General features: G+C 47.6%; 3 protein-coding genes and 1 long non-coding RNA gene across 7 annotated transcripts in view; 2 read left to right on the top strand and 2 right to left on the bottom strand.

Moving 5' to 3' along the window:
• Positions 1 to 35713: 35713 nt before the first annotated feature.
• Positions 35714 to 41403, bottom strand: MRPS22 (mitochondrial ribosomal protein S22). Its single transcript, XM_075340931.1, has 8 exons — positions 41264 to 41403; positions 41017 to 41177; positions 39666 to 39830; positions 39434 to 39577; positions 39273 to 39356; positions 39050 to 39195; positions 37251 to 37353; positions 35714 to 35918 (listed from the first exon to the last, which is right to left on the bottom strand). Exons 1-8 carry the CDS (start codon positions 41340 to 41342, stop codon positions 35832 to 35834), a joined length of 969 nt encoding a protein of 322 aa, XP_075197046.1. The 5' UTR covers positions 41343 to 41403; the 3' UTR covers positions 35714 to 35831.
• LOC142296866 (uncharacterized) lies at positions 40997 to 55329 on the top strand. Of its 2 annotated transcripts, none has more exons than XR_012751715.1 (3): positions 40997 to 41195; positions 46208 to 46468; positions 55032 to 55329. It is a non-coding gene; the product is annotated as an uncharacterized LOC142296866 (long non-coding RNA). The 2 variants fall into 2 exon arrangements; XR_012751716.1 differs by lacking the exon at positions 40997 to 41195 and adding an exon at positions 45882 to 46067.
• Positions 54107 to 119674, bottom strand: FBXO36 (F-box protein 36). 3 transcript variants are annotated; one of them, XM_075340933.1, is made up of 5 exons: positions 119245 to 119316; positions 114461 to 114540; positions 110293 to 110401; positions 69877 to 70049; positions 54107 to 55230 (listed from the first exon to the last, which is right to left on the bottom strand). In XM_075340933.1, exons 2-5 carry the CDS (start codon positions 114527 to 114529, stop codon positions 55042 to 55044), a joined length of 540 nt encoding a protein of 179 aa, XP_075197048.1. In that variant the 5' UTR covers positions 114530 to 114540; positions 119245 to 119316; the 3' UTR covers positions 54107 to 55041. The 3 variants fall into 3 exon arrangements, with proteins under 3 accessions (XP_075197048.1, XP_075197049.1, XP_075197047.1); XM_075340934.1 differs by lacking the exons at positions 114461 to 114540; positions 119245 to 119316 and adding an exon at positions 119509 to 119674; XM_075340932.1 differs by lacking the exon at positions 114461 to 114540 and having other exon boundaries at positions 119245 to 119390.
• A 7688-nt stretch (positions 119675 to 127362) lies between these two features.
• Positions 127363 to 144179, top strand: part of TRIP12 (thyroid hormone receptor interactor 12) — a 221968-nt gene continuing 205151 nt past the window's right edge. Inside the window, 2 exon segments of the mRNA XM_075341548.1 lie at positions 127363 to 127419; positions 127497 to 127561. Coding sequence (XP_075197663.1) covers positions 127363 to 127419; positions 127497 to 127561 — 122 coding nt within the window.

A 144179-nucleotide genomic window follows, 5' to 3' on the forward strand; every position in this document is an offset into this window, starting at 1 on the left:
ATCCTCCGCAGCCCTGTGGGTACCACTCCCCAGGGTCGCAGGGGCTTGAGATTTCGGGCCCTCTCCCCCGTCCATCCCCGTGGTACCACTCCCGGGGTTGCGCGTGTGGGCAGGTTGTCGTGGGCACCCCTGATTCGCCCTGCGGTATCACCCCAAAGGGCGTACAGGGGCGTACAGCAGGGATGGGACCTCCGCAGCGCGTGTGTAATCCGATGGGGCCCTGTCACGCTGCCTTCTCCTGCAGGGGGCTGCTACCCCTATCATGATGTCCACTTCCCTGCCTCAGCACGCTCTCCCCCGAAGTCCTCAGTCTTCCTGGTCGAGGGCACTGTGCACAGGCAGGGGCAGGGCGCCCTGCCTGCACCGCATCCGTCGCTGGGCCGGCACCGCCGAGAACAGGTAGGACCGACCTCTCCTTCACCTTCCCCCGGCCCTCTCCAAAATTTAGGCCCCGGTCTCGGCCTAGTCGCTAGCCACGCCCCCGCTGCAGCGCTATTGGCCGCCGGTCGTCTGGCCCAGTCTCCTCCCACCGCTCTGCCTCCTGGCTTGTGGTGGGGGCTGTGGATCCTCCGTTTTTTTCGCGCCGGAATGCTGCTCCTCCCCCAGCCTCCTCCAGCGTCCCCTCGCCATTTTAGCCTGTGTCTGGTCCCCTGAGGCTGCAGCGCGCCGGCGTTCTCACTCTTCTGGCCAGCTCACTCCTGGACTCCCTCTTCTGGACTGGTGGGCAGCACACAGGACCTGGGTAAGCTCTGCTCCTAAGGAGTAGCCCTCACTAGGTAGCGTTCTCTGAGTTTAGGGACAAGTTAACCCTCTCCTGTCTCCTTCCTAGCAGCCACCAGGGAGAGTACTTGTTTCACCATGCCTAATGCTAAGTCCACCCGACCTAAGCAGGCCCCCTTTGCCTTATTTTTTGCATGCTCCTCCTGCAAGACCAAATTTTCCCAGGGCCAGGACGCCCCACTATGCTCCGTCTGTTCTACAGACGCGCAGCCTCCGCAGGACTCCGCGGCCGACGCTTCTGATACCGCAGACGCCACAGCGCCAGATGCTACAGGGCCCTGCGTCCCGCCCCCCCGACTGGCTAGCGTCCCTGTCCCAGTCTGTAGATTCCCTCTCTTCTCGGACCATCGCGCAAGCACTGCGCCTGCTGCCGTCGCTCGCCCAGACTCCCGCAGACCCGACGCAATCGCCTCTGGAGCAGGTGAGCCCCGTCGCAGGGACCTCCTCTGCTGCTCAGAAGCGGACCCGCCAGGTCTCGTCTTCAGCCTCTTCCCAGATTTCACCTTCATCTCCAGGTCCAGACCATCATTCCTCCAGGGAGTCTTCTGACCGCTCCGATGATGATTCCGATGCAGCACCCCTGCTGGACTCAGAGCAGGCGGCTGATATTCGGCGCATGGTGAATAGCCTGATAGAAGCAGTAAACCAGACCCTAAAGGTACAGGTGGACCCCGTCTCCTCCCAGAGCACCCAGGTCTCGTTTAAGCCGATGAAGCGGGCCCAGAGCGCATTCAGCGGACATCCAGAATTCGCTGAGTTACTGCGCAGCCACAGGCAACAGCCGGACAAGGTATTTACCAGCGGTAAGTCCATTGATTTGCATTATCCCTTTCCTGAGGGTCTTCGATAGGATTGGGCAGGCTCCCCTGTGGTCGACCCCCCAATCTCCCGCCTGTCTTCTCACACAGTCCTTCCACTCACTAACGGTACGTCTCTCAAGGACCCCACGGACCGTACTATTGACATGTTGGCCCGTTCCGCCTTCGAGGCAGCGGGCACATCCCTCTCACCGGCCTTTGCCTCGGTTTGGGTTGCGAAGGCTCTGATGTCCTGGGCGGACACGCTACGCTGCGGTCTCCGCGCCATTCCTGCCAATCCGGACCTGGTCCTCATCGCCTCGCAGATTTCCCTCGTGGGTGAATACCTGCTCAATGCAGCCCTGGCGTCTGCCAATTGCGCGGCCCAGGCCGCCAGCAACAATGTGGCCATCCGTCGAGCCCTCTGGCTCCGATCCTGGAACGCGGATGCGGCCTCTAAGAAGTCACTGACTTCCCTGCCCTTCCTAGGGGAACGTCTTTTCGGAGATAAGCTGGACCAGTTGATCTCCGATGCAACGGGAGGAAAGAGTACATCTCTCCCCCAATTGCGCCCCAAGCGCTTCCAGAATCGGCGCCCCACCGCTCGTTTCCGGCCCCTTCGCAGCTTCAACTCCACTCCCCAGCCGCGAAAAAGCCGCTCTCCTCCGAGAGACAGGAGGACCCCGTCATTCAAGACCAATCCCGCCTGGCGTTCATGTCCCCGCCAGTCCACGAAATCCTCTTCCGGTTACCGCCGACGTTCCTCCAAGTGACTTGCGGTCGGCGCGCAACAGCGCCAGACTCGTGGGAGGGCGTCTGTCTCGTTTCCAGCATGTGTGGATCCCCCTGACCGCCGATGCCTGGGTCAGAGAGATCATCACATCAGGCTACAAAATAGAATTCGAGTCAAAGCCACCGAGACGTTTTTTCCTATCTCGCCCTCCCGAGTCTCCCGCGCGGGCTCGCGCGTTCTTTCACTCCATAGACTCCCTCCTCCGAGCCGGAGTCGTGGTACCAGTCCCTCCCGCAGAACGTTTCAAGGGTTCTATTCCAACCTTTTCGTGGTCCCCAAGAAGGACGGCTCTGTCCGCCCCGTCCTCGACCTAAAGCTTCTAAACAGGTCGGTGAGGCCTCGGCCGTTTCGAATGGAATCACTCCGGTCCGTGATCGCGTCCATGGAGGTCGGCGAATTCCTGGCATCGCTGGATATTCAAGACGCCTATCTTCACGTCCCTATAGCCACCTCTCACCAACAGTTCCTCCGCTTTGCGATAGCGGAAGACCACTTCCAGTTCACGGCTCTTCCTTTCGGCCTCGCATCCGCCCCCAGGGTCTTTACGAAGATCATGGCGGCTGCCATGTCCGTCCTACATTCCAGGGGTGTTATGGTCATCCCGTACTTGAACGATATGTTGATAAAAGGTTCTTCTTTCGAGGACTGTCGTCTTGGGGTTCAGGTCACGATCGACACCCTTTCACGGTTAGGGTGGCTGATCAATCGGAAGAAGTCCTCTCTGACCCCGGCCCGACAGATCTCCTTTTTAGGCATGGTATTCGATACCACCCAAGGGCGAGTTTTCCTCACACAGGAGATGTCCTCCCTGCAACGAGGCCTCCGCGCTCTCCGGCGTCAGTGCCAAGTTTCCATCAGGTTCGGCATGCGAGTCCTCGGTCGTATGGTGGCGGCGATGGAAGCGGTACCCTTTGCACAGTTCCACCTCCGGCCCCTCCAGCTGGCCTTGCTGAAGAAGTGGGACAGATCTCCCTTTTCTCTGGACCGCAGGTTTCATCTTTCGCCGGAGACCCGCCACTCACTCCGTTGGTGGATCAATCAACGCAACCTCGCGTCAGGAAGGTCATTCCTCCCGCTCCACTGGAAGATAGTGACCACCGACGCCAGTCTCCAGGGCTGGGGGGCAGTGTTTCGGCATCACACAGCGCAAGGCCGATGGACACCGCGGGAGAGTTGTCTCCCGATCAACATTCTGGAGATAAGAGCCATCCGGTAGCCTTGCAGCAGTTTCGGCACCTAGTACAGGGTTGCCCGGTCAGGATCCAGTCGGACAATGCGACGGCGGTGGCGTACATCAACCACCAAGGAGGCACAAGAAGTGGGGCGATGCGAGAAGTCAGGAAGATTTTGCACTGGGCCGAGTGTCATCACTCCCTGATCTCAGCGGTTCACATCCCAGGCGCGTGGACAATTGGGCGGCGGACTTCCTCAGCAGGGAAGGCCTCGCCTCCGGCGAATGGTCCCTCAACCGGGAAGTCTTCAACCAGATCTGCGACAGATGGGGAGTTCCGGATGTGGACCTAATGGCCTCCCGGTTCAACTGTCAGGTTCCGCAATTTGTAGCGCGGTGCCGCGACCGCTTGGCTTTAGGAGTCGACGCCCTCACCATGTCGTGGAGCCAGTTCAGTCTCCCGTACATCTTCCCTCTGCTCCCTCTGATCCCGAGGGTACTCAAGAAGATCAAGGCAGAAGGAATACCAGTCATCCTGGTGGCTCCGGACTGGCCCAGGCGAGAATGGTTCGCGGAACTCACTCAGCTCCTCGCAGACGCTCCGTGGCGCCTTCCAGACCGTCCAGATCTCCTACAGCAGGGACCTCTTTTCCATCAGAACTCAAAGGTCCTAAATTTGACGGCCTGGCCATTGAATTCTGGGTTCTAGCTCAGGCTGGTTTTTCTTCAAGAGTGATACAGACAATGATTAGAGCCAGGAAGCCATCTTCATCAAGAATATACTACCGCACGTGGAAGGTCTTCTTCAGGTGGTGTGAAGAGCACAGCATTTCTTCTCCTCTCGCCTTCTCCCTTCCTTCCCTGTTGGCATTCTTGCAGTCGGGCCTCGATGAGGGTCTCTCGCTCGCCACACTAAAGGGCCAGGTATCTGCTTTGTCAATCCTGTTTCAGAAGCCACTGGCCTCTCGCCCACAGGTTAAGACCTTCATCCAGGGAGTTGCCCACCTGGCCCCGCCGTATCGTCGGCCTCTAGAACCGTGGGACCTTAATCTAGTCCTAGGGTCACTTCAGGGTCCCCCCTTCGAGCCCTTGCGGGATTCTTCCCTTTCTCACCTGTCTTGGAAGGTGGTGTTCCTCGTTGCCATCACTTCTATTCGAAGGACGTCAGAGCTGGCAGCTCTCTCTTGTCGTGCTCCCTTTTTGATTTTTCACCAGGACAAAGCGGTTCTCCGGCCAGATCCCGCCTTTCTCCCAAAGGTGGTCTTCCCCGTTCCATCTTAACGAAGAAATTGTTCTTCCGTCCTTCTGTCCTGGCCCCTCTCACAGCTTGGAGAGGTCCTTGCACACCCTGGACCTGGTGCGCGCCCTTAGAATTTATGTCTCCAGAACCGCGCCGTTCCGTAAGTCGGATGGTCTGTTTGTCCTTCCTTCTGGTCCCAAGAGGGGTGAATCTGCATCCAAAGCCACAATTGCCAGATGGATTCGTTCCGCCATATCAGAGGCCTATCGGATTCGGGACAAGTCTCCGCCGCGGGGGGTAAGGGCGCACTCTACCCGAGCAGTGGGAGCCTCTTGGGCGATTAGGCATCAGGCGTCGGCCGACCAGGTCTGCAAGGCCGCCACCTGGTCTAGCCTGCATACCTTTACTAGGTTCTACCAGGTTCACACCCAAGCATCGGCAGATGCTAGTTTTGGGAGAAAGGTCTTGCAGGCAGCAGTTGCACACCTGTAATAGGGTGACAGCATTCAATTATAGTACAAGCCTGCCAAGGGAGGTCGTTGTTTTCTTCCTATCTGCGGGCTTCTGTTTTCCCACCCAGGGACTGCTTTTGGATGTCCCATGGTCCTGTGTCCCCCAATGAAACGATAGAGAAAGTAGGATTTTTGTGTACTCACCGTAAAATCTCTTTCTCTGAGTCTTCATTGGGGGACACAGCACCCACTCTGCTTTGGTTTTTTGGTTGTTTAATTGCATTTGCCTGCTATTTTCAGCGGTCTTATGTTCATAGACCTCTTGTTCGCACGGCTGCATTATTTTAGTTATAACTTGTTTTATGTATGGTGATTCTGGTACTCCTCCTACTGCTTGTGCACCAAACTGATCTGAGCCCGCCTCCGGCTCGGGGTGTATACTGCTAGGGAGGAGCTAACTTTTTATGTTTACTTAGTGTCAGCCTCCTAGTGACAGCAGCATAACCCATGGTCCTGTGTCCCCCAATGAAGACTCAGAGAAAGAGATTTTATGGTGAGTACAGAAAAATCCTACTTTCTCTGACACCTCATTGGGGGACACAGGACCATGGGACGTCCTAAAGCAGTCCATGGGTGGGTAAACAATAAAGCAACCCAAGGACTAGGAACCAGTCCCAGATAGCCAGGAGCGCCTACTGAGATAGGTACTCCACTATCGTTTGCAGAATTTTTCCAGCACCCATGACAGCACCACGAGAGAGGATCCGCCCTTCAAGGACAGGAAACCTCCAGAATAAAAAGGGGCGGCACCTCTCCCCGCATCAGTTTGGTTTCCTGTCTTGAACAGGGAACCTCCAGGAGCGGCAGTTCAAGATGGCCCTTAGAGGTCGAAGTCTCCAAGTATTCCAGCCCTGGCCGGTCGATTCAGGCAGCGACATGGGTCCTGCTGTGGCCGGCTGAGGTGCTGAAGGGAACACCACAGCAGGCCCACGGGGGCTGTACCTGTGTGTGTCGGCGTCGACCTGCTTCTTTGCCCTCACCCGGGAGTAGCAACGCCTACCAGCAGGTCTGGGGACGCACCACAGCAGCCCACGGGGGCTATGCCTGTGACTGACGGTACCTCCCACGCTCCAACGATGCAGGAGTAGTGATGCAGTCTTACCTGCCCGGAGGTAAGTGGATGAGTGCGCTGGTGTTTCCGCAGTGTGCTTCCGGGGCCTACCAATTCTCTGCCCTGCCACTTCGGGCGATTGGGCAGGAGCGACAACGGGGACGCCATCTTGGGGATGGCCGCTGCCGAGTGGTGAGTGTGCGCAGGCGCGAGATCGTCTCTGGGTTCTCGAATGACGCTCGACTGACGTCATCTCCCGGAAGTGACAATGGCGGTGTGTGCTGAGACTCTGCTGAGGTGAGGCAACCGATGGCTTCACCCCTCCGGTGGAATACACGTGTCCCCGGGCTGCTGGAAGCAGCTTCCTGGGTTGCATATGGTCTGCGGGCCTAGTGTTGCAGACCCTTGGTGTGGGGCTGCCTCTACATTTAGCAACAAAATCCCTATAACACAGTGCCGGCTTTGTGTTGACAGCTGTCACTGACGGGGGGCAGGTTGCTGACAGTTTCTGAACTCAGATGGCTCTTATCGGGTTGGTCTCTCTGAATGGCTGATTAACCCTTTAGATGTGAGCATCCGTGACATAAAAAAAGGAGTAAAAATGAGTCACTGAAATACACAACCTCCAGTTCTGCTACTAACACACAGCACAGGCTGCCACTCAGATGGAGCAACAAAAATGCAAGCCTCGACGCAGATGGGATGCTCTGGAAGGAACCGCACTTGGTCCAATTAGTGGAGTCTAAAGTCCAGCAGGACTAATGCCCAGAGCCTGCAGAGGAGATTGATCAGCTAACTCCTTCTAACCCGGTTCCGCCTCTTGGCATCTGAGTGGTAAGTGACATTCATGAAAGTTCACTTTGTTCAGAGCTACGCTGGCCTGTTTTTCTTTCATATCTGGGACAGACTCAATGGATACACTTTACTAACCAGACCTCGCTCCCTGTAATCAGGAGCTGTCTGTTCCCTGGTCTCAGAAGCGGTGCCAGGAAGGTATTATGCATACCCTATCAGGGGTGGTCTTGGATTCGTGTTGAGTTCAGGAACTCCCTTAGCGGCGCTGCAATTGGTTGCTATAGGCAACAAGCCCAATGTTGGCTTGACTGTTTTGCAGCATCTTTGATCCTTAGCTCCTTATCAATCAAATGTCATAGTCTTAAGAATTCCAGACCTGCCTTCCCTGCTTATGGGGAATTAGACAGGCCCGATGGTGAATGTCATTCTTCAGCTTCCGCCTCCATGTCCGACAGTGACTCAGGTTGTTCATACTTTTCTATGGAGCACAATGGGTGACTAGTGAATGTGGTCAGGCCCACAATGGGCGTCCCTGAATTGACACCCAGAAAAAAAATAAAAACACAAAACCTCAGTTTTTATATGTTGTGGCCTAGCAGAGGGAAATGAAATGCCTCCCGGTTGTTGTTAAGTATAGTCCCTCATTGCTACATAATGGAAGCAGACGGATAGGCAGAGTCCAACCCAGAATACCCTTTGAGGTAGCAGCCTGTCCATTCTGCAACAGGGCCCCTTAAGCTGGCTGTCGCTGCTACCAATGTATCAAAAAGTCATTGGCCACTCTGAGCTGAATGTACCTGCCCTCGTCAGATCACAGCTTCTATACAGTTTGAGACTGGACAAGTACCAGCTGAGGGGATTGTCGGACAATCCCCGGTTCTGCAAATCATGAGAACTGTAGGGCCTTGAATCATTCTTGGATGCAATTACCTACGCTTTCTCAGGATGGGAAGTTTCAGCTGTGGCTTTGCACCCGGCTATTGTAGCTACTTACACGGCAAGGTCCCTGGTAGTGCGAGGGATCAGCTACCCGAGGAGCCCCTAGACAAATCATGTTCCCTCTCCTCTTCTATCAAGGGGCTGCAGCGTTCCTTAGTCGCATCTGCGGCCTCAACCAGACTGGCAAACAGTTCTCTCATCATAATGAGTTCAGTATGGAGTCACAGAGGTCCCGTGTGCAATGTTTATTCCAGGTGTTCACATAACACTAGTGAAAGGATGCATATTATCATGTCCAGCTCCACATAGTTCAGAGTTTCTCAGCGTAGCCTGTTTATGGGGAAAAAAAACAAAAAAAAAATGTTCGTTTCCAGTAGGCAACCCTTCCAGACGTTCCAGGGAAAGGAAGTGCTTGTCAACCCTTACCTCGCCAACTTCTTGTTTGACGGCAGGCCTGCCCGTCATCGTGCCGCCTTATGCGGGAGGGGGTTCTTCCCTGCCAACACAAGAAAGGCTCGTAAACTGGGAGAAATCAGGATTGCGTCCAAGGAAGGTCCGAACTTTTCTAGGGCTCACTTAGATTCAGAAGCTCAGGTGTTTCGTCTTCCGGACTCCTTGCTGGAGAATCTTCTGGTACTCATAGGTCAGGCACCAGAGGCCCCAGGGTTGTCTCTCGCAAGAGCAATGTCCCTGTAGGGTTCCCTTACATCCACCATTGCGGCAGTTTGATGGGACCAGGCATGAACCATAGTAACCTTTAGTGGGACGTCTTGTGGTATCTAGCGATTGTTGGGGATCATTGAACAAATGCATTACACTCCAGCACAGTCGAACCCCTGCATTGCTGGTTAACCAATGTGCTAAAGAAACATGCTTCGGTTGCCCTGAGAACCTAAGGTGCTTACTACCAATGCAAGTCTGCACAAGGGGAGCTCACCTTTGCGGTCACCCAGTCCGAGGAGTGTGGTCTGGAAGTAAATCCCATGTTTTTCTCAAACTTATCAGAACTTTGCTGGCTGTAGAATGAGCAGTGGGCCGGTCCCTGCCCTACCTGACTGGTCGTCCGGTTAAAATCCTCTTAAATCAGGCGAGGATACTATGCCTCATCCACTGGAGGCATGTTGGTCAAGAGTGCTCATGGATATGGCAGGCAGAATTTTATTTAGCAGAGTGTTTATATCATCCCTCTCCGGTTCTGTATGGGGAAAAGAAATCTGGCGGACTTTTTCAGCCGCAGCAAGTTGAGACTGCGAATGGGTCTTAAGTCAGTCCATTTTCAATTAGCTTTCCGTTACGTGTGTTCCGATAATGGGCCTCTTGTGTCCTGCAAAATGGTTCACTGGTTCTATTCGCTAACTCCAAGGGATCAACCTCCTGCGGTGGACGTCCTGCTGTTCAAATGGAGCTTCAGCCTTGATATACTTCCACTCATGGCCTTTTCACCCGTTTTGAAGAAAAACTCCAGGGGGGACAGGGCAGTAATGATCCTGATAGCCCCGTTTTTTGGCCTGGCACACCATGAGTCTATTGCCTGATACATAGTCTTCCTCCAGGCCAGGGGTCCTATTGAAACTACCAGGGCTTCTCACTCAGGGTCCAGATCTTCACCCCATGTCAGGCATATTGCATCTTACGGCATGGTTTTTTGACAGGTCACCTTACCAATCAGAGAGTTCTCTCTTGTTCTAGTCCCTACTCTTCTACAGAGTAGTAAGCCGGTTACAAAACGACAAAAAAAAAAAAAAAGCCTGGACTAAATTCTTGTCTCCCATGGGCGAACCCAGTTGTACCAACGCCAGTTATGGTACTCTTGGAGTGCTTCCAGAAGGGTTCACACTGTGTAGGTCAGTAAGTTCTAATATCGGCTCTTGCAACCTGGTTCAATTATGTCCTGATGGGAGACCACTGGATTCCCGATTCATTAGGATATGGTCTAGCCCTATGAGCAATCTATCTTTGCTTCCATAGGATCTTAATCTCGTCCTATCGGCCCTGCCGAAGCCCCCTTGCTTCCTTACAGTCCATATATATGGAAATCACTGCACTCTCCTTGATTATAAGAAGGTATCAACAGATTCGTTTTTTGTACCAAGAAAAAATTTTTTTATTTCATTTATACATAAATCTTTTTCAATTATTAGATAGACTAAGTTTCTTCACTTAGTCTATCTAATAATTGAAAGAGATTTATGTATAAATGAAATAAAAAAAAATTTTCTTGGCACAAAAAACAAATCTGTTGATACCTTCTTATAATCAAGGAGAGTGCAGTGATTTCCATATATATTGTAACTCGGACCTCGGTCCTCTCACTAGCACCTCAATTATATTTCTCTCATCAGGGCAGAGTGCACACCAATTTCTTTATCCTTACAGTCCATGTCGCTTAAATAATCCATCCCTGAAACCAACTTCCGGACCCCTTCACATCAGCGAGTCGGGTTCGTAACATCTAGGCCCTATCTTAGTTCTACCATTACTCAGCTTTCAAGGATACGGTATCCTGAATCCTGCCCCTCCTGATAGTAAATCATGATTTTCATAATTCAAATGGGATGGGTATTCCATCCTTTTTTGTTAGTCCAAAAGATCAGGACATGGAGGGGGCATTGCCTGGCCGTTAGCAGTTACCTTATGGAATATTTGTATGCAGAAGAGGCTGGTCCGGTTTGTTTTCTTTCAGGGTAATAGCTAAGAGCTCTAAACTTCTAAATCCACTTGGTGGGTGGATCAGAGAAGCCAATTCTTCGCCTACTGGGCTCGTGGTAGGTATGTGCCTGCAGGTCTGATGCTCACTACACAAGGGCAATGACATCAGCCCAGGGGCTGCAAGATCGTATGTCACCATTGAGCAGCTTGTAAGCCACAGGGCCACATGGTCTTCACTTTCCACTTGCTATAAGCACTATAGGTTGGCCTTATCCTTACTGGCTTCACCTGGGGAGATCGGTTCTGTAATCTGTAGTTCCCCCCTTAGAATATTCCTTGTTCTCTGTAATTCTCTCGTGGTGCTGTCATGGGTGCTGGAAAAATACGTAATTACTTTCCGGTAATATGTTTTTTCTAAACCCATGACAGCACCCTTATATTCCCTCCCTGCATGTGGATAAATTGGCAGTATTTTAGCTACACGTGGTTCATGTTGGTGCTGGCTATGTTATAACATTGTTTCTTCCTGAGGTCCTTTCATGCTCTGTAACCAACTGATGCGGGGAGAGGTGCCGCCCCTTTTTATTCTGGAGGTTTCCTGTCCTTGAAGGGCGGATCCTCTCTCTCGTGGTGATGTCATGGGTTTAGAAAAAACACATTACCGGTAAGTAATTACGTATTTTCCTACCTAGGTTTGCCTCAGCCGAAGCCTGGGTATGGACTCAGTAATGCTTTGAAACAGTATGTAGGCAAGACCAGGTCGCAGCCTTACACCTCTGTTCCACTGAAGCCTGATGCCTAATGGCCCAAGAGGCGCCAACTGCTCGCATGGAATGAGTCCGCAGCCCACTAGGAATGGGCTTGCGTTGCAAGCGGTAGACATCCTGGATCACAGAGCGAATCCAGCGAGCCAGTGTTGCCTATGAAGCTGCCTCTCCTTTCTTAGGCCTTTCAAGAATGACGAACAAGGAGTCTATGTTCCTGGGTCTCAGCTTCCCATACACGGTAAGTTTTTTAACTGCATGAGAGGACACACACAAGCTAGGGACCCCAACGTAGAGAAATACTTTGGCGTAGTGTAATACTTTGGCGTAGTGTTGGGGCTCTATTGCATTGATCAATTCAGTAGCTAAATTTATCTTGATTCATATGTTCATGGCAGTAATGCAGATTCCATTTTTTACATTTTCACTCTTACATATAGCTATTGAATTTTTCAAGTCAGTATTCACACAGCAGTTTCTGCTATTTCATGTATTCCCCTTACATAGTCACTGGTGTGCATACCTTATCTCCCCATAGTGATGTTTTTTAGGTTTTTGCACCCAGTTCAGACTTAGAATGGTGTTCCAAACGTTATTCCTTATTTTTTATGTTCCTAAAGGGGCTGTCCTAGGTACGTAATATCTGAGAGCCCTCACAAGGTCTAGCGAATATAGAACCCTTTCCACCCTATGGACTGGGTGTGGACGGAAGGAAGGCAGAACAATGTCCTCGTTCATTAGAAATGGGGAAGTAACCTTTGGAAAAAAATCCGGAAGGGGGCGTAGAACCACCTTGTCCTGATGAAAGATCAGAAAGGGTTCGCGGCAAGAGAGTGCTGCCAGTTCCGAAACTTGTCTGATGGACGTAATCGCCACTAAGAATGTTACCTTCCAGGAGAGAAGCGCAAGAGAAGATTCCTTAAGAGGTTCAAAAGGGGACCTCTGGATACCGTCCAAAACGAGATTGAGGTCCCATGGGTCCAGCGACCGTTTTATACAGGGAAACTAGATGGGAAACACCCTTGAGGACAGTCTTGACTTGCGGATTGCAAGCTAGGCGGTATTGAAAGAATATCGAGAGAGATGAAACCTGCCCCTTAAGGGAGCTGAGGGCCAACCCCTTTTGCAACCTGACTGCAAAAAAAAAAAATCAAGAATTCTGGGGATCGCCAGAGGCATAGGTTGGACATTAGATTCCCTGCACTGGGAAAGGAACGTTTTTCACGTACGGTGGTAAAAACGGGATGAAGGCCGGCTTGAGGGCACTGTACATGGTGGAGATGACCGCAGGAGAGAATCTCGCTCTTGTTAAAGTCCAGGTCTCAATGGCCAGGCCGTCAGCTTCAGGGCTCTGGAGTTCTGATGGGAAATGGGCCCTTGGGTCAGTAGGTCTGGGATGCTTACGAGGCGCCATGAGCAATTGTACTAATTCAGCATACCAGGCGCACCTGGGCTAGTCCGGTGCTATTAGTATCACCGGGACTCCTCCTGCCTTGATCTTCCTGATTACTCGCGGCAGCAGGGACAGAGGCGAAAAACATGTAAGGCAGACTGAAATGACTTCAGGAGACTAGAGCATCCGCGCCAATGGACTGTGGATCACGTGACCTGGCTAAGAACGCGGGTACCTTTGCGTTCAACCTTGAGGCCATTAGATCCACGTCTGGTGTACTCCAGTGAGTGCAGATGTGTGGGAACACTTCTGGGTAGAGAAATTACTCTCCGGCAGCCAGGCCTTGGCGACTTAGAAGGTCCGCCGCCCAGTGCTTTACTCCCGGTATGTGTAACGCTGAAAACACAGACCCCCCGTCGATTCGGCCCAGGTGAGGATCCTAAGGACCTCGAGATAAGCTTTCTTGCTGCTGGTACCTCCCTGCCAATTGACCTACGCCACAGCTGTTGCATTGTCGAATTGGACCCGAATCAAACGACCTGCTAGCAGAAGGGGGGAATGACCTGAGCATGAGAAGATCGCGCTGATTTTCAGGATGATTTCTGGGAAGGGAAGACTCCTGGGGTGTCCAACGTCCCGAAGCAGTGTGGAGCCAGTACGCTGCTCCCCAGACTAAGAGGCTGACGTCCGTGATCAAGAGAAGCCAGTCCACTTGGGGGAGAAAAACTCCTCCTCGATATGGAAGAGGACTGAAGCCACCAGCAAAGCGCATACCTGACTGAAGGTGTCAGGTGAAAAGTTCGTCCAAGGAAAAGGGGGTCTTGTCCCAGGCAGCTAGAAGCGCAAGCTGCAGTGGGCGGTAGTGTGGCTAAGCGAGCAGCACTGCCTCTATAGCCGGCGCTATCCTACCTAGCATTCTCATACTGAATCGTATGGAGCGAGAGGAGTACGTAGAGGGCAGTGTACCGCTTGTTGTAGAGCAGTCGCCTTGTCTTGAGGGGAAAATATCAAGCCCCGAAGAGTGTCCAGGGACATGGCCAGGAAGGTGACGGATTTTGACGGGACCGGGGATGATTTGACTGGAGTTAGAAGCCGCCCTAAGCGGGATAGGGTGCCCACAGAGATCTGCACGCTGGTTGAGCCCTTAATGAGAAGGTCATCCAAGCAAGGCAGAACAGCCACTCTCCTGGCGTGAAGGGCACTCATGGCGGCCGCCATGACCTTAGTTAAGACCCTTGGTGCTGTGGCAGAGCCGAGGGTAGGGCCACACATGTAAAAAAAAGAAGTCCTGAACCGCGAAGCGGAGGAACTTTTGGTGAGCTGGAGCGATGGGTATGTGCAGGTACGCGTCCCTGATAGCTAGAGAGGCAAGGAATTCTCCTTTGACCATAAAGGTAATAATGGACCCTAGGAAGTCCATTCTGAAACTCCTTACGTGCACATGTTTGCTCAGGTGTTAGAGGTCCAGGATAGGACGAACTGACCCGTCCTTTTTTTGAGGACCACAAGAGGTTGGAATAGAAGGCCTTGAACCTCTCGCCGTCCGGAAAAGGTACCATCACCCCTGCCATTTGGAGGGAGTGGATTGCTGAGAAGGCCTTGTGGTGTTTTGGAGCCTTTGGGGGGGTTTGAGAGAAAAGACTGACCAGGGGATCGGGTCCAGAATTCAATGTGGTAACCGGAAGACACAAGGTATCACACCCATTTGTGGTCTGAGGCGGCGGCCCAGATGGAGGAGGATGAGACTCCTCAGTCTTTGTCTAGACTGCCAGGACGAGGTGGACTCGAGGAGGGCTGAGAAGGTCGGGCCCTGCGTGTCTAGTAAAAAACATCCTGGGCTAGAGTTGGGGGAGGGAGGTACTCTTTTCCTCCCGTGGCGTCAGACAAAAAATGAACCTGTCCAGATGATCAGCAAACGTTCATCTGGGCCTTACGGATGGCTATGGTATTTGAGGCAGCAATAACTGCGCAGGTAGCAGCGCCGAGGGAGGCCTGCATGAGGTACTCTGCCGCCGCAGCAATGTGAACTGTTACATCTGTGAGGGTCTGAGGTAAACTGGTAGTCCTGGTGCCTGTGCGATCGAGCTGCTCCACTTGTCTGTCGGGTCCTTGAAGGAGGATCCATCAAGTAAAAGACAGGAGTGGTCCTTCAGGCAGGCGGAAGCCGGGTGAGGGTCCACCGAGGCCGGATCAGCCCAGCCCTTAGAGACAGCTAAGCCAAAGGGGTACAGGGAATCCATGAGTTTACGGATACCGAAGCGGCGTTAAAATCCCTTTTTTTTTTTTTTTTTTGAAGTTTCTTCACCCTTTTAAAGGAGACCGCAGGGTCAGTAATAGTGGATGGGAGATCTTCCACATGCAGAGTTTTGGTTGATTGCTGCAATAAGTCCATCACAGCTTGATCGCTCGGGGAGGTTGAAACCAAGGAATCATCTTGGTACAAACATCATTCCCCTTCCTCCGGCTCCTCAGAGACCGCAGAACAGGTGGGAGAACCCCATCTGTGTACCCCAGATGGAGAACCATGGGGGTCATGCCCTTTTTATGATCTGCAACCGGTGAAGCAGAGGGCTGATTCTTATCAGAAGGACCCTCTATAGAGGTATCATCAGGCTGCGTTCTGTCCAGGGGCCCCGAGGGGTGTGAGGATGATGTTGCATAGCCAGCACCAGGTTCTGGGAACTGTGCCCATTCCGGGGGACTGGGAGCCGTAGGCTGTGGGCTGGCAGCGGTTGCTGCGGTGGTGGCGTAAGCTACAGGGGCACCAGACTCACAGAAGGAAGAGGTGCTATCATCCCCTAGTAGCTCAGCGTCTTATAGTTGTTGCTGTAGTTGTGCAGGGCATAAAACGTGACCGCAGCCCCTGGCTGCTGAGCTACAAACTGATTGTAATGAGGGAGCAATGGTCTGCATAGCTAATATGCAAGTGAGGCTATAACTCACCCAGAACACTGATGGCCCTTCCCCCCCCCCCCCCCCCCCCCCTCCTCCTGTGCCACAGTTCCTGTGGGAAGGAGGAAGCCAGCTCTGAGAGACGCCCACAGGCTCTGATCACAACAAGAGGGAGCAATGCTCTGCAGGGTTCCTGTGTGGGGGGGCGTGGCTTATCGAGTGTCGGAGGGGATGTGGCTTAGCTCTGACAAGAAGGCATGAGAAAATATAATAAACAAAAAAAAAAAAAAAATGGTGGGAAGGGACTCACCTTCACTCCTCCAGCCCTGCAAAATAATGGTGGACAGAAAAACCTCTATAAGTGTACCAAAGCTGCAGGTGCACTGAATCCTGGGAGCTCTCCCCTCCCCCTGCCACAGGTGGAATGCTATGCAGGAGTCTGCAATCACAGCCCATGTGCATCCAGTCAGTGTGACCTTTGCTCCAATTTCCTGTCAGGGAGCCAGTGTGTATATTCTGACGCCTGCTGTGCCCGGTCACAGAACGTGTATCAACTCAGAGCCTGCCAGAGGGACTGAGGAAGTTTTCATCTGCTCTGTGCTCCGGAAAAATCGGAATGATCTCACCTCAGCTCCTGTGGAGATGGCAGTCTGATGCCTGGTCACACTTGGTGCAGAACGTGTATCAACTCAGAGCCTGCAAGAGGGATTGAGGAAGTTTTCATCTGCTCTGGGCTCTGGAAAATCAATGCCATGAGACCTGTCGTCCAGTGAGTAACAGCCCAAGATCCAGCGTCGCAGGAGGGGGTACGGGGAGGCGATACTCCGCGTTTCCGCCTGTTGATGGTTTTGGGAAATCTGTCCCCGAAGGAACCGTCGCCCTCTAAAAACAAAAAATTCTTGCTGCAGTAGTCTGCAGAGATGTGCCTCCTATAGACACTAGTGATGGGTAGCTCCTGAATGAGCCGGCTCTAAGAGCCGGCTCTTCATAGTGAATCATATGAGTTGGCTCCTGGCAGGGAGCCAATTGAAATGTAAACGGCTCTTTGCCAGTTCCCTTCCACAGTCAGTCCCCTCTTGCCCCGCCCCTCCCGGCCCCTCCCGGCAGTAGTCACTCTGATCTTATCCAGGAGACTGAGAATGCTCCTCCTGCTGCCGCACATAGCACTGACTCACAGCCCCGCCCCTCTTGCCCCGCCTCTCCCCTCTTGCCCCGCCCCTCTCGGCCCCGCCCTCCCGGCAGTAGTCACTCTGATCTTATCCAGGAGACTGAGAATGCTCCTCCTGCTGCCGCACATAGCACTGACTCACAGCCCCGCCCCTCTTGCCCCGCCCCTGCCCTCTTGCCCCGCCTCTCCCCTCTTGCCCCGCCCCTCTCGGCCCCGCCCTCCCGGCAGTAGTCACTCTGATCTTATCCAGGAGACTGAGAATGCTCCTCCTGCTGCCGCACATGGCACTGACTCACAGCCCCGCCCCCTCCAATCTGTGACAAGCAAGCAGCAGTCAGGCACTTTATTAAAGGAACACTGACATCTGGATTTAGCCTGATTCTAGTTATTTACCGCCAGCTTGTAAATCCTCGCTGAGCGAGGGAGAAACAGCGGATGTAAATGTGCGTCCCTTGTTTTCTCCCATTCACTTGAATGGAAGAGAACAAATGATCCGCGATGCTGGATTGAGCATCACTGGATCGCAGGCTCGGGGGCTGCATCGACTGTGTAAATGCACCATTAGCTAGTGCAACTTGGAATGGTTCTGTTGTTTCTGGTGAATAACCTCCCAGCAGCCCCTGTTACATGATAGCAGTGCCAATCTGAGGGACCAACTTCATGCACAGAACTAGTCCTATACAAGGCAGTACAGCACTCTCACATCACATCCGATTTTGCATACAATTGCCAGTAGTGTTGAGCTCATTGAATTGCACTTGTTTGATTTCTGCACTTTTTTTTTATCAAACATTGTGTTTGTTAAAGTTTTTACAGCAAATAATATAAAATCTGGTTATTCTGGAAACTATTCTGTTTTATGTCATAAATTGGCACATGTGTAGATTTTTACTAAAACGTATACAATCATGGGTTAAAACATACCAGAATTGGGCTTCAAATTTAAAGCCAAAGGTAATAGGAAATGAAGAGCCGTTTTCGGAGCCAAAAGAGCCGACTCTTTTTGGTGAGCCGATCCAAAAGAGCCGGCTCACCAAAAAAATCGCATTTTACCCATCACTAATAGACACTAAGCTAAAACTGAAGTAGCCTGGCTGGGCCAGGGGGTGTATACTGCAGGGGAGGAGCTAACATCTTTGCATCTACTTAGTGTCCTCCTATGGATAAGCAGTATAACACCCATGGTCCTGTGTCCCCCAATGAGGCGTCAGAGAAAAGAGCATTTTTGGAATTAGCATAAATCCTTTTCTACATTAGTAGTCTTCACTAGGGGACACAGGAAACCATAGATGTACACTGCTGCCTCCCAGTGGCAGAAGCATACACCATGGGATTAAATTGCAGACAAACTCTTAAAAAAAAAAAATCAATCCTTTTTTTCTTAGTTGCTTCATTGTGTCCCTCAATGAAGCGCAAAAAACCCCATTTTTTTTAAGTTAAGTTTGTCTGCAATTTAATTCCTTAATTTTACAACACCCTTACATGCAGTCTGACCCACGTTTCAGATTTTTCTGTTGTAGGATTGTCTCCTAATAGTAGAGGCTGGCTGTGTTGTCTGTGTGTATCCATAGTGCTGCTGTCTTCACAACTGCACAGCTTCTATCCTGCAACTTATTTTATCTTCATAAGCTTTTTTTTTTTTTTTTTACAGTCCATTTTCTCGCCCTCCCTCATACTGTTTCCCCTTTGTGTACAACCCCTCACTCTCATTAAAACATTCTCTCCCTCATTATTCTGGCATTTGGCAAATATAAAAAATTTTGGTTCCTAATTGATCTAAGGCCCTGTGCGCACACTGGGTTTTTGCTGCAGTTTGTGTTCATAAACTTCCTGCAGTCATTGCCCAGCAAAGTCTATGAGAAATCCAAATTGCTGTGCGCACGTTGCTTCTTTTTTTCTTTACAGGTTTTGATGCAGATACTCTGCAGCAAAAAGAAGCAGCAATGTGGCTTCTTTTCTGCAGGTCCCTGTGTTTTTCCCTGTTTTGCCATTGACAATATTAAAAAAAAAAAAACAAAAAAACAATATGCAGGGAAAAACTGCACCAAACTGCGGTTAAACCGCATGCGTTCTTTTTGATGCGTTTTTCTGCCAGAGGTGCGTTTTTTGCTGAAGAAACATAACTTTTGTGTGCGCACAGGGCCTAAAATGGGAAAAGTTTATTCTGATTTCATGTCAGATAGTGAGAAAAACATGCAGATGTGTCTTTATAGATAGTGGATGTAAACTTCTGGTTTCAACTGTAAATCAGGGCAGGATCACATCACGTCCATTCATTCCTGCGCAGGGGGCTGATGGTGTGATATAAATCGGGGCAGGATCACAGCGTGTCCATTCATTCCTGTGCAGGGGGCCGATGGTGTTATTTAAATCAGGGCAGGATCACAGCACGTCCATTCATTCCTGCGCAGGGGGCTGATGGTGTGATATAAATCGGGGCAGGATCACAGCGTGTCCATTCATTCCTGTGCAGGGGGCCGATGGTGTGATATAAATCAGGGCAGGATCACAGCTCGTCCATTCATTCCTGCGCAGGGGGCTGATGGTGTGATATAAATCAGGGCAGGATCACAGCTCGTCCATTCATTCCTGCGCAGGGGGCTGATGGTGTGATATAAATCAGGGCAGGATCACAGCGCGATCACTCATTCCTGCGCAGGGGGCTGATGGTGTGATATAAATCAGGGCAGGATCACAGCGTGTCCATTCATTCCTGCGCAGGGGGCTGATGGTGTGATATAAATCAGGGCAGGATCACAGTGCGTCCATTCATTCCTGCGCAGGGGGCTGATGGTGTGATATAAATCAGGGCAGGATCACAGTGTGACCATTCATTCCTGTGCAGGGGGCTGATGGTGTGATATAAATCAGGGCAGGATCACAGCGCGTCCATTCATTCCTGCGCAGGGGGCCAATGGTGTGATATAAATCAGGGCAGGATCACAGTGCGACCATTCCTGCGCAGGGGGCCGATGGTGTGATTATAAATCGGGGCAGGATCACAGCGCGACCATTCATTCCTGTGCAGGGGGCCGATGGTGTGATATAAATCAGGGCAGGATCACAGCGCGTCCACTCATTCCTGCGCAGGGGGCTGATGGTGTGATATAAATCGGAGCAGGATCACAGCGCGTCCACTCATTCCTGCGCAGGGGCTGATGGTGTGATATAAATCGGGGCAGGATCACAGCGCGTCCACTCATTCCTGCGCAGGGGCTGATGGTGTGTTTGATCCACTGACCGTTTGTTACAATTTATGCCATTATTCAGCGTCTGTCTACTCCTGCTCTAATTTGCAGGTTTATCGTTGTACACAGCATTGTCCTAATTTACAACCAATATTAGCAAAAGCATTACATCTCCCATAATAGGAATATAAGTGCTAATATATTAAATAACTATTTATATAAGACCATATAATCAGTGCTGCAACATTGTCGGGGATGAATAATGAAGTAGACTCCAGATTCAGGCCTCTTCATTATATATAAAGAGTATTAATACCTAATAAATGCCTCCTTCAGCGTTCTATAAGGATTTCATGGTAGCAAACTATATTAAAGGGCTCTTTGGCTACTTTTTAGGTATAATTTGGCCAATACATATAAGGGTATTAAAAGCAATTCAACCAAGTATCTCGGCCTCACAATATGGCACAGGGAGTAGCTTTCCTATAGTCATCGTAAAATGTATTATGTTTTAAAAACAATCAATAATAAAGGTTACATTTTATTCACATTTCTTTTCTCTTTACAATGAAGAAATATTTAGGAGGCAAACAATTCTGTGTAATTTATTCATTTATATAGCGCTATTAATTCTATAGCACTTTACATACATTGGCAACACTGTCCCCATTGGGGCTCACAATCTAAGGTCCCTAACTGTATGTTTTTGGAGTGTGGGAGGAAACCGGAGAACCCGGAGGAAACCCACGCAAACATGGGGAGAACATACAAACTCCTTGCAGATGGTGTCCTTGGTGGGAATTGAACCCAGGACCCCAGCGCTGCAAGACTGCAGTGCTAACCACTGAGCCACCCTCAAATCAAATATATAAATGAATAATAATTATTATAAATGAAACTAATGTTTTCTATAGTTAATTTTTATTGCTATCTTAGTAACCAACTCTTCATGTACAGACTTCATGCTGGATTTCTTCTTATACACAAAAGCAAATTTAGGCAGGGATGCAGTGTAAAGCATGGGGGAGAACCGGTCACAAATGGCATGAGTTCCCAAGCTTTATGAGCATGCTTATATAAACACTGTCTATGCCTGAATTGTCACTAGAAATACAGTATAAACTTTAGGAAATTAAGGCTCTCATTTGGGCATATGACTCCTCTTTCTTGGGGGATACAGAAAACTATAGCTATAGGCTTCAAGGAGAGTGTTACATAGTCAACGGTTCTTAAGTTATAGTGTTAATTTGTTCTGGGACGATTATTGTAAGTTTAGAATATTGCAGCTTCAGACCATAACTTTATAGAAAACTAGGCACCCAAAGACCCCAGAATAAGCGAAGAGAAATAAAAGGGAATGTATCGCCAATAAATTGAATCTAGCAAGTGACTGAGTTTTTCTTATGTTTTTAAATTATAGATTTTTATTTTATATTATATAATGATGGTGCAGCAATCTGGACTATCACCAGAAGCTGACTTTAGTCTGTGCTGATAATCTGCTGAAAAGTCAGGAATATGAGGCCTATTGCTGTGACAGTTGCAATATTTCACAATGATTTTAGATAGGTAGTAATTTTTTTTTATTTTATCATTTATTATAAAAACATGAATTAAAGCATTACATTAGTGTCTTTTTTTCAGCACTGGAGTGGCGCTTTAAAGCTAAAGTCCCTGCCTCCGGTCTTATACTCATCCTCCAGCATCTTAAATTTTTATCAGTATTGATCTGGTCCCACGGCGCCATTGTGATCGCAACTTCTGACTGGCTGAAGTCAGAAGTTACATCACAAGCTCCCAATGCAAGTATATGAGAGCCAGAATGAGGCTCTCATAGAGTTATATTGAGATGTGACCTCTGATGTGCTACAGGAAACACTTAAGCGTGAAACACTCCTGTGCTACAGGAAACACTTAAGCGTTCAGGAAGGTCAGAAACTGTAGAAGACTAACTGGAGTGGCACTCAGAAGATGTAGACAGAGTGAGACTCGGGGCCGGGGACTTACATTTAAAGCATCACTCCAGTGGTGCAATAAAAAAGAAAAAACACTGGAGTGGTGCTTTACACAATAGGTTTCTGATGAAATGTTCTCTTTAAATACAAGCAAATTAAGACCAAAGGAAGGGAATTTTGTTTACTTACCGTAAATTCCTTTTCTTCTAGCTCCTATTGGGAGACCCAGACAATTGGGTGTATAGCTTCTGCCTCCGGAGGCCACACAAAGTATTACACTTTAAAAAGTGTAACCCCTCCCCTCTGCCTATACACCCTCCCGTGGATCACGGGCTCCTCAGTTTTGGTGCAAAAGCAGGAACGAGGAAACTTATAAATTGGTCTAAGGTAAATTCAATCCGAAGGATGTTCGGAGAACTGAACCATGAACCAAAAGAACAATTCAACATGAACAACATGTGTACACAAAAGAACAAACAGCCCGAAGGGAACAGGGGCGGGTGCTGGGTCTCCCAATAGGAGCTAGAAGAAAGGGAATTTACGGTAAGTAAACAAAATTCCCTTCTTCTTTGTCGCTCCATTGGGAGACCCAGACAATTGGGACGTCCAAAAGCAGTCCCTGGGTGGGTAAAAGAATACCTCGATAAAAAGAGCCGAAACGGCTCCCTCTTACAGGTGGGCAACCGCCGCCTGAAGGACTCGCCTACCTACACTGGCGTCTGCCGAAGCATAGGTATGCACCTGATAGTGTTTCGTGAAAGTGTGCAGACTAGACCAGGTAGCTGCCTGACACACCTGCTGAGCCGTAGCCCGGTGCCGCAATGCCCAGGACGCACCCACGGCTCTGGTAGAATGGGCTTTCAGCCCTGAAGAACGGTAGGCTTCAAAAATCGGTTCCTTGATCCACCGAGCCAAGGTTGACTTGGAAGCCTGCGAACCCCTACGCTGGCCAGCGACAAGGACAAAGAGCGCATCTGAACTGCGCAGGGGCGCCGTGCGAGACACGTAGAACCGGAGTGCCCTCACTAGATCTAATGAGTGCAAATCCTTTTCGCATTGGTGAATTGGATTAGGGCAAAATGAAGGTAAGGAGATATCCTGATTGAGATGAAAAGGAGATACCACCTTAGGGAGAAATTCCGGGACAGGACGCAGAACCACCTTATCCTGGTGAAAAACCAGGAAGGGGGCTTTGCATGACAGCGCTGCAAGCTCTGACACTCTTCGGAGTGATGTAACTGCCACTAGAAATGCCACCTTCTGCGAAAGACGTGATAAAGAGATATCCCGCAGCGGCTCGAAAGGTGGTTTCTGAAGAGCCGTTAGCACCCTGTTAAGATCCCAGGGTTCCAGCGGACCCTTGTAAGGTGGGACTATGTGGCAAACTCCCTGCAGGAACGTGCGGACCTGCGGAAGCCTGGCCAGGCGCTTTTGAAAAAAATACAGAGAGCGCCGATACTTGTCCCTTGAGAGAGCCGAGTGACAAACCCTTGTCCATTCCGGATTGAAGGAATGAAAGAAAAGTGGGTAAGGCAAACGGCCAGGGAGAAAAACCATTATCAGAGCACCAGGATAAGAAGATCCGCCAAGATCTGTAATAGATCTTGGCGGACGTTGGTTTCCTGGCCTGTCTCATAGTGGCAATGACATCCTGAGATAATCCTGAAGACGCTAGGAGCCAGGACTCAATGGCCACACAGTCAGGTTGAGGGCCACAGAATTCAGATGGAAAAACGGCCCTTGTGACAGCAAGTCTGGGCGGTCTGGAAGCGCCCACGGTTGACACACCGTGAGATGCCACAGATCCGGGTACCACGATCTCCTCGGCCAATCTGGAGCGACGAGAATGGCGCGACGACAGTCGGACCTGATCTTGCGTAACACTCTGGGCAGCATCGCCAGAGGAGGAAATACATAAGGCAGTCGAAATTGCGACCAATCCTGAACTAATGCGTCCGCCGCCAGAGCTCTGTGATCCTGAGACCGTGCCATGAAGGCCGGGACCTTGTTGTTGTGTCGTGACGCCATGAGATCGACGTCCGGCGTGCCCCAGCGGCGACAGATCTCTCGAAACACGTCTGGGTGAAGCGACCATTCCCCCGCGTCCATGCCCTGACGACTGAGAAAATCTGCTTCCCAGTTTTCTATGCCCGGGATGTAAACTGCGGAGATCGTGGAGGCTGTGGCTTCCACCCACTGCAGAATCCGCCTGACTTCCTGGAAGGCCTGACGACTGCGCGTGCCGCCCTGATGGTTGATGTATGCGACGGCAGTGGCGTTGTCCGACTGCATACGGATCTGTCTGCCCTCCAGCCACCGATGGAAAGCCAATAAGGCTAGATACACTGCCCTTATCTCCAGAACATTGATCTGAAGGGAGGACTCTACCGGAGTCCAGGTTCCCTGAGCCCTGTGGTGGAGGAAAACCGCTCCCCACCCTGACAGGCTCGCGTCCGTGGTGACCACAGCCCAGGTTGGGGGTAGGAAGGATTTTCCTTGCGATAGAGAATTGGGAAGGAGCCACCACTGAAGAGACGTCTTGGTTGCAAGGGACAGAGAGACGTTCCTGTCGAGGGAAGTCGACCTCCTGTCCCATTTGCGGATAATGTCCCATTGGAGTGGCCGCAGATGGAATTGCGCGAACGGCACTGCCTCCATCGCTGCCACCATCTTCCCCAGGAAGTGCATGAGGCGCCTCAAGGGGTATGACTGACCCCGAAGAAGAGATTGCACCCCTGCCTGCAGAGAAAGCTGTTTGTCCAGCGGTAGCTTGACTACCGCTGACTGTGTATGAAACTCCATCCCGAGGTAAGTCAGTGATTGGGTCGGTGTCAACTTGGATTTTGGGAAGTTGATTATTCACCCGAACTGCTGGAGAGTCGCCAGAGCGACTGTAAGGCTGTGTTGACACGCCACCTGAGAAGGTGCCCTGACTAGGAGATCGTCTAAGTAGGGAATCACCGAATGGCCCTGAGAGTGTAGGACCGCCACAACGGATGCCATGACTTTGGTGAACACCCGTGGGGCTGTCGCCAGGCCGAAAGGCAATGCCACGAACTGAAGGTGTTCGTCCCCGATGGCGAAACGCAAGAAGCGTTGATGTTCGGGTGCGATCGGCACATGGAGATAAGCATCTTTGATGTCGATCGATGCTAGGAAGTCTCCTTGTGACATCGAGGCGATGACCGAGCGGAGAGATTCCATCCGAAACCGTCTGGTGCTCACATGTCTGTTGAGCAGTTTGAGGTCCAGAACGGGACGGAATGATCCGTCCTTCTTTGGCACCACGAACAGTTGGAGTAAAAGCCGCGACCATGTTCCTGAGGGGGAACAGGGATCACAACTCCTTCTGTCTTCAGAGCGTCCACTGCCTGAAAAAGTGCGTCGGCCCGAGCGGGGGGCGGAGAGGTTCTGAAGAAACGAGTCTGAGGACGAGAGCTGAACTCTATCCTGTAACCGTGAGACAGAATGTCTCTCACCCATCGGTCTTGAACATGTGGCCACCAGGCGTCGCAAAAGCGGGAGAGCCTGCCACCGACCGAGGATGCGGTTCAGGGATGCAGAGAGTCATGAGGAGGCCGCCTTGGAGGCAGCGCCTCCGGCAGCCTTTTGGGGGCGTGGCATAGGAGTTCCTCTGGCCTTTCTCCGGCCTGCTGGACGAAGCGGATTGGGACTTGGCGGAGGGACGAAAGGACCGAAACCTCGATTGAATTTTCCGTTGCTGAGGTCTCTTAGGTTTGGACTGGGGTAAGGAGGAGTCCTTTCCCTTGGATTCCTTAATAATCTCATCCAATCGTTCGCCAAACAATCGGTCGCCAGAAAACGGCCAACCGGTTAAGAACCTCTTGGAGGCCGAGTCTGCCTTCCATTCGCGCAGCCACATGGCCCTGCGGACTGCCACAGAATTAGCAGATGCCACCGCTGTACGGCTAGCAGAGTCTAGGACTGCGTTCATGGCGTAGGAAGAAAAAGCTGACGCTTGAGAAGTCAGAGACGCAACCTGCGGAGCAGAATTACGTGTGACTGCATTAATCTCAGCCAGACAAGCTGAGATAGCTTGTAGTGCCCACACGGCTGCAAAGGCCGGGGCAAAAGACACGCCCGTGGCTTCATAGATGGATTTTACCAGGAGCTCTGCCTGCCTGTCAGTGGCATCTTTTAGCGATGAACCATCTGCCACCGATACCACAGATCTAGCCGCCAATCTAGAGACTGGAGGATCCACCTTGGGACACTGAGCCCAACCCTTAACTACGTCAGAGGGGAAGGGGTAACGTGTGTCAGTAAGGCGCTTAGTAAAGTGCTTGTCCGGAACCGCTCTGGGCTTCTGGACAGCATCTCTGAAGTTAGAGTGATCGAAAAACGCACTCCGTGTACGTTTGGGGAACCGAAACTGGTGTTTCTCCTGCTGAGAAGCTGACTCCTCTACAGGTGGAGGCGGGGGAGACAGATCTAACACCTGGTTGATGGACGAGATAAGATCATTAACTAAGGCGTCCCCTTCAGGTGTATCAAGATTGAGGGCGTCGTCAGGTTCAGAGCCCTGAGCTGCGACGTCCGCCTCGTCCTCCAGAGAGTCCTCAAGCTGGGAACCCGAGCAGCGTGAAGAAGTCGGGGAAGATTCCCAGCGGGCCCGCTTAGTCGGTCTGGGACTGTGGTCCGGGCAGGAGTCCCCTGCGTGGGACCTAGGGCCCAACCTGGGAGCGCGCTGCGGCGCGGACCGAGAGGGGCCTGGAGGCGACGATCCAACGGGGGCCGGGGCCTGTGTAAGGACCGGTCTGGACTGCAAAGCTTCTAGCAGCTTGGCAGACCATTTGTCCATAGACTGAGCCATGGATTGTGAAAGTGACTCAGAGTTTCTCAGCAAACGTAGCAAACTCTGTCCCTGCCGCCTGGACAGGGGGAGCAGGGGGGTCTACCTGAGCGGAGGGGCCCACTAGTGACCGAGGCTCCGGCTGAGCAAGCGAAACAGGGGTCGAGCATTGCTCACAGTGAAGGTAGGTGGAACCCGCAGGTAACATAGCCCCACAAGAGGTACAGGTCGCAAAAAAACCCTGTGCCTTAGCACCTTTGCTCCTTGTGGACGACATGCTGTTGTCTCCTAGGAGAGTGATCACTGAGGGTATATGGGAAGGGGTATACAGCCCGACCGAACAGAAATATGTATATAAATACGTATCTATTCCGGCACCCTAAGGGGGACCAGCACCGGGTGACCGGTGTGGCTTACCGACCGCTAAAAAGCAGAGTGTGTGTCCTCCAGATTCCCTGCCTTAGGTCTCCCAGAGCTGCAGAGCTCTTCTCTGATAATCCTCCACCGGCAGAATGCCAAAAACATGGCTGCCGGAGCTCTCAGGGGAGGAGTGGAGCCGTGGGCGGTGCTAGAAAAAGTGCGGGAATCTGGGGTCCCCACAGTGATCAGTGAGGGGGGAGGAAACATACAGGATGCTCCGGCCCTCACATCCGACGTCAGGCCGGCCGTCCCGCCCTTACCCCTGACAGGCAGGCCCGGGGGCGGGATTTTTGCTACTAGGCCGCGATGAAGCCGGGGACTAAATTTAAGACTGCGGCCGACAAGCAGGCGCGGTCGGCGCGGAAGTCCGCCGGTCTTCACAAATCAGCAGCTGCTGCAGCGTCCGGGAAGAAGGCGCTCCATGCACAGTCCCCATGGGGACACAGAGTACCTTATAGATGCAGGGCCCGGTCCCTGAGGATGAATAGACTCCTGTCCGGCAGATTCCCACAGGGGCTGCGGAGGGAGCCTGGTCCCAGTGAATGGATGACCGGTCAGGATCCCACTTCTCCCAGAGCCACTAAGGGATGGTGAAGGAAAACTGCATGAGGCTCCGGCCTTTGTACCCGCAATGGGTACCTCAACCTTAACAGCACCGCCGACATAGTGGGGTGAGAAGGGAACATGCCGGGGGCCCCGTGGGGGTCCTCTTTTCTTCCCACCGATATAACTAATCTGAGAATGCATGAGTGGATGTGTGCCTCCTTCCACACAAAGCATAAAACTGAGGAGCCCGTGATGCACGGGAGGGTGTATAGGCAGAGGGGAGGGGTTACACTTTTAAAGTGTAATACTTTGTGTGGCCTCCGGAGGCAGAAGCTATACACCCAATTGTCTGGGTCTCCCAATGGAGCGACAAAGAAATAGCAGGTGAAAGCTGTAAATCACTTTCAATATTTTTACTGGCAAAAGGTAAAGAACAGTACAAACATGTACTGCTGCACTATGGTGTAAGGCTATGTGCCCACACTGCGGAAAATGCGTGGATTTTGCCGCTTGTTTCTCGCGGAAAAGACGCAGATTTTCCGAAATCAGCTACTCCCCAGCCATTTCTATGGCATTTGGGAAATGCTGTGCCCACGCTGCGGATTTTTCCGCAGCGGAAATTGTGCGGATTTCCGTGCAGAAAAATCTGCAGCATGTCAATTATTGTTGCGGATTTCTCCGCAGGGTCCCATATACTTACCTGCCTCACTGGAGTCACTTTCTCCGTCCGGTGTACAGGAGCGCGGTGAATCCAGGTACAGGAAGGAAGAGGTGGGCGGAGCCTGCACGAGCTCCGGTCATGTGACAGCCGAAGCTAGTTCAGGCCCGCCCACCTTCTCCTGAAGACGCTGAGAGAGTGCCCCGGCTGCCGGAAAGCGAGGTGCTGCGTGATGGAGGTAAGTATGAACTCCCCCGATCACTGCAGCACTTGTTCTGCATTGAGGATGCAGTGCCGAAGCCATGGTACTGTATCCTCAATGCAGAATGCCCGCACCATATCCGCAGGACATTCCGCAGCATGGAAACAGACAAAAGTTGTGGTGCTGTTTCCTGGGAGCTCCTGCGGAATGTCTTGCGGATATATCCGCAGGACACTGTCCCCGTGGGCACATAGCCTAAGGGGGAGAAACTAAACAACCAATCAGTTAAAAAAAATTGGTAATGACCAGGCCAAGTTTTCTATTCTGACCAGTGTCACTTTGTTAATAACTCTGGAATGCTTCAATGGATCCCAGTGAGATTATTTTTTTCAAGACTAAGGCTATGTGCGCACGTGTGCGTATTGCTTGCAGTTACGCTGCGTTCTGCACCGCAGCGTAACTGCATGCGTCCTGCGTCCCCAGCACAATCTATGAAGATTGTGCATGAGACGTGCGCACGTGGCCTATTAGAACGCAGCGATTCGGCTGCTGCCCGAAGCGTGCGTTCTAAGAAGTGACATGTCACTTCTTTCGTGCGCTCTGCATGCAGCGCCCGTTCTGTCTATAGGGAGAGGCAGCATGCAGAGCGCACGAATTCTGCAGGCACCAGGCGCTTCAGAACGGAGCTTTTCAGCTGCGCTCTGAAGCGAACCTTTTGTGTGCGGTGCAGAGTGCGCACATAGCCATATTGTACTTCATGATAGTGGTAATATAAGAACGATATTTTTGCGTTAATGAAAAAAATGGATATTTGCTAAACATTTTGAAAATTAAGCAACTTTGAGGGCCAGGGGTGAGGAACCTTTTTTCTGCTGGGTGCCATTTGGAAATTTCTACCAACCTTCGGGGGCCGCACAAAATTATCAATGTTTAAATGACCCTGCTATATTTGGTGAAATAATTAACTCACCCCTACTATGATGGCCGGAGCGGCTTCTCTTTGGTGCGGCTGTGATGTTTGGTGATACTAATCATGTTTCTTCTCACAACTGATTTTTCAGGTTTGTCTCCATCTGGAGCAGTCAACTCTTTGTGATAATATGATTGGTAAATCATATACATCACATAACAGACGCTGTATATACATCACAGGAGATGCTGAAGGTACATATATATCGCATAGGAGACACTGGGACTGCTGTATATACATTACATAGGAGACGCTGGGACTACTGTATATACATCACAGGTGACACTGGGGGCACATACATTACACAAGGGGCTGGTGACATGTAAATTCCCCCAGCATCTCCAATGTGATGTGTAAGTCACATGAGATGCAGGGGGCATACACATCACTGGAGACGCAGGGGGCATGCACATCACTGGAGATGCTGGGGGCATACACATCACAAGAGGGGCTGGGTGCACAGACACCACTGGAGGGGGCACAGACATCACGGGGGGGCTGCACATAGGACTGGGGGATAGGCTGCACATAAGACTGTGGGGGGGGGGCTGCACACAGGACTGGGGGATGGGCTGCACAGAGGACTGGGGGATGGGCTGCTGCACATAGGACTGGAGGGCTGCACACAGGACTGGGGGACCCTGACATCATTGAGGGGGAGAGGACGACGCAACCTGGGGTGATACACAGCATTGGGGGGCACACTGCGCTGACGGTTTCACGCAACTCTGGGGGAGAGGGTTTACAGAACTGGGGTGGGGAGGCACAAAGCACTGGATGGGTGAGCAGCAGAGGGCCGGCACTGGACTCACAACAGCATCGCACTCACATCACCGGAGTGCAGGCGCTGGAGACACACCGCATCGGAAGGAGAAGGCGGGCACAGAGCTCCTGAGGGCAGAGTGACGGACACACTGCTGGAAGTTGTGAGGTTGCTGTGGGACCCGCCCACAAAGTAAGTCCTGATCACATTGGTAGGAGAACACATTGGTGCGCACAAGCAGCGATGTGTGGATTTAAAGGGCCGGCGGCCTGCAAAACTGCGGTGACAGCACGAGCACTTCCTCCCCCGGGAATCTGCTCGGGGGCCGCATAAAAGGTCATGGCGGGCCGCATGCGGGCTGGAGGTTCCCCACCCCTGCCTTAGGCTATGTGCCCACGGGATAATGTACCCGCCGACTTTGCCGCAGGTTTCCCGCAGCTGCTCCCCGGAATCCGCAGCTATCCATTGCTGCGAGATTCGAGCATTTTTGTTGCGGTAAACCTGCGGGACAAGTGTAGAAACACCTGCAGAAGTCCTGCCCTCTATCACCATAGTGGAAAGGCAGGACATCTGCAGATATTTCCGCATGAATAATTGACATGTAGTTATGTGCAGCTGCGGGACACTCGCAGCATATTCCACAGCTACACATACCACAGCATTGGTAAAGCACTCCACCAAATCACATAGAATAACATGGGGAGTGTCTGTACTTGCTAAAAATCTGCAGTTTTATCTGGAAAATCCAGATAAATCCGTGGGTATGTTGTCTTAAAACAAGAGAGTTCTGTCACATATAATCCAAAAAATACCATATTTTGAGACGCACTTTTCCCCCCAAATTTGGGGGAAAAAAATGGGGATGCATCTTATAATCGAGATATAGCTTAGTAGGGGACGCGGTGGAGTGGGGTCGCAACTGAAAGAAGGCGGCGGCAGCACGGCTTGCTGCGGACCAGAGGCTGGGTGGAGAGGGTGTTGAGGTGACGTTCTTAAGGATAAAAATTAACCCCTTCAGCCCCCGGGCATTTTGCGTTTTTTCCCCTCTCTTTCTTCAGAGAGCCGTAACTTTATTTTTCTGTCAATCTTGCCATATAAGGGCTTGTTTTTTGCGGGACGAGTTGTAGTTTTAAATGGAACCATAAGTTTTACCATACAGTGTACTGGAAAACGGCAAAAAAATTCCAAGTGCAGAAAAATTGCAAAACAAGTGTGATTGTACAATAGTTTTTGGGATATTTTATTCACCGTGTTCACTATATGGTAAAACTGATGTGTCAGTGTGATGCCTCAGGTCGGTGCGAGTTTGTAGTCACTAAACATGTATAGGTTTACTCATGTCTAAGGGGTTATAAAAAAAAAAATCAAAACTTTGTCCAATAAAAGTGTTGCACGTTTTGCGCCATTTTCCGAAACCTGTAGCGTTCTCATTTTTCGAGATCTATGGCTCAGTTTTGACTTATTTTTTGCATCTCGAGCTGATGTTTCTAATAGTACCATTTTTGCGCAGAAGCTACGTTTTGATCGCCTGTTATTGCGTTTTGCGCAAAACGTGCGGCGACCAAAAAACGTAATTTTGGCGTTTGGAATTTTTTTGCTGCTACGCCATTTACTTATCAGATTAATTGATTTTATATTTTGATAGATCGGGCATTTCTGAACGCGGCGATACCAAATGTGTACATTTTTTTAACCCTTTAATTTTCAAGGGGGTGATTTGAACTTTTAGGGTTTTTTTATTTCCTTTTAATTTTTTAAAACTTTAACTTTTTTTTATTTTACTATTCCCCCTAGGGGGCTATAGCGATCAGCAATCTGATCGCTCTGCCATATCTCCAGATCACAGCTACAGAGCTAAGATCTGCAGATTCGCTGCTTTACTTTAAATGCCGGCTGTATTCCGGCATTGAGAGTAAATGACTCATTTTAGCTACAGGCGTTATCACATGACCCTGTGCTACCATGGCAACCACTAAGTCATGTGATTATGTCACGTAACTTTCGATGGGGTGGGGTAAGTCAGAATAATGGCCGCGCGCATATACATCTCGCTGCCAGATTTTGGCAGCGAGATGTAAGGGGTTAATAATCGCAGGTGGAAGCGATTCCACCCGCGACTAGCAGGCACACGTCAGCTGTTGAAAACAGCCGATATGTGCGCGGATCGCCGCCTGCCCACGGCAGAAGGCGGGGATTAACCGCACACGATCCATGACGTACCCAGTACGTCATGGGTCGTTAAGGTGTTAACGAATCAAAAACACTTAATTCAGCCATTTCATACTCAGGTATGTAGTTTAGTTGCTGTAACCTAAAATACATATTTATGAATGCTTTTGTTTCTTAACATATTATATATATATATATATACATACATACATACATACATACATATTCAGTGATTTTCCTTAATACAAAATGTCAGCACATGTAACTTAAAGATGGCTCCTACATCCTGGACAACGCCCAAAAAGTTGAGAAACAGAGGAATTCCCAAAGTTTGGAACAACCAATCCAGCAGAGACTATGCAAATTCCTATACGTCCTGAGTCCAGCCTCGGATATTTGATTGGACTGTATTTTGTCTACACCCTTTACTTCTCTAGAACTATAAAAGGCTTTGTTAGAAAAACAAACTAACAGAATTCACTGGCGTCGGTCATCAGAGAAAGACATAACTGACTCATAGTCCGTTATTTTATTCTCGAAGTGCACGCATGACATTATAATTTGAACACGGCAGTCAGACCTTAAGAGACCCATTGTATTCTCACCTCAACAACGTGATACAGGCTCCATTGATCTTCGGTCACTGCATGCGATGGGCTACAGGATAATGGCTGCAGACAGCTGAGATCTCAATCTGCTCATGCGCCACTTCCGACGTGATGGACTTCAGAAAAATGGCTACAAAGCGGCGCAGGTGTCTTCTTTCAGCTGCGACCCCCACTCCACCGCACCTCCCAGTAAAATATATTCAGATTATAAGACCGACTCAAATTTTAAAGGGAAAACCTTTTTTAGCATTAAAAATTATTTTTTTCCTATTGGCTTCCTCGAAATTTGGGGTGCGTCTTATAATCCGCAACATACTGTAGTTAATAAATAACATTTGCCACATGTCTATTTTACATCATTTTTTTTTAAACATTTTTTTTTGTGAGGAAGTTAAAGAGTTAAGAATTTATCAGCAATTTCTCATTTGTCCAACAAAATTTACAAAACCATTTTTTGTATTAGAGACCATATCACATTTGGAGTGAAGACAAAAAAAATGCCCCAAAATGACATCATTCTAAAAACTGCAGTCCTCAAACTGCTCAAAACCGCATTCAAGAAGTTTATCAACCCTTTAGGTGCTTCACAGGACATAAAGAATGTGGAAGTAAAAAAATTTAAATTTACCTTTTTCCAACAAAAATGTTACTTTACCTCCAAATTTTACATTTCACAAGAGCAACAAGAGAAAACGCAGCTTACAATTTGTGTAATTTCTACTTAGTGCATGTATACCCCATGTGCGGTGGAAATCTACTGTTTGGGTGCACGACAGGGTTTGTAAGGGAAAGAGCACCATTTGAATTGTAGAGCGCAAAATTGTCTTTGAATAGATAGTGGATGCCATGATGCGTTTGGAAAGCCCCTGATGTGCTTAAACAGTAGACCTCCCTCACAAGTGACCCCATTTTGGAAACTAGACCTCTCAAGGAATATTAGTTGTTTAGTGAGCATCTTGATCCCCAGGTGCTTCACAGAATTTTATAACGTTGTGCTGTGAAAATTAAAAAAAAAAAAAAATACATTTTTACCACAAAAATGTTGCTTTAATCCCAAATCTTTCATTTTCACAAGAATAACAGGAAATAACGTACCATACAATTTGTTGTACAATTTCTTTCGCCAATACCCCATATGTGGTCAAAAACTACTTTTGAGGAAGTGCAAACTGAAGGGAAAGAGAGCCATATTTGAGTCCCTGAGATGCCAGAACAGCAGAAACCCCCACAAGTGATACCATTTTGCAAACTGCACCCTTCAATGAATTAATCCAGAAGTCCAGTGATCATACGGACACCACACGTGTGTCACAAAATTGTATAGTATTGGGCGGTGAACAAAAATTCATTGCATGTTTTTTGCGTGATGAGTTGGGAGTATTTATTGGTACCATTTTTGGCACCAATATTTTTTGATCACTTCCTATTATGCGGTTTCTGTGGCAGAATCAAGAAAAAAACAAAAAAGCAATTCGGTAATTGTTTTTTTTTTTTTTATAAAACGCCGATCATCGTGTCGTAAAAGTGATAAGACAGCTTTAGCCCTTGGTTTAGTATGATTACAGCGATACGTTATTTATATAATTTGTGTTTTGCTGCTTTTATACCAGAAAACGTTTGAGAAAAAAAAATTGTTTTTGCATTGCTGTATTCTTAGAGCTATAGATTTTATTTTTTCGATGACGGAGCTTTATGGTAGTGTTTTTTGTGATACAAGATGACATTTTCAACTATACCAGTATATTTATATATGACCTTTTGGTCGTGATTTATTCCACTTTTCTGTGACAGTTTTATAGATCGGGTTGTTATGGATGTGGCAATACCAAATGTAGTTTTTTGGAGTTGGGTTTTTTTTTTGTACATCCTATATTGGAATTAAAAAAAAAAAAAATAATTTTCTGCTTTTTAATGTTTTTACTTTTTTTTTTAACTTAGTCCCTATATAGGGCATTATTTTTCACTGCGCTCATCGCTGCTACACTGTATTGCAATGCTCAGTCATGCTGCAGGGCATGGTTCCTGAGGCTTCCCATTGCTTGGTGACCCACAGGTTGTCATGATGACCTTGGATCACCGTGGCAATGATTGGGCCCTTGCGACTACATCGCTCGGGGACGGATCGGAGAGGGAGCATGATCGATCTCTTGATCCCCTAAATGTTGCCATTGATAGTGGTCACGGAATTTAGGGGGTTAGACAGCCAGGGACAGCACGGGGTCTGTCCCTAACTGTGATAGCCGGGGCTTGGCTGTCAGGAAAGCATAGTCCCCAGTGGTGATCACGCTGGGCACAGCTCCTGTGGCCCTCAGAGATTGCCAGGACATATTTGTACATCCTTGTTGGGAACTCCTCCTCAGCCAGGACATATATGAATGTTCAAGGTCATGAAGACAAAGCGAACATAACAATTGGAAAGGGTGGAGTACAGAAGCCAGAAAGACAGCCGGCATAGATACAGAAATTTCTTAAACATGTTTTCAGTAGTTCTTGTTTTATTTTATGTAGAAATTACAGATAGAAGCATTTTTAATATACAGATACAGGAAAAAGATCCAGAGTCCATTACACAGATGTCTTCCCAGCGCCGTCCTGTCAGGATGATGCCGCTGCGGACTCTGAGTAGACTTGTAGCGCTAGTTCTAGATAGCCGGGCTTCTGAGCTTCCATTTTTACAAATAACTGCAAAAAGAATGTAAACTTAAAAGATGACGCTGACTGGCATGTAAGGGCAAGGTAGTGGAGGCTACATGGCTGCCATACCATGACTATATGGTGCCAGTACTACAATCACACAGTTGTGGCTGATCTCCTGCAGGTCTACTCTCTATTGTCCTCACTGCCGGAGTCAGGCTGGGTGCTAGGAGCTTGTCTAAGGGCTGCAGCCTCTTACATGCATGTGTCAGGGAGCGTGCTCCTATCGTCTTCTGCCTCACATTATAAGGTCCTCCTCCTCTTTGCCCTGACTACATTGCGCTTCTGCAGTCACTTTACAGTACACAATGCCTTTTGCTCGTTTTGGTACCTTCTCCACATTCTGTTGTCATTTTTAACACCTCTGCTGATGTTAGTATGATGAAGTTACTATGGTTTTTAGAGGGCAAAATGCCGTCTACTACACTACATCAGATAGATATATAACATATAACACACACACATATACATATATATATATATATATATATATATATATATAATATTATATAAATTGCCTTATTCTGTCTGTCTTTCTCCAAAATGAGGTCATTACAGTGACAACTGTTGCCACACCGCGCGCGCGCTAAAGAGCCTGCGACCAACGGCTTAGCTAACTTAAGAGCCCGAACTACGGGCCGACAGGACGATGCCCGACACTTTTCCCCGCACCCACACGGAGCCCCGACCGGCAACCCAGCCAACACATACCCACCGCTCGCACTTTACCCTACTCGGCTCCACTCCCCCCCCCCGAACTCCGCATGTATACACTGAACACACACATACACTGAACACACACACACAGACCTGGATAGTCACCTGTTCCCAGCCATGCAGTCCTCAGCGCCATGGCCCCGCTCGGCTCCAACCCCCACGCACTCCGCACACATTACCCCGCAGGATGGGGGCACATGTCAGGATGGTGGCTACACCACGATGGGGGCACATACCAGCATTGGGCCACATCACAGCATATTTTTACTTAACTTTACACTGTTCATGGCCTTCTTTCATTACAAGCCATGGACAACATTAGACTCATCTATTAAAACTGTTCCTTCTGTTGTTTGTCATTTTAAAACCAATAAACAATTATAAGAATACTAAATTAAACCTAACCCATCCAGCCCATTCATTACCTTATTATTCAATCTGCTAACCTACATTCACATTCTAGACTACCCGATGCGTTCGAATCGGGCCACCTTCTAGTATAGATATAAAGAAGTAACCAAACAACATCAAATCTGCTCAGGTAGTCAGTGAGGATTGTAGAGTAACCGTGAGCCCCTACATGTTAGGTCAGTGCTGCGATACCTTAATGAGTTCTCTGCCGTCGGCCCCCTGGGACTCTTTGGCACACGTCGTGTCCGGATGCACCATGTGATAGAGACGCACCAGACTCACTCCATCCTCTAACCTAGGACAAACAAAAAACACTAATTGTAAGATTCTCCATTTACTTATTTTTAATTATTTGCAAATGTACAGTATGGAGCTATAATAAAGGCATTTGGAGGAGCTAGTCATCAAGAACAGCGCTAAGTAGAGGTCTGGAGTCATGGTCATGCAAGACCCCGGAGTCACCAGTGTACCCTGAAATCATTCACAGGCAGTGTCCATTATTCTAGGGGTCTCCTGGATACATGTTAATACCATCACTCAGAGAACATGGAGACCTGGCACTGCGCATAAAGGGGCATTCTGGGCACTTACAATTGTGGGTCAGGGCTATCTAGACATGTATTTTTTGTCATGCCACCTACATGACTATCACCCCAGGTATTTCTCCACTACTCTCTGTCCTCTGCCGTGATAGGGAAAAGTTCCTCCAAACTGCAATTGATCAGGTATCCCACAAGTCATTCTGAGACAGTTTCTTGTGTAGCAACTAGTGTATATTTAATTGGATGATCTGGAATGGGATCCGTATAGTGGGTTCTGCATATACTGGTTCAGCAAAATGGAGTACAATACATCTGTATGGGGCACTGAAAATGCTGCGGCCACGTGCAGGAGACAGACACATTGCATGGAAACAAAACCAGCATACACCATTGTGGAAAAGTGGCGAGTTCACCCTGCAATATTAAATAGAATAAATACAAAGCAAAATCAGCAAGTAACACATAGCAGCAGATGTGGGATCCGCAGCAGAGAAATCTCCCACCACGGCTTTACCCCCACACTGAAGATAGAGGCTTTTCTCAGCAGAGATTTATTGTTGTATCAGAAGTGTCAGCTAAACAGGGGCATCTCCAAAGAAATGAGAGCAGCCGCTGAACACCCCACCCAGTGCCGATCCCAAAATCTGCAGGAGGTGGACGGTTGTGTTACACAAGCGGAGCTCTCACTGTCGGCAGCTCTCCTGCTATCTGTATTACAAGTGCAAGTGGCAGCACAGCTTCAGATTAACACTGGCATCAATATATAGATGCGGAACACACTGGTCTCTTGATGATTGGAAGGAAGGCGGGGCAAACCCCCATGGGGCAAGGCAGCCCACAACCATAGGAAGGCAGGGCAAACCCCCATGGGGCCAGGCAGCCCACCCACCATAGGAAGGCAAGGCAAACCCCCATGGGGCCAGGCAGCCCACCCACCAAAGGAAGGCAGGACAAACCCCCATGAGGCCAGGCGCCCCCCCACTAAGGAAGGAAGGGCAAACCCCCATGGGCTGGGCCAGGCAGGCCCCCCCAAAGAGACAGGGCAAACCCGCATGGGGCCAGGCAGCCCCCCCCCCCCCGAAGGGAGTCGGGGCAGACCCCGTGAGGCCAGACAGCCCCCCCCCTTAAGGGATGCAGGGCTCTGTGGACAGCGGATGGCAGCTATGTTGTTCCTACAACTACAGAGGGAGCTAATGGGAGTTACAGACAAAGCATTGCAAAGCGAGCGGCACTGCTTCCAGAACTCTGGACTGATGGAAAAGGCATAGCTCACTGTCCTGTGCAGTTTCCTTACACCCATTCATTTCTATGGGAGTCACACAGTGCAGAGCAGCTGCAGGCCCCTGTTCTGGCTGCAGCTTCCATTGGTCAGCACCTGGATACCCTTTAAGTGGAATCAAATGGGTTTTTCTTTCCCAATAATTTCTCTGACCTTATGAAGACACTTACAAGTCTCTCTGAAGCATATCTACAAGCAGCCCATCAATCTTCTTTTCAGAGCACAGGTGCCACGCCATGCCGCCAAAGTGTCGTGTGGATCGCAGTAAGTCATACTTTCCTTGTCTGTCAACATCCTCGAAGGTCTGGTTTCTGATCTGCATTTCAAAGAGGACAAGTTTGAGAGATGGCGCCAACATCACAGAGCCTCAAGGCCATTGACCTGAGCCCTTACCCTGATGTAGTCGGCGGCGTCGGGCTCAAACTGCACAAGGCACCGGTTCAGAAGCTCCTCGTGTCGGTCCTGCTGGAACAATAGCTGAAGAGAAGAATACAGGATCGTTATCAGTCCCTGGTAACAGCGGAGACCTGGAGGAAACATCCAGACATCTTTACCTTCATGTTCTCCTCTCTGAACACTGAGGGTGGAACGATTTTACGACCTTGCCGGGGGAAATATACCTGGATCATGCGGTCTCTCTCCTCCCAGGTGGCTTTCCTCAGGACACCATTCGGCTCCCTAACCACAATAAACCTTTCCTAAGAAGAACACAACATGTGATGGTTAGTGCCCGACAAGTGCCAGCGTCTGATAGCATTCACTGCCATGGCTGGAGTGGGTACTCACACTGTGAGGGGCGCTATAGGTTATGTCCGTGAACACAAGTTTAGCGGTATCTGTGCCATCAAGGATCTCATCCACAGCCAGCGTCTCCTCTATTGGCTCCCGCTCACTGGGCATAGGTGGCATCTCCAGGTACTGCTGAGCGACCACCACGGCTTTCTGGATGGCCTGCAGAGAGCGAGGTCTACACATTACTTGGTGTATATATGGACATCATGGCCACTAGAGTATAGGGGAATAGTGGATTATACACTTCTATATCCTCAGGGGAAAAGTGCCTGATGCCTGGAGCAATCCCGGTCCATGATATTACTACAGTCTGTAACTATCCTAATGACACCGGAACCTACTGTGTGGATCTGCTGTTCATTCTGTAGTTTGGGGTGGGACTTTTTTTGTGCGTGCATTCATTATTATTATTTTTTTTTACATTTTCTACTGTAGTTCTTTAGTTCTTTCTATCGAAGCCCTCGGGGTGATTCACACACTACAAGATGACAAAGAGGGGTGCTGCCCCCTGTAGTATGGTTGGGGTATCTTACCTAGCTGGGGCTAGCCGACCTTTATACTGTCTCCAATGTCACTGCTCCCTGGACACGTCAGTGCACTTGGAAGTAGTAAAGTGCCTAGACACGCCCCACTGCACTTCCAGCAGGATTAGCATATGCCTAGACACGCCCCACTGCACTTCCACCCAGATTAGCATATGCCTAGACACGCCCCACTGCACTTCCACCCAGATTAGCATATGCCTAGACACGCCCCACTGCACTTCCACCCAGATTAGCATATGCCTAGACACGCCCCACTGCACTTCCACCCAGATTAGCATATGCCTAGACACGCCCCACTGCACTTCCACCCAGATTAGCATATGCCTAGACACGCCCCACTGCACTTCCACCCAGATTAGCATATGCCTAGACACGCCCCACTGCACTTCCACCCAGATTAGCATATGCCTAGACACGCCCCACTGCACTTCCACCCAGATTAGCATATGCCTAGTCACACCCCACTGCACTTCCAGCAGGATTAGCATATGCCTAGACACGCCCCACTGCACTTCCAGCAGGATTAGCATATAACTTCACTAGATTTCTCATGACTGGCACATCGCACCTCTACAATTGGCACCATCTTATAGGAGGGGTACAAGAGCCCACTATATAAGCTGAAAGGGTCCCATGTTGTACTGTAGCGGCCCCTAGCTCCAGACCCAGTCACTATAAGGCACTCTGCTCACGCCTATATCTATCGGCCATCACCACCGTGTTCTGTGACCTGCCGAGACCTCGCAGATCCAGCGTTTTCTCCAGGCAGGCCGCCCCCTGCCCCTCTCCGGCCACCGTACCTCTTCATACTGCTGCTGGGTCATCAGCTTGTATGTGGGCGGCCTGGACACCTGTGTGATGGGCTGGAAGACTTTCTGCAGGTCCAGACCAGTTATCCTCTTCAGGATGCCCTGCACCTCGGTGTCTGAGAAGCGGGCAGGACCGGAGGGCGAGCCGGGAGCTGCACACAGGGAAACAGGCAAGAATACCACTGCAATGTAATGCACAGGCTGCGCCCTTCATCATACACCAGCCCCGTCCGCTCACCTCCTGCGCACACGCTCCGCCGAGGGATCACCCTCTGTAGATGCAGCCTCCGGACCATCCGCGCTATGCGGGCCGCCATGTCTGCTCCAGCTCCAGTCAGGGGGTGACGTCACCGGAAGGGGCGGGGCGTTATTGCTGTTCTGCGGGAGAGATCACACTGAGGGTAGAGGGGGCAGGAGAGATCACACTGGGGGCGGGAGAGATCACACTGAGGGTAGAGGGGGCGGGAGAGATCACACTGGGGCGGGAGAGATCACACTGAGGGTAGAGGGGGCGGGAGAGATCACACTGGGGCGGGAGAGATCACACTGAGGGTAGAGGGGGCAGGAGAGATCACACTGGGGGCGGGAGAGATCACACTGGGGGCGGGAGAGATCACACTGAGGGTAGAGGGGACAGGAGAGATCACACTGGGGGAGGGAGAGATCACACTGGGGGGCGGGAGAGATCACACTGGGGGGCGGGAGAGATCACACTGAGGGTGGAGGGGACAGGAGAGATCACACTGGGGGAGGGAGAGATCACACTGAGGGTGGAGGGGACAGGAGAGATCACACTGGAGGAGGGAGAGATCACACTGGGGGGGAGGGAGAGATCACACTGAGGGTGGAGGGGACAGGAGAGATCACACTGGGGGAGGGAGAGATCACACTGGGGGCGGGAGAGATCACACTGAGGGTGGAGGGGACAGGAGAGATCACACTGGGGGAGGGAGAGATCACACTGGGGGAGGGAGAGATCACACTGAGGGTGGAGGGGACAGGAGAGATCACACTGGGGGGCGGGAGAGATCACACTGAGGGTGGAGGGGACAGGAGAGATCACACTGGGGGAGGGAGAGATCACACTGGGGGAGGGAGAGATCACACTGAGGGTGGAGGGGACAGGAGAGATCACACTGGGGGGGAGGGAGAGATCACAGGGTGGAGGGGACAGGAGAGATCACACTGGAGGAGGGAGAGATCGCACTTAGGGTGGTGGGGACAGTAGAGATCACACTGGGGACGGGAGAGATCGCACTTAGGGTGGTGGGGACAGGAGAGATCACACTGGAGGAGGGAGAGATCGCACTTAGGGTGGTGGGGACAGTAGAGATCACACTGGGGACGGGAGAGATCGCACTTAGGGTGGTGGGGACAGGAGAGATCACACTGGGGGGCGGGAGAGATCACAGTGAGAGGGAAGGGGGCTGGAGAGTTCACACTGGGCAGAAGGGATAGGAGAGATCACACTAAACAGGTGGAGGGGGTGATAGAGGTCACACTGAGGTCCCTTTCAGACGTCAATGTTTAAACAGGTGCAAGTCACACGTACCAGTATGGTCATACGTGTTTGTATCCGTGTGACTGGTATCGGTAAAAAATGCATGATACTGAAATTAATGGATTTTTTAATGTGTAAAAGATGGCCAAAGCCTGAAAAATTATAGTGTCCACCCATATCCTGTCCACCATTAACATGAGAATGGCAGCAGCTATAGGCATAGAAGTGGTGTCTAGGTATAGTAAAGTAGCCAGGCGCTACGCAATGAAACCACCTATAGCGCCACCTGGTGGAAAACAATGGAGTTAGCATTTTTATTTCGAAAACGGAACGAGATAGAGAAAAAAGTGAATTACATAGATGTAGGGCATCATCAATTCAATACGAATCGACACCTTGCATACAGAAATGCTATGATTAGAACGTGTACAACTCACAAGGCTGCGGATGTGAAGCGATACCTCATGGAGACCTTCCTACAAGTCATTTGGTATGGTGGCTGCATGGAGTGGCCTCCACGCTCACCTGACCTAACCCCATTGGACTTCTTTCTGTGAGGTCACATCAAACAGCAGGTGTATGTGACCCCTCCACCAACTTTGCAGGACCTACGACGACGTATCACAGATGCTTGTGCAAACGTGTCACCTACCATATTGCACAACGTGCAGCAAGACACAGTATGCTGTCCAGAGTCCAGATGTGCATTGCAGCTGAGGGTGGCCACTTTGAACATCAAAGTTAAATGAGCGCCATATGTGTGACCAGCGTTCAATGTTTTGGGGGGGTCATGGGTTTCATATCATAGCATTTCTGTATTCAAGGTGTCGATTCGTATTGAATTGATGATGCCCTACAATTTTTTAATTCCCTTTTTTTTCTCTCTCGTTCCGTTTTCGAGATAAAAATGCTAACTCCATTGTTTTCCACCCGGTGGCGCTATAGGTGGTTTCATTGCGTAACGCATGGCTACTTTACTATACCTAGACACCACTTCTATGCCTATAGCTGCCGTCGTTCTCAAGTTAATGGTGGTGGACACACTGTAGATAGATATAGAAAGATAAAAAATAGAGATATAAAGAAAGAAAATAGGAAAGAACATATAAAATAGACAGAAAGAATAGATAGAATAGCTCAGTAGATATAGAGATAGCTAGCTTGGCCCGCTGTTTTACAGCATTTTGATTTTTTAATTAAAAACAAAAAAGCAATGAACGTGGGATCCCCCAATTCCCATTTTTCATATCCAGCACAGGAACACTAGCTGCAACTCTCAGCTCTCTGCTGTACATTGGCTGGTTATTAAAAGATAAAGGGGTTCCCATACTTATTTTTTTAATTTCTAGTTTTTATTTATTTATTTTTTTAATTCACGTAGAGTCCTCTCCATTTTACTAAAACCAGCCAAGGTACAGCAGACAACTGGGGGCTGATATTATTAGGGAAGGGCAATGGATATTTGTTCCTTTCCAGCCTAACAATAGCAGCCAACAGCCGCCCCAGAAGTGGTGCATCCATTAGATGCGCCAATTCTGGTGCTGGACTCAGCTCTTCCCGTTGCCCTGGTGCAGTGGCAAACGGGGTAATATCTATGGGGTTGATGCTGGCTCCAGCTGACATCAAACCCTGGCATTAGCCATTACTAACCCAGTAGGTGAAAGGAGAATAAAGAAGTTTATTTGAACAAACCCCCCCCCCCCCCCGACTCCAGCCCGCGTTCACCAATTTGTTTAAGTAAAAAAAAAAGGTTTGCCGTAATCCATGTTGAGGTCCCACAACATTCCCCAAAAGCAACATGAAAAGACAAAAAGAGAAAATTATTCAATAAATAAAGACAAGAGACACCATATTTTCCAATTTATTTCCCTGTCAAAGCCCTAATCCTGGTTCGCCGTAATCCAATTAGGGGGGCCCATGTCGATCCCATACTGCTAGTACATTCAATGGAGAACCAAACATTTCCCAATGTTTGTGAGGCACACACACTGCTGTGTATCCTTCCCTGCAGTGATCTGGACCTCAAGGTCAGCCCAAGTCACCGCAGGGGCGCCCTCAACAGGGTGTGTGCTTCCCTGCGGTGACCTAGACCTCATAAGGTCAGCCCAAGTCACCGCAGGGGCGCCCTCAATAGGGTGTGTGTGCGGGCGCGGCAGTGACATCACGGATTAATCAGAGTTCACAATGAAGCTGTAGCGCGGGTGTCACTGGGGTGTCATCAGAGTTCCTTGGATAATCTGACGTCACTGCACGTACACACACACACACACACACACAGCTGGATACTCACCTGTCCCGACGCTGATGTCCTGACACTGCTGCTGCTTCCAGCTACTCAGTGCAGTGCATATGCAATGAGTCTAATGAGCGGAGGTAGGAAGCATGTGACAGCAGCACCAAAGACTGCAGCACTTGAGACAAGTGAGTAAGGAAATTCATTTTTTCTCCGACACGTGTTTTCTCCGGTACGTGTCACATTGACATCACACGGATCAAATCAGTGTGTGATCAGTGTGACACCCGTGCTACCGGTGAAAAAACGGACATGTCTCCGTGTGTGCATGCAAGACCACGCGGGGTCACATGGTCCGTGTGAAAACACGGCTGTGTGAGTAACACCACAGAATGACATGGGTATGTGTGGCATCTGTGTTAAAAACAGATGTCACACATACCTGAAACATGGCCATAACTGGCCTGGGGACGGAAGAGGTACACTGAGGGTGGAGGGCGTGAGAGATATCACACTGAACAGGCAGAGGGGGTGGGAGAGGTCACACTGAGGGCGGAGGGGGCGGGAGAGAGCACACTTAGGGCGGAGGGGGGGAGAGATTACACGGGGGCGGGCGAAATCACACAGAAGGGCGAGCGAGATCACACAGGGGGCGGACAAGATCACACTGAGACGGAAAGGGGCTGGAGAGATCACACTGAGGGTGGAGGGAGCGGGAGAGATCACACTGAGGGCAGAGGGGGGGAGAGATTACACAGGGGGCGGGCGAGATCACACAGGGGGCAGGCGAGATCACACAGGGGGCGTGAGAGATCACACTGAAACGGAAGAGGGCTGGAGAGATCACACTGAGGGTGGAGGGAGCGGGAGAGATCACACTGAGGGCGGATGGGGTGGGAGAGATCACACTGAGAGCGGAGGGGGCGGGAGAGATCACACGGGGCATGAAAGATCACACAGAGGGAAGGGGACAGGAGAGATCACACTGGGGGCGGGAGAGATCACACTGAGGGTAGAGGGGGCGGGAGAGATCACACTGAGGGCGGATGGGGTGGGAGAGATTACACAGGGGGCGGGAGAGAGCAAAGGGAGGGTGATGGAGAGATCACACTGAGGGCAGACGGAGCAGGAGAGATCAAAGTGAGGGTGGAGGGGGCGGCAGAGATCACAATGAGGGAGGTGGTAGCAAAAACTGTGGAAAGAAAGCGTACATAGGGTTTTAACCGATAGAGATAGGTGCAGGGAATAGGACAGGTACTCACCTGCTTCAGTTGTGACAGGCACAACTCCTTGTCAGCACGGAAAATGGTAAATGAATACAAAAGTGGTCAGCTGCAGCCCCAATGTTGCAACAAGATGGGGGATGATCAAAAGAAATCGGGTTAAATGCTGCGCTACAAACCACAATCCAAAGATATATCGTGAATTCCTTTTCTTTATTTTCACAGGTCAACACGTTTCAAAGGCATCTCCGCCTTCTTCATCAGGACAAAAGTCAGAAAAGAACAGCATCAGTATGTTTGAGATGGAAGGCCACAGTGCTGTTCATGTAACTGAGGAACAAACAGATATTTCAACAGAAGGACAGCAAAATGATACTTTAGGATTAGATGATCTTGTTGAAGCTGTTTCAAAACACTTTCATATTCATCACATGCGCTGTGTTGTGCACACGCTACAGCTGGCAATAAGAGATATGGGGAGATAAGGTATGCACACCAGTGACTATGTAAGGGGAATACATGAAATAGCAGAAACTGCTGTGTGAATACTGACTTGAAAAATCCAATAGCTATATGTAAGAGTGAAAATGTGAAAAATGGAATCTGCATTACTGCCATGAACATATGAATCAAGAGAAATTTAGCTACTGAATTGATCAATGCAATAGAGCCCCAACACTACGCCAAAGTATTTCTCTACCTTGGGGTCCCTAGCTTGTGTGTGTCCTCTCATGCAGTTAAAAACTTACCGTGTATGGGAAGCTGAGGCCCAGGCTATTTATGCGTATGATATGGATTGGCAATAGGTGTGGTTGGGGAGGGTTCACAAACGAAAAACTACTAACAAATAAGGAATAACGTTTGGAACTCCATTCTAAGTCTGAACTGGGTGCAAAAACCCAGTATGTTTTTTTAGGTTTTTACACCCAGTTCAGACTTAGTATGGTGTTCCAAACGTTATTCCTTATTTGGCAATAAGAGATAGTCTGCAAGAGGGACCCCGATTTCACACATCCGGCTTTTCGCCCTAAAATTACGGCTTTGCCTCCAATCCAAATTAGTGTAGAGAGGTTGTTCTCTAGCCTTAAAATTATTAGGTCAGATTTGAGATCACCTATGAAGGAGGATCTGATGGAGGCAATTCTATTTCTTACAACAAATTCATAGACTGCACAAATGTTATTTAGTATGTTTATGTTGAAAGCTGTTTTTTTGCCACTTACATAGTATTATACACTATGTAAGTGGCAAAAAACAGTTTTCAACAAAAACATACTAAATAACATTTAGTATATATTGCTTATATTTAAGTGAAAAATGTATTGTAGTGCAATGTGAACATCAGACATTTAATCATTTTTATGATACAATAATCAAGATATTTAGATAGAACATAAAATATATTTATTGGAATACTTTAGAACACAAAAAAACTAATAAATTGGAAATATGTAATACAATATGTCAATATGTAATATATATATATATACACACACAAGATATATATGTAATCTACTGTATATTACATACTCTATTACATATTTACAATTTATTACAGTTTTTTGTGTTTTAAAGTTGTATTTCAATAAATATATTTTATGGTCTATCTAAATATCTTGATTATTGTAACATAAAAATGATTAAATGTCTGATGTTCACATTGTACTACAATAAATTTTTCACTTAACTATAAGCAATATATGTGGGAGTCGGAGTCGTCGAGTCGGAGTCGGTGCAAAAGAAATTGAGGAGTTGGAGTCGAAGGTTTGGCTTACCGACTCCACAGCCCTGCTGGTACAGAGGGTAGAGGGCCCTGCCCTTGCGGGCTTACAATCTATAGGATAATGGGGAGGAAACAGTATGTGGGGCGATGATTAGGCAGAAGCTATGGCAGTGGTGAGGCAGCAGTTCTGGCGGTGGTGAGGCGGCAGGATCATTAGAAACTAGGCATTTTTAAACAGATGGGTTTTCAAGTTCCGTTTGAAGCTTGCAAGCGTAGCAGATAATGTACGATAATGTTGAGACAGCGATTCCAAGAGAAGGAGATCTTTGGAGGACCAGAGAATACATGTGTGAATATATCGAGAGATTAGTTCAGAAATATATGGAGGAGACAGATTATGCACAGCTTTTTAGGTCAGTGTTAAGCGGGCTTTACACGCTACAACAAATCTAACGGTGTGTCGGCAGGGTCACGTCGTAAGTGATGCACATCCGACATCGTTAGTGTTGTTGTACCGTGTGACAGCTACATGCAATTGCGATTGAACGTAAAACCATTCATCGCATACACGTCATTCATTTCCTTAAAATTGCACGTCGGGTTGTTCAGTGTTCCCGAGATACCACACATCGCAGTGTGTGACACTCCGAGAACGATGAACAGATCTTACCTGCGTCCCGCAGCTCCCGCCGGCAATGCGGAAGGAAGGAGGTGGGCGGGATGTTTACGTCCCGCTCATCTCCGCCCCTCCGCTTCTATTGGCCGGCTGCCGCGTGACGTCGCTGTGACGCCGAACGTCACTCCCACTCCAGGAAGTGGATGATCGCCGCCCACATCGAGGTCGTATGGAAGGATAAGTACGTGTGACGAGAAATAATCGTTTGTGTGACACGGTCAACAAATTGAACGTGCCGCACATACGATGGGGGCAGGTACGATCGCATACGATATCGTATGTGATATCGTAAGGTGTAAAGCAGGCTTTAGTAGTTTGAATTGGATACGGTTGTGAATTGCAGCCAATGAAGGGATTTGCATAGGGGAGAAGCGGTGGAATAGTGAGGAGTAAGGTGGATCAGTCGGGCAGCAGAGTTAAGGATGGACTGGAGAGGTGCGAGAGAATTAGCTGGGAGGCCAGAAAGGATGATGTTGCACTAATCGAGGCAGGAGGTGATAAGGGCATGCACTATCATTTTAGTAGAGTGGGAGTTGAGGAAAGGACGGATTCTGGAAATATTTTTGAGTTGGAGACGGCAGGAGGTGGTGAGAGATTTGATGTACGGCATGAAGGACAGCGCAGAGTCGCGTGTTACTCCAAGTCAGCGGACTTCAGGTACTAGGGAGAGTCTGATGTTATTCATTGTAATAGATATATCAGGTAGGTAACATCAGTGAGATGGGGGAAAGATGATTAGTTCAGTTTTGCCCACATTGAGTTTTAGGAAGTGAGGAGAAGAAGGAGGATATGGCTGAGACACTCAGGGATTCTGGGCAGGAGAGAATTGACATCTGGGCCAGATAGGTAGATTGAGTGTCATTAGCAAATAGGTGGTACTGAAAGCCATGCGACTTTATGAGTTGTCCCAGGCCAAAGGTAAGGGGACAGAGGACAGAGACGTGAGAGAGGGTAGATGAAGAGGCTGTGTGGGAGTGGGAGACACTAAAAGTGATGTTGGAAAGTATGAGGAGATCCAGGAGAGGGCAAGGTCTCTGACCGCAAGGGAACAGAAGATCTGTAGTAGCAAGGAGTGGTTGACAGTGTTAAAGGCTGATGACAGATCTAGAAGGAGGTGTATAGAGAAGTGTGTGTTAGCTTTGGCAGTAAATCATTAGTAATTTTGGTCAGGGCAATTTCGTAGAGTGATGTAGACGGAAGCTGGATTGTAGGTTGTCAAAGAATGAGTTAGATGAGAGGTGAGAGGAAAGTTCAGCATGGACATACTGTTCAAGCAATTTGGAAGCGAAAGGGAGCAGCGAAATGGAGTGATAGTTGGTAGTAGAGGTCAAATCAAGGGATGGTTTCTTTAGGATGGGTGTGATTGTTGCATGGTTGAAAGCAAAAGGGAAGGTACCAGAGGTTAATGATAGGATGAAAAGACGGATTAAGGCTGGGATAAGTGTAATGGTGAGGTTGGGGAGGAGGTGGCATGGATGGGATGGGGGTCAAGTGTGCAAGTGTTGAGGTGAGATTTTGAGAAAAAATGTGTAAGCTCTTCTTCAGTGATGTAACGCCTATATCAGCATCCCCGCACTGTCCTGCCCTCCTCCCTCAGTGGGGACATAGGTTCTCTCACCTGCCCAGCTGTCCTGTGGTGGCTATCCCGTCCCCGGTCTATGTTACTATGTCCTAGAGTCTGTGTACACCTCGCAGGCTTCCTGGTTCTGCCCGAAGGGTCCGCATTCATCCACACTCCTTTTCTTAAAGGACCTGTGCGTGTGTACCTGCTGCCACCTTAAGTGGCAGTAGAGAAGACTCGGTGGTCAGTCCAGTTCACTCCCTCAGACAAGTGTATGGTACCTTCAGTCCAGTGGATCTACTAATACAGTAGCGAGCATACCAAGTGATGGTAGGGAGGAATTTTATGGGGGTAGGAAAATTAATTGTGTAGAATCATGGGAAAGTTAAAAGAAATCAGTCAAGATCTTAGGAAGAGAATTGTAGACTTGCACAAGTTTGGTTCATCCTTGGGTTCAATTTCCAGATACCTGAAGGTTCCTCGTTCATCTGTACAAACAAGTATAGGCAAGATGGGAATGTTCAGCCATTATACCACTCAGGAAGGAGACGGCTTCTATCATGCAATGTTCGGCTCTGCACACACTTTGTGGCACAATGGCGTCGGACTCTGTTCACACTACAGAGTCTGACAAGCAATCTGTTGTTTCAGAGTTGTTCAGCCACAGCCGGGCGTTGGCTGATTCAGGTTCATTGGTTTTCAGCCCTGCATGATTAATTCCTGGTGACTGGTTAGAGGGAACTAGGAGCTCAGGTTGCTAATTGCCACATGCAGCTGTCTCCTTCCTATTTCAAGTACTGATTTCTTCCAGTATGCGCTGATAATAGCTTCAGCGTAGCTCCAGTGATTCTGGTCTTAGTGGTGATCCTGTTTATGGTGATCTGTAGTTGCGTTTTTGAGTAGGATGGAAGTTCCCCTGTTGTGTGTTTACTTCCTTCCTATTTCTTTATTTCCTTGTACACATATTGTTTCTCCTTTGTGTTTGAGTGCAGTGTGTAAGAGTTTTTGTTCTCCCTTGTCTGTGTTGTTTCTGTGGGGTTCTGTTACTGTGTTTCCAGCCCACCCCAAGGATGGGGGAAAGGGGGAGTAAGATCAGGGCTTTGACAGGAGTCAGGGTCACCCTTGGGGGCTCAGACCTGGCTACCATCAAGACTACCTCTGAGATAAGGGACATCACAGGTTTTCGAGTCTGAGGGCGAACCTAAGAGCCCCTGTTCCATCATTTCATACTCTGTCACAGCTTCTGTGTACCAGGGATGATGAACGTGTTTTGGTGAGACATGTGCATATCAACCCAAGAACAAAAGAAAGAGACCCTGTGAAGATGCTAGCGGAAGCTGGTAAGATTCTGTCATTATCCACAGTGAAACGAGTACTGTATCAACATGGGCTGAAAGGCCACTCTGCCAGGAAGAAGCCATTGTTCCAAAAGAAACCAGAATAATGTTTGCAAATGCACAAATGAACACAGACCTTAATTTTTGGGGACATGTCCTGTGGTCTGACCAAACTAAAATTGAATTGTTTGACCATAATGACCATCATTAGTTTCAAGGAAACCAGGAGAAGATTTGAAGCCTAAGAACACCATCCCAACTGTGAAATACGGGAGTGGCAGCATCATGTTGTGGGGTTGTTTTGCTGGAGAAGGGACTGGTGCACTTCACAAAATAGATGGCATCATGAGGAAAGAAGATTATGTGGCAATACTGAATCAACATCTCAAGACATCAGCCAGGAACATAAAGCTTGGATAGAAATGGGTCTTCCAAATTGACAATCACCTGAGGCATACTGCCAAACTGATTACAAAGTGGCTTAAGGATAACAAAGTCAATGTTTTGGAGTGGCCATCACAAAACCCTGATCTCAGTCCTATTGAAAATTTATGGGCAAAGCTGAAAAGGCAGGTGTGAACAAGGCAACCTACAAACATGGCTGAGTTAAACCAGTTCTGTCAGGAGGAATGTGCCCAAATTCCTACCAACTATTGTGAGAAGCTTGTAGAAGGATATCCAAAATGTTTGACTCAAGTCATACTGTTTAAGGGCAATGGTACCAAATACTAAAGAAATGTATGTAAACTTTTGACTTTGCAGAAAGTAATAAAAATGCCTTAAAATTCTCTCTGAATAGGATAACTGAAGTGAGCACTAATATATATATTATGAGTGCAAGCCAAAAATTACATACTATATACGGATAAGGCTGCACATCAAACTTAGATAATAGTATAATGCCTCAAGCATATGGACAAATATTGGAATATACAATGAAAAATGCTACTTGCTAATTTGAACATGTGAATAATGAATTGCATACCTGCCATGAATATTAGGAAAAAGGAGATATTTAGCAATCGCATTGATCAATGTAACTGAGCCCCAAGGCCTCGTCAAGGCATATCTCTATATTGGGGTCCCTAGCTCTGTGACCCTAACTGTGTGTCATCTCATTGCAATTAAAAACTGCTATGGGTGGAGAGGGGTAACTAAGGACTTTCTTATATAGGAGATGGAAAAAACATGGCCGAAAGGGGCGGAGCTGTGTTCACATTCAGAAAAAAACTACATATAACTGAATAGGATAACTGAAGTGAGCACTAATATATATATTATGAGTGCAAGCCAAAAATTACATATTATATACGGATAAGGCTGCACATCAAACTTAGATAATAGTATAATGCCTCAAGCATATGGACAAATATTGGAATATACAATGAAAAATGCTACTTGCTAATTTGAACATGTGAATAATGAATTGCATACCTGCCATGAATATTAGGAAAAAGGAGATATTTAGCAATCGCATTGATCAATGTAACTGAGCCCCAAGGCCTCGTCAAGGCATCTCTCTATATTGGGGTCCCTAGCTCTGTGACCCTGTGTGTCATCTCATTGCAATTAAAAACTGCTATGGGTGGAGAGGGGTAACTAAGGACTTTCTTATATAGGAGATGGAAAAAACATGGCCGAAAGGGGCGGAGCTGTGTTCACATTCAGAAAAAAACTACATATAACTGAATAGGATAACTGAAGTGAGCACTAATATATATATTATGAGTGCAAGCCAAAAATTACATACTATATACGGATAAGGCTGCACATCAAACTTAGATAATAGTATAATGCCTCAAGCATATGGACAAATATTGGAATATACAATGAAAAATGCTACTTGCTAATTTGAACATGTGAATAATGAATTGCATACCTGCCATGAATATTAGGAAAAAGGAGATATTTAGCAATCGCATTGATCAATGTAACTGAGCCCCAAGGCCTCGTCAAGGCATATCTCTATATTGGGGTCCCTAGCTCTGTGACCCTAACTGTGTGTCATCTCATTGCAATTAAAAACTGCTATGGGTGGAGAGGGGTAACTAAGGACTTTCTTATATAGGAGATGGAAAAAACATGGCCGAAAGGGGCGGAGCTGTGTTCACATTCAGAAAAAAACTACATATAACTGAATAGGATAACTGAAGTGAGCACTAATATATATATTATGAGTGCAAGCCAAAAATTACATACTATATACGGATAAGGCTGCACATCAAACTTAGATAATAGTATAATGCCTCAAGCATATGGACAAATATTGGAATATACAATGAAAAATGCTACTTGCTAATTTGAACATGTGAATAATGAATTGCATACCTGCCATGAATATTAGGAAAAAGGAGATATTTAGCAATCGCATTGATCAATGTAACTGAGCCCCAAGGCCTCGTCAAGGCATATCTCTATATTGGGGTCCCTAGCTCTGTGACCCTAACTGTGTGTCATCTCATTGCAATTAAAAACTGCTATGGGTGGAGAGGGGTAACTAAGGACTTTCTTATATAGGAGATGGAATGAATCTTTAGAGCTCCGGTTCATGGGATTGCTGGGGGCCATGGAAGTTAACAGGTTAACAAGAGATATAGTCTTTCTGTTGTACGGGTGATTTAAAAACATACTGCACTTTACATTTGTGTTCTGAATCACTGTAAAAAAAAGAGTGAACTTATCCTTAGACCAGTTTTAAATTAGCATAGTACAAATACTGGTCGGAGATCTTAAGACCTCGTTGGATCACTTTCACTACCAGCTCTACAGGTGATTATGATACTGTCAGCCAGAGTGATCAATCCCATGGTATCCTCAGATCATGCATTAAATACATATGGAAGATTTGGTTGAGTACATTTTATTTTGTTTATCACATTGGCATGTTAAACTCACACATAACAAATAAAGCAAAATGAAAATTGATTGCTTATGTGAAATTTTGGCACAAGGTTGCACCACTTAAAGGGCTTGTGCCCTTTCAGAAGATATTAAGCTATAAGCTGTTGTCGTTGTACCAAAACGAGTATTCCTTACCTTCCTCTCCAGCTCTCCGTCGTTGCAGCATTATTTGTTGTTTGTCTGCAGTGCTAATGTCACTTCAACAGCGCTGCAGTTAATCAGTATGCTCAGCGGTTCATGCTGGCTATACGGGCAAAGCCCCCTAACCTCAGTGAATGGCTGCAGCTCTTCAGCACTGCAGATGGACAACAAACACAGGGGAGGTGGCGCAATCTTGGCGCTGGACCCCGGGAGGGACAAAAATACTCAATTCTTTTGATAAAAATAGCACAGCTTATAGCCCAAAGCTTTCTAAAAGAGGACAACCCTTTTAAAGGCAATTAATATTGACCTAAACACTGAGATACTGTTACATTGTGCCAGGTGCATACATACATTGTGCGTGTTTTTCTAGTATGACTGATAAGGCCGCAGTGATCATTTATTCACATGCAGCAGATTTGTAGCAGAAATGTCTATGATGGAATCATTTATCTAAATTGGGCGTGCAGAAACAACCTTTGATAAATGAGAAAGTTGCAACCATTTCTGCAAGAAAACTGGCACATTTGTCAGTGTGGTATAATATAAATTGCATTATGGACACTAGAAATGACTGATTTGCCCATCAGTGCAGACCATAACTAGTACACAATGTAAGAGACTGACTGGAAGACGATGTTATCAGATTCACGTGTCATCTTATTTAAAGCTCTCAAGATCTGCTGCCATATTTCTTCTCTTTGTCAAAGGTGCATCCTGTTAGTCGAAGAATTTGTCCTGACTTTCCTGTCTCTTCCTTCGCCTCCGAAGCTGGAGCTGAAGTTGTAGCTTGTTGGTAAAGAAGAACTGTTTCCAGCCCAGTTCCTGTGCGAGAGACCTCATTTCTGGAGTAACCCGGTCACAGGACTGCTCCACAATGTGTTCCCAGAGCTTGTCGGAATTACAGATCTGTTAAGGTGGTAAAATGAATATTTGTCAACTTCACATCCAAAAATAAAACTTGGTAAACTAATGACTGTGACATGCTGTAAAATCCAAAACTCAGGACAGGAGTCCTAGGTGGTTCAGTTCTAACCAGACCAATATTTGCATGGAGGGTAATAGTGCTCCTCACAACTGCATGGATCTCCATTCCCAATGCTGAAGAGTCCAGCAATGCCATTACTGTGTGTGTACACTGCTTGCAGGTAATCAAAACAGTTGACAATGCTCACCTGTTAACACTAGAACTATTGGACTCGTGACACCTATATAGAAATACATGGTGCAAAGTAGTCAAAATGACTACCTCAGTAGTTCTAGTGTTAAATGGCAATGATGCTACTCATGTCAGTAAGAATTAGATATTGATGGCCTATCTTAAAAGGGTTTTCCCTCTTCCAGAAGATTCCAGTTCCTTGGAATATTAAGAAAGAGGACTGTCCCTAAATCCAGTGCTAAGCCTTTATCGCTGCTTCTGATGTCTGGTATTGGTTGGAGTGGGAGCCAATCACGCAGTTCTGTGCCGCTGCCCTTGTAAACAGAACGCCCCGCACAGAGCAGCTCAGCTCAATGATTGGCTGCTGCCCCTTCAAAGTGACGTTAGCTCTGCAGCCAAGATCAGATACTGGAAGAAGGGGTGTAGACTCCAGAACTGCACCTGCAAATCGGTTTTTAAAAGAAACTGCACCCAGAACTGGGATTTTCTGAAAGGTTACAATCCCCTGAAGAATATGCAATAAATATTTTAAATCTGTAAAAAAAACATTAAGTTTTTGCTTTACTCTAAAACATCTATGTCAAGAGCACATGGGATTTGTTTTGGGGTTTCTGTAATGTTGACGGCAGGAAATGCACAGTAAACAGTGCTACGGTAGTGTTGGTGTCACAATGAGAACCATGACAGCCCTATTATTGGTCACTATGACAAACGTATAATAAATCAGGATAGTAATGTGAACAGAGCCTTAAAGTAGATGTTTAGGGGCACTTCAAAGGCTGCAATCACCAAAGGAATAAAAGCAAAAGAGAAAAGTATTAGATGTTAATTCATACTTTTTTCTTTTTGGCTCCAAAAATTGCAGATGCATAAACTGCTACAAAAACGGCATGTGTGATTCCTGCCTAATGTGTTATGAAGAAATGACCTGTTATTCCTTTCACACCTGCTATAACAGCACTTTGTGCCCTGAGACTTCCAGAACTTAACTTGTGCTTTTACAAAGCATTTTTCTGTGTAAAGCATCCTTTTCGTGAGGGTCTTATGAATAGTTTTCTATTTTCTCTAGAAGCTATAAAAATTGTGAAATCCGGCATATGGTAGGAAGGGAAAACAAAGATAAGCACATTGTATCACAGTTGTGCACTGGACACCAAATTATCTATGATGTGAGGAGGTGCCTGGCGTTACCCCATTCACCAGAGATACCTGCACAGGGTCAGACTGGCCCACCGGAGGATCCTCTGGTGGGCCCAGGCACTGGCACCTTCAGTCATCACATAGATATGACACTTATGTGTCAGCAATGCATTCATCGCTCTCCCAGGGTGTCCAACTCTGGGAAGTGTGGTGATAAGAAGCCATCAAGAAGGAACAGTAGTCTGTTCCATACTACTAGTGAGCGGATCTACAGCAGACGATTCTGTCAGGAGTGGCCACGCACTGCTCTCCAATGTTGTCTAACGTTGGGAGGGGATTAGTGACGTACTGCGCGCTACTCCTCCCAGTGTTAGACAGCATCAGAGAGCAGTGCGCGTCACTGCTGGTAGGATCGTCTGCTGTAGATCCGCTCACTAGTAGTAGGGAACGGAACGCTTTTCCACCCGGATGTCTTCTTATCACTGCTCTTTTCTGTGTTGAATGAGCAGGGAGAGCAGTACTGCTACTGGTAAGACTAACACTGATTGGCTGCAGGGCACCACTATATATATCCAAATAATACCACAATATAGATAATAAACTCATAGTTACCACCACTAGAGAAAGGCAAGGCGCTTACTGTATACTGTTTGAATATTTAGTTCTATGCAAAGCCAGTATACAGCAAGCTCCTAGGCTCCCTCTAGTGGTGGCTGGAGGTCGCCAGATATTTATCATTTCTTTCTACAAAGGGATATAAAGTCCTGTATCAGAAAAATTAAGCTCGCTCTAATTAACCTCTAGTTGGACATACTAATGACAAGTTTAAACAAATTAAGTTTTTGGGGAATATATAAAGGATCAGGATACTGCAAATTAACAAGATTTGATGTCCAGTAATTAATTACTAGAAACAAATGTAAACATATTTAGTAAGTAGATATTGTAGATCAGATACCGAGAACTTGAGTAGAATTTCTCAGAGCATATCTCAGTAGGTTTCGCTTAGAAACGGAAAATCAGACCAAAAAAACTCAGTTACAGACTAGTCATTACTGCTTCTTTATTTTTATTTAGTGAGATGGGCTGATAAAGGGCTAGTTCAAAGACCACAGAGAAGAATGTGCGGCCCCAGAAGCCGTTCTCCCTCTCTGCCTCTGGTCGGACACCACCAATCCACCATACACTCCTCCATCAGTAAGCAGTCAAAAGGGACTGAATCCATCAATTCCAAATTTTAGGGAACTTTCCAGGCAAGATCTGACATACAGAGATCATTTTTTGTAAAACGAGGAAGAGATTTACCGCAGATATCTATTGCGAGATGGTTGGTACTCTTGATGACATCCAATATTTGGCCACCACACATTTTCGGGCTTTAAATAGAACCTCAGTCAGGAATCTATCTACAGACCTTTGGTATTATTCAGGGTCAACAGATAATAGACTTAAAGCCACTTTGGCAGATCTGTGGTTGCAGTGAAATCATGGACATATTGTTCCATTTGTACACAGCCACAAACCTGGCACTGATTGTCCACAATTTCACTGCAACCACAGATCTGCCGCAGATTTATCTCTGTGTGTAAAGTGGCCTTTAGGCCATGTTCACACATTGTGTTTTTGTTGCAGTTTTTTATGCAAATTAAAAACTGCTTTTTACAGTACCAGCAAATGCTATGACATTTCAGAAATCTGTACACGATTGCTTTTTTTCCTGACTGAATTGAAAAACTGCTGTTTTTGCAAACTGCTGCATGCCAGTTCTTTCAGTACTTTTGCAGTGTTTTTTTTTTACCCACAGAAAGCAATGAGTAAGGGTGGCTTTACACACTACGAGATTGCTACAGCGATCTCGTTGGGGTCACGGATTTTGTGACGCACATCCGGCCGCTGTAGCAATCTCGTTGTGTGTGACTCCTAGGAGCGATTTTGGATCGTTGCAAAAACCTCCAAAATCGCTCCTCGTTGACATGGGGATCCTCTCCCAATTATCGCTGCTGTCGCTTGGGCGAAGTAGTTTGTCGCTCCTGCGGCAGCACACATCGCTACGTGTGACGCCGCAGGAGCGAGGAACCTCTCCTTACCTGCCACACGCCAGCAATGAGGAAGGAAGAAGGTGGGCGGGATGTTCGTCCCGCTCATCTCCGCCCCTCCGCTTTGATTGGGCGGCCGCTTAGTGACGTCGCTGTGACGCCGAGCGAACCGCCCCCTTAGAAAGGAGGCGGTTCGCCGGTCACAGCGACGTCGCCGAGCAGGTAAGTACGTGTGACGCTGCCGTAGCGATAATGTTCGCTACGGCAGCGAACTCGACATATCGGCATAACGATAGGGGCGGGTGCTATCACGCTCGGCATCGCTAGCATCGGCTAGCGATGTTGCAGCGTGTAAAGCCCGCTTAAGGCTGCTTTCACACATCAGTTTTTTGCCATCAGGCACAATCCGGCAAAAACATGAAAAAACGGATCCTGCGTCTGTTGCCGCCGGATCCGGTTTTTCCCCCCATAGACTTTCATTAGTGCCGGATTGTGCCGGATGGCCTTGCGTTTCATCCGTTTTTTGACAGCAAAATTTACTTGTCAGGCAGCCGGATGAAACGTTGAAGTGAACGTTTTTGTGTCCGGCAAAAAAAACGGATCGCGCCGGATCCGGTGCCATATGGCATGTTTTATAATGGAAGCCTATGGACGCCGGATCCGACGTAATGCGGCAAAACACGGATCCGGACGCCGGATCCGTTTTTTTTTTTAACTGAGCATGCTCAGTATTACACCGGATCTGTCAAAAAACTGAAGGAACTGATAGAAAAAAACTGATGCAACTGATCCTTTTTTTCGCCAGATCCGTTGCATCAGTTTTTTCACCGGATTGTGCCTGATGCCAAAAAACTGATGTGTGAAAGCAGCCTAAGGCTTCTTTCACATTGCGTTTTGCCTTACGTTCGGGGCATCCGTCTGTCCGTAGTCGACTACGTTCGGGTGTCCGTCTGCAGAAAACATATATGTGCAAAAATGGCACAAAACAAAGCACACGCTAACGTAGTGTGCTCAATTACAGTGAATGGCCCTGCCAGTGCATGCGTCCGAAACACGCTTTGCGGGGTGGGGGAGGGGCGGTTCAGACGGATGCCCAGACGGGACCTGTGAACGTAAGGCAAAACGCAATGTGAAAGGAGCCTAAATGGAAAAATGCAGCAAAAAAAAAAAAAAAATCGCTAACAGTTTTTGTACCGTTTTTATTGAAAAAACACAGGCACAGGAGGATGTAAAACCCATTTTATTTTGTGATTTTCCAAAGCATAAACCATAGAGTCTTGGCATCCTTACATGAGCATGGATGTTAGAGCTTCTCCTGACTGCAAGTAGTTACATTAAATTAGTGATGTGTAAAAGTAAACAATCCAAACAAATCCAAGAAAAATCCAGCAATTCCAAACGATAAAAAATTCCAAGGCTTTAATTCACCTTTTAAATGGTTTACACTCCATTAAAAGGGAAACAGATGACGCGTTTCGGATCCATCAGATCCTTACTCATATCATGGACTCGAAAGACGTCATCTGTTTCCCTTTAAATGGAATGTAACCCATGGAATTTTAAAATGTGATATAAAACTTTGGAATTTTTTTATCGTTTGGGATTGTAGGATTTTTCTTGGAGTTTTTTGGATTGCCTCTTCCGGTGACCATCTGGACTCTGATCCGTGCATCCCCTTCCCTACACCAGGAATTGCAGTCAGTGGTGGAGTGGCTGATAAGTATTTTTCTTGGTTTTCGTTAAAGTAAACAATGCCTTACCATTCAATGCCCTACTAAGGTGTTAAGTATACAATACCCAACTAGTTCAACATTCCTCGTTGTTTTTCTGTTTGTAGTTGTGTATTTTTTCAAGAATTCATGTGACTTAGTTCACGGCTGCATTTCTAACATGAATCCAGATTTTTTTGTTCAGAATAGTCACTTTTTTCAGACATAAAAAACTATTTCCCGTAAATAATTTGATCTAACTGCCCTGATTTTCAAAAGGGTTTGATGGTGTCTTATACGTCTTGCATTGGTGGTCTAACGCCTTGTATTGTTTACGCTTGCAAGGTGGAAGCTAAGCTGAACTTTGGGATTCTTACAAACACAGCAAGAAAAGTAGCACAACAAGCATTTTGGCTGCATGCTAAGAGATCAGGTTTTGATTGCGGAAAAAGCAGCAAAAAAATTAACCTGTCAACATAGCCTTAGGGGTACTTTGCACACTACGACATCGCAGGTGCGATGTCAGTGGGGTCAAATCGAAAATGACGCACATCCGGCGTCGCTGTCGACATCGGAGTATGTGAATCGTTTTTACTATGATTAACGATTGCAAAAGCGTCGAAATCGTATCATCGGTGTAGCGTCGGTAATTTCCATAATTTCGGAAGGACCGATGTTACGATGTTGTTCCTCGTTCCTGCGGCAGCACACATCGCTGTGTGTGAAGCCGCAGGAGCGAGGAACATCACCTTACCTGCGTCCCGGCTGCAATGAGGAAGGATGAGGTGGGCGGGATGTTTACGTCCCGCTCATCTCCGCCCCTCCACTTCTATTGGCCGCCTGCCATGTGACGTCGCTGTGACGCCGCACGACCCTCCCCCTTAGTAAGGAGGCAGTTCGCCGGCCAGAGCGACGTCGCAGGGCAGGTAAGTGCATGTGAAGCTGCCGTAGCAATAATTTTCGCTACGGCAGCTATCACAAGATATCGCAGCTGCGACGGAGGCGGGGACTATCGCGCTCGGCATCGCAGCAATCGGCTTGCGATGTCGTAGTGTGTAAAGTACCCCTTAGGATCATCTGTGATGGGGACTTCCATGAAGTTATGTAGGAACTGAACCACTTGGGCCACGTATCCTCTAATCTCCGGGCAATCCCATAAAATGTGAAAAAATGTTCCCAGACACCTGTGACATTTGGTGCACTCATCCAAGAATTCAGATTGGACCCTGTGCATTCTGCATGTGGTGTAATACAGAGGGCGACAAATATATAGTTGACTGGCGCTCTCAGTATTTTTAGGGGAAACATGTTTAGGGGCTTCCAAAGCAGCTCTCAGTAATCATCATTTATCGGTTCCACATCTGTCTCCCACTTGCTTCTCGTCAGGGCATGAAGTGATTCCGCACTACATGCCAGCAAAAGGGTATGTAAATAGGATATTAGCCCATATCCAGGAGGGTTCAGTAGCATATGGGACAAGGGAAGTCTTGCAGGACAGGAGATGGACCCAGGTCTGAAGGGCATGTAGTAAAGGAACAGGGTATTGCTTGGAAGGCTTAGCTTTTCTTTTAGTGTTTTGAAGGGCTTAAGGGCACCAGTCACAAAGATCTCACCAAGGTAGCTTAATCCCGCCCTTTCATTTACGAGCTTAATAATGTTAAAGGTGTCAAAACGTTAAGATTGACTTTTAAGTGGTTGTTCCATCATAAACAGCCTTATTAAAATGTGGTTGTCGGAACGATCAGCCAATAGTTCTGGGTCCCAGCACCAACAGCAAACACCTGACTTTTCCTATGAAAGCTACAGCCAACCAGACTTTGCCTGAATGGCCATGCTTTGTTGTGCAACAGAAATGGCCCCTACAGATTGGCACTCTGTCCTGGTTCATGGAGGTCTTCAATAATTAGTACCCCACTTTTATGGCATCCATTAACACTTCAAGGCTTCATTTACAATCCCTTTAAAGGGAACTTGTCACCAGATTTGTACCTATTAAACTAAAAGAATCACCTTCTGCAGCTCCTGGGCTGCATTCTATGAAGGTGCACCTTGGCCCAAGATTATGGGCGGGTACGTGCATGGCGCTGGTGAGGTCGGCGCTGTGCATGAACTCAGCAGCGCCATACGCGTACCCGCACATAATCTCGCGCCTGCGCATTTAGTTCACTGGCGTCAGCGAGGGCAGCTGTTTTCTGCTCTGCCCGCGATATGGCAGAGCAAACTGTGCCTGTGCGAGCAGACCTACCTGCACAGGTGTGAGATTTGAAAATGCGACGAGGAGGATAACGGAGGGCGTCATCCCGTCAATCAAGAAAGGAGGACGGCGATCAGCAGCAGGAGGGAAAGGAGCGGAAAATGAGCCCGCCCATTTGGCCAACACCGGTAATTAGCATACCTAACGGCCAAGTTTTATAAAGTTATTTTTGGGGTCTGGAAGGGGAGTCAGGACCAAGGTGTACCTTCATAGAATGCAGCCCAGGAGCTGCAGAAGGTGATTCTTTTAGTTTAATAGGGAAAAATCTGGTGACAGGTTCCCTTTAAGGCTCACCATACAAATAAGATAGCTGTCAGACTGCAGGTAAATGTGCATGCTGATCTAAAAAGGGGGAGCTAACATGAGATGGTAGAGGTAAAAGATCTAGATTAGTTCAGATCACGTGTTTCCCAACTAGAACGATCAGATTGTCTAACAAACTCTTCTCCAGAGTTTGTGTTTGGCAGGTGCATGTTCTGTGTGACGCCAATGTGAACATGCACTTATGGAGAGTTAAGGCTACTTTACACACTGCGATATCGGTCCCGATATCGCTAGTGTGGGTACCCGCCCCCATCTGTTGCGCGACACGGGCAAATCGCTGCCCGTGCCGCACAACATCGCCCAGAGCCGACACACATACTTACCTGTCCGGCGACGTCGCTGTGACCGGCGAACCGCCTCCTTTCTAAGGGGGCGGTCCGTGCGGCGTCACAGCGACGTCACTGAAGCGTCACTGAACGCTGCCCAATAGCAGCGGAGGGGCGGAGATGAGCGGGACGTAACATCCCGCCCACCTCCTTCCTTCCGCATAGCGGCCGGGAGGCAGGTAAGGAGAGCTTCCTCGTTCGTGCGGCGTCACACGCAGCGATGTGTGCTGCCGCAGGAACGAGGAACAACTTCGTTACTGCTGCAGTAACGATTTTTAAGAATGGACCCCCATGTCGCCGATTAGCGATTTTGCACGTTTTTGCAACGATGCAAAATCGCTTATCGGTGTCACACGCAACGGCATCGCTAATGCGGCTGGATGTGCGTCACCAATTCCGTGACCCCAACGACTCCGCATTAGCGATGTCGCAGCGTGTAAAGCCCCCTTTAGGCTACTTTCACACATCCGGCTGTAGCAGTGCGGCACAATCCGGCGCTTTGCTGAAAAAACGAAACCTTTTTTTGGCGACAGTTTCGTTTTTTCCAGCATTGACTTGCATTGGCGCTGCATGGGCTTGCGTTCCGTCCGGTTTTTGCCGCATGCAGCAGATTTAGCCGATGCGGTGGCCGGATGGAACGTTCCCTGGCACGTTTTTTGCTCCGGCAAAAAAACTGCATTGCGCCGCATCCGGCCGCTGCGGCGCATTTTTCAATGCATGCCTATGGACGCCGTATGCGGCAAAAATCGCATCCGGCCGCCGCATGCGGTTTCTTCCACTGCGCATGCTCAGTAGCGTGCCGCAATCGGAAAAAAACGGATGGGCCGCATGTAAAAACTTATGCAAAGGATGCAGTGTTTTCGCCGCATCCGTTGCATAGGTTTCACAGCCGGATTGAGCCGCAGTGCTCAAACCGGATGTGTGAAAGTAGCCTTATTAGGTTTCATAGAGGACAATGCTGGGTAATTCCCATGGAATAATTCCCCAGTTGTGCCAGATCCAGATATCACAATTCATAGGTCAGAGAAAGCTTGGCCTAGTCATCTACCTCTACGGCCTCCCCGGTGTCTGACCCACAGCATGCAACCGGGGAGGATTTGAATGAATCTTTTTACCTTCTTCGGAGGCAATAATTGTTGCCAACCTGTGCCTTCCTTTGGATAGATATTGCTGCCAGATGCTGAATGTATCTCAGCTAATGCACTACCGTTCAAAGCAACAACCCAGTCATCATCAAGTGGAAAACCTGCAGAGAAATACAATGACTACTGGGTGGAATGTGGCTCCCTCTGCTGGACAAGAGAAGAATAAGCTCAGTTACATCTGAAGAAAACCACTGTTGTGTAAGGCTATGTGCGCACGTTGCGTACTGGCCCTGCATAAATTTCTGCAGCGATTTGAACAGCACACGTGCGCTTCAAATCGCTGCAGAAAGAGTCCGTAGTGAAAAAAAAAGAAGCCGATTCCATGCGCTCTGACTGCAGCCCCTCCCATAGACAGAGCGGGGGCTGCATGCAGAGCGCAGGAGAGAAGTGACATGTCACTTCTTAGAACGCGCGCTTTGGGCAACAGCCGAAGCGCTGCGCTCTAATACGTCACGTGCGCACGTCTCCTGCATAATCTTCATAGATTATGCTGGGGACGCAGGACGCATGCAGTTACGCTGCGGTGAAGATCGCAGCGTAACTGTATGCAAATACGCAACGTGCACACATAGCCTTAAAGGGGCTTTGCACGCAACGACATCGCTAATGCGAAGTCGTTGGGGTCACGGAATTCGTGACGCACATCCGACCGCATTAGCGATGCCGTTGCGTGTGACACCTATGATCGATTTTGCATCGTTGCAAAAACGTGCAAAATCGCTCATCGGTGACATGGGGGTCCATTCTCAATTATAGTTACTGCAGCAGTAACGAAGTTGTTCCTCGCTCCTGCGGCAGCACACATCTCTCCGTGTGACACCGCAGGAACGAGGAAGCTCTCCTTATCTGCCTCCCGGCCGCTATGCAGAAGGAAGAAGGTGGGCGGGATGTTACGTCCCGCTCATCTCCACCCCTCCACTTCTATTGGGCGGCGGTTCAGTGACGTCGCTGTGACGCTAAACGAACCGCCCCCTTAGAAAGGAGGCGGTTCGCCGGTCACAGCGATGTCGCCGGGCAGGTAAGTATGTGTGACAGGTCTGGGCGTTGTTGTTCGGCACGGGCAGCGATTTACCCGTGTCGCCCAACAGATGGGGGCGGGTACCCACACTAGCGATATCGGTACCGATATCGCAGCGTGTAAAGCGGCCTTTAGGCTTGATTCACAATTATTAGTTGTGTCTGAGCTGGGCACAAGTGATGCAAAGTTGCTGGTCCGTAGCCTGATCAGAAAATGCTGCATGTAGTGATTCCTGATTCGACTCTAAAACCAATCTGGTAATCAATTGATGCAGCAGATGAATGGGGACAATCCCACAGTAAATTTAAGGTCGTTTCCCATACCAGTTTCTCTCTAGCATTTCTGGTCCGTGATAGAGTGGGCAATTAAACAGAAATGAGGTCTGCATGTGCAGGAAATCCTGTTGAAAGATAGTATGAATGAGGGTCTGGACACTGACACTACATCGAGTTCTAGAACAAGGGGATACAAGTCTCTTCAGAGTCGTGTGCACATTGAGGCTCGTTCACACATATTTTTAGTTGTAGTGCTGTCCGCAAATAAAAAAAAAAAAAAACAGACTACACATGGATGACACTAACTAAATCTGTGGGTGAAAAAAATTATAGTGTGCACTAGTCAGAAAGGAAGGTAAAATGATCTGATCCATAGCAGACCAGGGGGCTATTGTAAGGCGCCCAAATGACAGAGGAACTCATGAGTACCCATCCGTCACACTGTGGGTGTGCTGCTGAGGTGACACGGGGAGTCCTTTGCTTTGTTTAACCACGTAGATGGCACATTCAACATTGACCCCTGCACCTAACGGATTAAACAGCCAGGATCAGAGTTATTTATTTACTTCTGCAGGGTATTTGCTAATCTTGTTTGTATTGTAGGCTCTGTTTGTTAGGGGTGCTTCACACACAGCGAGCTCGCTGCCGAGATCGCTGCTGAGTCACGCTTTTTGTGACGCAGCAGTGACCTCATTAGCGATCTCGCTGTGTGTGACACTGAGCAGCGATCTGGCCCCTGCTGCGAGATCGCTGCTCGTTACACACAGCCCTGGCTCTCCCGCTGTGACACACAGATCGCTGTATGTGACAGCGAGAGAGCGACAAATGAAGCGAGCAGGGAGCAGGAGCCGGCGTCTGGCAGCTGCGGAGGCTGGTAACTAAGATAAACATCGGGTAACCAAGGTGGTTACCCGATATTTACCTTAGTTACCAGCCTCCACAGCTCTCACGCTGCCTGTGCTGCCGGCTCCGGCTCTCTGCACATGTAGCTGCTGTACACATCGGGTTAATTAACCCGATGTGTACTTTAGCTAGGAGAGCAAGGAGCCAGCGCTAAGCAGTGTGTGCGACTCTCTGCTCTCTGCACATGTAGCTGCATTACACATCGGGTTAATTAACCCGATGTGTACTGTAGCTAGGAGAGCAAAGCTAAGCGGTGTGCGCTGGTAACTAATGTAAACATCGGGTAACCATACCCGATGTTTACCTTAGTTACCAGTGTCCGCAGCTTCCAGACGCCGGCTCCGTGCAAGCGCAGCGTCGCTTGCACGTCGCTGCTGGCTGGGGGCTGTTCACTGGTCGCTGGTGAGATCTTCCTGTTTGACAGCTCACCAGCAACCATGTAGCGATGCAACAGCGATCCTGACCAGGTCAGATCGCTGGTCGGATCGCTGCTGCATCGCTAAGTGTGAAGGTACCCTTAGATTATATTCCCACAATCCAGATAACACTGCGTTCCAGATGCAGTGTCATCCCCCCTGCGGAAACACGAGAGAGATAATATCTGGTGGGGTATGCATAGTTATCCCCTCCCTCTGTTAGAATTAGCATAAGTATGATAAAATCCACCTAGCAGGACCTGTGTAAGGTCATACCCATGTGACCTGGTATCCAGCTTTGTTGGCTAAGGCCCCGCCCCATCTGGTCACATGGGTATGATCTCACCACAGGTCCTGCTAGGTCGAATGTATTATACTTATGCTAATTCTAATGGGGGAAAGGAGAAGTATAAATACCCATCCCCAGATATTATCTGATCCTCAGCTGCTGTCACTCAATAAGCAGCTAATTTTCTAAACTTTACTTTCTTGGATTTCAAAACCTAAACATTCGAGCTGACCAATAAAAGGTATGTAGAAAATCTGCCTGATAGTGCCAGTATAGCACTGGCTTTAGCTTATATACGAAAATCCTGGTGATTGGTTCCCTTTAAATTAAGCAGGCTTCTTCACTACAATAATGCTAAACATGTGGATGTTAACTGTGGCTTAGGCACTCTGTAGTGCTCAGAAAGGAAGCGGGAGTGAAGATTTTGCTGGATGTCTTTTTTGGGGGGAGCCATAGTTTTTTTCCAGAGCCTTTGTGCTGTCGCTAATATGGAAGACCCAATATTTCCATTAACAGATGACAGATCTGAATGTGGACTTTTTTTTGTAGATTGAGTGAAATGCTATTGATGGCAATTTAGGCACAGAACATTTTGGATCAGTTCACATTTATCCTGTGCTCTATGCTAAGCTCTTAAATTAGGGGTGTCATGTACATCTCTGAAATATGTAATTCAGGTGAAACCATTGACGGATCCTTTCGCTAATGAGGCTGCAGGGTTACTCCAGACACCAATTGGCCTCTGTTCAATGGTGTCTTTTTCAAAAGGTGCACAAAACTGTTGTTGACTGCACTTTAGTGCATGCCTAAAAAGACATGTAATAAGATGGACACTGTGGGACCACAGGTCAAATGTGAGTTCAAAGTGAATCCCTCTGCCTCAGCACAGTGAATTTTATATTGGGAATTTTGTCTTAATTATGTTTTTCAGAGACTTACAAATAATCCCAGATACAAGCACTCAGTGTAGACTGCAGGATAAATGTGAGCAAAGCCTTACTGCAATCTTTGGGAGGCAGAATTAACAAATCAACACCAGCTGAAGAATTGGCCTTATTTATGCCATTCACCTTGTGGTCATTGTGGTATGGTGTCTTTATATTTATATAGGATTTTCTAGGTTTGGCTACTAACGTTTGTAAATTTTTTAACGTTTTGTTGCTTTTACACGTTAAAACAATTTTTGAGAAAAAAAACAACTTTTTGCATCACTATATACTGACAGCTTTTTTATTTTTCCACTCACAGAGCTGAGTGGGGGTTTGATTACGAGATTACCTTTTCAGGGATACAATATTTATCTACATTTGAATTTTTGATCATGTTTTAGTTCACTTATTTCCATCAATTTGCTGAATAAGCCTAATTTTGTATGATGGAAAGACATAGTTTTCACTATTTTTTTTTTATATTTTATGGTGTTCATTGAAGAGGTTAACTAGTGTCACAGTTTTATAGATTGAGTTGTTCCGAATGTCGTGTTAGCAAATATGTGTAGATTCTTTTTGTATATTTTTGTTTTTATATAAATATACACATTTATTGATATATTTTTTCATTGTTTTGTTTTAGGTACCAGCAGCAAAGTGCGTCAGGCTAAAATCCCTGCCTATATGCCTCAAATACACTAACCCTTCTCTAGTAGCTTTCCATACTCTAATTGCAGCTGAGAGCGGTATTACTAGATACTAGAATACATTTGAATTAGCTCTGAAAAGGCTTTTTGGATTAACATAGTAGCAGCAAGGTCTGTAAGGCTAGAATCCCTGCCTACGTGCATCCAATACACAATACCTTCTGAAGCAGCTTACCCTACACTAAACGCAGATAAGAGTAGTATTATTATGGAATAGAACAGATTTTTTAGCAGCAGCAAGGTACATTACCCCTTCTCCAGTAGAAGCTCTATTTCCGGGGTACAGTGCACCGAGCATGATGTCACCAATCACAGTAATGCCAGCAGCCAACATGGCTACAGCATTACCGTGAATTGCAGGCAATCTCTGCATGTTTAATGTCTAAAAACACACTGCAAAACACGCGGGGAGGGGACATGAGCATGGCTCCCCAGCACCAGGATACTTGATCAAGTACTGAGCGCTCGAGCTCCCCGATGCTCGTTTCAATACCGAGCAGTGCTGAGCACGCTTTTCCATCACTAGTAATGACTATTCCGTAACTTTGATAATTTGGTCTGATTTTACGTTTCTAGCTGACAGCCAATGAGATATGTTCTGAGATATCCTATTCAAATTCTCTGTAACTTTTCTACAAGATGTTTAATACGGTAACTACTAGCGGTATGTACTAACTATGTTATATTCATCCCTGATAATGATTTATTGGACTCAAACTGTTAATTTGCTGTATTCATAATGTATCCGATAGTTTATCGCTCCTCAATAAACTTTATATAATTAAAAACAAACAGATGAGAAAAAAATAGAGGTAACACAGAAGAAAAATGGAGGCAATATGGATGACACAAGAAAGAAAAACCCTGTGTTTTACAAGACCAATGTACGCAGACATTACTGAATTACAATGAACAATAAATTTACCTTTTGAAACGTATGAGACACTTGGGAAAGCTGAGCGATATCCTCTAAGTCCAGGAAAGTCAGGATATACAATATCAACGACTCGGGAAGGCGCTCCAGGAAATCGTACTGCCCGCAGCAGAGGTTAGTCACATGGCTGAGGGTTTTCGATCCAAAGATTATACCAATCTGAGCTGTAGAGTAAAAAGGAGAATGACTTATCTGAGAGTAGAAGACACAGAAGTGTCCATATCAAGTGTTCTCAACGTGTTACAAGGATACAATGTTTTCCTGAATAAGGATCGTTAACGTCAAACCTCCAGTCTACAGAAGGAAACAAATTCAGAAAACTTTATCAAAATAGATGATTTACTAGACAGGTCTGGACAAGTAGATGTAAAAGCCAGGACAAGCCCAGACACATTACCTTAATTTAGCCAATGTAGTTGAAAAGTTCACTAATTTGTGTTTTTAGAACATAATCACATTGTGATAATTTTGCGTTTCCCTCCCCCCTAGGAAGAACCATCACATGACTGTGACGTGTGAATTGAAATCCGGGAGGGTATTCCTGCCTCTGCCCTATGAAAAGCGTTCAGTACGTAATATTTCAGCAGTGGGGAAACCCGACAGGTGTCTTGCACATTTCTCAGACAGGGGGGCTCCGGGCGTACGTGAGCACTGCTGCTATATTTAGATGGAAGTTAAAAAAAACTAAAAAGCCCCAGTTTTCTTCATGAATAAGAGAGCTTATAAGAAAAACAAAAGAAAAATCCTGAGATTTACTTCAGAAAAACAAAACTGCTCTATCGCTCTGTATCACTTTGCCCACTATCGCCACCTACTGATTTATTCTGAGGTCAGCACGTAAACCATTCCCGAAGAAATACCTTTAGATTATTCATTTTGTTTCAAGTTAAGGGTTCTTTACATGCTGCGACATCGCTAGCCATATATCGTCGGGGTCACGTCGTTAGTGACGCACATCTGGCGCCGTTAGCGACATCGCAGCGTGTGACACAAATGAGCGATGATCAACGAGCGCAAAAACGTGAAAAATCGTTGCTCGTTGACACGTCGTTCATTTCCTTAATATCGTTGCTGCTGCAGGTATGATGTTGTTCGTCGTTCCTGCGGCAGTACACATCACTATGTGTAACACCGCAGGAACGACGAACATCTCCTTACCTGCATCCACCGACAATACGGAAGAAAGGAGATGGGTGTGATGTTACATCCCGCTCATCTCCGCCCCTCCGCTTCTATTGGACGGCTGCCGTGTGACGGCACTGTGACGCCGCACGAACCGCTCCCTTAGAAAGGAGGCGGTTCGCCGGCCAGAGCGACATCACAAGGAACGTAAGTCCGCATGACGGGTGTTAGCGATGTTGTGCGCCACGGGCAGCGATTTGCCCGTCACGCACAACCGACGGGGGTGGGTACGCTCGCTAGTGATATCGGTACCGATATCGCAGCGTGTAAAGTTCCCTTTACACAATTTCCAGAACAATCACGAACCTCCTGGCCTGGACTAATAGCCTCATATATGCCTTTGCGGCTTTTAGTTCTGGTCAGGAGAACCTGCGGATGGTTTGGAATTTGTGGTCTGTACACAGACCGTGACATACAAAATGCAGACTTCATTTAGATGACCATTCAGTCTGTATACAAAAAGGATAGCACACTGACAGGGGTGTAACGATTGTTGTCGCAGAGGGTGCGACGGCTACTGGGCCCATGCTAGAAGGGGGCGCAACGACGCCAGTACCTAATTCAGCTGAATGTGTATTCGAGGACACACATTCAGCTGAAATGTATTGCAATGCATTGACCCTTCAAGTCCCTGCACCGCGATACATTCTGACAAATATTCAGAGGCCAGCAGCTGGCATCAGCATGCCAGGACTTGGCGTGCATAGCAATGAATTAATGTGTCGTTCATAGCAGACACGTTGGTGTAATCTGCCAGCCTCTGCATTGGCTATAAAAGAGAATGCCGCTCGTCATGGGAGAGAAGAAAGATGAGAATTATGTTTTGGTTTTTTTTTTTATGCGTTAGGCCGGCTTCACACTTGAGATTAACTTGCTCGAGTGCAATGCGAGAAAATCTCACATTGCACTCGGACCCATGTTAATCAACGAGGCAGCTCCCATCTGCTATTTTTTTCTCAGTCCAAATCGGACTGAGAAAAAAATCGCAGCATGCTGCGTTTTGGTGAGTTTCTCGCACGAGTCTCTTCAATGAAAGTCTATGGGTGCGTGGAAAAAACGGATGTCACACGGACGGCACATACACCATCCTAGTGACATCCGTTTTTCTCAATACATTTCACGCATGTAGCAGAGAACAATGTAAATGCTCCTGTACATAACAGTACATGAATAGCAGCTGCTGAGGGTAAAAACTGATTGCACACTGACAGCACACTGATGAAAAGTGAACTAAAGTCATCCGACTTTCTAGCATCAGAATCCAGCCTTAGAGGTAGAGAGGGAGACATACACACCATGAAGGGGCCAAGTATGGGGACATATATATACTAGGAAGGGCCGCAGAATGGAGGATATATACATATAGAAGGGGCCAGGATGGGGAATATATATACCAGGAAAGGGTCTAGGATGGGGGGACATATATATTAATATATATATATATATATTATATATATATATATCTTGTAGGAGCCCATCATGGGGTTCATTAGTACCGGATGTGGGACATTACTACATAATGGGGGGCAGCATGTCTTTATAGGATTTATAATGCTACAAGGGCCCGTACATCTGACCACCATGTGGGGGAGGGAGGGGGGCCAGGTCCAAATCTTGTACTGGGGTCCATCGGACTCCAGTTACGCCACTGCACACAGGATAATTAAAGCAAATGAGCTGGTTCAGACGACAATTTCTTCACATGGGCAGAGAGTCAATTTAAAAAAAAAACCACAGCATGTGCCAGTATCTTGTGGAAAAAAAAATGTATGTCATGCAAATACCATCCAAGCGTACAGCATCTGTTTAACAGAACGATTGCAGAGGCAACTTAAGCCTGCTTTACACGTTGCAATTAGTTGTACAATCGCATTTGCGATGTGACACGCCCAGGTTGCATACGGGATCTTATGAGATTGCACGTAGGTCGTTCATTTGCTGTCACACTTGCGTTAGTAGTCTATGTTAAATTGGTCAATTTTGTGTGCGATCCTTTAGATCATGTGTTCTGTGACGTATGCATTGGGCACCTTTTTTTTTTTTTTCTATTTATTGACTTGCCAAGCGTGTGTAATGTGTAGAGATGCGTTTTTACTATGTCATCTGCCATTCAGCTCTGCTACATGGCCGCTGACAGCAGACACAGACAGCCATGTAGCAGCGGTGAATGGCAGATGACAGCAGACACAGACAGAGCCGCACTGTCAGAATGAACTCGGGTGAACCTCACCCGACTTCATTGCCATGCTGCGGCTCTGTCTGTGTCGCGCCCTGATTAGCGGTCACCTGTGAAGGATTCACCGGTGACCGCTAAACTCCTGAGAAACTGAATTGAGCAGCCCTCTCTCATATACTCACCGATACCCGATCCCCGGCGCTGCACGGCATTCACACTGCTCCGGCGGCTTTTACTATATTGAAAAAGCCGGCCGCTCATTAAACAATCTCGTATTCCCTGCTTTCCCCGCCCACCGGCGCCTATGATTGGTTACAGTGAGACACGCCCCCACGCTGAGTGACAGGTGTCACACTGCACCCAATCACAGCAGCCGGTGGGCGTGTCTATACTGGGTAGTGAAATAAATAATTAAATAATTAAAAAAAACGGCGTGCGGTCCCCCCCAATTTTAAAACCAGCCAGATAAAGCCATACGGCTGAAGGCTGGTATTCTCAGGATGGGGAGCTCCACGTTATGGGGAGCCCCCCAGCCTAACAATATCAGCCAACAGCCGCCCAGAATTGCCGCATACATTAGATGCGACAGTTCTGGGACTGTACCCGGCTCTTCCCGATTTGCCCTGGTGCGTTGGCAAATCAGGGTAATAAGGAGTTATTGGCAGCGCATAGCTGTCAATAAATCCTAGATTAATCATGTCAGGCGTCTCCCGGAGAAACCTTCCATGATTAATCTGTAAATTACAGTAAATAAACACACACACACGAAAAAATCCTTTATTAGAAATAAAAAACACAAACATATACCCTGGTTAACCACTTTAATCAGCCCAAAAAAGCCCTCCATGTCCGGCGTAATCCAGGATGGTCCAGCGTCGCTTCCAGCGCTGCTGCTTGGAGGTGACAGGAGCTGCAGAATACACCGCCGCTGCTCCGGTCAGCTTCACACAGCAACTGAAGACAGCCGCGCGATCAGCTGAGCTGTCACTGAGGTTACCCGCTGTCACTTGTTGAATGATCCCTGGAACAGTCAGTTCCTTGGTGAACACTGATGAGAAGTGCTTGTTTAATAGCTCAGTCTTTTCTTTGTCCTCTATAATAAACTTGTTATTATATATGAAGGGGCCGATACTATCCTTTGTTTTTCTTTTGGCATTAATGTATTGGTAAAAAATGTTAGAATTTACTTTAATGTCCTTGGCGATTTTTGTTTCAGTAGCTAATTTTGCTTGCGTGATTTCTTTTTTGCATTTCCTATTGAGATCTTTATACTCCTGAAATGCTATTTCTGTATTCTCAGCCTTTAAGATTTTGAATGCCCTTTGTTTTTGTTTTATTATACTTTGCGCTGCCTTATTTATCCATAGTGGTTTCTTTTTATTCCTTTACATTTTATTACCAGAGGGTATAAGTTTTTTACAGGACTCTAGTAGTATGTCCTTAAACTTACCCCATTTATGTTCTGTATCCCCAGTTACTATGTCATTGTCCCAGTCTACACGATTAAGCTTTTCCCTTAATTTGTTGAAGTCAGCTTTCCTAAAATTCCAGGTTTTAGCATTTCCCCTTTCAAATGTTCTATTGAATAGTACTTTGAAGCTTACCATATTATGATCGCTGGTGCCCAAGTGCTCCCGGACCTGTAGATCTGAAATTGTATCCGGTCTATTTGACAGGACCAAATCTAGAAAATTATCTCCCCTGCTCTGTTCGTCTACCATCTGAGAAAGGAAATTGTCTTGAACTGTAGATAAGAACTTAACTTTTAGCACAAGTAGAAGATTCTATGTCCCACTGAATGTCTGGATAGTTGAAATCCCCAAATTCCCCATAATAAGGACCCGATTATTATTGTTTGCTGCCTTTTCAATTTGTTGCAGCATTTCACCCTCTACCTGTTTAGGTATGTTAGGCGGTTTATAGCAAACTCCAATTACCAGCTTTCCATTATTCCCCTCCCCATGTACATTTACCCATACTGACTCTACATTGTTGCAGTTCCCCCCATTGTTGTCAGAACGGACAGATGGATGAGATATGGACGTAACAAAATGGATCTGAACCCTATTTACGGACGATAATATATTATTTTTCTCCATATTAATGATTCTAACACAGCTCAGTCACCTTTATGGGGGGCTATTGTCTCCATCTTTACATACAGTACTGAATAGGGACATGAGCGAAATTCCCTATTGCCAATCTGCATTATTTGTACTCAGTAGGATCCAGTATGGGCCCATAAAAATATTATCAAAGTAAATGGTAGATTTTTGTGTGTTTCATCTAACTTTTGGGTTTGTTTGTTTTTTATTTTAGTCTTGTATTAATAGCTGAATATTAGACGTAATTTTAATTCTCTGTACTCATTATTCTATATCTACTGATGCATGAAGAGGGAGAGAGTAAGATATACCCACAGACTTTGATTTAGGTGTGTATCTCCCGTCTGGACAATATTGCAGAAGACGAAAGATTTATTCAAGGCCAAGCAATGTACTTTCTAAATTAGATCATTGTTATAAATTTCTTTAATCTGTTGGGCTGGAAATTAAGAGACCTGTGTCAAGGCTAATGTGATACATGATTTTTACAGCTGTTTCCTTTTAATGTATTCCTATAAAAAAACAGATGTAATCCCAGAAGGGCAGACACTCTCGCCTATTGACCATGGAAGGTGCTTTTGAGTTGTCTCCTCACATATGAGAATAAAGTCTTCAATGAGAGCAGATGTCTTCGGCTTCCTTGATTGATAAATAAGAAATTCTCCTGTCATGGCTGATTGTCCTCTACCCATTATGCCGTTAACCAGTTTATTACTATGACCAGAAGATGCAGAATTTACAAGGCTCCGGAGTCTCAAAAAAAGTATATTTGCAAATAATTTCCAGACTACTGTAACAGGTCCCAAAGAAAGAAAAGCGACCATACGTGTTCAGGTCTTCCTTAACATGCTGATGTGCCTCCCCGCGATAGCCGACGGGCTGCTCGGATCCGCATCCGCAGTGGCTCGAGAGGTCTCCGGACCCAAGGCGTGATCGCGCAGCCGCTCGAAATGAAAAAGAGGGAAAAGATATTTACAATAGGGGGTGAAAGAATTGGATAGTGTTCGTGACGCCACCCACAGGTCGTGATAAGGCAGGATACCACCGCTGCTGCGTTTGGGGGAGAGCTCCCGGGAGCGATGGGATGGCAGCTTGTGATGTTAACCCCTCCAAGGGCACGGGAATGGTGTCCCGGGGCTCGGTGATGGTTGGCTGGGGACCTGTCGGGAGTAGAGGGGCACAATGTACTCACACAGTCCAGAGATGCTAACACTGACACTGGGTATACCAAAGTCCTGAATGCCTTGCAACCTTTGCGTGAGCACGCTGGGTCCATGCCCTTTTGGCGTTGCTGGTTGGTTTGAAGCCTTGTCCCTTCGCACTGTGTTTACTTCTGTGTTAATCCCTTTTGCCTGAAACTACTCGGGTCCCGCTCACCTGCGTGGCTAGCAGGGTGAGCTTTCTCTCAGGGTTCCCTCTTGTAATTTTCTGGACGGATTTGGGAAGTCCTATCCCCCTCGTTGCGCTAGTACCCCGATTTTGGAGCGGGTGGAGAACTGTTCGTGAAGATTCCGTCCTCGTTGGGTGAATTACTGGGCTGCATAAAGCTCCTTCCCAGCCTAGGGTCCGCGTACCCCGTCGTGCCCTGGCCCCTGCCCGGTTTTAGCACAAGGCCGCCGGTCTGCCCTCCGTGGCAGTACCGTGCCCCCTGTCACTACCCACTGTGACCGGGGGGGTTTCCAGCTCCTTCCAGGCCAAGCCAATGTCTGGGACGGGTACAGGAGCCCAGCTCCGCAGTGTGACCTTGTCCTGTCACGGCTTACTGACACTCTCTGACTACTACTGACACTTCTGGACCTCCTTCTACCATCCCCCCATCTGGGTGGCCCTATTCCCCTCAGGCTGCCAAATGGGTGTTTGGTGGGTGTGGTGGAGTGTGTTCCTCAGGGTTTGTGTATACCTGTTCTTAGCAACACCAAAGGGACCAGATCCGTAACCAAGGAGGAGCGGGTACCATGCAGAAGGACAGATTGCACGGCACCCTTGTGATGACCTGATAGGCCAGGACGTCACATTGATGTATCTGGACTTACATGTACGGCTACTCACCAAGTGCTGAGACTTGTGACATACAAAAAATTCAACGAAAAAAATCTGCAGTTCACAGATCCCAGGATGCAACAGATGGAGATATGATTGGTAAAGCAGATACCGAAGTTTAACCGTTAAAAACTGAAACCAACATTGACAATGGTGACAATTTGCTGGTCACTAAGGCCAGAATGTCATTATTATTGCCAGTGATTGGCCACTACAGTCATCATATGAATCCTGAACATTGCGATATGTAGAGAATTTTTTTTTTTTTTAACACTTAGGCGGGCTTTGCACACTACGACATCGCAGGTGCGATGTCGGTGGGGTCAAATTGAAAGTGATGCACATCCGGCATCGCATGCGACATCGTAGTGTGTAAAGCCTAGATGATACGATTAACGAGCGCAAAATCGTCGTAATCGTATCATCGGTGCAGCGGCGGTGTAATCCATAATTACGCTGACGCGACGGTCCGATGTTATTCCTCGCTCCTGCGGCAGCACACATCGATGAGTGTGAAGTCGCAGGAGCGAGGAAAATCACCTTACCTGCCGCCGCCGGCTATACGGAAGGAAGGAGGTGGGCGGGATGTTTACATCCTGCTAATCTCCGCCCCTCCGCCGCTATTGGCCGCCTGCCGTGTGACGTCGCTATGACGTCGCATGACCCGCCCCCTTAGGAAGGAGGTGGGTCGACGGCCAGAGCGACGGTCGCAGGGCAGGTGAGTGCATGTGAAGCTGGCGTAGCGATAATTTTCGCTATGCCAGCTATCACAAGATATCGTACCTGCGACTGGGGCGGGGACTGTGGCGTGCGACATCGCAGAATCGGCTTGCGATGTCGCAACGTGCAAAGCCCGTCTTAGGCCTCGATTCATCTAGATTTTCTTGACAATCTTAATGAGGGGGTGTGGTGGACTTAAACACTTCTGATTCAGAAAGAGGTACACGCCCCTTCATGAATCCATCAGGAGGATCTGGTGAGTGATGTGCGCCTTTTTAGCCACGCCACAAATCTTACAACAGTCCCTAAGGCTAAGTTCACACTTCCGTTGTTTTGTATCAGTGGCAGTGCTGCGGTCTGCATGGCTGGGGACAGGTGAGTGTGTGAGTGAGTGTTGTGAGTGAGTGAGTGTGTGTGAGTGTACACATGCGGAGTGCGGGAGGGGGCGGAACCGAGCGGGGGAGGAGCCGAGGATGTTAGTGGCAGTGCTGCGGTCTGCAGGGCTGGGGACAGGTGAGTGTGTGTGAGTGTGTGTGTGTGTGTGTGTGTACATGTGCTTAGTGCGGGAGGGGGCGGGGCCGAGCGGGGAAGTGTCGCCTCCCTGCACACGTAACCAGACTAAATATCGGGTAAAGCAAAGCACCCGATGTTTACCTTGGTTACCTGATATTTACCTTGGTTACGGGCGTACACCGCTAAGCGCTGGCTCCTTGCACCGTAACCAGGGCAAATATCGGGTAACCAAGCAAAGCTGGTGACGTGTGCAGGGAGCCAGAGAGCATGCACAGCAAATTCCGACGGATTGCACTGCTCAAAAAACGTTACAGGCTGCGTTCCTCCTGCCCGGCGGTCAGTCGTTCCACGACTGATCAGTCGGGCGGAGGGTGCAACGCAGCATCATCAGTCACAATCCACCGCTCATACAAGTCTATGGGAACAACGGAATCCGCTAAACGGATTCCGTTGTTTACCAGAGCAGCAGATTGTGACTGATACAATTTAACGGAAATGTGAACCTAGCCTAACTGGTGTAACATTTTTGGTATAAGTCACGCCCCACCACACCCCAGCTCCACCCATTGTGTCACAGGTGAAAGAAACTGGAGTGAAAATGGTGAAAGTTACACCACAATTTTGCAACTTCAAAATTAATTGAAACCTGAAGTGTTTAACCCCTTCACCCCTGGGTGATTTTCTCTTTTTCCGTTTTGTTGGTTTTTTTTTGTTCCCCTTCTTCCGAGAGCCGTAACTTTATTTTTCCGTCAATCTTGCCATATAAAGGCTTATTTTATGAGGGATGAGTTGTACTTTTAAATGAAACCATGAGTTTTACCATATAGATTCCTGGAAAACGGAAAAAAAATTCCAAGTGCGGAATAATTGCAAAATACGTACGATTGCACAATTGTTTTTGGGGCATTTTATTCACCGTGTTCACTATATGGTAAAACTGATGTGTCTTTTTTGATGTCTCAGGTCAGTACGAGTTTGTAGACACCAAGCATGTATAGGTATACTTTTATCTAAGGAGTTAAAAAAAATTCACAAGTTTGTCCAAAAAAAGTAGCGCACTTTTTGCCCCATTTTTCGAAACCCGGCGCCGGTAGCGACATCGCAGCGTGTAACACTAATGAGAGACGATTAACGATCGCAAAATCGTTCCAAAACGGTGATCGTTGACACGTCGTTCATTTCCTTAATATCGCTGCAGCCACCGGTACGATGTTGTTCGTCGTTCCTGCGGCATCACACATCGCTATGTGTGACAGCGCGGGAGCGACGAATATCTCCTTACCTGCCTCCTCATCCTGGTTTATGGGCGGATCTCCATTGGAGGGTAGCCTTGATTGGCCCCTTCACAGCATGTGATTTGTAACTGGAGGAAGTAGGAAGTGAACGCTGTCTCCACTTGGATTTTGCAGAGGCTGGGCATGCTCTGAACAGTGCAGGGAACCCCAACTACATGCTGGTATATGTGAGTAACAGGCTTCATTGAGATATTCTAACTACTGACATGTACTATAGAGCTGTGAGTGTTATGTGACGGACTCTTTTCATTTACCTTTCATTATGCAGAGTTTTAAACTTATTTGGACCAGGACATGCCAATTGCAACCTGAGGGGTATGTTTGACTTTAGAGATATATGCAGCACCATATGGGGTGTTGCATAGGCACTTGGTGATTGTATTGCTTTTTCCATAGGACTCTAGTCCATTTATCTACACGGACACTGAAAAGGAAAAAGCTTGCTGAAGGGGAATTATGAATGGGCATGTTTTTAATAGGTGACACCATCATTCACCTAGAATATACAGCCTTGTCCCGAATGAGATTCTTTGTTCGGTAATATCCACGCTAATATTTTGTGGAACTCTGTGTTACCTGGCAATTTCTGGAGACTAAAGATACAACAGCACCAGAGGAGACTATAATAGGGCATGTTTTCAATAGGTATTTTTGATTATATGGGCACATAGGTGATTCTGGCTTTGAGGTGATGGACCTCTATGTGTTATTCTCCTCCTATGCACCCTCCGGAGATTGGTATCTCTTTCTGCCATGATTACTTACTGTGAGATTCCTGATGGTATTTACACCTGAAAATATGAACTGTTTGGGACACAAAATTCTTTTAATTTTTCAGGTGACACCGTCATTCACCTAGAATATACAGCCTTGTCCCGAATGAGATGACAAAAATCTGAAAAATATTTCTATAATGGGAATTCTTTGTTCGGTAATATCCACGCTAATATTTTGTGGAACTCTGTGTTACCTGGGAATTCTTGGAGACTAAAGATACGACAGCACCAGAGGAGACTATAATAGTCATATGTACAATCTGAAGATCATTTGTTTGATGTACTCTGTTTGGGGTGATTACAAAAACTATGTCTGAATTCACTGTATGATTGGAGGATAATGTATAAATTAATTGTATTTTTCTATACTACTTTTTGATGACCCCTGAAGAACCTTCTATTTGAAGGGGAAACGCGTCGGGTCAATTAGGGGTAGAAGGTTGACAGCCTCCTCACTAATATAGGAAGTGGCAGTATATATGGAATTATATCTCAGTGCAGAACCGACTAATTTAGGGTAAAAAAGTGCTGCCTTTAGGGATCTTGACTGTAGGACCCTTGACTATTGGACTGTTTAGGGATATATTTTTATATTGCGCCTTACTGACATTTGTTCTTGCTCCTAAATTGGGGTAACACATAGGACTATAAAAATAAGGGGGATATATGTTTGAAATTTTTGTATGGCACCAATGAATATTTTCTATATAATGTGGAAGTGTTTTTAATTGCTTCTGTTAATAAAATTGATAATTTTTAAATTAAGGAGTTTTTAGTCTGTGAACCAGTTTTGAGCTCTCCTTGTATTACTTTTTTCGTGAGAGATGTTACGTCCCGCTCATCTACGCCCCTCCGCTTCTATTGGTCGGCCACTTACTGACGCCGCAATGGGCCGAAAGCACCACCCCCTTGAGGGAGGGATTGTTCGGCAGTCACAGCGACGTCGCTGACCAGGTATGTGCGTGTGACGCTGCCGTAGCGATAATGTTCGCTATGGCAGCGATCACCAAATGTCGCACGAACGACGGGGGCGGGTGCTATCGCGCTCGACATCTCTAGCAATCGCTAGTGATGTCGCAGCGTCTAAAGCACCCTTTAGACTTGCAATGCCGATTTTGATCCAACCCTTAGATCAAAATCGGAGCGATCTCCTTGATTTTCCGCAGACCAAGATCACAGACATGTGAGCAGCTCCATAAACTATTACAGGTACAAGTGTTATCCACAATAAAGGACACACATGTGCACTATGTCCATTATTGGGAACTACCAACCAGTTTAGTATCTGACGTCCAATTTTATTGTTTTCAAATGTCTGTCACTCGTTTTCCATAGCTTAACAGTTAATTCATGGCACAAATTTCAGTACTGAAACTGCTTTTTGCCAGTTGTCATGAGGGCCTAGGTGTCAGGGTATGACTGTACCTGTCACACCAGGTCTGAGAATATACCTGGCGAGTGGTGTATCACAGAGGTTACACCAGGGTAACAATACAACGGAAGGCCCTGGCGTTAGGGAGAGGGGAGCGGAGTCACCTCCTAACACTCAGCTGAGGCTGATCCCTGCACTCCATAACATCCCTAGATGGGTCCTTCTCCCATACGCTGATCACATGCCTAGGTCCTCGCTGGCCCTGAACTCACCCTGTCTAGTGAAAGCCAGCGAGACACTAGTCTCGGTACTGCAATAAGGCAAAGAGGAAGGAAAGCAAACCGCTGGGGAGAGACACAAAAAATAGCACTCCTGCAGGAACTTCCCAGCTGCAACTGAAGCAACACTTCAGCTTTCTCCAGAGACTGTGTTACGTCACCACCGGAGTCCGCTCCAGCGACTTCTGCTCCGATCGCCAGGTGACGCCATGTTCCTGCCGTGGATGGTGCTGGTTATGGGAGAGGAGTCGATGCCAGCGGCACCGGTGGGCGCAGGCTCTGATCATCCACTGGGCTGCGTTATCTTGGGATCTGCAGTACTACTGGCTGACTGTGGGTGGCGTGTGTCTTGCAGCTGAAGTTGCCAGCGTTCAGCTACAGCCAATGGGAAGACACCACACCCTTCTTAGTTCCCCTCCTGTCTGCTGACCTCTGCCAGAGATAGTTCTGAGTTCCTGGCTCCTGATCCGCCCTATTCTGTTTTGTGATTCCTGTGTGCTGACTTCTGCGTGTTTTCTGACTACCGTTCTGCCTGCTGTTTTTGTACCTCGCTGCCCGATCCGGATTTGACCTCTGCTACGTTTTCTGATTTTGTCCTTGCCTGCCGATTCTGTCCCTGTTCTGCTATTCCTGGTCTGACTCTGCCTGACGACTACTCTCATCGGACTGCAGCCTTCCACAGGTAGTGATCTCCAGGGCCCTGTGTAATTCCAAATCCCTGTATAGGGGTTAAAGGGTTTCAGGGTTCTGGGGGTCCTGCTTGGTGAGTGGCTTCCCTCTAGCCTGTCCATTACATCCCATCTGAGTCTGTTGATCCAGGCAGGCGTTACAGACTGGCTCCTCTCAAGTGGGCAGCATAGGTATGAGCTATATCTGGCATAGGAAGGAGTAAGAAGTGGATACCTATGGCAGAAAGGAGTGGCTGCAGCTGAAATTACAACTACCTAGCCAGGATCACCTATCTGGCCAACCGCTACTCGGATGCCTCTGCTCTGTGCCAGTCATTGCACTGGCTGCCCATATATCACAGGATCCAATTCAAACTGCTTGTTCTCACCCACAAAGCTCTCCACAATGCGGCACCCCCCTACATCTCCACCCTCCTCTCTGTCTATCATTCCACCCGTTCTCTACGCTCTGCAAATGACTTTCGACTAACATCCACACTAATTCGAACCTCCCACTCCCGAATCCAAGACTTCTTCCGAGCTGCACCAAACCTCTGGAACGCTCTACCCCAAGAAGTTAGGACAAATCACAACTTACTCAGCTTCAGACGCACCCTAAAAATGCATCTTTTTAGGGTGGCCTATCACAATCCCTAGTTAAACTAATTTCACCTAATCCCTCCAACTTCTCAGAAACTTACCCCACGTCAAACTCCATGGCACCCAAATGCATCTCAAGGCTCTGGCCAACTGATCCAGTAAGCCATTATCTATCCCCCATTTTCTTGAGATGGCTGGATTGTCATTGTAAATAAGCACTTGTACCTTGTCCCCCCCCATCTCATTGTAGATTGTAAGCTCTCACGAGCAGGGTTGTCTTTTTTCCCTTTAAATATTGTATTTTCTATAACTGTTACTTGTTTGTATATGATCCTCCTGAATTGTAAAGCGCTGCGGAATATGTTGGCGCTATAGAAATAAAGATTATTATTAACTACCTGTTAGATCCCTGCAGGATAAAAATGAACCTTAACCCCTTGATTACCGTAAGGAATTAAATACATTCCAACTCAGAGTAAACGTTGAGCGGGCACTAAAGCGGATATGAGATCAACACCACGCTGTGACCTTCTGATCCCACATTCCCGCCAAGATAACATCAGGCTGTAACACTAGGTGCATATCAGGGGTCATCAATCTGTAGCTCGGGAGCCACATGTGGCTACTGGACCGTGATTTGTGGCTCATGGTTGTCTGCCAACTTAGCGCATTAGCATCAGGTCTAGCACACAGGTATGAAGACTAGATCTCTAGATGGTGTCATCATACCAGTAATAGGGCTCTGGGTGTCACTACTGTGAGGGGGAAGGGAGCTGGATGGGGCTCGCAACCTTATCTCAGAGTTGAATGTGGCTCTCAAGGTCAAAGGCTGGGGACTACGGCTGTACATGGACGTTTGGATGAAAAAAATTCAAGGAAAATTTAGATTTTATACTTTACTCACTTTACCCAATAAAAGTCAGGAAATTAAGAGATGACTAATTTTATATAGAAAGAGGTTCTGAAATGTTTTACAATTTATAACTGAGAATGGTCAATAATCACCAATTTTAACCCATTTCAGAAGCGGGCCAATTTCTGTTTTTGCATTTTTGTTTTTTCCTCCCCTTCTTCCAAGAGCTGTAACGTTTTTATTTTTCTGTCCACATAGATATATGAGGGCTTGTTGTTTTGCAGGATGAGTTGTACTTTGAATGCTAATTAATTTTACTATATAATGTACTAGAAAACAGGAAAAAAATTACAAGTGCAGTGAAATGGTGAAAAAAATGCAATTCTGACATTGTTTTTTGAAGAATTGTTTTTATGGCGTAAATTGTGTGGTAAAAATGACCTAGCGATATGATTCTCCTCATCAGTACGATTACAGTGATACCAAACCTGTCCAGTTATTTTATTATTTTAGTGGTGGAAAAATAATCAGAACTTTATAATAGGTTTTTTTTTATTGTGTCACCATTTTCCATGAACCGTAATGATTTTATTTTTCTGTCGATGGAGTCGTGTAAGGGTTTATTTTTTGCGGGGCAAGATAACGTTTTCATTGACACTATTTTGGGATAGATATGTCACTGTGATCGCTCGTTACAGCATTTTTTTCTGGTATCGGGGAGACCAAAAAACGTAACATTGTCGTTTTTTGTTTTCTTTTTCTGTTTATAGAGTTTACGAATTGGGTTAATTTTCTTTTTATTCTTTGAAAGATCGGACTTTTCTGAAGGTGTTTTATTTTTTTTTTTTGCTATCTTTTTATTGGGGAACAGGGGGGTGATTTCAATGTTTGTTTTTTTCAAATTTTTAAACCTTTTACTTTTCACTGTATTTATTAGTCCTCTTAAGGCACTATAACCTCTAATTGCTTGTGTGAGCCCGCTACAGACATCCGCTGCCAACTTGCACTGTACACGGCAGATGTTGATAAGGGTTTTGTGAAAGTGCAAAAAAAAAAAGAGAAAAAAATTTGTATTGCCATTAGCAACTACCATATACAATAATTTCAGAAGGATTGGGTCTGTCCAATTTCACTTCGGTGTCCATTGGGAAAAACAATGCTGCAAGAGGCCATACAGTTCCCACAAAATGTGATGGATTTTGCTTCACAGACTATATACTAGAGTACCAGCAAACATTATGAAAAACATTAAAAGGGTTATTTCCATCCTTTAGGCCTCTTTCACATGTCTTTGTCTCCGGTACGTGTTTGGTCCTTTTCCTCACGTACCAGAGACACGGGCACACGTAGACCCATTAAAATCAATGGGTCTGCGCTCACGTGCGTGTTCTGCCATGGACCGGGTGTAGCATACGTGTGTCCATGTGCTCCACACGTCAACATGTCTGGTTTTCTCCAGCATCACGGGTGCACACGGAACGCGAATGGACCACACGGAGGTGTTACGTGTGACACGCGCCGGAGAAAACACATGTGTGTGAGAAAAAAACCCCCTTTACTCACCTTCTCCAGCCCTCCTGTCTCTGCCGGTGCTGTTACTTGCTTACGACCGCCGCTCATTATGCTCATTGCATATTCACTTCACTGCAGCCGGAAGCAGCAGCAGCGGGGAGTCGGCAGGACCGGAGACCGAAGATCAGCACCACAAACAGCAATGCCAGGGACAGGTGAGCAGAAAGTTCCCGTTCTCCTTGTGTCATCACGGATATCACACGGAGAACACACGTGTGCCATAAACACGGCTCACGCTGGGCAATACGCACCTTTGACACGTCCATGAAAAACGTGCGCGATTTTCATGAACGTGTGAAAGAGGCCTTAAAGATAGATGACAACATGGTGGGAGGTCAGACCGCTAAGACCCTCTCTAATGCTGAAAGCGAAGCCCTGAAATTCTACCTATGATCAGAGCAGGTCTGACAGAGATACCCAAATTCAGTATTTTCCAGCAGTACCCAAAAAAATGAATACAGTGGAGGTGCACATTCACAGAAAATATTTCAGTGCCAGATTTTCAACCTCTGGGTCTCCCACTATTCTGTGGATAAATGATAACAGATCATATATCCAGTGTCTGTAACAGCTCCCTACCTTGTCCAGATGACTGGAGATGAGCTGCTGCAGGGAGAATAAAGGCTGCTTTCACACTTGCGTTGTTTTGCATCCGTTGCAATCCATTGTGTGACTGATGCAACGGATGCGTTGCAGATAGTGGCGCAACTGATGTGACTGATGCTGCAAAAAAACTATCAGTTTTATGTTTGTTTCTTTACTGTTTTACCGGTGGCTGGCTATTGTGAACGATCAGCTGATCATTCACAAAAGCTGGCCGCCGGGCGGTCAGTTGATCGTTCACAAAAGCCGGGTGATCAGCTGATCGATCACAAAAGCCGGGCGATCAGCTGATCATTCACAGTAGCCGGCCACCGGGTGATCAGCTGATCGTTCACAGTAGCCGGCCGATCAGCTGATCATTCACAAAAGCCAGGGGGCTTGTCCAAATGACATCTGACGCTGTTTCTGTGTTAAGTATAGGGGTCGGAGCCCGACAATGGTATTCTATGCACAAGGGGCTGCCATAAATGAGGTGAATAACAGTCGTTACTCACAGCACATCCAAGATGGCAGCCACCAGTGTTTCAGTAAAACTAGAATTAAATCAAAATAAACAGTGAATTTAATTTTGTATTAAAAATACTTGATTTCATAATCACTAATATTAATACAAAAATAAAAAAAAACCTACACCTTACCTTTAAATGCAAGAAGTTTGGGACCACCAGGACTCTTCCTAGACCTGGCCATCCAGCCAAACTGAGCAATCGTGGGAGAAGAGCCTTGGTGAGAGAAGTAAAGAAGAACCCCGAGATCACTGTGGCTGAGCTCGAGATGCAGTAGGGAGATGGGAGAAAGTTCCACAAAGTCAACTATCACTGCAGCCCTCCACCTGTAGGGCCTTTATGGTAGAGTAGCCCGACGGAAGCTTCTCGCCAGTGCAAGACATAAGAAAGCCCCCATAGAGTTTGCAAAAAAAAAAAAAACCCTTATGAAGGACTCCCAGACTATGAGAAATAAGATTCTCTGGTCTGATGAGATGAAGATAGAACTTTTTGGTGATAATTCTAAGTGATATGTGTGGAGAAAACCAGGCACTGCTCATCATCTGCCCAATACAATCCCAACAGTGAAACATGGTGGTGGCAGCATCATGCTATGGGGGTGTTTTTCAGCTGCAGGGACAGGACCACTGGTTGCAATTGAAGGAAAGATGAAAGTACAGAGATATCCTGGAAGCAAACTTCTTCCAGAGTGTTCTGGACCTCAGACTTGGCCGAAGGTTCACATTCCAACAAGACAATGACCCTAAGCACACAGCTAAAATAACAAAGGAGTGGCTTCAGAACAACTCTGTGACCATTCTGGACTAGACCAGCCAGAGCCCTGACCTAAACCCAATTGAGTATCTCTGGAAAGACCTGAAAATGGCTGTCCACCAACATTCACCATCCAACCTGACGGAACTGGAAAGGATCTGCAAGGAAGAATGGCAGAGGATCTCCAAATCCAGGTGTGAAAAACTTGTTGCATAATTCCCAAGAAGACTCATGGCTGTACTAGCTCAAAAGTGTGCTTCTACTTAATACTGAGCAAAGGGTCTGAATACTTATGGCCATGTGATAGTTTAGTTTTTTTTGTTTAATACATTTCCAAAAATTTCTACATTTCTGTTTTTTTGTGTCAAGATGGGGTGTAGAGTGTACATTAATGAGAAAAAAATGACATTTTTATGAATTTACCAAATGACTGCAATGAAACAAAGAGTGAAAAATGTAAAGGGGTCACAATACTTTCCGTACCCACTGTATTCCATTGGCCTCAGTGTATGTGTGTGTATAATGTAATAATCTATATATATAATTGCCTTATTCTGTCTGTCTGTCTGTCTGTGTGTCTTGCTCCAAAATTGTGTCCTCCTTACGGTGACACAAAGCTGATTGGCCCCGCCCCCCCGCACGGATTGGCCGCTCGCCCAGGCTGCGCCCCCACACGGATTGGCCGGCCGCTCGCCCAGGCTCTGCCTCCCCCACAGATTGGCCTCTCGCCCCGGCACCCTGCAGGCATTGGCAACTCGGCCACGCCCCGCCCCCCTCACGCAATGCACGCTAGCTCTGGCCCCGCCCCCCCACGCATTCCCTGAACGGACACGGTCACGGAGCCACGACTACCAGGTGAGTACTGTACCCCTGGGAGCCCACATCAGCGTACGCCGCCAACCCAGCCGACACATACCCTCGCATTGCTGGGGCTGGCCAGCGTTTGCTGGTGTGGGCTCCCGTGCGAGCGGGGGACGAGATGCGCTGGTAACCATGGTAGCATAGTTACCAGCGCATCAAGGTCCTGCAGCGGCGGAAAATACACACACGCACACACATAACAGCACACACATACAGACACACATCAGATCACACTCACTCTCACACACACATCACATCGCATCCACATACTCACAACATCCTGGGATATCGCTTGCTTCTCGGCGGCGATACTGTGCTGTGAGCTTCCAGGACCTGCCGGAGGATCACATGGCCAGAAGCATGTGGTATCTCCGGATGTTGTGAGTATGAGCGCGTATGTGCAATATCGTCAATGTGTGTGTGCGTGAGTGTATGCGATCGGGTGTGTGTGAGTGTATGCGATCGGGTGGGTGTGAGTGTATGCGATCGGGTGTGTGTGAGTGTATGCGATCGGGTGTGTGTGAGTGTATGCGATTGGGTGTGTGTGTGTGTGTGTATGCGATCGGATCTGTGATTGTCGGCAGAGGGGCACGGCGTGCTGGAGGAGGCTGGGAGGAGAGAGGCTGATCCTGGGGACCGAAAAGGCATCAGCTGGGGACAGAAAAGGCTGATGCTGGGAGGAGAGAGGCTGATGCTGGGGGAGGCTGAGGCTGGGGTAGGCTGGGAGGAGAGAGGCTGATGCTGGGGGAGGCTGAGGCTGGGGTAGGCTGGGAGGAGAGAGGCTGATGCTGGGGACCGAAAAGGCATCAGCTGGGGACAGAAAAGGCTGATGCTGGGAGGAGAGAGGCTGATGCTGGGGGAGGCTGATGCTGGGATGAGAGTGGCTGATGCTGGGGACAGAGAGGCTGATGCTGGGATAAGAGAGGCTGATGCTGGGATGAGAGAGGCTGATGCTGGGATGAGAGAGGCTGATGCTGGGGACAGAGAGGCTGATGCTGGGGACAGAGAGGCTGATGCTGGGGACAGAGAGGCTGATGCTGGGGACAGAGAGGCTGATGCTGGGATGAGAGAGGCTGATGCTGGGATGAGAGAGGCTGATGCTGGGATGAGAGAGGCTGATGCTGGGGACAGAGAGGCTGATGCTGGGGACAGAGAGGCTGATGCTGGGGACAGAGAGGCTGATGCTGGGATGAGAGAGGCTGATGCTGCGGGTAGAGAGGCTGATGCTGCGGGTAGAGAGGCTGATGCTGGGAGGAGAGAGGCTGATGCTGCGTGCAGAGAGGCTGATGCTGGTGCAGCATGGGGGATGGAGCACGATGGGGGGTGCGCAGCATGGGGGATGGAGCACGTTTGGGAGTGCGCAGCATGTCGCATGGAGCACGTTTGGGAGTGCGCAGCATGGCGGATGGACCACGTTTGGGAGTGCGCAGCATGGCGGATGGACCACGTTTGGGAGTGCGCAGCATGGCGGATGGAGCACGTTTGGGAGTGCGCAGCATGGCGGATGGACCATGTTTGGGAGTGCGCAGCATGGCGGATGGAGCACGTTTGGGAGTGCGCAGCATGGCGGATGGAGCACGTTTGGGAGTGCGCAGCATGGCGGATGGAGCACGTTTGGGAGTGCGCAGCATGGGGGATGCAGCACGATGGGGAGTGCGGAGTATAACGGATGGAGCACGTTTGGGAATGCGCAGCATGGCGGATGGACCACGTTTGGGAGTGCGCAGCATGGCGGATGGAGCACGTTTGGGAGTGCGCAGCATGGGAGATGGAGCACGATGGGGGGTGCGCAGCATAGGGGATGGAGCACGATGGGGAGTGCGCTGCATGGGGGATGGAGCACGATGGGGAGTGCGCAGCATGGGGGATGGAGCACGATGGGGAGTGCACAGCATAGGGGATGGAGCACGATGGGGAGTGCGCTGCATGGGGGATGGAGCACGATGGGGAGTGCGCTGCATGGGGGATGGAGCACGATGGGAAGTGCACACCACCCCCCAACACACACACACACACACACACGCGCACTGCACAACACACCACACACACACACTGGGAACCACAAACAACTGCCCTACACAGACACCCACACACACAGACAACGCTGCACACACAAATATACGCACATACCGCACAACACACACATTGCACAAAACATACCTCCCCCAAAACACACCACACACACACAAACCGCGCAACACACACACAACGCTACAGACACACAGCGCTCCACAAACAACGCAACACACATACAACACCGCTCTCACCCCCGTCACACCCAGACAACACCCAGAACATGTACAGCGCCCTACACAAACACTTTGTAACTACACACAACAACATCTATATCTATATATATAACAAAAATCATACATGAACTACACAATACGTAAATTCTAGAATACCCGATGCGTAGAATCGGGCCACCTTCTAGTATATATATAACTCGCTCAGTTGCGGTTTGGAGGCAAACACAGGTACGTTTTTTTATTAAAGTCCAGCAGGTTTATTATATCTTCATAAACTGCTCCAGGAAAAAATAGAAAACAAAACAGCCTTTTCAGGCACAAAGTAAAAAAACTGAAAATAAGTAGTTTGTACGTATATCTGTTGGGTTCACCAGGATTTCTGAAACACGATATCCTACAGGAGATGTTCTAACCTCCACACACAGACCATGTGTGAGACAAACAGTCTCCATTTTAAGACATGCACCACACCCATGTGTGGGAGTATGTGAGCAGCCAGACCCACTCATCTCTCCAGCTGCTCATAAAACCTAGCCCTGATGCTCCCTAAGAACTCTCTTAGTATTAAGTGTACTAGAGCCTGCACTGGGTTACATCACAGAGGATACCCACCTCCGCACTACATACCTCCCATCGACTACATGTCTGGTAGCCATCTTACAATATATATACAGTATACTAGCTGTAGTACCCAGCGTTGCCCAGGATAGTAACTGTCTCTCTCCCAGTCTTTGTCTGTCTCTCCCTCTTTGTCTGTCTGTCTCTTTCCCTATCTCGCATTCTCTATCTTTCCTGGTCTGTCTATTTGTCGGTCTTTGCCTGTCTCTGTCTGTCTCTTTGTCTGTCTCTTTGTCTGTATTTCTATTTGTCTTTCTGTCTCTTTCCCTATCTGTCTCTTTCCCTTTCTGTCGCTCTCTTTCCCTATCTGCCTCTTTCCGTCTGTCTCTTTCCCTGTCTGCATGTCTGTCCCTGTCTGTCTCTATCTCTCTATATCGGTCTCTGTCTGTCTGTCTCTGTATCTTTCCCTGTCTGTCTTTTTCCCTGTCTCTCTGTATATCTGTCTCTCTGTCTCTTTCCCTGTCTGTCTCTTTTCCTGTCTGTGTCTGTCTGTATCTTTCCCTGTCTGTCTCTGTATGTCTGTGTCTATCTGTATCTGTCTCTTTCCCTCTGTCTCTTTCCCTGTCTGTCTCTTTGTCTCTCTATCTCTTTGCCTATATCTCTTTCCCTGTCTGCCTCTGTCTGTATATTTCCGCCTGTCTCTTTCCCTGTCTGTCTCTTTCCTTTTTTGTCTGTCTCTGTCTGTCTGTCTGTCTGTCTATCTCTGTTCATGTCTGTCTTTCCACTGACATAATATTACCTCACACATAAGCTTCTTATACTAACAATATCCTTTGTTCCTATAGCAGCCAATCAGAGCTGCTATTAATGACCTGTAGCTCCCAGCTCCATTGACTTTAATGGAGGCAGGTTTTTTGGCGAATAACTGTAAAGTGCGGGGTTAAAATTTTTCCCTCAAAACATAGTCTATGACATTCCCTGAGTCACATGAGGTGTCTGTTCAAAATTTTGTGATTGTAAATGCGACAGTGCGAATTCCTTTAGCGGACATACACAGACATACATACATACACTCAATTTAAATGGTGCCAACACTTTCGGCCATGACTGTGTGTATATACAGTGAACTAAATAATTTGATCCCTTGCTGATTTTGTTAATTTGCCCACTGACAAAGGCATGAACAATCTATAATTCTAAGGGTAGGTTAATTTTAACAGTGAGAATATCCAAAATAAAATCCAGAAAATCCCATTGTATAAATTATATACATTTACAGTGGAACCTTGGTTAACGAGTAACCCAGTTAGCGAGTATTCCGCTTAACAAGCAACGCTTGCTGTAAATTTGTAACTCACTTTATCAGCAAGGATTGCCGTACGAGCAAAATACTCACCGCACACATTTCTGGTTCCGTACATCCACCGCGCTCTGACCCGCTCTTACAGTTTGCACAAACACACACAAACACGCACATATTATGCTCACCTTACCTTCCGTTCCATTGCTGGCATCACGGTTCTTGTAGTTCGCTGCTACAGGATGTGTGTGTATCGGTAACCATCGCGACGAGGGAGGAAATTCCGCTGTCAGCTGCTACTCAAAGGCAGCGTGCTGACCAATCAGAGAGAGGCAAGTGGCTCCTGCCTTTGACGTCAGCGCTCTGGCAGCGGAAGTTCCGGCATCGGTCGCGATGGTTACCCGATACACATCCTGTACCGGCGAATTGCAAGAACCATGAGGCCGGCAATGGAACGGAAGGTAAGGTGCGCATAATATGTGTCTGTTTGTGCATGTGTGGAATGGAACAATAGGGGACCAGGATGGGACATTTAACAAGTTGTGAAACGAATTGTCTGCATTGCAAAGATTTCCTATGGGAAATCTTGCTTTGCTAAACGAGTAACTTGGTTAACAAGCACACTCCCAGAATGGATTGTTCTCGTAAACCAAGGTTCCACTGTATTGCATTTTACAGAGAGAAATAAGTATTTGATTCCTCTGGCAAACAAGACTTAATACTTGGTGGTAAAACCCTTGTTGGCAAGCACAGCAGTCAGATGTATTTTTTCTAGTTGATGATGAGGTTTGCACACATGTCAGGAGGAATTTTGCTCCACACCTCTTTGCAGATCATCTCTAAAACATTAAGGTTTTGAGGCTGTTGCTTGGCAACTCGGAGCTTCAGCTCCCTCCATAGGTTTTGTATGGGATTAAGGTCTGGAGACTGGCTAGCCACTCCATGACCTTAATGTGCTTCTTTCTGAGCCACTCATTGTTGCCTTGGCTGTATGTTTTGGGTCATTGTCTTGCTGGAAGACCCAGCCACGACCTATTTTTAATGTCATGGAGGAGCGATGGAGGTTGGTACTCATGATTTTATGGTACATGGCTCCATCCATTGTCCCATTTATACGATGAAGTAGTCCTGTGCCCTTAGCAGAGAAACACGCTCAAAACATAATGTTTCCACTTCCATGCTTGACAGCGGGGATGGTGTTCTTTGGGTCATAGGCAGCATTTCTCTTCCTCCAAACATGGCGAGTTGAGTTGAGCTCTATTTTTGTCACATCTGATCACAGCACTTTCTCGCAATCACTCTCAGAATCATCCAGCTGTTCACTGGCAAACTTCTGACGGGCCTCCACATATGCCTTCTTGAGCAGTGGGACTTTGTGGGCACTGCAGGATTTTAAGCCATTACGGTGTAATTTGCTACAATGGTTTTCTTGGTGCCAGTGGTCCCAGCTGCCTTGAGATTATTAACAAGTTTCCCCTGTGTAGTGTAGTTTTAGGCTGATCTCTCACCTTCCTCATGATCCTGGATACCCCATGAGGTGAGATTTTGCACGGAGCCCCAAATCGATGCCGATTGACACTCATTTTGTATTTCTTACATTTTCTGGCCCCTGTGTTGTTAACAGGGAGTTCCTGGGCTGGGTGTGTGGACCCTGTGATGCTAACAGGGTTCACAGTCTCCATATCCGAGCGTCGTCTAACTCGTTCAGGCTACTATTAGTTTGAGAGCCACCCAGCTCTGTATCCTCCGCCTAACCTTCGGGTTGCCAGCATCTCCTTTTCCATCTGGGAGCACGGTGCACCTAGACTGGCGATTGGGATATATACAACCTTATCCAAATCTGACAGTCCCCCTGTAACAGATGGTGTTTCTTCAGCAGATGTTACTGTTGCTTAACCACCAAACCCACGGACACAAACTTTTTTCCCCTTTCCAACACACCTGTTCCCCTTTCCACCAGCATCTGTCCTTTTTCCACTCCTTTTGTATATGACCAAATTTGCAACTCTGCAGGGACACCGTACTCAACGCCGTCTCAGCACAGCAGCCAGCCCTCGGTTCCTCAGATGTGGACAAGTAAAAGACCATTTCCTCCTAGCCATGACAAAGCATTGAGATTCACTCTGTGCAGCACTGGTGTTTAGTGGAAAAGCAGATCGAAGATTGCGTACCACCTTCTGCAGATACTCCTGCATACGTGCGTCCCTTTCTATGGCAGGACTTATTTCGCCAAATTTTGTCTTGTACCGGAGATCTAACAGTGTGGCAACCCAGTAGTCAGCAATACTTCTAATTCTGACAATCTGAGGGTCATGTTGTAGGTAGTGCATCAAGAAGGCGCTCATGTGTCTTGCACATACAGGAGGACCAAGTCCTTGCTGTGTTGGTGGCAGCGAGGTGAGAATCATGCTTCCTTCCTCTGCCCTCTCCCCCCAACCACGCACAACAGAAATGTGATTAAGCTCTCCCTCATCAACTGAGTCTTACATGCCCATTGCCAGTTCGTCCTCCATTTCTTCCTGGGTTCCTGCACCTTCCTCAACAGTTTGGCTGCTACTATGCGCCCTTGTTAATCCCTCTCCCCACCGTTCCATGCCTGCCGCCTTGGTGCTGCTGACCGTCTGGACCTTGTAGATCTTGTTATCCCTTCCGCATATGACTCATCCTGTTAGGCTATGTGCGCACATTGCGTAAAAACATGCAGTTACGCTGCGCTTTGTAGCGCAGCGTAACTGCATGCGTCCAGCGTCCCCTGCACAGTCTATGGAGATTGTGCAGGGGCCGTGCGCACGTGGCGTCTAAGAGCGCAGCGCTTCGGCTACTGCCGAAGCGCTGCGCAAAAAGAAGTGACATGTCACTTCTTTCCTGCGCTTTGCCGGCAGCTCCTGCTCTGTCTATGGGAGGAGCTGCAGGCAGAGCGCATGGAATCGGCGCTCACTACGGACATTTCTGCAGCGATCTAAAGCGCACATGTGCTCTTCAGATCGCTGCAGAAATATCTGCAGGGCTAGTACGCAACGTGCGCACATAGCCTAAGTCTGTCCACATTGTCACTGGACAGATGCGTGCGCTTATCTGTCAGCAGACACCCAGCAGCACTGAAGACACGTTCTGAGAGAACGCTGGCTGCTGGACACGACAAGATCCCCAAGGCGTAACTGTCGAGCTCAGGCCATTTTTCCAAATTGGAAGCCCAAAATGAGCAAGGCTCAAGTTGCACAGTAAAGGCATCGATGTTCACTTGCAGATACTCCTATATCTGTGTCTCCTCCTCTTTTTACTCGTCTAGCTCTTTTGTTTTCGCATGAGTATATGTCCTTGTCACTTTTCCATGTGTTTGTGGTGTCTTGTGAGTTATCACCTTTTGGACCCCTTAGAAGGTGTTTTCTATATGTTTGTTTGTGTTTGCCTCCCATTGTTTTCAATGGGGTTCGAAGGTGTTCGACGAACCGAACCAAACTCGAACACTAGGGGGGTGGCTCAACACTAGTAAACAGTAAAATCATGTTCTTTACCATAAAGTTCTATCTTGCTCTCATTTGTTCACAAGATGCTTTTCCAGAAAGATTTTGGCTTATTCATGTACATGTCACAACAGTGACAGTAGATAACAGGGACAGTGTGCACTTGAGCAGTCCATCAAGCTAGTGGTCCCTAGGCTATCCCTGTCCTCAAGATTACCCCTGAAGATGGAGACGCCTGAGTCTTGTACATTGTTATACTTCTAGATACAACTCACTAAAATGTCACCCCTCCCCCCCAAAAGGAGTGAACAGGCAGGAGTGCAATTGGAACACATAGACAAAACAGACAAGGAAAAATATAAAAGAACTCCAAATCTTCTCCAGTAGGGAGCTTCGCTGCTGCAATTGGAACGCACACCTCAGCTGTACAGCTTCTTCAACATGGCCAGTGTAGAGAATATCTATAGATGGCGTAGGAAGGAGTGATGAGTGGATACTTATAACAGAAGGGAGTAGCTGCAGCTGAGATTACAACTACCAGTTAGATTTCCAGTAGGATAGAAATGAACTGCAGTGTGTACATCGCCCTGGCCAAAAACTGATGCTCTAGCAGGATACAGCTAAACCCCCACTAAGTGAAGGCATCACAGGTGCAGGAGAAGCAGATCACACACACACCTTCATGGAATGGAGGGGAGGTGACTGCTAGATGATAAAACTGCACACTAGTGGCTTGCATAGAGCGCTGTTCACATGCAGATGACACAGTCACAAACCCACAGCCTATTAGGTAACGCCCTTCTATTAGATCAGGCGGGCTGCCAAGCCGTACTCCACTGTATATCATGCACGGACAGACACTCTACAATGCAAGGCCCAACAGAAAGGGGCCTGGCTGTATCCTGTACAAACAAAAAAATATGAGGTTTTTGTTGGTATTTATGGCCATAAAACGTAAGCCTACACCCTCGTCAAGGGACCTCATGTCTGTAGGTCCCTACACTAAATATAAAAAAAGCAACAATAAGAGGATAATGTCCTCCAAAAATCAAGTATTACTCACAGCAAGTTGGGCTGCAGTGTGTACATCGCCCTGGCCAAAAACTGATGCTCTAGCAGGATACAGCTAAACCCCCACTAAGTGGGGGCATCACAGGTGCAGGAGAAGCAGATCACACACACACCTTCATGGAATGGAGGGGAGGTGACTGCTAGATGATAAAACTGCACACAAGTGGCTTGCATAGAGCGCTGTTCACATGCAGATGACACAGTCACAAACCCGCAGCCTATTAGGTAACGCCCTTCTATTAGATCAGGCGGGCTGCCAAGCCGTACTCCACTGTATATCATGCACGGACAGACACTCTACAATGCAAGGCCCAACAGAAAGGGGCCTGGCTGTATCCTGTAGAAACAAAAAAATATGAGGTTTTTGTTGGTATTTATGGCCATAAAACGTAAGCCTACACCCTCGTCAAGGGACCTCATGTCTGTAGGTCCCTACACTAAATATAAAAAAAGCAACAATAAGAGGATAATGTCCTCCAAAAATCAAGTATTACTCACAGCAAGTTGGGCTGCAGTGTGTACATCGCCCTGGCCAAAAACTGATGCTCTAGCAGGATACAGCTAAACCCCCACTAAGTGGGGGCATCACAGGTGCAGGAGAAGCAGATCACACACACACCTTCATGGAATGGAGGGGAGGTGACTGCTAGATGATAAAACTGCACACAAGTGGCTTGCATAGAGCGCTGTTCACATGCAGATGACACAGTCACAAACCCGCAGCCTATTAGGTAACGCCCTTCTATTAGATCAGGCGGGCTGCCAAGCCGTACTCCACTGTATATCATGCACGGACAGACACTCTACAATGCAAGGCCCAACAGAAAGGGGCCTGGCTGTATCCTGTACAAACAAAAAAATATGAGGTTTTTGTTGGTATTTATGGCCATAAAACGTAAGCCTACACCCTCGTCAAGGGACCTCATGTCTGTAGGTCCCTACACTAAATATAAAAAAAGCAACAATAAGAGGATAATGTCCTCCAAAAATCAAGTATTACTCACAGCAAGTTGGGCTGCAGTGTGTACATCGCCCTGGCCAAAAACTGATGCTCTAGCAGGATACAGCTAAACCCCCACTAAGTGAAGGCATCACAGGTGCAGGAGAAGCAGATCACACACACACCTTCATGGAATGGAGGGGAGGTGACTGCTAGATGATAAAACTGCACACAAGTGGCTTGCATAGAGCGCTGTTCACATGCAGATGACACAGTCACAAACCCGCAGCCTATTAGGTAACGCCCTTCTATTAGATCAGGCGGGCTGCCAAGCCGTACTCCACTGTATATCATGCACGGACAGACACTCTACAATGCAAGGCCCAACAGAAAGGGGCCTGGCTGTATCCTGTACAAACAAAAAAATATGAGGTTTTTGTTGGTATTTATGGCCATAAAACGTAAGCCTACACCCTCGTCAAGGGACCTCATGTCTGTAGGTCCCTACACTAAATATAAAAAAAGCAACAATAAGAGGATAATATCCTCCAAAAATCAAGTATTACTCACAGCAAGTTGGGCTGCAGTGTGTACATCGCCCTGGCCAAAAACTGATGCTCTAGCAGGATACAGCTAAACCCCCACTAAGTGAAGGCATCACAGGTGCAGGAGAAGCAGATCACACACACACCTTCATGGAATGGAGGGGAGGTGACTGCTAGATGATAAAACTGCACACAAGTGGCTTGCATAGAGCGCTGTTCACATGCAGATGACACAGTCACAAACCCGCAGCCTATTAGGTAACGCCCTTCTATTAGATCAGGCGGGCTGCCAAGCCGTACTCCACTGTATATCATGCACGGACAGACACTCTACAATGCAAGGCCCAACAGAAAGGGGCCTGGCTGTATCCTGTACAAACAAAAAAATATGAGGTTTTTGTTGGTATTTATGGCCATAAAACGTAAGCCTACACCCTCGTCAAGGGACCTCATGTCTGTAGGTCCCTACACTAAATATAAAAAAAGCAACAATAAGAGGATAATGTCCTCCAAAAATCAAGTATTACTCACAGCAAGTTGGGCTGCAGTGTGTACATCGCCCTGGCCAAAAACTGATGCTCTAGCAGGATACAGCTAAACCCCCACTAAGTGAAGGCATCACAAGTGCAGGAGAAGCAGATCACACACACACCTTCATGGAATGGAGGGGAGGTGACTGCTAGATGATAAAACTGCACACAAGTGGCTTGCATAGAGCGCTGTTCACATGCAGATGACACAGTCACAAACCCGCAGCCTATTAGGTAACGCCCTTCTATTAGATCAGGCGGGCTGCCAAGCCGTACTCCACTGTATATCATGCACGGACAGACACTCTACAATGCAAGGCCCAACAGAAAGGGGCCTGGCTGTATCCTGTACAAACAAAAAAATATGAGGTTTTTGTTGGTATTTATGGCCATAAAACGTAAGCCTACACCCTTGTCAAGGGACCTCATGTCTGTAGGTCCCTACACTAAATATAAAAAAAGCAACAATAAGAGGATAATGTCCTCCAAAAATCAAGTATTACTCACAGCAAGTTGGGCTGCAGTGTGTACATCGCCCTGGCCAAAAACTGATGCTCTAGCAGGATACAGCTAAACCCCCACTAAGTTTTTTGTTTGTACAGGATACAGCCAGGCCCCTTTCTGTTGGGCCTTGCATTGTAGAGTGTCTGTCCGTGCATGATATACAGTGGAGTACGGCTTGGCAGCCCGCCTGATCTAATAGAAGGGCGTTACCTAATAGGCTGCGGGTTTGTGACTGTGTCATCTGCATGTGAACAGCGCTCTATGCAAGCCACTTGTGTGCAGTTTTATCATCTAGCAGTCACCTCCCCTCCATTCCATGAAGGTGTGTGTGTGATCTGCTTCTCCTGCACCTGTGATGCCTTCACTTAGTGGGGGTTTAGCTGTATCCTGCTAGAGCATCAGTTTTTGGCCAGGGCGATGTACACACTGCAGCCCAACTTGCTGTGAGTAATACTTGATTTTTGGAGGACATTATCCTCTTATTGTTGCTTTTTTTATATTTAGTGTAGGGACCTACAGACATGAGGTCCCTTGACGAGGGTGTAGGCTTACGTTTTATGGCCATAAATACCAACAAAAACCTCATATTTTTTTGTTTGTACAGGATACAGCCAGGCCCCTTTCTGTTGGGCCTTGCATTGTAGAGTGTCTGTCCGTGCATGATATACAGTGGAGTACGGCTTGGCAGCCCGCCTGATCTAATAGAAGGGCGTTACCTAATAGGCTGCGGGTTTGTGACTGTGTCATCTGCATGTGAACAGCGCTCTATGCAAGCCACTTGTGTGCAGTTTTATCATCTAGCAGTCACCTCCCCTCCATTCCATGAAGGTGTGTGTGTGATCTGCTTCTCCTGCACCTGTGATGCCTTCACTTAGTGGGGGTTTAGCTGTATCCTGCTAGAGCATCAGTTTTTGGCCAGGGCGATGTACACACTGCAGCCCAACTTGCTGTGAGTAATACTTGATTTTTGGAGGACATTATCCTCTTATTGTTGCTTTTTTTATAGGATAGAAATGAACCTTAACTCTTTCAGCACTGGATGGAACTAAATAAGCTCCAACTCAGGATAAGAATGAGCAGGCACTAAAGAGGATCTGCGATCAACTTTATGCTGTGACCTTCTGATCTCAGATCCCCCCAAGATGACATCAGGCACCGGCACACTTGTGACAGTACATTTTTGCAAACTGCAGTATAGTTTTTTATGTCTCTGTGTCAGCAGTGGTTCCTCCTGGGTCTCCTTGCATAGCATTTCACTTCAGTCAAATGTTGACAGATAGTTCGTGTGGACACTGATGCACCGTGATCCTGCAGGACAGCTTGAATTTCTTTGGAACTTGATTTGGGCTGTTTATCTACCATCCGAACTATCCTGCGTTGCATCCTTTCATTAATTTGTCTCTGCTGTCCTCTTCAAGGGAGATTAGCTACAGTGCCATGGGTTGAAAACCTTTTGATTATGTTGCACACCGTGGACAAAGGAACATCAAGATCTCTGGTAATGGCCTTGTAACCTTTAAAATTGTTGATATTGTTCAACAATTTTGGTTCTCAAGTCCTGAGACAGTTCTGCCCTCTTATTTCTGTTCTCCATGCTTAGTGTCGCACACACACAGACACACTGCCATGATCCAGACCGGCTTTTTCCTGCTGCTGGTCTCACCCAGCTCTGGTCTGGTCATGTCAGGGGTTAACTTCCCTTGCCTCGTTCTGGATCCCAGGATGAAATATATTGCCTCTCTACCTATGGCTCAGTGCCAGTGATATTTCTGCCTTGCAGCTTGTATACTGGCTCTGGTGAGTGTTCCTGATCTGTTCTGCCTCCCTGCTACTGTGTCCTGACTTTGACCCTCCCCCGTTTGTCTGCCTGTTCTGGTCCCTGATTTCCCTCTCCTGTCTGTTGTTTGTGTTTCCCTCTGCATACCTGATCCCCCGACTTCTGACTCGGTTCTGCTTTCTGACTTTGATATTGATCCTCCCTTTGCAGTAACTCGACTTTCCTGGCTAGACTCTGACTATTTGACTACTCTTTTGCCACCTGGTGATTCGCCTGTTACATGCCTGCTGAAGTTACTCTGCTGTACTTCAGCTGCCTTTCTGTTACAGTGTTTCTTTGTCTCTCCTTCACCACTCTGCTGCCACCTAGTGGGGATTACGCTGTATTGCATCTTAATAGCCTTTGTACAGCGTGACAAACACAATGCAAAGATTGAGTCAAATTCTCCCCTTTTTATCTGGTTTCAGGTATGATTTTCATATTGCCCACACCTGTTACTTGCCACAGGTGAGTTTCAATGAGCATCACATACTTGAAACAAAGTTGTTTGCCCATATTAAACTTTGCAAAGCATGTAAGAATCAAGCCGCATACAAGGTTTTCCTGGAAAAACAGTTGCTTCCTTCTACTCAGGCAATGATCCCCAACTCTGAGGACTGGTTTTTCCAGCAGGACAATGTGCCATGCCACACAACTAGGTCAATCAATGTGTGGATGAAGGACCACCACATCAAATCCCTGTCATGGCCAACCCAATCTCCAGACCTGAACCCCATTGAAAACCTCTGGAATGTAATCAAGAGGAAGATGGATAGTCAAAGGCCATCAAACAAAGAAGAACTGCTTAAATGTTTGCACCAGGAGTGGCATAAGGTCACCCAAAAGCAGTGTGACAGACTGGTGGAAAGCATGCCAAGACGCATTAAAGCTGTGATTAAAAATCATGGTTATTCCACAAAATATTGATTTTTGAACTCTTCCTGAGTTTAAACATTATTAATAGTGTTGTTTCTAAATGATTGTGAACTTGTTTGTTTTCTTTGCATTATTTGACGTCTTAAAGCAATGCGTTTTTTTGTTATTTTGACCATTTCTCATTTTCAAAAAATAAATCCAAAATTTATTGTTTGGAAATTTAGAGACATGTTGCCAGCAGTTTATACAATAAAAGAACAATTTACTTAAAAATATACCTATAAAGAGGAAAATCAGAAAAACTGAAAATTGTGCAGTGGTCTCTTAATTTTTGCCACAGGTGTACATATACACTGTATATATACAACCACGCACCCATACAGTATAGTATACTAATTCCTCTACAGCGAGTTACCACAAAAAAATTAGAAAGCTAATATCATGTGTTTACTGATATACAGTATATATACACACTACAGTTCAAATGTTTAGGGTCACTTAGATATTTCCTTATTGTTGAAAGAACAGCACATTTTTTTTCAATGAAGCTAACGTTAAACAGAAATACACTGTATACATTGTTAATGTGGTAAATGAATATTCTAGCTGCAAACGTCTGTTTTTTAATGCAATATCTACTTAGGTGTATAGAGGCCCATTTCCGACAACCACCACTCCAATGTTATAATGGTACATTGTGTTTCCTAACTCTGTTAGAAGGCTAATGGATGCTTAGAAATCCCTTGAAAACTCTTGTGCAAGTATGTTAGCACAGCTGAAAACAGTTTTGCTGATTAGAGAAGCTATAAAACTGACCTTCCTTTGAGCTAGTTGAGAATCTGGAGTATTACATTTGTTGGTTCCATTAAACTCTCAAAATGGCCAGAAAAAGAGAACTTTCATGTGAAACTCTACAGTCTATTTTTTTGTTAGAAAGGAAGGATATTCCATGCGAGAAACTGACAAGAAACTGAATATTTCCTACAACGGTGTGTACTACTCCCTTCACAGGAAAGCACAAACAGGCTCTAACCAAAGTAGAAAGAGAAGTGGGAGGCCCCGCTGCACAACTGAGCAACAAGACAAGTACATTAGAGTCTCTAGTTTGAGAAATCGACACCTCACAGGTCCTCAACTGACAGCTTCATTAAATAGTACCCGCAAAATGCCAGTGACTGTCAACGTCTAAAAAGTGAAGAGGCGACTCCGGGATGCTGGCCTTCAGGGCAGAGTGGTAAAGAAAAAGCCATATCTGAGACTGGCTAATGAAAGGAAAAGATTTAATATGGGCAAAATAACACAGTTATTGGACATAGGAAAATTGGAAAAAAGTGTTATGGACAGACGAATTGAACTTCAAGGTGTTTGGATCACACAGAAAAACATTTGTGAGACACAGAACAACTGAACAGATACTGGAAGAGTAGCTGACGCCATCTGTCAAGCATGGTGGAGGTAATGTGATGGTCTGGGGTTGCTTTGGTGCTGGTAAAGTGGGAGATTTGTACAAGGTAAAAGAGATTTTAAATAAGGAAGGCTATCACTCCATTTTGCAACGCCATCCATACCCTGTGGACATCGCTTGATTGGAGTCAATGTCATCCTACAACAGGACAATGACCCAAAGCACATCTCCAAATTATGCATGAAATATTTAGGAAAGAAGCAAGCAGCTGGTATTCTATCTGTAATGGAGTGGGCAGCCCAGTCACCAGATCTCAACCCTATTGAGCTGTTGTGGGAGCAGCTTGACCGTATGGTACGCAAAAAGTGCCCATCAAGCCAATCCAACTTGTGGGAGGGGCATCTGGAAGCATGGGGTGAAATAATCTCTAGATTACCTCATCAAACAGCTAGAATGCCAAAGGTCTGCAAAGCTGGAATTGCTGCAAAGGAGCATTCTGTGACGAAAGCAAAGTTTTATGAAGAAAATTATTATTTCAAGTAAGAATCATCATTTCTAACCTTGTCAATGTCTGGACTATATTTTCTACTCATTATGCAACTCATTAGATAAATAAAAGTATGATTTTTCATAGAAAAGACAAAATTGTCTGGGTGACCCCAAACGTTTGAACTGTAGTGTGTGTGTGTATATATATACAGTTAGGTCCAGAAATATTTGGACAGTGACACAATTTTCGCGAGTTGGGCTCTGCATGCCACCACATGGGATTTGAAATGAAATCTCTACAACAGAATTCAAGTGCAGATTGTAACGTTTAATTTGAAGGTTTGAACAAAAATATATGATAGAAATTGTAGGAATTGTACACATTTCTTTACAAACACTCCACATTTTAGGAGGTCAAAAGTAATTGGACAAATAAACCAAACCCAAACAAAATATTTTTATTTTCAATATTTTGTTGCGAATCCTTTGGAGGCAATCACTGCCTTAAGTCTGGAACCCATGGACATCACCAAACGCTGGGTTTCCTCCTTCTTAATGCTTTGCCAGGCCTTTACAGCCGCAGCCTTCAGTTCTTGCTTGTTTGTGGGTCTTTCCGTCTTAAGTATGGATTTGAGCAAGTGAAATGCATGCTCAATTGGGTTAAGATCTGGTGATTGACTTGGCCATTGCAGAATGTTCCACTTTTTTGCACTCATGAACTCCTGGGTAGCTTTGGCTGTATGCTTGGGGTCATTGTCCATCTGTACTATGAAGCGCCGTCCGATCAACTTTGCGGCATTTGGCTGAATATGGGCTGAAAGTATATCCCGGTACACTTCAGAATTCATCCGGCTTCTCTTGTCTGCTGTTATGTCATCAATAAACACAAGTGACCCAGTGCCATTGAAAGCCATGCATGCCCATGCCATCACGTTGCCTCCACCATGTTTTACAGAGGATGTGGTGTGCCTTGGATCATGTGCCGTTCCCTTTCTTCTCCAAACTTTTTTCTTCCCATCATTCTGGTATAGGTTGATCTTTGTCTCATCTGTCCATAGAATACTTTTCCAGAACTGAGCTGGCTTCATGAGGTGTTTTTCAGCAAATTTAACTCTGGCCTGTCTATTTTTGGAATTGATGAATGGTTTGCATCTAGATGTGTATTTACTTTCATGGAGTCTTCTCTTTACTGTTGACTTAGAGACAGATACACCTACTTCACTGAGAGTGTTCTGGACTTCAGTTGATGTTGTGAACGGGTTCTTCTTCACCAAAGAAAGTATGCGGCGATCATCCACCACTGTTGTCATCCGTGGACGCCCAGGCCTTTTTGCGTTCCCAAGCTCACCAATCAATTCCTTTTTTCTCAGAATGTACCCGACTGTTGATTTTGCTACTCCAAGCATGTCTGCTATCTCTCTGATGGATTTTTTCTTTTTTTTCAGCCTCAGGATGTTCTGCTTCACCTCAATTGAGAGTTCCTTAGACCGCATGTTGTCTGGTCACAGCAACAACTTCCAAATGCAAAACCACACACCTGTAATCAACCCCAGACCTTTTAACTACTTCATTGATTACAGGTTAACGAGGGAGACGCCTTCAGAGTTAATTGCAGCCCTTAGAGTCCCTTGTCCAATTACTTTTGGTCCCTTGAAAAAGAGGTGGCTATGCATTACAGAGCTAGGATTCCTAAACCCTTTCTCCGATTTGGATGTGAAAACTCTCATATTGCAGCTGGGAGTGTGCACTTTCAGCCCATATTATATATATATATATAATTGTACTTCTGAACATGTTTTTGTAAACAGCTAAAATAACAAAATTTGTGTCACTGTCCAAATATTTCTGGACCTAACTGTGTATGTATATATATATATATATATATATATATATATATATATATATATATATATATATATATATATATATATATATATATACACACACACTAGCTGTACTACCCGGCTTCGCCCGGGTTAATAACTGCTGTTAACAAAATAGAATTTATTAACAAAAATGTATTCTGCACACAAAAACCACAAAACAAATAGATATAAATGTAATTATAATGTCTGTCTCCCACTCTGTATATATCTCTCTGTCTCTCTCTCTCTTTGTCTGTCTCTTTCCCTGCCTATCTCTGTCTCTTTCTCCATCTGTCTCAATCTCTTTCCCTATCTGTCTATCTCTGTCACTTTCCCTGTGTCTGTCTCTTTGTCTGTATCTGACTCTTTACCTGTCTGTATTTGTCTCTTAAGCTGTCTCTCTCTTTCCCTCTCTTTCCCTGTCTGTCTCTTTCCCTGTCAGTCTGTCTCTTTGTCTGTGTCTGTCTCTTACCCTGTCTATGTCTGTTTCTTACCCTGTCTATGTCTGTTTCTTACCCTGTCTGTGCCTGCCTCTTTTCCTGTCTGTGTCTGTCAGGTCTCTTTCTCTGGCTGCATTGTGACACGCCAACATTCCATTTAAGGGCATGGCTGCGCATTCTTCTGAAGTTCTGGCTGCACTGTGGCTCCCAGCTCCATTCGCTTTAATGGAGGCAGGTTTTTTGGTGAATAACTGTAAAGCGCGGGGTTAAAATTTCCCCTCAAAACATAGCCTATGACGCTCTCGGGGTCCAGAAGTGTGAGTGTGCAAAAGTTTGTGGCTGTAGCTGCGACGGTGCAGATGCCAATCCCGGACACACACACACACACACACACACACACACACACATTCAGCTTTATATATATATATATATCTATATATATAATTGCCTTATTCTGTCTGTCTGTCTGTCTGTCTGTCTGTCATGCTCCGAAATTGTGTCCTTACGGTGACACAAAGCTGATTGGCCGCTGGGCTCGCCATGGCCCCGCCCCCCCCACACGGATTGGCCTCTCGCCCCGGCTCTCTGCAGGCCCCGCCCCCCTCACGCAATGCACGCTCGCTCTGGCCCAACTGACACGGAGCCCCGATTCCCAGGTGAGTACACACACACACATCAGATCACACTCACTCTCACACTCACCTCACACATCACAACATGCTGGGATATCGCTTGCTTCTACACCGGCTCCGTCAGGATCCCAGCAGCGCCAGACATAACCTTGCGATGCTGGGATCTTCACGGAGGCCATGAAAGCTGGTAACCATTATACACATCGGGTAACTAAGGTCCCTTAGTTACCTGATGTGTATCATAGTTACCAGTGTACACCGGCTCACACTCACTCTCATACACACCTCACACACACATCACATCGCATCCACACATCAAGGTCCTGCAGCGGCGGAAAATACAGACACATAACAGCACACACATAACAGCACACACACACAAATCAGATCACACTCACTCACACACACACATCACATCGCATCCACATACTCACAACATCCTGGGATATCGCTTGCTTCTCGGCGGCGATACTGTGCTGTTGTGATCTTCCAGGACCTGCGGGAGGATCACATGGCCAGAAGCATGTGATATCCCCGGATGTTGTGAGTATAACCGCGTATGTGCGATATCGTCAGTGTCTGTGTGTGTGAGTGGATGCGATCGGGTGTGTGTGAGTGGATGCGATCGGGTGTGTGTGAGTGGATGCGATCGGGTGTGTGAGTGTCGGCAGAGGAGCACGGCGTGCTGGAGGAGGCTGGGAGCAGAGAGGCTGATCATGGGGAAGGCTGGGAGGAGAGAGGCTGATGCTGGGGGAGGCTGGGAGGGGGAGGCTGGGACGAGGGAGGCTGATGCTGGTGGAGGCTGATGCTTGGGGAGGCTGATGCTGGGGGAGGCTGGAAGGAGAGAGGCTAATGCTGGTGGAGGCTGATGCTTGGGGAGGCTGATGCTGGGGGAAACTGGGAGGGGAAGGCTGATGCTGAGGGAGGCTGGGAGGAAGGAGGCTGGGAGGAGAGAGGCTGATCCTGGGGAAGGCTGGGAACGGGAGGCTGATGCTGAGGGAGGCTGGAAGGAGAGAGGCTGATGCTGGGGGAGGCTGGAAGGAGAGAGGCTGATGCTGGTCGAGGCTGATGCTGGTGGAGGCTGATGCTTGGGGAGGCTGATGCTGGGGGAGACTGGGAGCGGAAGGCTGATGCTGAGGGAGGCTGGGAGAGGGAGGCTGGGAGGAAGGAGGCTGGGAGGAGAGAGGCTGATCCTGGGGAAGGCTGGGAAGGGGAGGCTGATGCTGGGGGAGGCTGGAAGGAGAGAGGCTGATGCTGGTGGAGGCTGATGCATGGGGAGGCTGATGCTGGGGGAGACTGGGAGCAGAAGGCTGATGCTGAGGGAGGCTGGGAGGAAGGAGGCTGGGAGGAAGGAGGCTGGGAGGAGAGAGGCTGATCCTGGGGAAGGCTGGGAAGGGGAGGCTGATGCTGAGGGAAGCTGGAAGGAGAGAGGCTGATGCTGGGGGAGGCTGGAAGGAGAGAGGCTGAGGCTGGGAGGAGAGAGGCTGATGCTGGGGAAGGCTGATGCTGAGGGAGGCTGGGAGGGGAAAGCTGATGCTGGGGAAGGCTGGGAGGACGGAGGCTGGGAGGAGAGAGGCTGATCCTGGGGAAGGCTGGGAGAGGGAGGCTGATGCTGGAGGAGGCTGGAAGGAGAGAGGCTGATGCTGGCGGAGGCTGATGCTGGGGAGGCTGGGAGAGGGAGGCTGATGCTGAGGGAGGCTGGGAGGAGGGAGGCTGGGAGAGGTAGGCTGAGAGAAGAGAGGCTGATGCGCACACACACACACACACACACGCGCGCGCACTGCACAACACACCACACACACACACACACACTGGGAACCACAAACAACTGCCCTACACAGACACCCAACACACAAACACCGCGGCACACACAAATATACGCACATACCGCACAACACACACATTGCACAAAACATACCTCCCCCCAAAACACACCACACACACACAAACCGCGCAACACACACACACAACGCTACAGACACACAGCGCTCCACAAACAACGCAACACACGCAACACACATACAACACCGCTCTCACCCCCCGCCACACCCAGACAACACCCAGAACATGTACAGCGCCTACACAAACACTTGGTAACTACACACAACAACATCTCTCTATATATATATAACAAAAATCATACATGAACTACACAATACGTAAATTCTAGAATACCCGATGCGTAGAATCGGGCCACCTTCTAGTATATATATATATATATATATATATATATATATATATATATATATATATATATATATATATATATATATATACACATACATACATACATACATACATACATACATACACACACATATACTCAAAGAAGTAACATTACACTAATTCCTGTACAGCAAGTGAAGAGAGTAATAATAAGGGCTTCTGTTTATTAGTGCCGTATAGGAGAGGTGGTATTTCTGGCAATGCTCCCATGCAAATAGTTTTTCTGTGATTTTGTCGATATGAGGGCAGAGCTATGTCACTGACATAGACAGAGTGCTTTTCATTCTCACTGTTAGGGTTTGCCGGGGTGGAGTTAAGTGTGGGTGGAACGATGGGAAGTTTAGTCTGAAGAAAAAAAAAAAAAAATCAAGGAAGTTGTCTTTACCACTTCCATGAAAGCGGAATATGAATCAAAGGCACCGAGCTGCACATAGACCGTCTTAGAAGATACAGTCGACAGGCTGCGAGGGAAGAAAGTATTTCACAACCTGTACACTGGGTGTAGAAGAAGAGATCAGACGGACACACACGCATGAAGACGATCAGCAATGCTGCTGTAAAGTTTCTCCAGCAGAAGGTATGTGCATTCAGTTGCCCATTCTCCTGAGGAGCGAGCCCACTTACCGTGCAGTGTTGAGTCATCCACAAAGTCCTCATGAGATTCCTTAAACTCCCCTGGTCTTGCTTCCCGAAATTCACTTCTGAGGGAGATCTTCCACCACCGAATAATAACCTTATAGTGAAGAATGAGGCATCATACAGTTACTTATGTGACTTCAGACCACCAGACCCATTAATAATAACCGGCTCTTAGGATAGGACATATCAGTGGTGCAACAAGGGTCCCAAGAGGTTTTGAGGCCCATTTCTACCTGCAAAGCTTGTGGATTTGTGCATTCTGATGAGCTATTGCGCTATAAAGGGCCCATATACTGTTCTTGCACAGGGGCCTTCATCTCTCTGTGTCCGCGAGTGAAAAGGAGGATGGTTTAGGGTCACTATTACCAGTATCTCTTCATACTCCACAAAAGAAGGCGACCTCGAGTCACAAGGAATCCAACAGGTATTGACTTTTTGCGACTTTCTTGTCGTGGCCACAGTACCTTGTGAATTGCAATGTGACCCCATTCACTAACACTGTTGCTGAGACATGGCGGCCAAAGTCATGGTATAGCCCCAGTCTAGTGCTCCTTGGTTGCACGCTAACAGGACATCCACTAATACGTGGGACCCCGGCCTATGTGCACACTTAGACATACAGGCTGAGGCCTTCTTACATGGTGGTTTTTATGCTGGACATGTTTATCCCAGGCAGTGATTATAGGTGACCGATCGCGTGACCTTCACCCCCCCCCCCCCCCGGAATGGCCAGCTCACAGCATCTCTTCTTAGTGTATTGTACCGGCGTAGACCCCAAACATTCTCATGTACCTGCATTATCCACCTTTTTGTACATTAGTACTTCTGACCATCAAAACCTTTCACAGATTACCTGGATCACATTGGTGCCATACCCGTCCATACTGTGCAGACAGGGAGAGAAATCGCTCAGATTTGACGTTAGGATTTAGGGTCTGCGCAGGTAATAAGCGCTCACTGTCTGCTGGGGTGAAATGTAGTATGCACAGGTGTGAAGAGCAGATGTAATATATCTATAGGGCAGGACACGAGGGCTGCAGTTCTCTTCTGACTTCTCCATTCCCTTCATTTCCTTATGTTAAGTCAACAACAGGAAATGAAAATCAGGAGGCAGATGAGGAGCAACAATCTGGGCTCTGCTACACGACGTCACAGCCTTACGTTTACTGATTTGTGTATATGCTGGGAAAAGCTCCTGGTGTACACGGCAAACAAATTCATGCAGTCACATTCGCCGGATGGTGGCCAAAAGGGTCTCATTTAGGCTTCAGACTGGATGGCTTATTATTACTGTATACAGAGAGCCAGTACAAGCGGAGATCCTACTGACACAGCATACCGGCCACCATAGACCTGCACTGTATTGATGATGGGTTGAAAAAAATCCACACGTGGTAATGTAATGTAAATAGTTTTTCTGGTAGCCTTATAATGCACTGATTCATGTGATCTCTGAATACCATAATTAGCAATGGGAAAAACAACAAGAAGCAGATAATGGCTGGGTCACTTTATAAAAAATTTTTTTATGCTTCTAAGGCCTCATTCAGACGTGCGTGATTTTTGTCGTATGTGGAAACAAGGACCGTTGTTCATCAGTGTTTGGTTGGTGTCAGTTTTCACCATCTGAGTTTCATCAGTAATTTTTCATTGATGAAAAAAGGAATAAATACATTTTACAACTTCTCCTATCCATTATAATGTTAATCATGGACCGCACACAGGTTTTACACTGATCCATGTGCTGTCAGTGATTTTCATTAAAGGGGTTGTTGTCCACTAATCGTAGAATCTTGTCTCTATCAGCATGTTCTCCCCAGTAAAATAACATTACTTATACTCACCTCTGGTGCCGCTGCCGTTCCAGTGATCTCGGCATTCGCTCTCCTGGTGCTTGCGTGACATGTTACGTCATGTAATCCCTGCAGCCAATTAGTAACAGCTTCACTCTACCTGCTTCAGACTAATCCAACATCAAGAGGCATTCAGATCCATGGCTGCTCACTTCCTCTTGTTCTGTGCTATGTCTGGGATGAGTAAAGCCGGCGCTGATTGGGCACAGGGCTCATGTGACATAACAATGTCATGCAAACCCCAGGAGAGAGAGAGTGCCGACACCCCTGGAACGGCGCCAGCACCAATGGTGAGTATAAGTGATGTTATTTTACTGGGTGCGAGCATAGTGATTGAGTCAAGGTTGTCTGAGTAGTGGACAATCCCTTTAAGACTGGCGTAGTGTAAACCAGTCTTAATGAAGTGCTCGCTGAAGTGCACTGTACATTTTTGAAGTAAGTTATAGCACTTTATGATGAATCTGATAGGCGGCTGCCACCCATTGTGGCGTAACTGGTCAGCACTGGCAAATAAACGCTAAAAATTACAATATTCTTGTGCAACGTTGCGCCAAAATATTGTGACTTACTAAGGTGTTTATGCCAGATTTTTGGTGCAAACAACATACTGAATTGCCCCCATATACGTGTATGGGGTCATTTTAATCCATGATTGGGACATGTCTTCCTGATTTTTTGCAAACACATGGGCTGAAAAAAAACACAGACATGTGAACAACGCCATAGATTATAATGGGTAAGTGTTCTACCCATGAGAAAAACAGACATCTGAATGAGGCCAAGTATATGGGCCCATAAACATCACATCAGCACATGGCTGGCCCCAGTGTACAATCCGTCGTGATTAACATTGTAATTTTTAGGAGAGACGTTGTTTTGTTTGTTTTTATTACTGAAAAATTATTGCTGAAATCCCGATGTTAAAAACTGACACTGACTAAATACTGATGAAACTCCAGCACGGACTGGCGTAGAATTTGTGGCGAGGTGCACAGGGGTGTATGCCACTCCCCAATCATGAATAAACCCTGAGTTTAATTACCTTTTATCTTGAGGGCATGTTTCACAAGTACAAGTGTAGGTGACCAGCTCCACCCCTCTGTACATGTGCAGGTGACCAGCTCCACCCCTCTGTACAAGTGCAGGTGACCAGCTCCACCCCTCTGTACATGTGCAGGTGACCAGCTCCACCCCTCTGTACATGTGCAGGTGACCAGCTCCACCCCTCTGTACAAGTGCAGGTGACCAGCTCCACCCCTCTGTACAAGTGCAGGTGATCAGCTCCACCCCTCTGTATAAGTGCAGGTGACCAGCTCCACCCCTCTGTACAAGTGCAGGTGATCAGCTCCACCCCTCTGTACAAGTGCAGGTGACCAGCTCCACCCCACTGTACAAGTGCAGGTGATCAGCTCCACCCCTCTGTACAAGTGCAGGTGATCAGCTCCACCCCTCTGTACAAGTGCAGGTGATCAGCTCCACCCCTCTGTACAAGTGCAGGTGACCAGCTTCTCCCCTGTGTACAAGTGTGGGTGACAGTCCCCCACAATTATACACACAGGTGGGGATAGTCCTCCACAATTATACACAGGGGTGGAGATAGTCCCTGACAATTATACACACGGGTGGGGATAATCTCCACCCCTGTGTATAATTGTGGGAGACTATCTCCACCCCTGTGTATATGTGTGGGTGACTAGCTCCACCCCTGTGTCTAAAGCTGCGTGCCCATCATCAGTGTTAGGCTGAATTCACATGAATGTATTAAAAATTGCTCTCTTCCAGAAAAGTAAGATGAATTTTTTTCTCACTTCTCATGGGTGTGCTGTCCGTGTGCAATACGTTTTTTTCTCAGCAGCTAGTATTCATTTACAGGACCATTTAGTGTTCTACAGAATTGTAATGTATCCGTAAAAAAATGGACATTACTAGGATAGTCCATGTGCCGTCCGTTTGGCATCCGTTTTTCTCTCGCACCCATTGACTTGTACTGGTGAGTCTCGCACGATTTCGGCAGCCACTCAGGGCAAGCTGCAACTTTTTTCTCATCCAGAATCTGAATGAGAAAAAGCTGACCATCTGCTCTCCCTCATTGACTAACATTGGTCCAAGCGCTTTGTGGGATTTTCTCTCATTGCACTTGTGCGATTCATACGCTCGTGTGAGCGAGGCCTTAGCAGCGTTCTGGAGGCAACGTATTTTCACTGCGTCCAAACGCTGTTCTGTACAGTACAAGCACGTGGATAAGATTCATGGAGATCTCCTGCCCACTTTGCTTACTTTCCTCCGCTGCGTACACTCACCTGCAGTGCGAGTTTCTGACCGCAGCATGTCAATTTCTCTTGCGGAGACGGCGAGTCTTCTGTGTACATTTCCCCATAGACTTGCATTAAATATTGTAAATCCGCAGTTAAACAAAAGCACTCGTGTTGCGAAGTGTGTTACGCAGCATAAACGCACCTAAAACACATCTACACGAACATTTCAGGTAAAAAATAAAGTTGGTTGAAAGACAGGGAGCAGAAGAAACAAGAAATGGACCAAAGCAATGTCCTGCCTCCCTACATATTGTACACTTGCACCCTTTAGTGCCTTTCATGTGGCACCGAAGGTTTTTTTTTAGCTTTTGTTTTACCTACTAAATAAATAATTAATTAATTAATTTAAAAAACCCGGTGTGGGGTCCCCTTTATTTTTCATAACCAGCAAAGGTAAAGCAGATAGTTGGGGGTTGGTATGATCAGGCTGGGCAGGGAAATGGTAATTTGGCCCTTCCTAGCCTTAAAATGGCAGCCCGCAGCCGCCCCAGAAAGTGACACAGCTCTTGAGATGCTCCAATTCTGGAGCTTTGCCTCAGCTCTTCCGATTGCCCTGGTGCGGTGGCAACAGGATAGTTTTTGGGGTTGATGTCAGCTGTGTAGTATCAGCTGTCATCAAGCCCTGGTGTTAGCAATGGAGAAGTGTCTATTAGACACCCCCATTACTAACGCAGTAAGATAAACACACATATTTTAATTTTTAAAAAAACACCCCCAACTCTATCCCTGGTTCACCAATTTCTAAAAAAAAGCCATGAAAATTCGAAGTAGTCCAAGGAAACCGGGAGTAATCCACAAATGGGATCTGAAAGACAAAGAAATAAAAAAAGAGAGAAAGAAAGACAAGATACTGTCACTTGTTCACTAGTTTACTATAAAAAAAATCCCCACAGCTCCAACGTAGTCCAAGGCGCTCCCATGACGTCCCCTGAATCTGTGATGAGTGATGATAACGTTACCACTCCGGCCGGGTCACACATGGCAGCGCCAGACCCGGAATGTCTCACGAGCAGTGAGGACGTCAGGCACCGCAGTGACGTCACCGCTCATGAGGCATCCTGGAAGTTGTGCTGCCCTGTGTGACCCGGCCGGGGGGTAACGTTATCATCACTCATCACAGATTCAGGGGACGTCATTGGGGCGCCATGGACTACGTTGGAGCTGTGGGGATTTTTACTAATAATAAGCCAGTGAATGAGGGACTGTCTCTCGTTTTATTTCTTTACCTCTCTCTTTATGTCTCTCAGGTTCCAATTCGTGCACTACGTCGGATCTTTATGTCTGATTTTTTTTTTCTTTTAATAAATTGGTGAACCACAGCAAGAGTCAGAAGTATTTTTTATTAATAGTTTTGTGTTTTTGCTCCTTTTCTTACTGGGTTAGTAATGGGGGGTTTCTGATAGACACTTCTCCATTACTAACACCAGGTCTTGATGCCAGCTGACATTACACAGCTGACATCAACCCCAAATACCATTACTCAGATTGCCATTGTACCAGGGCAATTGGGAAGAGCCGAGGCGAAGCACCAGAATCTGATGTGAAGCATCATTTCTGGGACAGCTGCAAGCTGGTATATTTAGGCTGAGAAGGGCCCAATAACCATGGAACTTCCCAGCTTGATAATATCAGTCCACAGCTGTCTGCGTTACTTTGGCTGGTTATCAAAAATAAGGGGGACACCACACAATGTTTCTAAATTATTTATGTCTTTATTAGATTAAACAGAGCTAAAGACACCCTTCAGTGACACATAAAAGGCACTAAAAGGGTGCAAGTGTACAATATGTAGGGGGGACATTACTTTGACCAACTTCCTGTTTCTTCTGCTTTCTGTCTTTCAATCACCTTTATTGAGACAAAAATGCATGCTTCAAAAACGCAAGAAGAATTCATGCATAAATGCATCAAAAAACGCAAGGAAAAAAGCAAGTGAGCGGAAACTGATCGTGTGCACATGCCCAAAGTGTGGGTGACCAGCTCCGCCCCCCGTGATAAGTGGTAAGCAGCTCCGCCTCTGTGTATAAGTGTGGGTGAGCAGCCCCGCTCCCTTGTTATTGATGTCCTGGAGTGTAGTGATAGAAGGGCACCCTTACACTCTGCCATCTTCCCGTACTGCGGCACCCCTGTATATGTGTGGGTGACCAGCTCCGCACCCCTGTATACGTGTGGGTGACTAGCTCCGCACCCCTGTATACGTGTGGGTGACTAGCTCCGCACCCCTGTATACGTGTGGGTGACCAGCTCCGCACCCTGTATATGTGTGGGTGACCAGCTCCGCACCCCTATATATGTGAGGGTGAGCAGCTCCGCACCCTGTATATGTGTGGGTGACCAGCTCCGCACCCTGTATACGTGTGGGTGAGCAGCTCCGCACCCCTGTATACGTGTGGGTGACCAGCTCCGCACCCTGTATATGTGTGGGTGACCAGCTCCGCACCCCTGTATATATGTGGGTGAGCAGCTCCACACCCTGTATACGTGTGGGTAACTAGCTCTGCACCCCTGTATACATGTGGGTGACTAGCTCTGCACCCCTGTATACGTGTGGGTGAGCAGCTCCGCACCCCTGTATACGTGTGGGTGACCAGCTCCGCACCCTGTATATGTGTGGGTGACCAGCTCCGCTCCCTGTATACGTGTGGGTGACCAGCTCCGCTCCCTGTATACGTGTGGGTGACCAGCTCCTCCCTGTATACATGTGAGTGACCAGCTCCGCACCCTGTATATGTGTGAGTGACCAGCTCCGCACCCTGTATATGCGTGGGTGACCAGCTCCGCACCCTGTATACGTGTGGGTGAGCAGCTCCGCACCCTGTATACGTGTGGGTGACCAGCTCCGCACCCTGTATACGTGTGGGTGACCAGCTCCGCACCCTGTATACGTGTGGGTGACCAGCTCCGCACCCTGTATATGTGTGGGTGACCAGCTCCGCACCCTGTATACGTGTGGGTGACCAGCAGCTCCGCACCCTGTATACGTGTGGGTGAGCAGCTCCGCACCCTGTATACGTGTGGGTGACCAGCTCCGCACCCTGTATATGTGTGGGTGACCAGCTCCGCACCCTGTATATGTGTGGGTGACCAGCTCCGCACCCTGTATACGTGTGGGTGAGCAGCTCCGCACCCTGTATACGTGTGGGTGAGCAGCTCCGCACCCTGTATACGTGTGGGTGACCAGCAGCTCCGCACCCTGTATACGTGTGGGTGAGCAGCTCCGCACCCTGTATACGTGTGGGTGAGCAGCTCCGCACCCTGTATACGTGTGGGTGAGCAGCTCCGCACCCTGTATACGTGTGGGTGACCAGCTCCGCACGCTGTCTATGTGTGGGTGACCAGCTCCGCACCCTGTATACGTGTGGGTGACCAGCTCCGCACCCTGTATATGTGTGGGTGACCAGCTCCGCACCCTGTATACGTGTGGGTGACCAGCTTCACACGCTGTCTATGTGTGGGTGACCAGCTCCACCCCCTGTATATGTGTGGGTGAGCAGCTCCACACCCTGTATACGTGTGGGTGACCAGCTCCGCACCCTGTATACGTGTGGGTGACCAGCTCCGCACCCTGTATACGTGTGGGTGACCAGCTCCGCACCCTGCATACGTGTGGGTGACCAGCTCCGCACCCTGTATACGTGTGGGTGACCAGCTCCGCACCCTGTATACGTGTGGGTGACCAGCTCCGCACCCTGTATACGTGTGGGTGACCAGCTCCGCACCCTGTATACGTGTGGGTGACCAGCTCCGCACCCTGTATACGTGTGGGTGACCAGCTCTGCACCCTGTATACGTGTGGGTGACCAGCTTCGCACGCTGTCTATGTGTGGGTGACCAGCTCCACCCCCTGTATACGTGTGGGTGACCAGCTCCGCACCCTGTATACGTGTGGGTGACCAGCTCCGCACCCTGTATACGTGTGGGTGACCAGCTCCGCACCCCTGTATACGTGTGGGTGACCAGCTCCGCACCCTGTATACGTATGGGTGACCAGCTCCGCACCCTGTATACGTGTGGGTGAGCAGCTCCGCACCCTGTATACGTGTGGGTGACCAGCTCCGCACCCTGTATTTGTGTGGGTGACCAGCTCCGCTCCCTGTATACGTGTGGGTGACCAGCTCCGCACCCTGTATACGTGTGGGTGACCAGCTCCGCACCCTGTATACGTATGGGTGACCAGCTCCGCACCCTGTATACGTGTGGGTGACCAGCTCCGCACCCTGTATTTGTGTGGGTGACCAGCTCCGCACCCTGTATACGTGTGGGTGACCAGCTCCGCACCCTGTATATGTGTGGGTGACCAGCTCCGCACCCTGTATACGTGTGGGTGACCAGCTCCTCCCTGTGATAAGCAGCTCCGCCCCCATGTATTAGTGGGGTGAGCAGCTCCACCCCTGTGTATGTGTGGTGAGCAGCCCCGCCCCCTTGTATATTGATGTCCTGAGTGGAGTGATATCACTCTGCCATCTTCCCGTACTGCGGCTTTGCGCTGGGGATTACTTTGCAGAGGGGCCCTGTCACCGGCTGATTGCCCCCGATGCTATGGTTTCCAGCACACTCCTCTATGCGCTGACCCCTGCCGGCCGCCATACCCGCGGTCCTGCTCTCCTCCCTATCCCCCGGATCAGAGCGCTGTTCTGGGCACTTCTTTGCGTTGCCTCTGTGCTCCAGTATACGTCCTCTCCCTCCGCCCCCGTCTCTCGGGCCCCTCTGTACACGTACACGCTATTCCTCGGCCTGCCCGCCGCTCCCGCTCCGCCGCCCGCACTGACCTCGCTGCGGCTGACAATCAGCTGGTAGAAATCCTTGCTCGGGGCCGGTGCCTGCCCGTTACACTCGTACAGAATCTCCGGCAACAGAGTCGCCATCTTGAGACGCTGAAGCGGTTGCCTGGGTAACCATGGCGGATTGCTCCTGCCTATCCATTGGGATACTTGCGCTCAGGAGGCGGAGAACCTCTCGGCGGATCCGTCCGCCTTGCATACATCCCCGAACAATAAGCACTGGACACATAACACTTCGTCTTGGGAACTCACAGAGCGACACATCGTGTGTAGTAACCGCCCGCTCGGCAAGGGTGACCCTGGCGGAAATAAACCGCGATTTCACGCAGCGGAGGGGTTCAATGAGGAAAAGACCTCGACGGGAAATAAAGACGATCTATAAAAGAAATCAAAATATCCCCTCAGCGAGCGGACGGCAGGGTATTTATAACAACCCCCAGAAAGTGAGAAGGCCCGTATCCTCATCACCATAGTCCTCCCGGTGTACGGTAGTTCTTTCCGGGATCTGCGGATTCCTTTTTTTTTTTTCATTTTTTTTTTGTAAAGTAGTTCGCGGACGGATCCCGGCTAGGCCCGTGTTATGGGGATTATGAAGTAGTGCAGTGCTGTTGCGGAAGGATCCAGAGCTGTAAAGTAGTGCGCGGAGGGATCTGGGCCTCGCGTCCTCAGCTGATCGGTGAGAAGGAGCCGGAGAGCAGCGGAGACATCGGGGGGGAGTGCGGCGGAGACAGAGGTACCCGCGCCGGCCTGACGGCAGCCACACGGCTATATGTGAGCCGCTCCCCGGCTCTAGGGCTGGCAGGGCGCAGTGTACGCTCCTCACAACACATGCGGGCATTGTACACAGTGCCATACAATAGCCATACATGAGGACATGGCACCTCCGGGGCCTGCTGCAACCAGGAGGTCATTGCTGGGCCCTGCACTGACGCTCCATTCTACTACAACCCCCAGTGTGCACAGAGGAGGGTGGGATTGCTCCAGCAATCCTATTACACGTATTGGAGGAGCCATGACTCGGGGGTTCTGCTGCCAGCTCCTCAGCTTTGTTATAATGGTGGCATTGTGTATAATGTGTAGTAACCCCCTGTATGCCGGCTGTCTTTTGTGTTAGATGTGGTATCCATGATACAGATCCCACTTGTCCCATTTCTGGGCTGGAATCTTAGTACTGGTGACCCCCCTGTGCCCCAGTATACGTGTATACAGGAGCCGGCTCTTTGTCACATTCAGCTTCCTGTTATTGTTCTTGTAACAGGATTTGGCCTAGTGACGTTTAGGTGCTCTACCTGATCACATCCCAGTCCTCAGTGTGGTAACAGTGTAGTTCCTCTGGCGCGTGCCCCCTCTTCCGCAGTGTGGGTTCCCCCGGCACGTGCCCCCTCTTCCCCAGTGTGGGTTCCCCCGGCGCGTGCCTCCTCTTCCTTCCCCAGTGTGGTTCCCCTGGCGCGTGCCTCCTCTTCCTTCCCCAGTGTGGTTCCCCTGGCGCGTGCCTCCTCTTCCTTCCCCAGTGTGGTTCCCCTGGCGCGTGCCTCCTCTTCCTTCCCCAGTGTGGTTCCCCTGGCGCGTGCCTCCTCTTCCTTCCCCAGTGTGGTTCCCCTGGCGCGTGCCTCCTCTTCCTTCCCCAGTGTGGTTCCCCTGGCGCGTGCCTCCTCTTCCTTCCCCAGTGTGGTTCCCCTGGCGCGTGCCTCCTCTTCCTTCCCCAGTGTGGTTCCCCTGGCGCGTGCCTCCTCTTCCTTCCCCAGTGTGGTTCCCCTGGCGCGTGCCTCCTCTTCCTTCCCCAGTGTGGTTCCCCTGGCGCGTGCCCCCTCTTCCCTGGCGCGTGCCCCCCTCTTCCTCAGCGTGGTGCACCAGTGTACTGGTGTCTATTAGGATGGCATTGTGGCCCTGGTGCAGGGGCAGCAGCTCAGGCTTTAGAGATGGGTCCAAAGCTTGTATCCTCTTGTGCCCCCTGCCAGGAATGCTGCCCTCTGGTGCCAGTGACTGGGGATGGAGTGACCCATGGTCTGGCTGAAGCCCCTGCACACATCCTATTGTCCTATTAGTAATAAAGTAGTATTGCATCAGAGGCAACAAATTCCAACACAATATTAGGGTCTCATGTCGCCGCTATGTGTAAATTCATGTTTGACCTCTTATTGTGTACATATAATATTAATGCCATGTTAATGTTGCACAGCAGAAAGTGTGTACCCAGGGCTGGGTCTATGCAGATAATGGACCCTTGAAACGTTAGTTTTATTTTTATTTATTTTTTTTCCATCACCCTCCAAGATATATAACTTTTAATTTTTGCATTGCAAGCTGTAGTTTTATCATTCAGATTTTTATTTTTTTGTGTTCTAGCTCCTATTTTTTTTTTTTTTTTTTTTGTAAATGATATGAACATAAGGCCTCATTCAGACGTCTGATTCTTCACAATCCCTGACTCTTCATCAGTGTTTTGGATCCTGGTTTCCTCAGTGTTTGCTCTGTCCGTTTTTACCTCCAGCGTTTCATGATTGATTTTTTTTTTTTTCTCTGATGCTGAAAGAGAGAAGGGAGAAAAAAATATCTTCTAAACATTGCATTGTTGATCGCATACAGCCCAGCGATGCCATCCATGTGGTGTGTGTTTTTCACAGAGCCATACACTTTTTAGGGTGATTTTGATATCTAACTTGAATCATAAATGGACATGTTGGTCCACAAAAAGCAAGGACACGTGACCTGTCATAAATATCTCTAGCCATCAAACAGGCCACATACAGGACTCAGGCATCTGAGTGAGGCCTTAAATAGTGATTGTCATTTCCAGATATTATTTTGCACACGCTATATGAGATCATGATGGTTTTAGGTTGGACATTTACACTTGCAGGAAAATATGCTAACTTTTTTTTTTTTTTTTTTTTTAATTTTTATTTAGGCCCTTTAGGGCTCGGAAACTTGACCCATGATCACTGTAAGGCTAGTTTCACACTTGCGTTGGACGGCTTCTGTAGCATTGCGTTGTGTTACGGATGCAACGGATGCGTTGCATATAGTGGCACAACTGATCCTACGGATCGTACAAAACAACGGAAAGCTTTTTTTTCATTTATTTATTTTTTTCTTCTTTACAGTTTTACTGGCAGCAGACTATTGTGAACGATCAGCTGATTGCTCTCAATAGCCGGCGGCCGGTAGCTCAGCTGAGCGCTCACTTGCCGGTGTCCGGGCATGCCGGCGGCCGGTAGCTCAGCTGAGCGCTCACTTGCCGGTGTCCGGGCATGCCGGCGGCCGCTCAGCTGAGCGCTCTCACTTGCCGGCGTCCGGGCATGCCGGCGGCCGCTCAGCTGAGCGCTCTCACTTGCCGGCGTCCGGGCATGCCGGCGGCCGCTCAGCTGAGCGCTCTCACTTGCCGGCGTCCGGGCATGCCGGCGGCCGCTCAGCTGAGCGCTGTCACTTGCCAGCGGCCGGGCATGCTGAACGTTCGGCCACCGCGAGACAAAATAAAGTTTGTGATTTAAACAAAAAAAAAAAGAGCATGCGCAGTGAAATCCTGAGGATTTCGCTGCTCAAAACCACTTTACATGCTGCGTTCCTCCCGCTGGGCGGAAGCAATGGAGCGTCGCCCAACGGAAGCAACGCAGGTCCTTTTTGGCACAATCCGTCAACCATACAAATCTATGGGAAACAGCGAAATCCGTTAACGGATTCCGCTGTTTTCCAAAACGGCGGATTGTAACGAAAGGAAAACAACGCAAGTGTGAAAGTACCCTTACCTGGTATTGCAGTGTGTTGTAGAGTTGGCCCATCCCAAGGTTTCATAGATGTATAAACATGGCAGCCGTTCACCTTCAGCAGCATGTGAATACCATCGGCGTACGGCCATCACATCCACATTAGTCCTTGAGAAAGCCGCCCTGTTTTCAATCTCATAAATGCCGCTGTCATGATCGAGTGGCTCTCGGCGGTGTATGGAGTCTGGTCAGGTACAGAAACTGCTCCATTGTCCAACGAGTATGTTGGCAATGGAAATCTGGGCCATGCGTGCACAGATGCAGTGCTGTATTTGCAGTAAGCCCAGTTACGGATAGACTATCACATAGGGCAATTGTTATCATCCTTTAAGGGCTCATGCGCACGTAACTGCTTAATATTCTGCAGCGATTTGACAGCACATGTGTGCTTCAAATCGCTGCAGAAACACTGCATAATGAATGCAGTATTTTTGTTAAAAAGAAAAAAAGCCGATTTCATGCGCTCGGGATGCTGTCCCCACCATAGGGGGAGCTACATCCAGAACGCAGATATAATTGACATGCTGCTTTTAGGAACGCACGGATTTGGATCAAAATTTTAGCACCCAAATCGCTGCGTTCAAAAAAAAAAAGCAATGTGCGCACGTCTCATGCACAATCTACGTAGATTGTACAGGGGATGCAGGACGCATGCATTTACGCTGCAGTGCAATACACAGCGTAAATGCATGAAAGTACGCAATGTGCGCACAAGTCCTTAAGCTTTGCGCCTTGGGCACATACGCCAGCAATGCCCACTTAGTGACACCAATGTGCACATGTATAAATAGCTCTAGCCATGCATTTTGTATATTTTGCAATGCCATTTTATCAAAATATATAACCTATATCAGATCGCCAACTGTAACCCGGCCTGGTTTTCGTTGTAATATCCAGTTTTAGCACATATTATACATACTGACTCTCTCAGAAAACTCCCTGAAAGACCACTTTACAATGCAATTTTAGGTGGTCGCCTCAAGGAGGGATCAATGTATATGATAACAGCAAGAGAAGGAAAGTTGTACCCTCAAATTGCAGGAGCGCAGCAGATTCACTCAACAATTCACCCAATTCAGTGTGAAATCCTGGCCATAAGGCCACATGCACACATTGAGTATTTACCTCAGTATTTGCAAGACCATGTGCATACACTGAGTATTTTGGTGCGTTTTTACCTCAGTATTTGTAAGGCCACGGGCACACGCTGAATATTTGGTGTCTTTACCTCAGTATTTGTAAGGCCACGGGCACACGCTGAATATTTGGTGAGATTTTACCGCAGTATTTGTAGCCAAAACCAGGAGTGGGTGATAAATCCAGAAGTGGTGCCCGTGTATCTTTTCTATTTTTCCTCTGATTGTCCCATTCCTAGTTTTGGCTACAAATACTGAGGTAAAATCTCACCAAATGCTCAATGTGTATGTATTGAGTATTTGGTGAGATTTTTAACTCTGTATTTGTAAGGCAAAACCAGGAGTGGGTGACAAGTCTAGAAGTGGTGATGTGTTTCTATTATACTTTTTCCTTTGTTCCACTCCTAGTTTTGGCTACAATTACTGAGGTAAAAAATCCTCACCAAATACTCAACGTGTGCACGTAGCCTAATTAGTGATGGTTTTTTTTTTTTTATTTCCATAGTGTGGTCCCCCTCCCCCTCCCCCCCAAGTCTTAAATCTGAGGCAAATTGTCCAAAATCCTACTCCTCTTCATGGATTGTGTATTTAGCCGCAGGGTGAAATCTGATAGGTGTGAATGTCTCCTAAAATAATCAGCCACCTCTCAAAACCACAACCTCAGACTCCTGACTAAATGCATCAGTATATGTGTGTGTGTGTGTATATATATATATATATATATGTATGTATGTATGTATGTATGTATGTATGTATGTATATATGTATGTGTATGTGTATATATATATATATATATATGTATATATATATATATATGTATGTGTATGTGTGTATATATATATATATATATATATATATATATATATATGTATGTGTATATATATATATGTATATGTGTGTGATTAATAGCTAGCTATGTGAAAGACACATGTTTGTTTTTTGTCTTGTCTTTTATATATGTGTGTATATTTTTTGTGGCTCTGTATATAATACGCACACCGATTCTTTATAGTTGTGTATATTTCAGAATCGCCTGTGAGGTGTTGTGTGTCCTGTATCCTCCTGTGTCTGTTATCAGGTGGCTTGTGTGACATCTGGTGCTTTTTGTGCATTTTCTTCTCAGAAATAGAAAAATACTCCTAATTTTCCAGTCAGGGTTAGAAAGTGAAAGCAATAATCTGATTGGTTGCTGTGGCAGTTTTGTCTGCTGTAGGTTTTCCACATGATTTCCTTGACAGTGAACACAAGATAAAGTTTTGTATTTCAAAAAACGACCAACCCTCCTGTTGTTGGAGCCTCCATTTTAGCTGCATGGGGCAGAATACAAGGTAGAGGTACAGTAGTGCCCTTCAGGCCTTGTGTGGTATCAGTTGGCGAGGCCTTGTGCCCAGCACAGATTAGAGCACAGACACTGCTGGGTTTGGCTGTGGTGGACACGGGGACAGTTTCCCCTCTACACATGGGGCCTTTGTCTTCAGGAAGGTTCTGGGTTGAGGTAATAGTTGGGTTGAATTCCCCATGTATTTGGTAAGGACTGTGCAGTATGTGAGCCGGAGCGTTACCTCACATCATCCTGACACACCGTGCAGGGAAGATAAATGGTGGTCATCGCTGGAAACATTACCAATTATCTATTTCTTTTACTGTGGTTTAAGTATTTCCAGAGGTTTTTTTTTTTTTACATACATATAGACTGTGTATGTATATCTGTGTGTATATGTATGTATGTGTGTGTGTGTATGTATGTATGTATGTATGTATGTATGTATGTATGTATGTATATGTATGTATATATGTATGTATAATATTTATATATATTTATTTTTTCTTTACATTAAAAAAAGTGGTGCTGTTTGAGCATGCCCCCTTTAGTGTTAGGTCAAAGGTGTGAACAAAGTTGTTTTTTTTTTTTTTTGCTTTTTTTTTTTTTGTTTGGTCCAGATTTTTTTTTTCTCCCTCATATGAATTGGATCTTTGCAGTAGATTCAGAGATTAAATAAAAAAGTGTTTTGTTTTTTTTCTGCATACCCATTGAATTGTACCAGCGTTGCTCACCCGAATTATGGATCAGTGTGGTACATACTGGGAAGGCAGTTTTGCATAGACGCCAATGAAATGCGCTCTTGTGACATTTGGGCTATGTTCACACTTTGCGTTTTTACTACGTGGGTTTTTTTTTTTGTTTTTTTTTTCCATTGGCTTTTTACAGTATCTGCAAAACCTTACGAGATTCCAGAAAAATATTATATATAAAATCCCTGCTTCCCCCCCCCCCCCGACTGAAAAGGAAAACTGCTGCTTATTTTTATGCGTTGTTGAAAGAAGCAGCATGTCAATTCTTTGTTTTTGCTACTTTTTTCACCATTGATAGCAATGAATGCAAAAACAAAACCGTGTTTTTTGGTAAGGAAACACTGTAGACAAATGACGCACCAAAAACGTAGCATCTTAGAGCAGGTTTTGTTCGTGCAAAAAATCCAGCAAAATGCAACGTAATATACTCTTAGGCTATGTGTCCACGGTAGAATGTACCTGCGGATTTTTCTGCATGAAAATCCGCGACTTTCGCGGCAAATCCGCACCTTATTTCTCTAGTCCCTTCCACGACAGCATAGGAGGTTCTCTCTCCACGCCCTAATTGGGACAGGAAGTTCAAGAGGTTTAAAAGGACCCTCCCACCTCCCACAGCCAGTGTCTTTCCTGTCCCCATGGGGCATGGAGAGGTTTTTTCTTTCTCCTATGCTGTGGTGGCCGGTGAACTACAGTATAAGATTTTTTTTTTTTTTTTTCTCCAACTTACTTGCAGCCGGACAGTATCGGTCGGGCCTTTTACCGCTCCTCCCTTGCTGTTCCCTCACGCTGTGGGGGACCGCTGCTCCAGCCTTCCGTAACCTCCTCTGGGGTGATGCAGGCTGTTGAGCTCCCCGGCCGGCGTCCTCCCTGAGCCGCCGGCCGCTTCCTGCATGCACGCTGCTGGAGCGATCCGGAAGTGCTACCGGAGGCGGGACTTCCGGTTTAGCGAACTTCCGGTTGGGCACTTCCGGTCGCGGAGGCAGCGTGGAGGACACGCCGACACTGATCGGCCTGCCGGGACCAGATGCAGGAGGCGGGAACAAGTTAGCTGTCACTGGGGGCAGGCCCTTCTGCATAAGGGCTGCCGTGAAGACGTGAGATTCAGGGTAAGAGATTCGACCGTGCTCTCTGTCATGTCTTCCCCTGCAGCTGCAGCTGCATCTGCAGAGCCCAGTGTGCCCCCTACCACAGTAAGTACAGAGGGGGATGGTCCCTCAGGCATAGCTCTCAGGCAGATATTTATGAAATTCTGGTCTGTGTTTTCTAGGAGGACAAGGCCACTAAGAAAACTGACAAAACTGAAAAATCAGAAAAGTCTGAGAAGTCAGAAAAGTCAGATAAACCGGATAGACCTGACAGATATGAAAAGATCAAAAAATGTCCAGTCTGTATTAAGAAGCTCCCTACTGCCTGGGATAAGAAGCTTTGCCAACAATGTACAGACCAGATTATTAGGGCCGAACAACCGTCCCTGGTAGACGAGTTGCGGTCCATGATGAAACAGGAGATTCAGGCCTCACTAGCCTCCCTCCCTGCTCCTGGCCCCTCTTCTCCAAAAAAGAGGAAACTCCAGTCAGCCCCGTCTGATCATGAGGACGCTGATTCCGCCTCAGAGGGCCCTGATGAAGGATTTCCCTCTGGGAGGTCTGACCAGTCCTTCCTCTTTCCCTCAGAGGATTTAGGGGATCTTATTGGGGCGGTTCGGAGTACTATGGGGTTAGAGGAAGTACAAGCTCTTCCCTCTATCCAGGATGAGATGTTTGCTGGCCTAAAAACAGTCAAACAATTAGGGTTTCCGGTTCATGCTAATATTCTGGATATTGTCTCTCAGGAATGGGAATTTCCTGAGAGGCGGGTACGGAGTGACCCTAGACGCCGGTTTCCGCTAGAACCTTCTGAATTACATTGGGAGGTCCCAAAAGTAGATGTACAGGTGGCTAGGGTGGCTAAACAAACGGCGCTTCCATTTGAAGATACTTCCCAACTTAATGATCAGCTGGATAGGAAGGTAGAGGGACTAATGAAGCGATCCTGGGAGGCATCGTCTTCTTCCATTCAGGCTAATATTGCCTCCACTTATGTATCCAGGTCCCTGCTTAGGTGGTTGGACCAGTTGGAGGCTCATATTTCCCAGGGTACCCCTAGGGAGGAGTTGCTGGAATCCCTTCCCTTACTTAGGAAGGCTACCAGTTTTTTGGCAGATACCTCAGTGGAATCAGTCCGCCTGGGGGCCAGGACCTCGGTTCTATCTAACTCTGCCAGACGTGCCCTCTGGCTCAAGGCCTGGAGTGGAGACTCCACCTCTAAGATGAGGCTTTGCTCCCTTCCATTTAAAGGGGATTTGGTGTTTGGACCTGCCCTGGATGATATTTTGGACAAGGCAACTGATCGTAAGGCCTTACCCGATCCTAGACCCACCAAGAAGCGGTCCTTTCGTCCCTCGATGCCTCCAGCCTCCCAGCCCAGAGGGAAAGGGAAGGCGGGCCGGTGGAGCTATCCTAAAGCTGGGTTCACACTAAACGACAGCGACAACGACGTCGCTGTTACGTCACCATTTTCGGTGACGTAACAGCGACCTTGTAAGTCGCTGTTATGATCGCTGCTTAGCTGTCAAACACAGCAGAAGCAGCGATCATAAGGTCGCTGTGCTACATGTTCAGAGAGCAGGGAGCCGCGCTTAGCGCTGGCTCCTTGCTCTCCTGCAGCACACATCGGGTTAATTAACCCGATGTGTGCTGCAGCTACATGTCACAGTTCAGAGAGCAGGGAGCCGCGCTTAGCGCTGGCTCCTTGCTCTCCTGCAGCACACATCGGGTTAATTACCCGATGCGTACTGCAGCCACATGTCACAGTGCAGGAGCCGGCACTGGCAGCAAGAGCGGAGGCTGGTAACCAGCGTAAACATCGGGTAACCAGGGAAAGGTCTTCCCTTGGTTACCCGATGTTTACGCTGGTTACAGCTTACCGCAGCTGCCAGTGCCGGCTCCTGATCGCTTCATTTCGTCGCTCTCTCGCTGTCACACACAGCGATGTGTGTGTCACAGCGGGAGAGTGACGACCAAAAAATGAAGCTGGACATTCAGCAACGACCGGCGACCTCACAGCAGGGGCCAGGTCGTTGCTGGATGTCACACACAGCGACAGCGACGGGACGTCGCTGCAACGTCACAGAAAATGGTGACGTAGCAGCGACGTCGTTGTCGTTGTCGCTGTGTGTGACACCAGCTTTAGGGTAGAGGAAGAAACATCCTCATCCCTCCCCATCAGCAACGTCCCCAGCAGGACAAGCAGTGACTCGGCTCGGGTGGGGGGACGACTCTCGGCGTTTCTTCCACAGTGGCGGTCCATAACCACCTCCCAATGGGTTCTGAAGATCGTCTCCGAGGGTCTCTTAATAGAATTCGTCTCCCCCCCCCCCCTCTTCCGGGTATCCGAGTCACAGCTCTGGCGTCGCAGGTTTCACAGGCTCTGTTGTACACAAAGATTCTGGAGCTAATGCACTCGGGGGTCGTTTCCCCAGTCCCGAGTCAGGAAGAAGGGATAGGACACTACTCCCGCCTCTTCCTTGTCAAGAAACCTTCGGGCGACGTCCGGATAATAATCAATTTAAAGCGTCTCAACCGTCAGGTCAGGTACCGGCGGTTCAAGATGGAGTCAGTAAAATCGGCTATTCCCCTGATAGGTCTACACCACCAGATGGCCTCTATAGACTTGAAGGACGCCTACTTCCATGTGCCCGTCCATCCGGGTCACAGGCAATACCTCAGGTTTGCGGTTCTACACGGGGAGGAGGTGCTTCATTTCCAATTCAATGTACTTCCCTTCGGGATCTCCTCTGCTCCAAGGATCTTTTCAAAGATCATGGCAGAGGTGGTCGCCTTCATACGATTGCAGGGTATCTGTCTGGTTCCATATTTGGACGACTTTCTTCTCATGGCTCCCTCTGCTCCAACCCTCCGGAGCCATGTGGAAAAGTCTTTAGTAATCCTCCGGTCCCTGGGATGGATTCCCAATCTCAAAAAATCACAGTTAAACCCCTCCTCCGCTCGGCAGTTTCTCGGAGTGCTGCTGGACTCCGACCGACAGGCATCTTTTCTCCCAGAGGGCCACAGGGTAGCTCTGTTAGCCAAAATATCAAAGCTGTGCAGGCAGGCTCGCACGACGCTTCGAGCAGCAATGTCTGCTCTGGGTTCTATGACGTCCTGCATTCCCTCAGTCAGGTGGGCTCAGGCCCATTCTCGGTGTCTCCAGGATCATATCCTGGCGCATTGGGACAGACTCCCGTCTTCCCTAAACAGACGGTTTCGCCTCTCGGGGCCCGTCTCCTCATCCCTTCTCTGGTGGCTGCAGCCCAACAACCTACAGGTGGGGGTTGCCTGGACGCAGGCACCCCTGGTTACACTGACCACAGATGCCAGCCTGCGAGGATGGGGTGCAATGGTGGCAAACTCCCCATTTCAAGGGGTCTGGAGTCCTTACGTCAACTCCCAATCCTCCAACTACCGGAAGCTCAGGGCAGTCAGGGAAGCCCTCCTTGCGGCTCAGGACCTCGTCCGGGACTCTCACGTCCTGGTATATTCAGACAATGTCACAACAGTGGCACATCTCCGCCATCAGGGCAGTACACGCTCAGGCGCCCTGAAGTCAGTGTCCTCCCGGATCTTTCAATGGGCGGAACAATCACTGCTATCCCTTTCTGCGGTCCATCTGAAGGGCTCACTAAATCTTCAGGCGGATTTCCTGAGTCGTCGGGATGTTCATCCGGGGGAATGGAGTCTGGATCAGGCGGTGTTCTGCTCTCTGGTGGCAAGGTGGGGTGCTCCAGAGGTGGACCTCTTTGCTTCGGCAGGGAATCGCAAGGTCGCAACATATTTCTCCCTGAACCCACGGGACAAGGCGTTAGGGGTAGACGCTTTCTGCCACAATTGGTCCTTTTGCCTCGCTTACGCGTTCCCCCCCCCCCCTCTTCCTCTTCTCGCAAGGGCCCTGAGGAAGATCAGAGACGAGGGGGTCCCAACTATACTGGTAGCCCCGCTGTGGCCTCGGAGGAGTTGGTACAGCCTGGTCATGACTCTAGGAATAGACGGCCCAGTCCTCTTAGGTTCGGACCCCAGCTTACTGTCCCAGGGTCCGATTTTCCATCCGGCTCCCCAGAAACTCAACTTGGCTGCCTGGCTTCTGAGGCCCGGGCACTGAAGGCCCAAGGGCTTTCTGACAAAGTTGTGGCTACCCTACAGAAGAACCGTAAACCAGTGACTAATAGTATTTACAACAAAATCTGGAAGAGATTTTCCTCCTGGTGTGGTTCTCGGCCTCCTGACCCACTTCGGCCTAATATTGCGCAGATTCTGGACTTCCTCCAGAGTGGATTGGACTTAGGCCTTAGGCCTAGCACCCTGAAAGTTCAGGTGTCAGCCCTCAGTGCAGTCTTTGACACGGCTCTGGCAGATCATCGTTGGATCCGTCGGTTCTTTGTGTCCGCTAGTAGACTCTGTCCACGTCAGAGGGTCCTGACGCCTCGCTGGGATCTCAATGTGGTCCTTACCGGACTATCTCAGTCACCATTTGAGCCACTGTGCTCTTGTAACATTCGTTCTCTTTCTCACAAGACTGCTTTTCTTGTGGCTATTACGTCTGCTCGCAGAGTCGGAGAACTTCAGGCTTTGTCTATTCGGGAACCTTACCTGACCGTCAGAGATGACAGCATTGTTTTTCAGCTGGACCCTTCCTTCCTTCCTTCCCAAGGTGGTTTCGGATTTTCACTGTTCTCAGTCCATCGTCCTGCCTTCCTTCTGTCAGAATCCTCGGACTCCGGGTGAGGAAGTGTTTCATTCTTTGGATGTCCGTCGGACAGTGTTGCACTACCTGGAGGTTACTGCTTCTTGGCGCCTTGATTCTAACCTGTTCATCCAGCCCTTTGGCCGCAATAAGGGCAGGAAGGTGGCTAAGAGTACCGTCGCCAACTGGATTGTGCGGGCATTTAGAGATGCCTACCTCGCTCAGCATCTCTCTCCACCTACCGGATTCACGGCGCACTCCACCAGGGCTACCTCTGTCTCCTGGGCTGAACGGGCAGGGGCTTCCCCTGAGCAGATCTGCAAGGCGGCTACGTGGTCTTCCCTCCATACTTTCACGAAGCATTATCGTCTGGATCTGGATTCCAGCAGGGATTTGGCTTTTGGCAGGAAGGTCCTGCAGGCTGTGGTCCCCCCCTAGGTATCAATTCTTTGGTATTCCTCCTATGCTGTCGTGGAAGGGACTAGAGAAATAAGAATTATTCTTACCGTTAATTCGGTTTCTAGGACCTTCCACGACAGCAGGTAATTCCCTCCCCTTTTATATTCATATATTCATGGATATGTTGTACTTCTCAATTGCTATGGGTTCTTTGTAAGACACTGGCTATGGGAGGTGGGAGGGTCCTTTTAAACCTCTTGAACTTCCTGTCCCAATTAGGGCGTGGAGAGACAACCTCCTATGCTGTCGTGGAAGGTCCTAGAAAGCGAATTATCGGTAAGAATAATTCTTATTTTTGCCGCGGATTTGTCGCGGATTAGCGCTATTTTGATGCGGATTTTTTTTTTTTTTCCCCATTCTATACCCAAAATCCGCAAGAATAATTGGCATGCTGCAGATTTTTCCGGATCAAAATCCGCGGCAAATCCGCCGCGGAAAAATCCGCAGCATGGACACAGCATTTCCAAAATGCCATTGAAATGGCTTGGAAGTGCCGCTGCTGCAGATTTTCGGAAAATCCGCGGCAAAATCCGCAGCGTGGGCACATAGCCTTAGGGCTTGTTCACATAGTTTCCTTTTTTTTTTTGTTTTGTGCAGGCAGGGCTGTGGAGTCTGAGTCGGAGCTCATTTTGGTGGTGTCGGTATAAAATGCACCGACTCCTAAAATATATAATTCATTGGGGACAGTAGTGCAATGCAGAATGTGCTGAATATTTTACTAAATAATATTTAGTATAATGCTTATATTTAAGTGAAACATTTATTATAGTACAATGTGAACATCAGACATTTAATAATTTTTATGATACAATAATCAAGATATTTGGATAGACCATAAAATATATTTATTGGAATACAACTTTAGAACCCAAACTGTAATAAATTGTAAATATGTAATACACTATGTAATATACAGTAGATTACATATATATCTTGTGTGTAATATATAAATAATAAATATATAATTACACACAAGATATATGTAATCTACTGTATATTACATAGTGTATTACATATTTACAATTTATTACAGTTTGGGTTCTAAAGTTGTATTCCAATAAATATATTTTATGGTCTATCCAAATATCTTGATTATTGTATCATAAAAATTATTAAATGTCTGATGTTCACATACACATGTTCATGTACTACAATACATTTTTCACCTAACTCGAAGCAATATATGTCGGAGTCAGAGCAAGAGAAATTGAGGAGTCTGAGTTGAAGGTTTGGCTTACAGACTCCACAGCCCTGTGTGCAGGGTTAAAGAAGTTGCAGCTCCTACAGTACCAACAAAATGAGCACAATTTCTAAAATCTCATTCATGTGGTAATGTGTGTGGGAGGCGGAGTGCGAGGTGGGTGGAGCCGAGCGGGGCCATGGCGCTGAGGACGTCAGTGCCGGGGACTGCAAGGCTGGGGACAGGTAACTGTGTGTGTGTGTGTGTGTGTTTGGGCGCTCTCACCCTTGTGTTCAGCGCAATCTGCCGCTACGGAGAATAGCGCAGTCCGTTAACGCACTGTGCTATTCTCCATAGACTTGTATTGACGACACACTGTAACGCAAGTGTTGGCATTGCATCCGCTGGACGACGCTGCGTCGTTAATTTGACGCAGCGTTGGTCGGAGGGAAAGCTGCATGTAGCGTTTTTTGGGTCGTTAAAATATCGCACCCTGATGGAGTCCATTAGAATTCGCCAACGTGCCTAATGATTGTCTATGGGGCGGATTCCGCTGCAATGCACTAAGCCGCGGAATCTGCTGACGGATCCCGTCACGTTCTACTGCGCATGCTCAGCATGTCCAGCATAACTATCTAAATCATTTAAAATCACTCCTGGTCTCTCTCCCCCCTCTCTCATACTCATCGTTCAAGGGCGCGCCGCTGCACGGCTGTCACAAAGCTCTGCCCCCATGCTGAGTGACAGCTGTCTCACTGCAACCAATCTCAGCTGCCGGTGGGTGGGTCTATATCGTGCAGTAAAATAAATAAAACATTTAAAAAAAACGAAGTGCGGGGCCCCCCCAATTTTGATACCAGCCAAGATAAAGCCACATGGCTGAGGGCTGGTATTCTTAGGAAGTGGAGCCCCACGTTATGGGGAACCCCCCCAGCCTAACAATATCAGCAAGCAGCCGCCTGGAATTGCTGCATCCATTAGATGCGATAGTCCTGGGACTCTACCCGGGTCAGCCCAAATTGCCCTGGTGCGGTGGCAATCGAGGTAATAAGGAGTTAATGGCAGCAGCCTATAGCTGCCACTAAATCCTTGGTTAATCATGGCAGGCGTCTCCCTGAGATACCTTCCATGATTAACCTGTAAGTTAAAGAAAATAAACATACACCCAAAAAAATACTTTCTTTGGAATAAAAAAAAAAACCCTTTCACCATTTTATTAAACCCTTAAAATACCCCTCCAAATCCAACGTAATCCACAGAGGTCCCACGACGCTTTCAGCTCTGCTACATGAAGCTGACAGGAGCGGCAGTAGAACACGACCGCTCTCTATCAGCTCCACGCAGCAACTGAAGTGATCCGCGCGATCAGCTGTGACCTCATTCAGGTGACCCGCGGACACAGCTCTCAGGTGGACTGCAGCTGTGGCCATGGGTCACCTGAGTGACGGCACAGCTGATCGCGCAGCTCACTGCAGTCACTCAGGGGATTTGCGGTCACCTCTCTCTCTCTCTCTCTCGCTCTCTCTCTCTCTCTCTCTCTCTCTCTCTCTCTCTTCTCCCGACCGCTAATCTCCTTTTCTCGGCGAAACATAAACAAAAACGCAAAAACGTTCTTTTACAGGAATCCATTACTTTATTATCACACTATTTGTAACGCATGCGTCACACAACGCACTGTGACGGATGCCTCACAACGCAAGTGTGAAAGCAGCCTAATGTGTGCGGGGGGCGGAGTACGGAGTGGGTGGAGCCGAGCGGGCCCATGGCACTGAGGATGTCAGTGCCGGGACTGCATGGCTGGGGATAGGTGACTATCCAGGTAGGTGTGTGTGTGGTCAGGGTATACATGCGGAGGGTAGAGTGCAGGGGGTGGGGCGGAGCTGAGCGGGGAAAGTGTCGTGCGTCGTCCTGTCGGCCCGTAGTTCGGGCTTTTCAGTTAGGCTCCTTGCACACGTAGCCAGGGTAAATATCGGATAACTAAGCAAAGCGCTTTGCTTGGTTACCTGATATTTACATTGGTTACCAGCGTACACTGCTTAGCGCTGGCTCCTTGCACACGTAGCCAGGGTAAATATCGAGTAACTAAGCAAAGCGCTTCGCTTAGTAACCCGATGTGTACCCTGGTTACGTGTGCAGGGAGCCTTAGCTGAGCCGTTGGTCGCAGGCTCTTTAGCGTACGCGCTGTGGCGACGGTTGTCACTGTAATGATGTCATTTTAGAGCAAGACAGACAGAATAAGGCAAAAATATATATATACTTTTTTTTTTTGTACCCGTTCTTATGAACACCTAGGGACAACGAACCCTAATCAACAAAACGCATAACAATAATGCGATGTTCTTCATGGAGAAAAACACTGCAGAGAAGCACGATGTGAACATACTCAGAAGAAAAAAGACCTTATGCTAAACATCACATTTTATTTTTTTTTAATGCATTTTTTTTCCATCCGTTTTTTGATGCATTTTTAACCTTTTCCGGACCATTTGCTGTTTTTGAGGTTAGCGAGTAGCATGTCTGCCCGGAGAGTTTTCGATGGCTCTGCATGATGCGCCAGCAGTAGCAGGTTTGGCCAAGGGGACCCAAGAGAAGGAAACGCTTGATCCTGAGAGTAATATACTGAAAAGACACGTCAGCAATGTCGATGCTTCTATTGGAGCATGATAGCTGGGTATCTGCTGAGCGCAGTAGAGCTGAGGAGTCCGAGCAGACCCAGATTAGCTTTGCCGATGACCGGTGACACTTCGAGGAGGATATTTTTATTGTAATTGTTGCTCCTTTGGATATTAATGAAAGGCTGAGTAATAAAAAATGTAATGTTCCTCAGGGGGCATTTTTCCTTCTTGTGTTTGCCATATTACTTAAAGGGAATCTGTCGACAGGTTTTTGCCACCTAATCTGAGAGCAGCATAACGTAGGGGTAGAGATCTGATTCCAGTGATGTGTCACTTACTGGGCTGCTTAGTGTAGTTTAGATAATCTACTGCTGATAAAACAGTGATTTTATCATTAGAGGACTACTTGGCTGCTGCCAGGTAGTCCAGCATATCCATGAGCTCTGTATAGCTGCTGTCATTTTGATAAAATGTTTTCTCTGCTGCAGAGCTAGAAAACAGTTCAGTGACACATTGCTGGAATCAGGGCCTCTGTCTCTATATTATACTGCTCTCAGATGGGGGAGCAAAAACCTGGAGACAAATCCTTTAACAAATATTTGTAAACACCAAATATAAAAATAAAATAACCCCCCCCCCCCACAAAAAAAAGTATGCCATAAAAAAATACACATTAGGGTATAGCAAAAAAAAAAAATTATGCCCTGAGGTCTGCCATGCTCATATGTCTGGAAGCCCTCCATACAAAAGTACGTTAGTTTATAAAGAAGTCCAATTCTTTATACAAGGGAAAAATAACTAAATAGCATTGGGTCACGCCTCCAAAATGTCTGTGGGACGTGGCCATCAGGTTTTCCATTAATATATTCCGTGCAGAAGAGACTGCAGTTACAGGAACGATTGTAGATGAGATTTTAAGAAATCTCCCGTCGTAATCTGTGGCTAAATCCGCAGTGTAATTTTCAACCACACTGCAGGCTTTGGATGAGACTGTCGCATTGTAAAGCAAATGGTGAAATCTGCATCAAATCGGTGGCATTTCCACAACAAAACTAGACTTTTTTTTTTTTTTGTGTGTGTGTAATTCAGTAAGTTCCTCTTATCCAAATGAAGTGGCAATAAAAACTGCAAATCCAAAAAAAAGTAACAAAATCCTCATATAGATACATCAGTGGTAAAATTAAAAAGCAATGAAATGATGTAATATTTCTTTTGGGAGGAGGGAGGGCGGCCATTCCCTCCAAGCTCAGAGTAATCTGCGTTCTTTGGAGCATGGCGATTTTCCCGCTGCTCTGATCAGCTGTGATGCTGTCAGTCTCAGAAAATATTGGACAATGTGGGCTCTGGGTTATGTCTTCTCATTGCCTTCCTGCTATGGGAATTCTTGGGAATTCTTCAGTAAGGCTGCTTTCACACCTCCGGTTTTAGCAGAGCCGGCCGATCCGGCTCTAAAACCTATGCAACGGATGTGGTGAAAAAACCCGCATCCTTTGCATAAGTTTTTTTACACGCGGCCCGTCCGGTTTTTGCTGCTTGCGGCCGGCTACTGAGCATGCGCAGTGGGAAAAAACGCATGCGGCGGCCGGATGCGTTTTTTTGCCGCAGGACGCCGCATGGGCATGCATTGCAAATCGCGCCGCATCGGCCAGATGTGGCGCAATGCGTTTTTTTTTTTTTTTGCCGGACAAAAAAACGTGCCAGGCAACGTTCCATCCGGCCGCCACATCGGCTAAATCTGCCGCATGCGGCAAAAACCGGACGGAACGCAAGCCCATGCGGCACAATCCGGCACTAATGTAAGTCTATGCAAAAAAACCGCAACCGGCGGCAAAAAACCCCAGTTGCGTTTTTTCTGCAAAGAGCCGGATTGTGCCACACAGGAAAAAACGGATGTGTGAGTGAAAGCAGCCTAAGCAGATTGGAAAGTGACTTTGCTAGTATTGTACAAAAGGAACCTTAAGGTGACTACAAAAAAAGTTGTTTTTTTTTTTTTTTTTTTTCTGCACCTTAGGCTGTGTGCACACGTTGCGTTTTTTACCGCGGAAACGCTGCGTTTAGAACCGCAGCGTTTCAGTGGCAAATTGCATGCGTTCAGCTTTCCCAGCAAAGTGTATGAGAAAGCCGAAAAATCAGTGCACATGCTGCGTTTCTAAACGCAGCGTTTTGGATGCCAAAAATCGGTGCGGAAAGAAAAGCAGCATGTCACTTCTTTTGTGCGGTGTAGCTGCGTTCTCTCCCCCATTAAATCAATGATGTGGGGTCAGAACGCAGCTACACCGCAGTGAGCTGCTTTTTTGTTGCGGTCTGCGGCCTTTGTTGGCACGCCAGAACGCAGGCATTTACCTGGAAGTGAGGTCAAGAGGTTTCCTGTTGACCTCACTTCCTGGCAAAGTCCAGGAAAGCCCCCGGTGTCGCCAAAGTGCCCGCCCTGACCCCCGACCCCCCCCCCCCCCGCCCTCCCGAAAATCCAACATGGCCTAGCGCACCGGCCGCCCTGCTCCTATGATTTCTGTCGCATGTGCAATAACACATGCGACAGAAAAATGCCCCCCAGGCCCTGCTATTTCCCCCCCGGTATTCCCCCTCACCTGTCCGGTTGCAGCGCTGATCCCCCGCGGCCCCCTCCTCCTTCACAGCAGACGCCGGCCGGTCACATGTGCAGAGCAGCTGACAGCCAGCACAGTGTTCAGAGAGCTGTGCTTGCTGCTCGCACTCTGCAGCTGTGACCCGGGGAGAGTGGGTGCAGATTTTTGGCACCCACTCTCCTCAAATGGAGGGTCTGCGCTCCTAGAAAATGGGGGGTACGTTCCCTGAACGTGCCCCCATATTCTAGAAGGTCCAGAGGCGACGTGGGACGTCCATATGGATTTCTGCGGACCCATTTTTTTCAAATTTTTTGATTAAATTGAAGAACAAGGGAATGATTTGGGGAGTGTTTTTTTCTAATAAAAAATTTTCTTTTTTTTTTGCTTTTGTTTACTGTCAATTAGTTATGTCGGGTATCTAATAGACGCCGTGACATCACTAATTGCTGGGCTTGATGCCAGGTGACATTACACATCTGGTATCAACTTGCCAACGCACCAGGGCGCGGGATGAGTTGGGGCGAGATGCGCCACTTCTGGGGCGGCTGCGGCCTGCTATTTTTAGGCTGGGAAGAGTCCAATAACCATGGCTCTTCCCACCCTGAGAATACCAGACCCCAGCTGTCAGCTTCACCTTGGCTGGTGATCTAATTTGGGGGGACCCCACGTTATTTTTTTTTAATTCTTTATTTATAAATAAAAAAAAAAAAACATGGGGAGCCCTCCAAATTGATCACCAGCCAAGATGAAGCTGCCAGCTGTGGTTTGCAGGCTACAGCTGTCTGCTTTACCCTGACTGGCTATCAAAAATAGGGGGGACCCCACGCCATTTTTTTCATTTTTTTTTTTTTTTTTTTTTTTCTTCCCTTATTGGATACATACTAAGCTAGGCACCCTTTAGTGCCACATGAAAGGTACTAAAGGTGCCAGCTTAGAATATGCAGGCGGGGGTGGGACGTTATATATATTTGACATCCATTCATCCATTGACGCTTTTTAGGTTGTGTGCCCACAATCAGGGTTTGCAGCGTTATGGGCGCTGAGTGTTTTCCCTGCGTCCATAACGCTGCGTTGTGCAGTAGAAGCACAGTGGAAGGATTTTTGGAGATCCCATGCCCACTGTGCTTCTTTTCTCCGCAGCATAAACTGACCGGTGGCGCAGCTTCCCGAGCCTCAGCATGTCAATTTATGCTGCGGAGATGAGTGTTCTCTGCAGGTAGAATAGAGCTCCACAGCAGCCTGAACCCAAATCGTGGGCATGGGCAGCTGCAGGAAGGCTGGCACTGTGTACTAGACGCCGTGTCGCTGGATTATGGCCACATAGCCTTAGGCCCCTTTCACACGTCAGTGATTCTGGGACGTTTGTGCTTTTTTTTAAACGTACCAGAATCACTGACATACGCAGACCCATTGTAATGAATGGGTCTGCTCACACGTCAGTGATTTTTCACTGCACGTGTCTCCGTGCGGCGTACCCGCGTGTGCGTGATTGCCGCACGGAGACATGTCCATTTTTTTCTGGCATCACTGATGTCCCACGGACCACGCCGTGGTGTGGTCCGTGAAACACGTGCCAGAAAAAAACGTGCTTTTAAAATAAAAATCATTTTAACTCGCCCGGCGTCCAGCGATGTCCTCTGCAGCCCGTGCAGCTTGCTGCTTCTGAGCCGGCTCATTATTGTCGCGCATATTCATGATGCACGACACAGCCGACCCGGAAGCAGCTGCTGCGGGGGTCAGCGCCGGCCGGATGCTGCACCGCGGGAGCGATCAGCACCATGGAGAGCGGGAGCGGGCACAGGTGAGTTAATCTCTAAGTGCAATCACGGGCCACGGAGAACGGAGCCCGGATTGCACTTAGACAACCCACGTGTGCCGTAATTCACGGCACACGGAGGGACATGTGCGTGTTTTACACGCCAGTGAAAAACGTCAGTGTTTTTCACTGACGTGTGAAACGGGCCTAAAAGTGAGAATATTGTTGCTACAGCAACATTTTGGGTGAAGTAGCTGTGGATTCAAAATGCTTAATATACTCCTGAATAAAATCCTTGAGGGGTGCAGATTCCAAAATGGGGTCACTTGTGGGGGTTTTCTGACGTATAGGTACCTAAGGGGCTCGGTGCGCGAAGTTTATTTCAACTTTTCCAAAATTCAAATGGTGCTCCTTCCATTCCAAGCCCTTCCATTTATCCAAACAGAATGTGGAGAAGGAAATGACATCACAGGTTTTTTTTTCCAAAGGTCTGCGTTCAACCAACTTTATTAACACTGACAAGTCTTAAAAAACGCACCTAAAAAAGCGCATGAAAAACTCATGCGTTTTCGATGCGTTGTTTCTCAAAAAGCATTGTTTACAATTCTCCCCTCTGCCAGAGGGTGCGTTTTTTTCCGCGCGGAAAAAAAAGCAACGTGTGCACATACCCTTAGAGAGATGACAGCTGGCACCCTCTTATTTACTGCTCTGTTTTTTCCTTTGCTTATGGTCACCCATAACAACTAATAGGTTGCAGTTTTCCTCTTCCAGAGAAAATGGGTCTTTAGTGGCCAACTTCTCTAAGTTTACGTTTCTTTTGCACCATCTTTGATATTTTGTTTAGGTTCAGCTACAACAATCCTCTGATACAATGTGACAGTTGTGCACTGTTAATATAATATTCATGTTATCCTGTATGCGTCATGTTTGTATTACTACAAACCTATTACACCTATATGGGATTGCCTATTTACCGCTGTCACCACTTACAGTACCGTGTGACAAGTGCATCTTATTAGAATCAGTTTTTGGTCCCGTATTGTAAATTTGGAGAACAAAGCATATTTTACTTTTCTATTTCTGTAAATCCTCTTGAGATGTTTTCCCAATGGCTTGTGTTACTGTCACATGACTAATTCCATATCAGTGCCAGGGATGCACAAGACATTCTGAAAATAGGCATTGCTGTTTTGCTGAGTTGATAAGCGATATTCCCCTCAGTGCAGGTGCAGACTGATATATCAGTTCTTGTGGCTTTTTTTAGGTTGTCAATATACAAATGAGTTGGGCTATGTGCGCACACAACGGTTTTTTTTTTTTTTTATGCGTATTTGGCCACAAAAAACGCACAGAAAAGCAAAAAACAGCACCCATGTTAAAAACGCACAGGGAAAAAAACATGCGTTTTTACCGCGTTTTGGTGCGTTTTTTGGCTGCGTTTTTCCAATGCATGGGTGAAAAATGCAGGAAAGAAATGACATGTCCATTTTCTTTTTATTATATCTCAAACGCATCTGGAAAATAAAGTTGTGTGCGGACAGCAAAAATGAAAAGTCATAGACTTTGCTGGGGAAGCAAAGTCATGCAGTTTTGAGCCCCAAAACACACACACACCACAAATAACGCCACGTGCGCACATTGCCTTACAGTGTGGCCATTTGCATTTGTCCTCTAGTTTTTCCCCTTACACTTGCAGCTAGAGATGAGATGCACCGTAGGTAAATGACAGCAGAAATGAACCATTTGTGCAGCACACTGGCAGAGAGCACCTCTCAATGTGCTCTGCTCTTACCTTGCCTTAACCTTGTTAACCTCCTGTGCTTGTGCGTTTCCAGGACTTGTACTCAAGAGAATGAATGACTACCTCTCCATTTTTTTTTTTTTTGTTTTTTTTGTTTTTTTCCACCCTTTCCTAGATCTGGCAACCAGGAATGTGTCCTCCTGTAATTTATTTTCACTATTTACATGTAATGGATTAACCTTCATACCTCACCTTCTCTAAGCATATTCAGCCAAGTCGATGGTCAGCAGTAGAGATGAGCGAACCTACTTGGTCGTTTGCAGAAAACCAACTCACGGCCCCATCACAGCCATGTCAAGTATTGGTATGGCTGTGATTAGCCAGGTAAATCACTGCATAAAAACCCCCCAAAAGGGTTAAAGCTCGACATACCTAGTCTCCCCACGGCTGTAACTGCTCCCGCTGCTGTACTTCCGGGACCGCTGATTATCCCTCATCCATATGCACTGCTTTCCCCACCCACTAGTGTCTGGCTGCAGTCAAACTCCGCCCCCAGACAGCGTCTTTGATGGGTTGGAATCACATAAATTAATAAAATGGCGTAGGGTCCTCCCATCTATTGTTACCAGTGCAGATAAAGCCCATAGCTACAGGCTGCAGCCCCCAGCCATGCGCTTATCTTGGCTGTGTATCAAAATAAGAGGAACTGCGTGCTGTCTTTTTTTTTTTTTTTTTTTATTAAATAATAATAAAAATAAAACAGTGTGCGGTTTACTTCCTCCCCCAATTTAGAGACCCAGCCAAGATAATGCTCGACAGCTGGGGGCTGGTATTCTCAGGTTGGAGAGACCCGTGCTTTTTGGGCCCCCCAGCCTAAAAATAGCCTGAAGCCGCCCAGAATTGCCGCATCCCTTAGATGTGACAGTCCCAGAAATGTACCAGACTCATCTCAATTGCCCTGGTGCGGCAGAAATCGTGGTAATAAGGGGTTAATTGCAGCTCACATCTGCCACTATGCCCTAGATTAGTAATGGCAGGTGTCTGAGAACCCCCCCCCACCCCCCATTACTAATCTGTAAGTGAAAGTAAATAAACACAAACACCGAAAAAATCCTTCATGTGAAATAAAATACACCCTCTTTTTGTCTAATTTACTAACCCCCAAAACACCCAGGTGTGACATAATTCACACAATATCCCACAACGATTCCAGCCTTGCTACATCTGAAGTACCAGCGAGCTGCTATAGAACATGACCACGTGCTGTAACATCAGGCAGAGAATGAGACCTAGCGGTGACGTCACTCGTGTTAGGCTGGAGTCACACTTGCATATGTCTCGCACAAGAGCAATGTGAGAACATCTCGCATTGCACTTGACCCCATGTTGGACAATGCTGCAGCTCAGAGCTGCGTGTTTTTCTCAGCCTGTTTAGGGATTGCAGCATGCTGTGATTGTCTGCAAGAGCCATTCAAGTGTATGGATGCGAGATAAATATCGGACTGCACTCAGATGTTATCCCAGTGCAGTGCGATATACGCACAGGCTGACAATGGAGGAGCTAGGGTGATTAAAGGGAACTGAACATCAGGATTTTGGTATATAAGATAAATATCAGGCACAGGCTGTAGATACCATTAGTAGGCAGCTCGGATGTTTAGGCTGTGAAATCCAAGTTTATGAAGTTTGAAAATTCATCCACTTTTTGATTGACGTGTGCACCTCTCCAGATAATATCCGGGCGGGTTATGCACATGATTCCTTACCCCCACCCCCGCCGCCTGTTCCTCCCTCTCTCTCTGGCTGTATGCAAATTTCTCTCTTCAGTTACACTGT

The sequence above is a fragment of the Anomaloglossus baeobatrachus genome, chromosome 3 (genome assembly GCF_048569485.1).
Source record: "Anomaloglossus baeobatrachus isolate aAnoBae1 chromosome 3, aAnoBae1.hap1, whole genome shotgun sequence".
Lineage (NCBI taxonomy): Eukaryota > Metazoa > Chordata > Amphibia > Anura > Aromobatidae > Anomaloglossus > Anomaloglossus baeobatrachus.

Excerpts from the sequence above, each read along its gene's own strand:
- FBXO36 (XM_075340932.1), bottom strand. The coding sequence starts at position 119,340 with ATGGCGACTCTGTTGCCGGAGATTCTGTACGAGTGTAACGGGCAGGCA. Across the intron at positions 110,402-119,244 it reads TGATTGTCAGCCGCAGCGAG|GTTATTATTCGGTGGTGGAA; the intron begins GTCAGTGCGGGC and ends CTTCACTATAAG. Across the intron at positions 55,231-69,876 it reads TGTCTCATACGTTTCAAAAG|ATCTGTAATTCCGACAAGCT; the intron begins GTAAATTTATTG and ends CCACCTTAACAG.
- MRPS22 (XM_075340931.1), bottom strand. The coding sequence starts at position 41,342 with ATGGCGGCCCGCATAGCGCGGATGGTCCGGAGGCTGCATCTACAGAGG. Across the intron at positions 39,578-39,665 it reads CCTATAGCGCCCCTCACAGT|GAAAGGTTTATTGTGGTTAG; the intron begins GTGAGTACCCAC and ends TGTTCTTCTTAG. Across the intron at positions 39,196-39,272 it reads ACGCCGCCGACTACATCAGG|ATCAGAAACCAGACCTTCGA; the intron begins GTAAGGGCTCAG and ends TTTGAAATGCAG.